At 46.3% G+C, this 144,179-nt stretch overlaps 2 protein-coding genes across 6 annotated transcripts; one reads left to right on the top strand and one right to left on the bottom strand.

Moving 5' to 3' along the window:
- Nucleotides 1–29,825: 29,825 nt before the first annotated feature.
- Nucleotides 29,826–35,153, bottom strand: LOC142684100 (histone H3-like centromeric protein A). Of its 2 annotated transcripts, none has more exons than XM_075847487.1 (5): nucleotides 34,960–35,153; nucleotides 32,742–32,843; nucleotides 30,893–31,029; nucleotides 30,747–30,824; nucleotides 29,826–30,447 (listed from the first exon to the last, which is right to left on the bottom strand). In XM_075847487.1, the coding sequence occupies exons 2-5, from the start codon at nucleotides 32,824–32,826 to the stop codon at nucleotides 30,316–30,318; spliced, it is 432 nt and encodes a 143-aa protein (XP_075703602.1). In that variant the 5' UTR covers nucleotides 32,827–32,843; nucleotides 34,960–35,153; the 3' UTR covers nucleotides 29,826–30,315. The 2 variants fall into 2 exon arrangements, with proteins under 2 accessions (XP_075703602.1, XP_075703603.1); XM_075847488.1 differs by having other exon boundaries at nucleotides 32,742–32,840.
- Nucleotides 35,154–42,739: 7,586 nt separating this feature from the next.
- Nucleotides 42,740–135,599, top strand: LOC142684109 (histone H3-like centromeric protein A). Of its 4 annotated transcripts, none has more exons than XM_075847503.1 (6): nucleotides 42,888–42,950; nucleotides 129,316–129,428; nucleotides 133,448–133,546; nucleotides 134,390–134,526; nucleotides 134,595–134,672; nucleotides 134,978–135,599. In XM_075847503.1, exons 3-6 carry the CDS (start codon nucleotides 133,462–133,464, stop codon nucleotides 135,107–135,109), a joined length of 432 nt encoding a protein of 143 aa, XP_075703618.1. In that variant the 5' UTR covers nucleotides 42,888–42,950; nucleotides 129,316–129,428; nucleotides 133,448–133,461; the 3' UTR covers nucleotides 135,110–135,599. The 4 variants fall into 4 exon arrangements, with proteins under 4 accessions (XP_075703620.1, XP_075703619.1, XP_075703618.1 ...); XM_075847502.1 differs by having other exon boundaries at nucleotides 133,445–133,546; XM_075847505.1 differs by lacking the exons at nucleotides 129,316–129,428; nucleotides 133,448–133,546; nucleotides 134,390–134,526; nucleotides 134,595–134,672; nucleotides 134,978–135,599 and adding exons at nucleotides 48,548–48,646; nucleotides 50,343–50,479; nucleotides 50,548–50,625; nucleotides 50,935–51,556 and having other exon boundaries at nucleotides 42,740–42,950.
- The last annotated feature ends 8,580 nt before the right edge of the window (nucleotides 135,600–144,179 follow it).

The raw sequence follows: 144,179 nt of genomic DNA, 5'->3' as shown, positions 1-144,179 counted from the left end.
AATTTATACAATTATTGCCATTCCTATATTATCTTGGTCTCTAACACAGGAAATAGATTCTAGATGACAACTAGTGATGGTAGCCATTACAGCTCTGCTCAGCTGACAAACTCAGCATCGCTAATGTACGTACACGACCGTTCAAAAGTTTGGGGTCACCCAGACAATTTTGTGTTTTCCATGAAAACTCACGCTTATATTTATCAAATGAGTTGCAAAATGACTAGAAAATATAGTCAAGACATTGACAAGGTTAGAAATAATGATTTTTATTTGAAATAATAATTTTCTCCTTCAAACTTTGCTTTCGTCAAAGAATGCTCCATTTGCAGCAATTACAGCATTTCAGACCTTTAGGGTATGTGCACACGCTAGCTACCTTTTATGTCTGAAAAGACAGACTGTTTTCAGGAGAAAACAGCTGCGTCGTTTCAGACGTAAAAGTTCCTCGCATTATGCGAGGCGTCTGTGACGCTCGTAAATCTTGAGCTGCTCTTCATTGACTTCAATGAAGAACGGCTCAAATTACGTTGCAAATAAGTGTCCTGCACTTCTTTGACGAGGCAGTCATTTTACGCGTCGTCGTTTGACAGCTGTCAAACGACGACGCGTAAATGACAGGTCGTCGGCAAACACATTAAAATGAATGGGCAGATGTTTGCCGACGTATTGTAGCCCTATTTTCAGACGTAAAACGAGGCATTATACGCCTTGTTTACGTCTGAAAATAGGTTACCTTTCCCTGTCTTTTATCGCTTCATCTAATGAATGACCAGAAAAGCAAAAAGCACGGCGCCACATAGTGCAGGTCAATGGGGTTTAAATAGAATATTGAACGTGGTCTATTATGCTCACCACGATAGTGCTTGGAAAAGGCAATGAAAAAGTCCACAGGTTACATAGTTACATAGTTAGTACGGCTGAAAAAAGACACATGTCCATCAAGTTCAACCAAGGGAAGGGAAAAGGGAAGGAAAAATTTCTACACATAGGAGCTAATATTTTTTTGTTCTAGGAAATTATCTAACCCTTTTTTAAAGCCATCTACTGTCCCTGCTGTGACCAGCTCCTGCGGTAGGCTATTCCATAAATTCACCGTTCTTACTGTAAAGAAGCCTTGTCGCCTCTGCAGCTTGAACCTTTTTTTCTCCAGACGGAGGGAGTGCCCCCTTGTTTTTTGAGGGGGTTTTACAAGGAACAGGATTTCACCATATTTTTTGTATGTGCCATTAATATATTTATATAAGTTAATCATGTCCCCCCTTAGTCGTCTTTTTTCAAGGCTAAATAGGTTTAATTCTTTCAATCTTTCCTCATAACTTAAATTCTCCATGCCCCTTATTAGCTTCGTTGCTCTTCTTTGTATTTTTTCCAACTCCAGGGCATCCTTTCTATGAACTGGAGCCCAGAACTGAACTGCATATTCTAGATGAGGCCTCACTAATGCTTTGTAAAGTGGCATTATTACATCCCTGTCCCGTGAGTCCATGCCTCTTTTAATACACGACAATATCCTGCTGGCCTTTGAAGCAGCTGATTGACACTGCATGCTGTTATTGAGTTTATGATTTACAAGTACACCCAGATCCTTCTCAACAAGTGAATCCGCCAGTGTAGCGCCCCCTAGGACATATGATGCATGCAGGTTGTTGGTACCCAGATGCATAACTTTACATTTATCTACATTAAACTTCATCTGCCAAGTGGACGCCCAAACACTTAGTTTGTTTAAATCTGCCTGTAATTCATGAACATCTTCCATAGTCTGAACTATATTACATAGCTTGGTGTCATCTGCAAAAATAGAAATAGTGCTATTAATCCCTTCCTCTATATCATTAATAAATATGTTGAATAATAGTGGTCCCAGCACTGAACCCTGGGGTACACCACTTATAACCGGTGACCATTCAGAGAAGGAATCATTGACCACAACTCTCTGGATACGGTCCTTGAGCCAATTCTCAATCCAATTACAAACTATATTTTCTAAACCTATAGTCCTTAATTTACCCATTAGGCGTCTATGGGGGACAGTGTCAAATGCCTTTGCAAAGTCCAAAAACACTAAATCCACAGCGGCCCCTCTGTCTAGACTTCTGCTCACCTCTTCATAAAAACAGATTAGGTTAGTTTGACAACTTCTGTCCTTAGTAAAACCGTGCTGGCTGTCACTTATAATGCTATTTATTGTCACATAATCCTGTATATAGTCCCTCAATAGCCCCTCAAACATTTTCCCCACGATGGATGTTAAGCTTACTGGTCTATAATTACCCGGGGAAGACCTAGAGCCCTTTTTGAAAATAGGCACCACATTTGCCCTGCGCCAGTCCCTTGGCACTATACCAGTCACTAGAGATTCTCTGAATATTATGAAAAGGGGGACAGAAATAACTGAACTAAGCTCTTTAAGAATTCTAGGGTGTAACCCATCTGGTCCCGGGGCCTTGTGCACATTTATTTTATTTAATTTAGCTTGGACCATCTCTACATTCATCCAATTCAGTATATCAACTGATATATTAACAGCACTGGCACCGGCTACATCAGCTGCTCTTTCTTCAGTTGTATATACAGAGCTAAAGAACCCATTTAGTAACTCTGCCTTCTCTTGATCCCCTGTGATCAACTCCCCATTACCATTATCTAGGGGTCCTACATGTTCAGACCTTGGCTTTTTTGCATTTATATGCTTGAAGAATTTTTTGGGATTTGTTTTACTATCCCTGGCCACCTGCCTTTCATTTTGTATTTTTGCTAATTTTATTACATTTTTACAGATTTTATTAAGCTCTTTATATTTTACAAAGGCTACAGCTGTACCCTCAGATTTGTATTTTTTAAATGCCCTTTTTTTGTCATGTATTGCCCCTTTCACAGAAGGTGTAAGCCATGTGGGGTTTAATTTGAGTCGTTTATACTTATTACCTGTAGGAATAAATTTTGCACTATAATAACTCAAAGTAGATTTGAAAATCTCCCATTTATCATTTGTTCCATTATTTGACATTAGTTCTTCCCAGTCTATATCCTGAATTGCAGCCCTCATCCTGGGGAAATTGGCTTTCTTAAAATTAAATGTTTTTGCCCTCCCAGCCTGCGTTTGTTTTTTACAGTATAGGTAAAATGTAACTATATTGTGATCACTGTTACCGAGGTTTTCACGAACATTGACATTCCCAACAAGATCTGCATTATTAGAGGTGCTGCTGCCAGGATCCAAACCGGTAAACCAGGTGGTCACCGCTAGTTAGAACGTAAAGAGATAGTGGAAAAAGGGAGGATCCCGTGAGGCGCTGCTGCATGGCTGTTGAAGGAACTCAGCGATGGTAGACAAAATGATATAAATAAATATATGTTTATTGAAAAACATTAATAATAATGGCTACGCGTTTCAACGCTGTACTAGCGTCTTCCTCAGGCCGTTAAAATTACATACAAAAGAGGTTGCTTATATATCAACGGAAATCTAAGCACACAGGAAGGAAAAAAAAGGGGTCAAAAGGGGAAAGGTCAAAGAATGATTGTGACGTCATAAATAACATCTATATCGGAAAATTGTTTAGAATTGTTTATGACGTCACAATCATTCTTTGACCTTTCCCCTTTTGACCCCTTTTTTTTTTCCTTCCTGTGTGTTTAGATTTCCGTTGATATATAAGCAACCTCTTTTGTATGTAATTTTAACGGCCTGAGGAAGACGCTAGTACAGCGTTGAAACGCGTAGCCATTATTATTAATGTTTTTCAATAAACATATATTTATTTATATCATTTTGTCTACCATCGCTGAGTTCCTTCAACAGCCACGCAGCAGTGCCTCACGGGATCCTCCCTTTTTCCACAACCTCTTTACGTTCTAATGAATGACAGGACTGTACTGACCTTGGACGCAGACGGAGGGTGAGCGGAGAATAAGTCAAGGGGAGATGAATGATGGATAAGACAAATGAAACGAGGCCTCAGTGTGTGTAATATAATATGCAGTGTGTGTATGTGTGTGTATATATACACACACACACATATATACAAACACATATATATACATATACACACATTATATATATATATATCACACACACACACACACACACACACACATATACAAACATATATATACATACACACACACACACACACACACATTATATATATATATATATATATATATATAACACACATGTGTGTGTATATATATATACACATACACACATATACGCTACCGTTCAAAAGTTTAGGGTCACTTAGAAATGTCCTTATTTTTGACAGAAAAGCACAGTTTTTTCAATGAAGATAACATTAAATTAATCAGAAATACACTCTATACATTGTTAATGTGGTAAATGACTATTCTAGCGGCAAATGTCTGGTTTTTAATGCAATATCTACATAGGTGTATAGAGGCCCATTTCCAGCAACCATCACTCCAGTGTTCTAATGGTACATTGTGTTTGCTAACTGTGTTAGAAGGCTAATGGATGATTAGAAAACACTTGAAAACCCTTGTGCAATTATGTTAGCACTGCTGTAAACAGTTTTGCTGTTTAGAGGAGCTATAAAACTGACCTTCCTTTGAGCTAGTTGAGAATCTGGAGCATTACATTTGTGGGTTCGATTAAACTCTGCAAATGGCTAGAAAAAGAGAGCTTTCATGCGAAACTCGACAGTCTATTCTTGATCTTAGAAATGAAGGCTATTCCATGCGAGAAATTGCCAAGAAACTGAAGATGTCCTACAACGGTGTGTACTACTTCCTTCAGAGGACAGCACAAACAGGCTCTAACCAGAGTAGAAAGAGAAGTGGGAGGCCCCGCTGCTCAACTGAGCAACAAGACAAGTACATTAGAGTCTCTAGTTTGAGAAATAGACGCCTCACAGGTCCTCAACTGGCAGCTTCATTAACCCCTTCCCGCTCCTGGACGTATTATTAGGTCATGGTAGCTGTATCGTTCGCGCTCCATGACCTAATAGTACGTCTCGGGAGTAACGGCCGTTTCGGCCGTCCACCCGACACATACAGGAGCTGTGACAGCTGATGTCTCGTACAGCAGCTGTAACAGCTCCTACAGCGGGCACCGATCGCTGTGTCCCCGCTGATTAACCCCTTAAAAGCCGCATTCAATAGAGATCGCGGCTTTTTAGGGGTTAAGCTGCCATCGCCGGCCTGCTACACGATAGCGGCCGGCGATGGTGACTATGGCAACCGGACACCAAACAATGGAGTCCGGTGATGCCATCGACGGAAGCCTAGTGGGTCCTGACAAAGTCAGGATCCACTTTGCTTGCTATCAGCGAGTAGCTGACAGCTCTAATACACTGCACTATGCATGTAGTGCAGTGTATTAGAATTGCGATCAGGGCCTCCTGCCCTCAAGTCCCCTAGTGGGACAAAGTAATACAGTAAAAAAAAAAGTAAAAAAAAGATTTGTAAAAATAAGAAAATAAAAGTAAGTAAAAATCCCTCTTTTTACCTTATCAGTCCTTTATTATTAATAAAAATATATAAATAAACTATACATAATTGGTATCGCCGTGTCCGTAACGGCCTGAACTACAAAATTATTTCATTATTTATCCCGCACGGTGAACGCCGTAAAAGAAAATAATAATAAACCATACCAGAAAAACAATTGTTTGGTCACTTCACCTCCCAAAAAATGGAATAAAAAGAGAGAAAAAAGTCGCATGTACCTAAAAATTTAAATTATCGAAACTACAGTTCGTTACGCAAAAAATAAGTCCTCGTACGGCTTTATTGATGGAAAAATAAAAAAGTTCTGCCTCTTAGAATAAGGTAACACAAAAAGTGAATGATTTTTTACAAAACGTATTTTATTGTGCAAACGCTATAAGACATAAAAAAAACTATAAACATATGGTATCGCCATAATCGTATCGCCCCGCAGAATGCAAGTTAAAAAGGCGTATTGTTGGTCACTAAGGGGTTAATGGAGCTGTACGCACATGTATGCAGTGAGCGCACCCGCTAATAGTCGGCCATAGCGAAGAGACTGCTGAATAAACAACCTGCGACTAGAGACATGCTGGGCGTTATAGTACCACATAGCAGCAGACCACTACTGAACGTCATTACCGGAAAGAGTGCGTCCTGTCAGCGGAGCACACGACACACGAGAAAACCGCCTCTCCTCTCGGGTAATACCTCACGCCGGTCCTGCAGGTGTCGCTGTCCGCGGCCGCTTGGTCTCACGTTTTTTCCTCGCTTTGAATCTAAACATCCGACCACGTCCAGTCCGCTCTCTGCTGTTACTTAGGAAACGGGGCGGAACCTATAGATGGCCAATAGCTGCTGGCCATTTTTTCTTTATCCAATAAACTTTATTGTACAGAACAATTTAGACAACCTAAAGCTGCTGCTCGCTGGCGTTCGCCACCGGGGTGCTTAGGGTGGCAGGAGGTCCTGCCCGTCTTATCAGAGTTGTCCTTGAATTAAATGGAGAAGATGTTTTGGAATATTGGGCAGGGGCGTAGCTGGGGGGGAAACAGTTATGAAAAATGGGGGAACCCCACATCGATTTTTCCAATTATTATTTATTTTATTTTTTTAGATCGACGTGGGCCCCTCCCCCCCACATTTTTATAGCCAGCCAGATACAACAGAGCAGCAGCCGAGCATTACCAGGGTGGCAAGGGCCACTGTTTTTGTACTTTACCAGCCTGCGGCCGCCCCGGTGCCGGCCATCACTACAGATGGCGTCCGCCTGCCGGGACCTCCGCCAATCAGCTGTATTGGAAGGGGTGCAGAGATAGTGAAAGCGCTGCTTCCCCTTCATTCCCGTCACTTCTGAATCGCCGTCACACCGCAGTGAGAGCGCTGCACCCCCTTCAAAACAGCTAATTGGCGTGAGTCCCGGCAGGCGGACCCCGACCCATCAGCTATTGATAGCCTATCCTGGGGATAGGCCATACATTTTTAGGGACTGGACAACCCGGGCCCCAGCAGGCAATAATATTATACTTACCCTCCTCTTCAGCTCCGACCGCAGCGGAGGTCCTGACTCCATCCAGAGTCGGGATTTTGCGCACAGCGATGCGACATCATGACGTGAAGAGACGCCAGGATCTCCCCTGCGCATGGAACGAGGAGGATAAGTATATTGTCAGTTACTATAGTAACAGGGGCCCGTGTAGTTTATTTCATAGGCCCCAGGAGGTACTATAGTAACATTTTATAGACGTGCGGGGGGCCGCGGGCAATTGCGACCGCTGCGACCCCTACAGTTATGCCACTGTATGGAGAAATGACTATACAAGGGATAAGATTTATTTGCTAATAGTGGACTGCCCCTTTAAGGGGATTAGTGACTGCTATACTGTATAAAAGGGCGTCTGTTATTCAGGGACTTTGCTGGTCACTCAGAAAGGGGCGTGTGAAACGTTTTCAGCTAAAAAGAGAGCCTTGGTGGACTATTCCTTTAAAGAGGCTCTGTCACCACATTATAAGTGGTCTATCTTGTACATGATGTGATCGGCGCTGTAATGTAGATTGCAGCAGTTTTTTATTTAGAAAAACAATCATTTTTGACAGAGTTATGACCTATTTTAGCTTTATGCTAATGAGTTTCTCAATGGACAACTGGGTGTGTTTTACTATATGACCAAGTGGGCGTTGTGGAGAGAAGTGTATGACGCTGACCAATCAGTGACCAATCAGCGTCATACACTTCTCTCCATTCATTTACACAGCACATCTTGATCTTACTAGATCTCTATGTGCAGACACATACACACACTAATGTTATGTTAAGGATCTGCCAGGCACAGCGTCTGTACCCACGCCCATAGGTAATCAGCCTGCACCTGCTTCTATGTCTGTGAGACTGACTCCATCTTCCACCACTCAGGATGGCAGGCTTAGGAGTGGGAGAGCCTATCATAGCATGGCCAGACGGAGCTAGCTCCCGCCCTCTGTCTATTTATACCTGCCTTTCCTGTTCCTCCTTGCTTGTGATTCTTGTTTTGTTTCCTGGCCCTGCTGCAGCTTCTTTATCCATTTGACCCTGCTTTATATCGACCCTGGCTTACTGACTACTCTCCTGCTCTGCATTTGGTACCTCGTACACTCCTGGTTTGGTACCTCGTACACTCCTGGTTTGACTCGGCTTGTTCACCACTCTTGTTGCTCGCGGTGTTGCCGTGGGCAACTGCCCCTTTTCCCTTGCTTCTGTGTACCCTTGTCTGTTTGTCTGTTGGGCACTTATTGAGCGTAGGGACCGTCGCCCAGTTGTACCCCGTCGCCTAGGGCGGGTCGTTGCAAGTAGGCAGGGACTGAGTGGCGGGTAGATTAGGGCTCACTTGTCTGTTTCCTTACCCCGTCATTACATGTTACTGACAGTGAATAGACATCACTACCAGCCAGGATGTGATGTCTATTCACAATCCCGACACTTCAGTAACGTTTGAGTTTGACTTACAACACAGTTTATCGAGATCACGCTGGGCTGTCATTTACAGCGAGATCTCGTTGTGCTGTGCTGTACATCCCACACAAACATTAGCAAAGTGTCAGGATTCTGAATAGACATCACGTCCTGGCTGGAGGTGATGTCTATTAGCTCTCAAGACACTTCAGTAACGTTAATGTGTGTGTATGTGGCTGCACATAGTGATCTAGTAAGATCACTATGTGCAGAGTAAATGAATGGAGAGAAGTGTATGGCGCTGATTGGTCAGCGTCATACACTTCTCTCCACAACGCCCACTTGGCTAAAATGGAAAACACGCCCAGTTGTCTATTAAGAAACTCATTAGCATAAATCTAAAATAGGTCATCACTCCGTCAAAAATAATCGTTTTTCTAAATAAAAAAACACTGCTGTAATCTACATTACAGCGCGGATCACATCATGTACAAGATAGGCCACTTATAATGTGGTGACAGAGCCTCTTTAAGTGTCTTTTAGAATATGTTGGAGATCTGGGATCAGTGTAAGAAGATGTATTGCCCATAGTGTTTGCTAGTCGACTTTTCACTCACTAAAATCCAATGTAATTTTTATCCGGCATTTGATAATCCAGAAAGTCTGATGATCTGGCTCTTGTTTCCAGCACAAATCTGTATAATGTGGAACCAATGAAGAAATTCCTCTAAGGAAATGTTGTTCTGAAATAATGGAAAGGGTGAAGCTGGGCCCTGAGGAGTGGGGGGCCGACATGTCGCATTAGAGGACTCCAGTACTATACATGGACATGATAATTGGGGGTCCCTGATACAGATTTACATTGGGAGCTTCAAGTTATGACTGCTTACAAGTCAGTTTCATATACCTTTGTGTGTCGTCTGATAATCGAGCACCTATAAAGTCCCATTGATGCCAGATTAAAGGAATTTTCCGTACGTTGTGCACTACAGAGTCATGTAACATTGCTGCGTCCCTGAGGCGTCTTGTGAATATACAAGACTGTTCTGGAAACAAGTGCTGAATTATCAGATTTTCTGGATGATCGGAAGCCGGATTAAGGGAATTTCAGTGTATTTACATCACGTGCGCCGCGCGACCTGACTCATCTTTATTTTTATACAGACGTCACATGACCTGGTTGTTGTAGTTTTATTTTTTATTATATGAAAGTTCCCACATATTAAATCCTTGTGTGAATGATGGGAATCCGAATCCCATATATGAGGCCGGCCCCGCAGAGAACAAGATTATGTAATATATTGATTATAGGCGTATGGATAGAGAACAGTCCAGCAGGCAGCGCAGTATCGTCTTGTCTCTATTGTGAAGCGATTTGGCGGCAGAATCAGGTTTTGTCGTGTACGGGTTGAACCCACGACTATTAGTACTAATGAAGCGGATCATATTGGTACATCGTGCCCCCTCCCCTCTCAGATCCGGTTATTCCGTGTCCATTCGTTGAACGGTTTCTTCCACCAGATCGCAGCGAGTTAAGGTTTCGCTCAGGACGGCGGTGGTGCCCCGCAGGTAACGATAAGAAGCGAACCTGGGATGAGAGTAGGGAGAAGGATTATACGTAGACCGTGCGACATTGGTACCATCTGATGGAGTGTCCGCAGCGGGGGCATGTATAGGGGACGGGGCAGGACATGTTCACATTATGGCTCAGAGTATATTCACACCCAGGGTCGTACTGGCCCACCAGAAGATCCTGCGGTTGGCCCTGAAGATCCAGCAGAAGACCCCCCCATTGGGAGCTGACACCACACCAATCATAAGTGTAGAGCTAACCTGAGCCCCCGACCCATGGGCACCATAGCAGCCGTAGGGGCTGATTCTATGTACGCACTGCAGGGTTTTATGTAAGTTCTGCAGCTTTCTAATGTGCTTTGTACTTCAATTCTCATCATTTCCAAGATATCTGCTTGCTATCAGTGAATGGAGCATGCATAGTTGCAACCCATTATGTCAAGCTGAAAATGTGCGTTGCTTGTCACAGTCAGACGGTGTGATCTAGTTGTGGTGCATTGCCATGAAATTGTTATGGTAATCACAAATATAAACCGCGATTTGACTGCACCATGTGAATAGACCCTAGCAGAGTTAGGTCAGAACGGATTTTCATTTTCTGGATGTAAGCAATTAATATTTCCATTCACTGCAAGCAAGCAGAAATCTTGAAATGGGTGAGGAGTTAGAGCTGATAGTATATTAGAAAGTTGCAGAACTTTTCATTATACAGTGATTAAAACATAAACCCTCCATTATGAACGATCCTTGTTCTCCCCCACAAGAGATTTCAGGGGACACTGCCGCCATCAACATTACATTGTCAGCGAGGTAGCATTGATATCGGGGTACCCTATATATGTATATGGCCTCTTATATTATTTTACCTTTTTCCCTTGGCCTCCATTTCGGTGTAACCCCTTAATACCTGTGCCCCTCCACGTGTAATGACACAAAGATCCACGCCACTGCCGGAGCCAAGGTCACAGATGATGCCCGCCGTTATGGAGTCCGTGACTAGTAGCTTAGCGTCCTCCAGCTGAGAGAATGTGGGAGTCAAATTAAATCTTACTGTCTGCATAGTGAATGAGTCTATTCACAGTATATGAGTCTATTCACACAGTGCGTCATATCGCAGTTTACTGCCACAAAGCAATAAACCACAATTTGACTGCATTGTGTGAATCGACCTATAAGGCCACTTGATCAATATTTCAGGCAAACCCCCTCCTTTGCGCAATAATGATCTACTAAAAATGAATTGAGCTCATTATTTGGCAGGTATGAAAGTGCCGCAGATGACCAACAGCAGCCACTATTGTTGTATAATCTGTGGTGTATGGCCAAATCACCCCGTTATACAGTGACATGACGGATAATGAGGTAATGTTGCCATTCAGGAGCCTGGGAAAGCTGGGCGGCAGTTCCTGGTGGCCATATTAGTTGTCACTAAGAAATGACAGAAAAGAAGGATAACATCTTGATAGAAGAGGGCGGCTTTTTTGGGCTCCGCAGCTGCAGGGATATTACATTTCACATTGATGCCCAAATTTATGGCCCCCTGTATTCTGTGAATGGAGAGAGCATAGGGGCTGCCATAAAGTGTGACCGGCCATCACAGCAGTTTTCACTTCCCTCCATTCACGGCCTGGATCCTGCGGACGATGCTGGCGGTGATTTGAGTTCTGGATATATATTAGGGACAAGCTTACAATATATTTCCCCTATAAACTACTTAGAGGGGCTCCATGAGGGGCTTCACTTTCACTGTACTTCACGTCTTATGAGGAATATATGGCTACCTACATGAAGTTATTACGCTCTCTCCTCCATGTCGGGTTTGACCATCAGACCCCAGACCATCACATTACCTCCACCATGCTTGACAGATGGCGTCAGGCACTCTTCCAGCATCTTTTCAGTTGTTCTGCGTCTCACAAATGTTCTTCTGTGCAGGGGCGTAGCTAAAGGCTCATGGGCCCCGATGCAAAAGTTCTTATTGAGCCCCCCCCGCAAACTCTCCTAAGTGACCCAACAATGCAGCACTAGCAGCCGGGGCATCACTAAGGCTGGGTTCACACACCCTATTTACGGACGTAATTCGGGCGTTTTAGCATTGAATTACGTCTGAAAATGATGCTCAAAAGCGTTGGCAAACATCTGCCCATTCATTTGAATGGGTCTTACGATGTTCTGTGCCAACGGTCATTTTTTTTGCGCGCCGCTGTCAAAAGGCGGCGCGTAAAAAAGACGCCCGCATCAAAGAAGTGCCTGTCACTTCTTCAGACGTAAATGGAGCCGTTTTCCATGGACTCCATGGAAAAACAGCTCCAATTACGTCCGTAATGGACGCAGCGAAAGACGCCTGCACATGCTATTACGGCTGAAATTACGGTGCTGTTTTCTCCTGAAAACAGCACCGTAATTTCAGCCGTAACGGACGCTGCCGTATGAACATACCCTCAGGGCTTAAAATGTCAGGGGAAATAGCCCCAATACATATGTGTCCGCCCCCCAAAAAATGTGTGTATAGGAGACAGCATATCTATAGCACTACGACCCTATAAACTATGGATAGGATTAGATACATTGGCTGAGCAGACAGTATCACACATGATAGGATTAGATACAGTGGCTGAGCAGACAGTATCACACATGATAGGATTAGAAACAGTGGCTGAGCAGACAGTATCACACATGATACGATTAGATACAATGACTCAGCAGACAGTATCACACATGATAGGATTAGATACAGTGGCTCAGCAGACAGTACCACACATGATAGGATTAGATACAGTGGCTCAGCAGACAGTATCACACATGATAGGATTAGATACAGTGGCTGAGCAGACAGTATCACACATGATTAGATTAGATATAGGGCCCAGCAGACAGTATCACACATGATCGGATTAGATATAGGGCCCAGCAGACAGTATCACACATGATCGGATTAGATACAGTGGCTCGGAAGGCAGTATCACACATGATAGGATTAGATACAGCGGCTCAGCAGACAGTATCACACATGATAGGATTAGATACAGGGCTCAGCTCGCTGACATTGCGGCTCCAGCGTTGGACCCAGGAAAGGTAAGAATAATAATTTTGCTTCTTTATGTGTTACTGATTATTTTTGTGCGTTTGTGTTTTTTTACAGGTTCGGTTGTTGGACTTCGGATACGAGGACTTCAATGACAGCGTTTTTTTATTCTCAATAAAATGGTTAATGAGGGTTGTGTTTTTTATTTCAATAAAATATTTTTTCTATGTGCTTGTATCTTTTTAAACTTTATTGTCACCGCCTTAGTAACGGCCGCTGGCTGATTGACAACCTCCATTACTAAGGCGGGGCTTAATGTTAGCAGGTGCAGAGGCCAACACTAACCCCCCATTATTACCCCGGTACTCACCGCCACCAGCGGTACTCGGAAGAGTCGGGTACGAACCAGTACCCGACCATCTGCAGTGACGGTCAGGCACCGGGGCGGCCGCAGGCTGGTAGTATTAGGCTGGGTTCACACGACCATGTTACGTCTGTAATGTAAGGAACGTATTTCGGCCGGAAGACCCGGACTGAACACACTGCAGGGGGCCGGGCTCCTAGCATCATAGTGATGTACGACGCTAGGAGTCCCTGCCTCGCTGCAGGACAACTGTCTCGTACTGTAATCATGATTACAGTACGGGACAGTAGTTCCACGCAGCGGCAGGGACCCCTAGCATCGTACATCACTATGATGCTAGGAGCCCGGCCCCCTGCAGTGTGTTCGGTCCGGGTCTTCCGGCCGAAATACGTTCCGTACATTACGGACGTAACATGGTCGTGTGAACCCAGCCTTAGGCTGGGGAAGGCCAAAAACAGTGCCACCTACCACCCTGGTAATGCTGCCTGCTGCTGCTGTGTTGTATCTGGCTGGTTATGAAAATTGGGGGGGGACCCGACATCAGTCTTTCCAATTATTTTTTATTTTATTTTTTTAAATGACGTGGGGTCCCCCCCATTTTTCATAACCAGCCAGATACAATAAAGCAGCAGCAGGCTAGCATTACCAGGGTGGGAAGGGCCACTGTTTTTGGGCTTTCCCCTCCTGATACTACCAGCCTGCGGCCGCCCCAGTAACCGACCATCACTACAGATGGTCAGGTACTGGATCGTACCCGGCTCTTCCCAGCACCCCTGGTGGCGGTGGGTACCGGGGTAATAATGGGGGTTAATGTTAGCCTTTGCACCGGCTAACACTAAGCCCCGCCTTAGCAATGGATGCTGTCAATCAGCCGGCGGCCATTACTAAGGCGGTAGTAATATAGTTTAAAAAAAATCAAAGACATAGAAAAAATATTTTATTGAAATAAAAAAAAACACACACAACCCTCATTAACCATTTTATTGATAATAAAAAAAAAGCTGTCATCGAAGTAGTCCTGGAATCCGACGTAGTCCAATGACCAAACCTGTAAGAAAACACACAAAAAAACACGATTAGTAACACATGTGTTAGGCTTAGATACAGGGCCCATGTGTGATACTGTCTGTGGGACCCTGTATCTAAGCCTACCACAAGGTAGGCTTAGATACAGGGTCCAGCAGACAGTAATCTTATACAGTATAAGATTACTGTCTGCTGGACCCTGTATCTAAACCTACAGTGTGGTAGGCTTATATACAGGGCCCATCAGACAGGATCACACATGGGCCATGTATCTAAGCCTACCATGTGATTGGCTTAGATACAGGGCCCAGCAGACAGGATCACGCATGGGCCATGTATCTAAACCTACAGTGTGGTAGGCTTATATACAGGGCCCATCAGACAGGATCACACATGGGCCATGTATCTAAGCCTACCATGTGATTGGCTTAGATACAGGGCCCAGCAGACAGGATCACGCATGGGCCATGTATCTAAGCCTACCATGTGATTGGCTTAGATACAGGGCCCAGCAGACAGGATCACACATGGGCCATGTATCTAAGCCTACCATGTGATTGGCTTACATACAGGGCCCAGCAGACAGGATCACACAATCTGTGATCCTGTCTCATGGGCCCTCTAAGCCTGCTAAATCATAGGCTTAAAGGGGTTGTGCAGCCCCTAAACATTGATGGCCTATCCACAGTACAAATCCATCGGTATGATGTGCACGGCCAACTTCTTTTACATATAGCATGGCGCTGTAGGGCTTCAGGACTTGATCTGACAAGTCCAACCCTCCCATGTACCTATTGTAATCCAGGATGCAGTCTGGTTTGGGGGTCTCTGTACTGGTACCTCGTACTGGTACATGGGTACTGGTGTGGCCATGTATTGTTGTCAATACAAGGACATCTCTCTTGTCCTTGTACTTGACACACAATATGTTGCTGCTAGAATGTTCCCTGCTCTCACCCCTTCTGAGTGTTTGCCCAAGCAGAGTCTTAGGGAGGCCTCTCAGATTTCTTCTAGCAGTGCCACATGACTGGAAGCGAGGCAGTTGAAGAGTGGGACGCTGGTATAAAAATAATCCAGGGACAGGTGGTAACCCTGGTCCAGCAGTGGGTGCACCAAATCCCACACAATTTTTGCATTAACTCCCAGTAAGCATTCTGGGGGCTGACTACTGGTGTCCTTCCCTTCATATATCCTAAACCTGTAGGTATACCCTGATGCACTTTCGCACAGCTTATACATCTTCACGCCATACCTTGCCCTCTTACCCGGCAGGTACTCGCGGAATTGAACCCTCCCTTTAAAATGTACCAAGGACTCATCAATAGAAATACAGTTCTTGGGGGTGTATGCTTGGGAAAACCGGGCACTGAAACGGTCTAATAGGGGTCTCCGTTTATACAAACATTCAAAACTGGGGTAATCTCGGGGTGGGCACGGCTCATTATCAGTATAATATAAGAAGAGAAGTATTGCCTAATTTATTTATTTTTTAGTTTACAGTTCAGTTTTGAAGTTGCATTGAGGGGCCCATATATTAGAAACCCCTATCAAACACCCCATTTTAGAAACTAGACCCCTCAAAGTATTCAGAACAGCATTTAGAAAGTTTATGAACCCTTTATGTGTTTCACAGAAATTTAGAGCAAAGTAGAGGTGAAATTTACATTTTTTTTTTGTCAGAAAATCCTCTTTATACCATTTTTTTTATAACACAAAAGGTTTTATCAGAGAAACGCAACTCAATACTTAATACCCAGATTCTGCAGTTTTGAGAAATATCCCACAAATGGCCCTAGTGCGGTAATGGACTGAAGCACCGGCCTCCGAAGCAAAGGAGCACCTAGTGGATTTTGTGGAATCTTTTTTATTAGGCACCATGTCCGGTTTGAAGAGGTCTTGTGGTGCCAAAACAGTGGAAACCCCCCAAAAGTGACCCCATTTTGGAAACTAGACCCCTTGAGGAATTCATTGTAGTTTTCTTGGGCTTTTTGATCAGTTTTTATTCTATTTTTAGGTGGCGTGGTGACTAAAAAACAGCAATTCTACTATTGTTCTTTTATTCTATTTTTTTTACAGCGTTCACCGTGAGCTATAAATGACATATTCACTTTATTCTGCGGGGCGATACGATTATGGCGATACCATATGTTTATAGTTTTTTTTATGTCTTATAGCGTTTGCACAATAAAATACGTTTTGTAAAAAATCATTCACTTTTTGTGTTACCTTATTCTAAGAGCCAGAAATTTTTTATTTTTCCATCAATAAAGCCGTACGAGGACTTATTTTTTGCGTAACGAACTGTAGTTTCGATAAGTTCCATTTTTAGGTACATGCGACTTTTTTCTCTCTTTTTATTCCATTTTTTGGGAGGTGAAGTGACCAAACAATTGTGTTTCTGGTATGGTTTATTATTATTTTCTTTTACGGCGTTCACCGTGCGGGATAAATAATGAAATAATTTTGTAGTTCGGGCCGTTACGGACACGGCGATACCAATTATGTATAGTTTATTTATATATTTTTATTAATAATAAAGGACTGATAAGGTAAAAAGAGGGATTTTTACTTACTTCTATTTTCTTATTTTTACACATCTTTTTTTTACTTTTTTTTTTACTGTATTACTTTGTCCCACTAGGGGACTTGAGGGCAGGAGGCCCTGATCGCAATTCTAATACACTGCACTACATGCGAAGTGCAGTGTATTAGAGCTGTCAGCTACTCACTGATAGCAAGCAAAGTGGATCCTGACTTTGTCAGGACCCACTAGGCTTCCGTCGATGGCATAACCGGACTCCATTGTTTGGTGTCCGGTTGAAATAGTCACCATCGCCGGCCGCTATCGTGTAGCAGGCCGGCGATGGCAGCTTAACCCCTAAAAAGCCGCGATCTCTATTGAATGCGGCTTTTAAGGGGTTAATCAGCGGGGACACAGCGATCGGTTCCCGCTGTAGGAGCTGTGACAGCTGCTGTACGAGACATCAGCTGTCACAGCTCCTGTATGTGTCGGGTGGACGGCCGAAACGGCCGTTACTCCCGAGACGTACTATTAGGTCATGGAGCGCGAACGATACAGCTACCATGACCTAATAATACGTCCAGGAGCGGGAAGGGGTTAATGAAGCTGCCAGTTGAGGACCTGTGAGGCGTCTATTTCTCAAACTAGAGACTCTAATGTACTTGTCTTGTTGCTCAGTTGAGCAGCGGGGCCTCCCACTTCTCTTTCTACTCTGGTTAGAGCCTGTTTGTGCTGTCCTCTGAAGGGAGTAGTACACATCGTTGTAGGACATCTTCAGTTTCTTGGCAATTTCTCGCATGGAATAGCCTTCATTTCTAAGAACAAGAATAGACTGTCGAGTTTCGCATGAAAGCTCTCTTTTTCTAGCCATTTGCAGAGTTTAATCAAACCCACAAATGTAATGCTCCAGATTCTCAACTAGCTCAAAGGAAGGTCAGTTTTATAGCTCCTCTAAACAGCAAAACTGTTTACAGCGGTGCTAACATAATTGCACAAGGGTTTTCAAGTGTTTTCTAAACATCCATTAGCCTTCTAACACAGTTAGCAAACACAATGTACCATTAGAACACTGGAGTGATGGTTGCTGGAAATGGGCCTCTATACACCTATGTAGATATTGCATTAAAAACCAGACGTTTGCAGCTAGAATAGTCATTTACCACATTAACAATGTACAGAGTGTATTTCTGATTAATTTAATGTTATCTTCATTGAAAAAAACTGTGCTTTTCTTTCAAAAATAAGGAAATTTCTAAGTGACCCTAAACTTTCGAACGGTAGTGTATTTGTGTATATATATATATGTATGTGTGTGTATGTATATATATATATATATATATATATATACTTATATATGTATATGTGTGTGTGTGTATATACTGTATATGTGTGTGTGTATGTAATATATATATATATATATATATATATATAATGTGTGTGTATATATGTATATATATATGTGTGTTTGTATATATATATATATGTGTATGTATAATGTGTGTGTGTGTGTATGTGTATACACACACACACACACACAAACACTGCATATTACATTACACACACACGGAGGCCTCGTTTCACTTGTCTTATCCATCATTCATCTCTCCTTGACTTATTCTCCGCTCACCCTCCGTCTGCGCCCAAGGTCAGTACAGTCCTGTCAATCATTAGATGAAGCGATAAAACACAGGGGAAGGTCACGGTCACAGGATCTTGGGCTATGAATAGAAACTCCATCATTTAAAGGGCCCCATCCACCTATAGATAAACCGCACAGCACCTGGGCAATGTAGTGCGCAGGACCTGTAGGCGATGTGATATAATTTGTAGATTGCTGTAGAGAGGAGTTCAGAGCCCCCAAATCTTGCCGCCAATGTAATATGGACTTGCATTGATCCCAGGCTGAGGAGTCCACTGTACTGGGCATGTGCAGCCTGAAGCTTGTGATCCTCTAGAGCGGAGACTCTCCAGCGGTTGTGAAACTACGACTCCCAGCATGCCAGGGCCTTGCCACCTGGTGAGGTTATTAAAGGGGAACTCCACTCAATTTATGGCTGTGCATAAAATGTGTCTTCTCCACACTGAGTGCTCACCCTGTGTCCGCTGCCTCCTCTCCTATCAATCTCCATGCCTCCCTCTGTATATTTCCTGTCCTCAAGGTTACGCCTGTCTCTACATATACACCCAGCATCTCCTAAGGCCCCATCTACACGAACGTGCTTTTGCGGCTGCAATTCCCCCGAAAATCCACGTGAGAATTGCGGCCCCATTCATTTTTCTGGGGCAATGCACACGACCGTAGTTTTTACGGTCTGTGCATGGCCCGGGAGCCCGCACCGCAGAAAGAACGGACCTGTCTTATTACGGCTGTCTTCTGCGATCCGGGCTCATTGAAATAATGGCCGCGGCCATGTGCATGTCCCGCAATTTGCGGGCGGCTCGTGGCTGACAGTCCGGCAGCCGGCCGACCCGAAATTCACGGCCGTGCACATGGCTACGGTCGTGTGCATGAGGCCTAAGTCTTCAGCTTCACTATGGTCCCTCTGCTGCTGCCGGCCCTCGTCGTCCTCTTCTTTCTATACTTAAGATGTTCCCACTCCAAGTGTCGCCTGTCAGGACTCGACCAGAACCAGCGCCCTCCGCGTCCCGCACCACTGCCCTTCATCAGGAATCTGATGGATCTGGGGCGCAGTGATCTTCCTCGACATTTCATGCGCCTGGCCCAGAAATACGGCCCCATCTATCGTCTCAGCTTCTGGGGTCAAGGTATGTGAGGGTCCGGGGTTTTTTTGTGGTATTTTATTACTAAAACTGCTTTACTTCCAAAACTAGAAATAATAAAAATGACACTGGCACTAAAAAGTGACGACCAGTCCGCCAAGCATTAGATGTGGTCACTTCTTTAAGGCGACTTGCACCGAGACCAGCACCCATTCTGCTGGAACAATGTAAATTGACGATTCACATGGTCATTACGAAGGACTCCTATGGTCAGCCATACAGCAGGCAATAGGTGGCTCATGAGCCACTGGTTGGGAACCCCCGCTGTAGCCTGTGACTTACGGGTAAAATGGTTTACAGCGGGTCTAGAAAATCTTTATTGGCACAACAAGGCAATGTGTTATGCGGGCCCGAAAAAATACCCAAAATAGGCCGTGTGAACATACCCTTATAGCTCTTTAATATGTAGCTGCCTCTTTTTCAAAGGACCAAAAGGTAATTGGACAATTATCTCAATAGGCTATTTAATGGGCTGCATGGGCTATTCCCTCGTTATTCCATCACCAATTAAGCAGGTAAAGGGTCTGGAGTTGATTCCAGGTGTGGGATTTGCATTTGGAAGCTGTTGCTGTGAACCCACAACATGAGGTGAAAGGAGCTCTCAATGCAAGTGAAACCGACCATCGTTAGGCTGAAAAAAAATGAAGAAATCCATCAGAGAGAAGCACAAATGTCAGGAGTGGCCAAATCAACAGTTTGGTATATTGTTAAAAAAAAAAAGAAAAAAAAAGAGCGCACTGGTGATCTCAGGAACTCCAAAAGGCCTGGACGTCCACGTAAAACAAGAGTGGTGGATGATCGCAGAATCCTTTCCATGGTGAAGAAAACCCCTTCACAACATCTACCCAAGTGACGAACACTCTCCTGGAAGTAGGTGGATCAGTATCTAAGTCCACCATAAAGAGAAGACTTCATGAGAGCAAATACAGAGGGTTCACAAGGTGAAAACCATTAATCAGCCTCAGAAAGGCCAGATTAGACTTTACCAAACAACAAGTAAAGAAGCCGCCCAGTTCTGGAACAGCATGAAACTAAGATCAACCTGCACCAGAATGATGGGAGGAAGAAAGTATGGAGAATCCTCGGAACGGCTCATGATCCAAAGCACACCACATCCTGTGTAAAACATGTATAGCATGTGTAGCAATGTGGTGGCATGGCGGGGGCAGTGTGGTGGCATGGGCATGCATGGCTGCCTGGCACTGGGTCACTAGTGTTTGTTGATGATGTGACTGAAGACAGAAGCGGCTGGATGAATTCTGAAGTGTTCAGGGATTTACTTTCTGCTCAGATTCAACCACATGCAGCAGGTGATTGGACGTTGCTTCACAGGACAGATGAACAATGACCCAAAACATTCTGCGAAAGCAACCCAGGAGTATATAAGGCAAAAAAGTGGAATATTCTGCAATGACCGAGTCACCAGATCTCAACGCGCTCGAGCTGCATTTCTTAGCTTAAAGGGAATGTGTCGCTAGAAAAATGTTATTTTTTAGTTAAACTGTTAGTATATAAATGATTAAACATTGTTCTAATTTTTTAACATTTTTTCACAAGTCAGGAAATATTATAAATTAGATTCTAATTTATAACATTTCCATGTGCTGGTCACTAGAGGGAGCAATTCCCAAAATTGCAGCATTGGCATGTGGTAAAGCAACCTCATTGCTTTATGCTGCAAAATTGGAGAAGACACACTCGCTTTAGCGTCCTCAAACAATCCCCCCTCCTTTATCCTGGCTAGTGCCAGGAGAAAGGAGGGGGTTGAATGTTCAAACCTCCTACACTGTGTGTCGCCATTTTTTGAGCGAATGTACAGTGTAGGAGGATTAGATACAGTGGTAAATACAGTATAACCCGAACATACACAAACATAACTTACCTGCTCCTGCCGCCGCCGCTCCGTCCGCTCCTAGTCCTTGCTTCTGAACATATGGACGGAAGCCGCGACCGGAAGTAGTCATCTTACTGTCCGGCCGCGACTTCCGGTCCACATGAAAATGGCGCCGGATGTCGCTCGGCCGAAGACCTTCCTTTTGGACTGTGTGGGAGCGGCGCATGTGCCGTTCCCACACAGACGGCGTACGCTATAGTGAATGGAACGGCTCCCGTTCGCATTCTCTATGGGGATGTATGTGCCGTATTCCATCTCTGTATGTGTCGTTAATCGACACATACAGAGATGAAAATAAAATGGCAGTCCACATAGTGAAGTGAAGTAAAAGTAATAGTAATAAAAAAGTACAACACAAAAACACAAATAAATAAAATTTATTTTAATAACATACTAAAAGCAATAACATATAAAAAAAAAAAAATTTGCGCGACACCTTCCCTTTAAAGATTAAAGGTTCTCTTTAATCTGTGTCAATATTGCAGGATGCGATCAGGTGGCCCTGTAAATATAGGAGGTGTCCATTTGCAATAGAAATGAATGGATGAGTATTTTTATCTGCAATTATGGTCCGTAAAGGAGTGTGAGGTGTGTGCCAATATACAGAGCTTTACTAGCCTATTCTGCTGCCATAAAGGGAATGTGTCGCGAATTAAACCTTTTTTTTTTTAAGTGTTGTTACTTATTGCTATTATATTTTTTAAGTTTTTTGCTTTATTTTTTTTTTCTTCCATATGGTGGAAAGTATTAAAAATTAAATAATAATTTGACATGTTTTCCTATGTTGGCCACCAGGGGGAGAACTTCCCAGAATTACAGCAAGGTGAATAAGGCAAAGTAACCTGACTCACAGCTGCCGTAAATGTGGGAGGGAATCTCACCCCCCCTCCCACAAGCCAGGAAAAGATGTCTTCAAATTGCTAAGCAGTGTCCGGCAGCCATTTTGGGTGTGATTCTGCATCTGGCAGAAGTTATAGGAAACACCAAAAGGCTAAGTGTATGTTCACACGCTTACTAAACAAAGGGAAAACCGCTCCTGATTTTCAGCCATTTTTTTTATCTAACTCACGTTTTTACGGCCGTTTTTGGAGCTGTTTTTCTATAAAGTCAATTAAAAACGGCTCCAAAAACGTCCCAAGAAGTGATGTACACTTCATTTTGGCGGGCGTCTTTTTACGTGCCGGTTTTGGAAAACGACCACGTAAAAAACGCCCTGTCGGAACAGAACGCCGTCTCTCCCATTGAAATCAATGGGCAGACGCTTGCAGGCGTCCTGCTTCCGATTTTTCAGCTGAAAACACTGCGTGTGAACATACCCTTAGAATGATGAAAGTGAAGAGAATGACTTTTCAGTTGACCGGTTCACACGCCGTGTATTTTTTGCACATTTTACGTGCCAAAAAGCACATTAAAAAAATGCTTGATTACACTTGATTTTGCACAACTAGAGATTTATCGTTCGGGGGTCTGGGAAAGCTGGGTGACCACCATTACCCCCTCCTACTGGAGTGTGTTTGGGGATGTGACTAATGAACCTTTCACACTCCAGTAGGAGGGGTAATGGTGGTCACCCAGCTTTCCCAGACCCCTGAACGATAAATCTCTCTAGTTGTGCTGAGACTGAGAGGTTCATTAGTCACATTCCCAAACAGTCTCAGCACAACTAGAGAGATTTATCGTTCAGGGGTCTGGGAAAGCTGGGTGACCACCATTACCCCTCCTACTGGAGTGTGAGAGGTTCATTAGTCACATCCCCAAACAGTCTCAGCACAACTAGAGAGATTTATCGTTCAGGGCTTTCCCAGTACAGTTGCATCATGTGTGCTTCATACAAGGGGGGGGGGGGGGCCCGTCGGGGGTCACGAGAGCGGGGGTCTGTGAGATAGAGAGTGGGACAGACAGAGACACACACCTTACCTGCAGTGCAGCTGGTCTTCAGTATGGCGCCTGCTAACTCCCTGCAAACAGCTGCTCTGCTGTGTGACTCTGACCTGCGTCTGCGCAGTACAGAGACAGAGAGCAGAGTCAATGGAACGGCTCCCGTTCATTGACTCCTATGCCCTGTAGCTGCTGTATTCCATCTCTGTATGCGTCGTTAATCGACACATAGAGATAAAAAAAAAATGGCATCCCCAATAGAGTAAAAGAAAGAAAAAAAAGAAAAAGTACAACACAAATAAATAAAATTTATTTTAATGACATACTAAAAGCAATATTATATAGAAAAAAATAATTTTGTGATCATCCTACCATATATCCAACTTTACAGGTGTTTAGAAAGGTGCGGAGTAGAGAGGGAATATCACAACAGTTATCACCCCTCACTCCGGTTTTGGGTAACCCGGAATTTGGCCCAGGTGTAAAGGATCTGCCAGGCACAGCTTCGGGGTTAACTTCCAGAGGTAATCAGTCTTCACCTGAGTCTATCTCTCTGAGACTGACTCCAGCTTCCACCACTCAGGCTGGCAGGCTTAGGAGTGGGAGAGCCTATCGCAGCCTGGCCAGACTCAGCTAGCTCCAGCCCTCTGTCTATTTATACCTGCCTTTCCTGTTCCTCCTTGCTTGTGATTCTTTCCGTGTGGTTTCCTGGCCCAGCTACAGCTCCGAACAATTTGATCCTGCTCCATTCTGACCCTGGCTTTCTGACGACTCATCTGCTCTGCGTTTTGTACCTCGTGCTCTCCTGGTTTGACTTGGCTCGTTCACCACTCTGTTGCTCACGGTGTTGCCGTGGGCAACTGCCCCTTTCCCTTTGCTTTATATTCCCTTGTATGTTTGTCTTGTGCACTTACTGAGCGTAGGGACCGCCGCCCAGTTGTACCCCGTCGCCTAGGGCGGGTCGTTGCAAGTAGGCAGGGACAGAGTGGCGGGTAGATTAGGGCTCACTTGTCCGTTTCCCTACCCCTATCATTACACCAGGTCTGTCAGATCAGACCTTTAAGATATGGGTACAGCAGGGGCATTTTAGAGTAAGTCATTTTTATAGGGGCAATGCATGGCTGCGTGCAGGGTCGCCATCAGGAATTTCAGGGCCCCCTACAGCTAAGTTTTCTGGGCCCCCCTACCGTGGCACCGCCTGTTAACGGTACTCCGTCCAGCACTATATCATGCTACCCAGGGCCGCCTTCAGGGGGGGTATTATGGGTACTGATGTGAGAGGTCCGGCCAAACCTAATTGAAAGGGGGGCCCGGCAACTGCCGCGACTTGCCTTTGGTAGAAAAAAAACAGGCCCCTGCAATGGGGCCCGTTTTTTTCACCAAAAGAATGTCGTGAGCTGCGGGCCCCCCTTTCAATTAGGTTTGGCCGGGTCTCTCACATCAGTACCCATAATACCCCCCCCTGATGGCGGCCCTGGGTAGCATGGGGGTCGTCATGGGGGCCGTCAAACACTGCCGCCCATGCGAACGATCGCGCGCACACGCAAACTCCCGCGCATGCGCACCTGCAACCGCCTGGAACCGCGCACCGAATTTTGAGGCAGATTTTTACCTGCCCACACTATCTTGCCGCGTTTTTTGCCCGTGGCGATTGAGGACAGCAGACAAAAAACGTAGGGAAAAATGCATTTTCTGCCTCCCATTGATTTCGATGGGAGGTCAGAGGCGGAACCGCGGCAAGAAAGGACGTGCTGCTTTTTCTTTTTTCCGCGACTGGCTCCCATTGATTTCAGATTAAATCAATGGGAGGCGGTTTTGGAAGTTGTTTGGTGCTGATTCTGACGCAGTGTCCGAGTCAATATCTAGGCCCAAAAACTCTGAACTGGGCCTTATTGTTAGGGCTTATTCAGACGAACGTGTAATACATCCGTGCAACGTGCGTGATTTTCACGCGCCTCGCACGGACCTATCTAACTCTACGGGGCCGTGCAGACTGTCAGTGAGTTTCATGCAGCGTGTGTCCGTGTGTCCGCTGCGTAAAACTCACGACATGTCCTATATTTGTGCATTGTTCGCGCATCACGCACCCATTGAAGTCAATGGGTGCGTGAAAATCACGCCCAGCACTTCCGCAGCAGTATAAACTATGACTGAAAACAGAAAAGAACCACGTGCTACAAACATACAAACAGTGTCATAATGATGGCGGCTGCGCGAAAATCACGCAGCCACGCATCATACGCTGCTGCCACACGGAGCTGTTATGGACCTTTTGCATGCGCAAAATGCCACGTTTTTGCGCACGCAAAAAGCACACGCTCGTGTAAATCCGGCCTTAGGGTAGGAACACACTAGGCATGAACAATGCAGATTTTATGCAACACATTTTATTGTGGAAAATCTGCAGCGTATTACAGTCGCAGCAGAGTGGATGAGGTTTGAACAAATCTCATCCACACGCTGCAAAAATAATGGACCTGCAGTGCGGCTTTTGGCTTTTTAAGCCGCAGCATGTCAATTTATTCTGTGGAATCGCCGCTCCTCTGTTGCGGAAATGCTGCGGTTCTGCCGCAAAAATCACACATGAGAAAAAAAAAGGCACTTTTTTAAATTTATAAAAAAGTTTAGACTTGCCCCGGCCGTAGTCCTGGTGACACGATCCTCTATTCTTAGCGCAGCCCGGCCTCCTGTCATGACGTTTCATCCCATGTGACTGCTGCAGCGGTCACATGTTCTACAGCGTCATCCCAGGAGGCGGGGCTACGTTCAGAAGAGAGAGATGCGTCACCAGGACTAGTCTAAACTTTTTTTTCCCTGCAGGATTCCCGCAGCGGACAAGCCTCACGAAACCTGCGCCACTATTTGGTGCGGTTTTGCTGTCGGAATTCCCTGCGGCTACCGGGGCGGATAACATGTGTAGTTTTACTCAGCATATCCGCCTAGTGTGTTCCTACCCTTATGATGTCGCTCCTGGAGCTGCTGCCGGTCTCTAAATAGGCAGTTGGTCCAGTAGAATTTGTAATTCTTTTTTTTTGTGAACCAGCTTAAAAAAATACAAAACTTTTGTGTTAGGGCCTGTTCACATCACCGTTCGCTTCCGTTCCGGGGTTCCGTCTGAGGTTTCCGTCGGGTGAACCCCGCAACGGAAAGTGAAAGTGACAGCACAGCTTCCGTCACCCTTAGCGCAGTCGACTACGCTATTGATTCCGTCCGAAAACCTGCCGGAACGGTGACGAACGGAAACCATTAGCGATGTTTCCGTCACCATTGATCTCAATGTTTCCACAATAAAATGTGTTGCATAAAATCCGCAGTGTTCATGCCTAGTGTGTTCCTACCCCAAGGCCGGATTCACACAAGCGTGTGCTTTTTGCACGCGCAAAAAACGTGGCATTTTGCGCATGCAAAAGGTCCATAACAGCTCCGTGTGTCAGCAGCGTATGAAGCGCGGCTGCGTGAGTTTTGCGCAGCCGCCATCATTATGACACTCTGTTTGTATGTTTGTAGCACGTGGTGCTTTTCTGTTTTCATTCATAGTTTATACTGCTGTGGAAGTGCTGGGTGTGATTTTCATGCTCCCATTGACTTCAATGGGTGCGTGATGCGCCAACCACGCACAAATATAGGACATGTCGTGAGTTTTACGCAGCGGACACACGCTGCGTGAAAATCACTGACGGTCTGCACGGCCCCATAGACTAACATAGGTCCGTGCGAGGCGCGTGAAAATCACGCACGTTGCACAGACGTATTACACGTTCGTCTGAATAAGCCCTAACAATAAGGCCCAGTTCACAGAGTTTTTGGGCCTTGATATTGACTCGGACACTGCGTCAGAATCAGCACCAAAAAACTTCCAAAACCGCCTCCCATTGATTTAATCTGAAATCAATGGGAGCCAGTCGCGGAAAAAAGAAAAAGCAGCAAGTCCTTTCTTGCCGCGGTTCCGCCTCTGACCTCCCATCGAAATCAATGGGAGGCAGAAAATTCATTTTTCGCTGCGTTTTTTGTCTGCTGTCCTCAATCGGCGCGGGCAAAAAACGCAGCAAAAAACGCGGCAAGATAGTGTGGGCAACTCAAAATCTGCCTCAAAATTCTTTAAGGAATTTTGAGGCAGATTTTTTTTTGCCTGCAAAATACTGTGTGAACAGGGCCATACATAAACAGCACTTTGAGATAATTTACTCACCGTGTCAGAAGAGCTGCTCCCACTCCAGTCCTCTTCCGGCGATGTCTTCCAGGCGAGGTCTTCGGTCCAGACGTCCAGTCCTTCACCTCCAGCCAGGCTCCAGGTAAGTTTTGTCCATGTGTGACCGTGGCTGCGCGAACTTCGTTCGCGGGTGCGCGCACCGGCGGTCTCGAGTGCGGCCGTTCGTGGGTGCGCGCTCGTGACTGCGCATGCGCGGGAGTTTCCTTGTGCGCGCGATCGGTCGCGCGCGGGCGGTTTGACGGTCCCCCCATAGGGAGGGGGCCCGCAGCAGCTCACGACATTCTTTTGGTGAAAAAAACGGGCCCCATTGCAGGGGCCCGTTTTTTCCTACCAAAAGAATGTCACGGCAGTTGCCCGGCCACCCTTTCAGTTAGGTTTGGCCGGGCCCTTCACACCAGTACCCCTAATACCCCCCTGATGGCGGCCCTGGCTGCGTGGAGAAGAGCGTTCCCAGCCAGAGGGTCTCCCGGACGCGTCCCAATGGCAGGCGTTACAGTTGACTCATTACTTGTCAAGACTGCCTACACCGGCTTCCTATGACCGAGCTCTATCTTCCTTTGAAACTATGTGTTCTCAAACGGGGCATGTGAGACGGGCCCTGTCCAGTCTTTACTGCGTGCTGCTCACTCCTGCTGAGGATTTCATCCCACCATATATTACGAAATGGGAAAGAGATCTTCAGATTACTCTAACACAAGAGCAAAGGGAAAAGATCATGCTCCTCACACATAAGGCGTCTATTAGTAACGCCTATCAGGAAACCAGTTTTAAAATACTATCCCGTTGGTACAGAGTCCCACATGTGCTACATAAAATGTTCCCGGATGTTTCTCCTTTATGTTGGCGATGCGGCAGAGAAGAGGGAACGCTTTTACATATATTCTGGAGCTGTGAGAACCTTCGCACCTATTGGTCAGAGGTTCAAGATATCATTCTGGAGATCACAGGAATCTCGCTGGGAGATGATCCGGCATGGATTTTGCTGCACCACCACGATATACCTGTGGGGCGCTACAGGAAGATGTTAGTGAGACATTTGCTGAACGCAGCTAAGGCTTGTATTCTCGGGGGGTTGGAGATCCTCTGAGCCTCCTGTGACTAGACAATGGCTGGAGCGCAATCACGAAATTCGGAGAATGGAGGAGTTGCTCCATTCCGCACCCGAACGAGCAACACAGTTTCAGAAAACCTGGTTCTATTGGTTTGACTTCTGCAAGTCGGGCAGATACAAGAGGGCCATGGGTGAACTGATTAGTGGAGAACCAGGGAGCTCTTGAGTTCTCTCTGGTCTGTGATGTGCTGTGGGGGGGGGGGAGAGTGAGGGGAGAACATCTCCCCTTCTCCCTCTTAAGATTTTCCCTATACCCCCCCCCTTCCTTTTGTCCTTCTACCCTTCGTTTGCTTCCCTATTTGAATCAATCGTTACTAAGAATTGACTGAGATGTGGGTGATGGAGGGGCGGATGAGGGTGTAATGCTGGTATTCCTGTCTTGCTATACTAATGCTTGTAGTGTATTGATGGTACTATGTTGGGAGGACTTTGATTGCATATTTACTTATTGTTGTTGAAATATAGGTTGAAATGATCGGCCCTCATGGGCTTTTTCTGTACCCATGTCACCCCCTTTTCTTTTTCTGTATCCCCATTTCTTTTCTTGAAAATAAAAAACAAAAAAAACAAAGGAGGAAACCCAGCGTCTGGTGATGTCCATGGGTTCCAGACTTCAGGCCATCATTGCCTGCAAAGGATTCTCTACAAAGTATTAAAAAAAACATTTATGGTAATGTTAATTTGTCCAATCACTTTTGATCACCTAAAATGAGGAGGTTGTGTAGAAAAATGGTGGCAATTCCTAAACTTTTCACAGGAGATTTTTGTTTAACCCCTTGAAATAAACCTGAAAGTTTCAACTTCAATTGCATCTCAGTTGTTTCATTTCAAATCCAATGTGGTGGCAGCAAAACCCAAATCATGAAGATTGTGTCACTGCCCAAATAATTCTGGACCCAACCCACACACCCACCCACACAGCAAACACTCTGAACAAGCATAGCTGCAGTGTAAAGAATGGGGGTGGGACAGAGCAAGAGTATTGAACTACAGCGAAGCTGGAGTCATTGATCATATCCAAGCCCTTATGAAGATTAGTCTAAAATGATGAAGATCAAAGTTATAATATACATTTTTTTTTTATTTGAAAAAATTAACAAATCTTCACAGAATAAAAACAGGAAGCGGATCATAAACTCAGCAGAACAATTAGAAGGTCGGCCAGATCAGGTTTCATTAGCGGTTGTGTCCAGCGTCTTTGTTAGCGGTTTTGTCCAGCAGTGCCGCCTTGTGGTCATTTTCTGTGCTACATCCTGGACCCCTATAACCCATTACATAGCTGGACAGAAAAACGACTGCACTACCACCCTGCAAACTGCAGTGGCAGCCATATTGGTTGTAACAACTTTCCCATGAACAGATAAAACAAAGAAAAAACCTCCACTGTAACCAGTGTCAGGAGGGGGCGCTAAAGCCGGTTTACTCTTCCAAACTGGATCTTTTATGCAATGGCAAAACTTGTATTTCCCAATAGATTTTCTCCATTAATATAAAACTATTTACACGTGATCATTCTTCATCAAATCTTGAGAGATAAAACGGCAGCGTTATCACAGTTCATACGGGATGCCTCGGATTCTCCGTGCGAGCTGCATGTCCTTCACAAAGAGAGTGCCCCTATTGGCCTGGTGACTGAAGAGGTAAGAATCTTCAAAGAGACTCACGAGGAAGTCCTCAGCTGACTGTGGATACAGAAGAGCATTAGTCCCTCTTAAAGTGACAGCACTCCCGGTATAATTTACTACACAGCTCGAAGGACTGATCAGATTTCACTTTTATGAGCTGTTAGCTAGAGTGATGGTGGGGGGGGTCTGGCCTCTGGAACTCCCACAATGCATCACAACCCCTATGCAAATGTCCCGCTAGGGCATATGGATGTGTTAGAGGGGGCGGGGGCTGAGTAGTGAACCACTGCAAAGAGCAGCTCCCTCTCTGGTTGACCCATGCGTTACATGGACAGTGCATTGTATGAGATACTGACCTCTTGTAGCGCCATAAGTGCGGTGCTTTGCCAGTAGTAAAACACGCCGCGGGAATACTTCAGGCAGATCTCTCTCACCTGCAAGAATAAAAGGGGAATATCACCGACAATAAAGAGGAGCAGCCGCAGAGGACACATCCACTCACCAGGCGGAAAAACTGGGTTTTCTGAATGAGCAGATTGGTTGATTTTTGGTACTTTCTTATTTCCATCAGCGCACGGGCTCCTGGGCGGTAACGTCTTCTTCGTTGCGTGCTCGGTCTGTGACTTGTTTCCCCTCTACCTGTAAGAAAGAAATCCATAATCACAGCTGAAAATGAATCTCCCGCTACATGGAAATTCACTGTCTGGCCGGGGTCACACGTAGGGTAAACACGGCGGATTTTCTGCAACGGATTTCATTGCGGAAACTCCACAGCGTAATACATAAGCAGAAGAGTGGAGGAGATTCAAACAAATCTCATCCAGACGCAGCGGAAAAAAACCGCCAAACTTACCCAGATCTCTCTGCTCCTGCGTTCAACCCGGCCTCCAGGGATGATGTCTCATCCCATATGACTGCTGCAGAACATCAGAGGGACACGTCACCATGGCTACGGGTAAGTATGGGTTTTTTTGGTTTTTTTCTACCTTCTATGGACATTCCAGCCGAAAAACTGCAGTTTTTCAGCCAGAATTACCTCCGGAGCCCAGGGCCAATACACTGTGTACTTTTACGCCGCGTATCTGCCCTGTGTGAACATGGCCTATTACCTTAATGTCCCCCAAGGAACATCAGGTAAACAGATTTAAAACAGAACATGCTACCTGCAGCCACCACTAGAGGGAGCTCATTGTATATGGTTGTACATTGAACTTGGTAACAAAACAGTATGCAGTGAGCTCCCTCTAGTGGTGGCTGCAGGGAGACAAAATTATACCATGTAACTGTCTACGCAGGAGATTTAGAGCTCCGTTTCAGAAAACTGTGCTCACACTGCTGTAAAACGACATTAAGAAATTAATCAGCACAGAATGTTGGACCTAAAAAGGATATAAATGTGGACGTTCAAATTTTAGATACTCTTCTATGACTGATAATTTGGGGTCCATCAAGTCCCATTGATACCTGATTAAAGGGGTTGTACCACGAAAATAATTTTTCACCTATCCACAAGATAGGTGATAAATGCCGGATCGCTGCGGGTTGTTAACAAGAGTGCGGGTCCCAGAGTGGTGGTCACTCAAGTCATTCTCTATGGCAGTGGTCCCCAACCTATTTTGCACCGAGGACCGGTTTGATGCAAGAACATTTTTGCGGGGACTGGCGGGGGGGTGGGGGGGTGGGTGGAGAGGTTAGGGTCAGTTCACACATTGCGTAAATACGGCGTATACCTGTATTATAATGCGGAAAAATCGGCAGCATAATACAGTAGCAGCAAAGTGGATGAGATAAAACACGTCTCATCCACACGCTGCATAAACGGAGTAGAAAAAAGGCTCAGAAATTGACGTCACAACATCGCGCCTGCCTGCGCGGAGCCGCTCACGGCAGAGTGCATAATTGGGCAAAGAGCAGTCAAACTTGACTATTTCCGTCGATCACATAGGGAATGAATAGAGCGGTCGGACTGCAGGTTGGAAATTCTTAGATCCCTCATTTCATAATATATCTTCATGGGTGTGAGCTGTGTTCTCAGATTCCCTTCCCAGGGCCATATAGTAACGTGCTTCCTGCAACCACCACTAGGGGGAGACAATTGTGCACATGCATACAGCTCCTGTTGTGCCTATACAAATCAGTCCTCAGTTTGCTCCCCCTAGTGGCGGCCTTGTGCTACAGAAATTTCTGTATGTAACAGATTTTTACCTGCATAGAAACGAACCCTCTAAGATATAAAGCTGAGAAACGGACTACAATCTAGTATTACACGACCCGAGGTTATCTGGAATTCATTTTTAAAATAAAATATATAATGAGAGTGATAAGATGATCAAGGTGCAACTTTCTCTTACTTGGCGGAGATTGAGGAGGAGCTGCAGGTTTCTTCTGCGGCTGTGCCGACTTCCTGCGGGACGAGCTTTTCTGGGGTGGTTTCATGATGATGTAAAACGCTGCTGAGAGTCATACAATCAGTTAAGCGGATAAGAGACGGTGACAATTCAGCAGAATCACAGGTGACGTAGGATAAACTGAGCGGTTTTATACTGACTGATGCCACCAATGCAAGTGACAAGAAAGTGATGACATTGACGGTGAAGATATGAGATTGCCGGATGTCAGTAATTAACGCACGCTGCATCAATGAATACAATAGATCCTCGCGGCATCAATTACCAGAACAGCGACATCAATGATCTATTTAATAATGCGGCAACAGAAGAGCTACCCGCAGCAGATCCCGCAAGCAATGGGAAGATGTTTGCAGACGTAATGGAGCCGTCTTTTCAGGCGTGATTCGAGGCGTAAAACGCCTGAAAATAGGTCGTGTGCACAGAACCTTACAGAGAATCCGTAATCCAGACAAAGGTGGGAAATTTAAAACTGGAGCAAAGGAAAAGTGGAGCAGTCGTCATGGAAATGAAAGGCCGCAGCTGGAGGACGATGAGCTGCAACAATGCAGTACAAATATACAGAAATAAAACATCTAATAATCCATATGATCTCTAGACACGCAGCAGCGAAAATGTACCGTCAGCCCCCCACTCACAGTAATGACCGTCAGCCCCCCCACTCCCAGTAATGACCGTCAGCCCCCACTCCCAGTAATGACCGTCAGCCCCCCACTCCCAGTAATGACGTCAGCCCACCCACTCCCAGTAATGACCGTCAGCCCCCCACTCCCAGTAATGACCGTCAGCCCCCCCACTCCCAGTAATGACCGTCAGCCCCCCCACTCCCAGTAATGACCGTCAGCCCCCCCACTCCCAGTAATGTCCGTCAGCCCCCCCACTCCCAGTAATGACCGTCAGCCCCCCACTCCCAGTAATGACCGTCAGCCCCCCACTCCCAGTAATGACCGTCAGCCCCCCCACTCCCAGTAATGACCGTCAGCCCCCCACTCACAGTAATGACCGTCAGCCCCCCCACTCCCAGTAATGACCGTCAGCCCCCCACTCACAGTAATGACCGTCAGCCCCCCACTCACAGTAATGACCGTCAGCCCCCCCACTCCCAGTAATGACCGTCAGCCCCCCCACTCACAGTAATGACCGTCAGCCCCCCACTCCCAGTAATGACCGTCAGCCCCCCACACACAGTACTGACCGTCAGCCCCCCCACTCCCAGTAATGACCGTCAGCCCCCCACTCACAGTAATGACCGTCAGCCCCCCACTCCCAGTAATGACCGTCAGCCCCCCCACTCCCAGTAATGACCGTCAGCCCCCCCACTCCCAGTAATGACCGTCAGCCCCCCACTCCCAGTAATGACCGTCAGCCCCCCACTCCCAGTAATGACCGTCAGCCCCCCACTCACAGTAATGACCGTCAGCCCCCCACTCACATTATAATGACCCCTCAGTAAAGCCACCATCAGCCTCCGTCCCCCCAGTAAAATGACCATCAGCCCCCTCCAGTAAAGCCACCATCAGCCTCAGTCCCCCCGCCCCCCGATAAAATAACCATCTGCCCCTCTAGTAAAGGGACCATCACAGACAGAAAGTGTGCTTACCCCTGGGGAAGGAATAAATAAGGAGGTATAAGAACAACAACTCCCAGCATGTCCAGGATGTTATGTGATATCAGAGAAAGTTTACAGGAGGAGGTATAAGAGGAGAGGACTACAACTCCCAGCATGTCCAGACTTAGTATGGGATATCAGAGGACATTACAGGGAGGAGGTATAAGAGAAGAGGACTACAACTCCCAGCATGTCCAGACTTAGTATGGGATATCAGAGGACATTACAGGGAGGAGGTATAAGAGGAGAGGACTACAACTCCCAGCATGTCCAGGACGTTATTATGGGATATCAGAGGACATTACAGGGAGAAGGTAGAAGAGGACTACAACTCCCAGCATGTCCAGGACGTTATTATGGGATATCAGAGGACATTACAGGGAGGAGGTAGAAGAGGAGAGGACTACAACTCCCAGCATGTCCAGGCTGTTATTATGGGATATCAGAGGACATTACAGGGAGGAGGTATAAGAGGAGAGAACTACAACTACCCACATTCCCCTGGCTCCATTTCTCACACAACTGCTAAGAAAGTAAAGAAAACCCACTTACCCTGCCCAGTGTTAATGGCTCCTCTCCCTCCGTCAGGCTTCTAGTGGGAAGCGGTGGGCGGTGCTTGTAACAGACGTCCGCGCGTCACGTCTGCTACAACGTCGGGGGCGGAGCTTGTAGCAAAAAAAATAAAAAAAATTTAAAAAAAAATTGTGATTTTTTTTTTTTTTGCCGTGGTTGAGCCGCGGCACCCCTGAACAGCTCTCGGCACCCCGGTTGGGAACCACTGGTATAGATTATATAATAGCCCCAAAATATAAAAGCCAAGAAAAACCAAAAGGCTCCCGCACTGCGTTCTTCCAGGTTATGTATCGCCCCCTTGTGGCTAATAGAAGAAGTACACCAAATGTTCAAACCATCGCTAAAGCCAACAAAACTATATCCTGATGTTTGATCTCCCACAATCTATAATAATTATAATACACGATCACCGCGCGGTCTCAATGACGTCATCAAGACCTCGGCTGTAAAGAAAAGCCTGTTTATACCCCTGGGTTCCAGGATGGGTCTATTTTAGGCTCGATGGGTTTCTATCAAGTTCTATAGAAAATGCTTAGAAACGTTGTGATATAAAAAAAAAAACTTTTATTGACATTAAGACCCCTTTACCAATGCCGATAATCATACGAGCGCTTGTTTTCGATCACGGGCAGCGACGATCAGACGATAAACTGCACTCATTGGTCAGCTGATCACATCTTTTATGCGTCCCAAAAAATCCTCGTTGTCCACAGCGTACAAACAGGGGATGTGCTGCCGACAATACGTAAACTGTACGAGCACGGACCATCGTATTAACCATCGCTTATCCCTGTACAGCGTGCGTCGGCTCGTGTAAATGAGCGCCGACTCACTGGATACATCGTTGATCGTGCAAGTTCCATCTAGTGAAAAACTGTAAACAGGGAGGAGGGGGATGCAGCTGCAGTTTCTTATGCCCCACGCACGCGACCCTATTTTTCATCAGTAATTACAGCAGGGACTCTCCCAAGAAGTCTATGGGCGCTTCCGTAAATATGGGCGGCTATGGATACGCATCCGTACTCTGACCGTATTTATGCTACGCACAGCTTACATATATCCTGATGTACTCCGCCCAGCTTACATATACCCTGATGTACTCCGCACAGCTTACATATACCCTGATGTACTCCGCACAGCTTACATATACCCTGATGTACTCCGCACAGCTTACATATACCCTGATGTACTCCGCACAGCTTACATATATCCTGATGTACTCCGCACAGCTTACATATACACTGATGTACTCCGCCCAGCTTACATATACCCTGATGTACTCCGCCCAGCTTACATATACCCTGATGTACTCCGCACAGCTTACATATACCCTGATGTACTCCGCACAGCTTACATATACCCTGATGTACTCCGCACAGCTTACATATACCCTGATGTACTCCGCCCAGCTTACATATATCCTGATGTACTCCGCGCATATTACATATACCCTGATGTACTCCGCCCAGTTTACATATATCCTGATGCACTCCACCCAGCTAACATATACCCTGATGTACTCCGCCCAGCTTACATATACCCTGATGTACTCCACCCAGCTAACATATACCCTGATGTACTCCGCCCAGCTTACATATACCCTGATGTACTCCGCCCAGCTTACATATACCCTGATGTACTCCGCACAGCTTACATATACCCTGATGTACTCCACCCAGCTAACATATACCCTGATGTACTCCGCCCAGCTTACATATACCCTGATGTACTCCGCCCAGCTTACATATACCCTGATGTACTCCGCACAGTTTACATATATCCTGATGTACTCCACCCAGCTAACATATACCCTGATGTACTCCGCCCAGCTTACATATACCCTGATGTACTCCGCCCAGCTTACATATACCCTGATGTACTCCGCACAGCTTACATATACCCTGATGTACTCCGCCCAGCTTACATATACCCTGATGTACTCCGCACGGCTTACATATACCCTGATGTACTCCTCACAGCTTGCATATACACTGATGTACTCCACAGTTTACATATATCCTGATGTACTCCGCGCATATTACATATACCCTGATGTACTCCACAGTGTACATATATCCTGATGTACCCGCACATATTACATATACCCTGATGTACTCCACAGTTTACATATATCCTGATGTACTCCGCGCATATTACATATACCCTGATGTACTCCGCCCAGTTTACATATATCCTGATGCACTCCACCCAGCTAACATATACCCTGATGTACTCCGCACAGCTTACATATACCCTGATGTACTCCCCAGTTTACATATATCCTGATGTACTCTGCGCATATTACATATACCCTGATTTACTCCGCCCAGCTTACATATACCCTGATGTACTCCGCACAGCTTACATATACCCTGATGTACTCCGCCCAGTTTACATATATCCTGATGTACCCTGCGCATATTACATATACCCTGATGTACTCCGCCCAGCTTACATATACCCTGATGTACTCCGCACAGCTTACATATACAATGATGTACTCCGCACAGCTTACATATACCCTGATGTACTCCGCACAGCTTACATATACCCTGATGTACTCCGCCCAGCTTACATATACCCTGATGTACTCCGCCCAGCTTACATATACTCTGATGTACTCCGCACAACTTACATATACCCTGATGTACTCCGCCCAGTTCACATATACCCTGATGTACTCCGCACAGCTTACATATACCGATGTACTCCGCACAGCTTACATATATAATGATGTACTACGCACAGCTTACATATACCCTGATGTACTCCTCACATATTACATATGCCCTGATGTACTCCGCACAGCTTACATATACCCTGATGTACTCCGCCCAGCTTACATATACCCTGATGTACTCCGCACAGCTTACATATACCCTGATGTACTCCGCCCAGTTCACATATGCCCCCACATTATAAGCTGAAATACCACTAATACACCAAGCAAAATCTGCGCTTCAAAAGCCAAATGGTGGTCCAACTGAGCCTGGCAGTGTACCCAAACGGCAATTTATGACCACATATGGTGTATTCTGGAGAACCCGCTTAACAATTTATGGGATGTGTGTCTACGGTGGTACAAGCTGGGCACAACACATTGGGCACTGAAATGGCATATTTGTGGAAAAAAGCCATTTTTAATCTGCAACATCTATTGTTTACTCATTTTTGCAAAACACTTGTGCGGTCAAAATGCTCACTACACCCCTAGATCAATTCTTTGAGGGATCTAGTTTCCAAAATGGGGTAATTTTTTTGGGGGGTACCGCTGTACTGGTACTATAGCTCAATGCAACATGGTGTCAAAAAACGAATCTTATAAAATCTCCACTCCAAATACTAAATGGCGCTCCTTCCCTTTAGAGCCTTGCTGTGTGTCCAAATAGCAGTTTATGACCACGTGTGGGGTATTTCCCTACTCTGAAGAAGTTGCTTTACAAATGTTACGGTGCTTTTTCTCCTTTATTTGTTGAGAAAATGAAAAATTTTTAACTAATGCTGCATCTTATTGGAAAATAATGTCATTTTTCATTTTCACTGCCCATTTCTAATAAAATATATGAGACACCTGTGGCGTGCTGAAAAAATAAAAAAGTTAGAGCTCTTTGAATGCGACTATAGAAAAACGAATAAAATAGCTCGGTCATTAGGGCCTAAAATGGGATGGTGACTAAGGGGTTAACGTCAGTTAGCACAATATAAATACATTTACAGTAGCTCCCCCTAGTGGCGACTGCTGGTAGCTTTCCACTGAAGTGTAGTAACCAGGACATGAGTCTAAGGCCTCATTTACACGAGCGTAATATACACGCGTGCGACGCGCATGCTTTTCATGCGTGTCGTACGCACCTATATTAGTCTATGGGGCAGTGCAGACAATGCGTGAATTTTGCGCAGCGCGAGTGCGTTGCGTAAAACTCACGACATGTTCTATAATCGTGCGTTTTTCGCGCATCACGCACCCATTGAAGTCAATGGGTGCGTGAAAACCACGCATGCCACACGGAAGCACTTCCGTGCGAACTGCGTGATTCGCGCAAGAGCTGTCAAAAGGATGAATGTAAACAGAAAAGCACCACGTGCTTTTCTGTTTACAAACATCCAAACGGAGTGTCAAATTAGAGATGAGCGCACCGAACTTCACCGGGTTCGGCCGAACTCGTTTTGACCGAACCCGGCAAAAAAATTTCCGGTACGCGACGTCAGGAGACAGTCACTGTCCACGGTGCTGAAAGAGTTAAACTGGTTCAGCACCCTGGACAGTGACTTCCGATCACAATATACATGAACGTGTAAAAAAAAAAAAGAAGTTCTGACTTACCGATAACTCCCGGCTTCTTCCTCCAGTCTGACCTCCCGGGATGACAATTCAGTCCAAGTGACAGCTGCAGCCAATCACAGGCCAAGCACAGGCTACAGCCAATCACAGGCTGTAGCGGTCACATGGACTGCCGCGTCATCCAGGGAGGTGGGGCCGGATGACAAGAGAGGGACGCGTCACCAAGGCAACGGCCGGGAGACCGGACTGGAGGAAGTAGGAAGTTCTTGGTAAGTATGAACGTCTTTTTTTTATTCACAGTTTGCTGTATATTGTGATCGGAATTCACTGTCGAGGGTGCTGAAAGAGTTACTGCCGATCAGTTAACTCTTTCAGCACCCTGGACAGTGACTGACGTCGACTAGCCTCATCTCTATGATGGCGGCTGCGCGAAAATCACGCAGCCACGCATCATACACTGATGACACACGGAGCTGTCAAGTGCCTTTTGGCACGCAAAACGCTGCATTTTTTAGCCTGCGCAAAACGCACACGCTCGTGTAAATGAGGCCTAAGGCTATGTTCACACAGAGTTTTTGCAGGAGGAATATCTGCCTCAAAATTCCGTTTGGAAGTTTGAGGCACATTTTCCTCTCCCTGCACGTCGATTTTTGCTGCGTTTTTCGCCCGCGGCCATTGAGCGCCGCGGGCATAATACACCGCGAAATACGCTTTCTCTGCCTCCCATTGAAGTCAATGGGAGGTCAGAGGCGTAAACGCCCAAAGATAGGGCATGTCGCTTCTTTTTCTCGCGAGGCAGTTTTACTGCTCGCGGGAAAAAGACGCCGACGCCTCCCATTGAAATCAATGGGAGGCATTATAGGGCAGTTTTTGACGAGTTTTGCGGCGCGGTTTCCGCGTAAAAAAAACTCGTCAAAAAAACTCAGTGTGAACTTAGCCTAAAATGTTCTTTACACAGGACGATTATCGGACAGACAAGTGTTCATATAACGCTCGTTGCTGATAATTGCGCTTTGTAAAAAGGGCAGCGATCCGCAGATGAACGAGCAAACACCCAATCATCTGCTGGTCGTATCGTTTTAAAAAAGTGAAATATTATTGTTGTCGGCAGCGCATCTCCCTGTGTAAACAGAAAAACGCGCTGCCGACATGATAATAACGTTTGGGGACGAGCGATCGGAGTAACGACCGCTCGCCCTCATCCATAGCTCCGTGTTATCCATAGCTCCGTGTTATCCATAGCTCCGTGTTATCCATAGCTCCGTGTTATCCATAGCTCCGTGTCATCCATAGCTCCGTGTTATCCATAGCTCCGTGTTATCCATAGCTCCCTGTTATCCATAGCTCCGTGTTTTATGCATAGCTCCGTGTTATCCATAGCTCCGTGTTATCCATAGCTCCGTGTTATCCATAGCTCCGTGTCATCCATAGCTCCGTGTCATCCATAGCTCCGTGTTATCCATAGCTCCGTGTTATCCATAGCTCCGTGTTATCCATAGCTCCGTGTTATCCATAGCTCCGTGTTATCCATAGCTCCGTGTTATCCATAGCTCCGTGTCATCCATAGCTCCGTATCATCCATAGCTCCGTGTCATCCATAGCTCCGTGTTATCCATAGCTCCGTGTCATCCATAGCTCCGTGTCATCCATAGCTCCGTGTTATCCATAGCTCCGTGTCATCCATAGCTCCGTGTCATCCATAGCTCCGTGTCATCCATAGCTCCGTGTTATCCATAGCTCCGTGTCATCCATAGCTCCGTGTCATCCATAGCTCCGTGTCATCCATAGCTCCGTGTCATCCATAGCTCCGTGTCATCCATAGCTCCGTGTTATCCATAGCTCCGTGTTATCCATAGCTCCGTGTTATCCATAGCTCCGTGTCATCCATAGCTCCGTGTTATCCATAGCTCCGTGTCATCCATAGCTCCGTGTCATCCATAGCTCCGTGTCATCCATAGCTCCGTGTCATCCATAGCTCCGTGTTATCCATAGCTCCGTGTCATCCATAGCTCCGTGTCATCCATAGCTCCGTGTCATCCATAGCTCCGTGTTATCCATAGCTCCGTGTTATCCATAGCTCCGTGTCATCCATAGCTCCGTGTCATCCATAGCTCCGTGTTATCCATAGCTCCGTGTCATCCATAGCTCCGTGTTATCCATAGCTCCGTGTTATCCATAGCTCCGTGTTATCCATAGCTCCGTGTCATCCATAGCTCCGTGTTATCCATAGCTCCGTGTGACCGGAGCAAACGAGCAGATATGTCATAAATGTCAGGTAGATTGGGGTTCCACCTCTGGGACCCGCATTCACTACTATGGGAGTTACGGAAACAGATCAGACAAAGCCGGAGGTGGGACCCTCATCTATCTGACATCCTATGGATACGTCATAAATGTGTCTGATGGGAAGACCCCTTTAATGAGTATATCAGTAATAGTATAACTAGCAAGTACCAGCCGCTACCCCTCCCCCCTCATTGCAACACCAAGTAAGGCCCCATGCGCACGACCGTATTTTCATCTATCCCGAAAAACTGTCCATATTGCATCGGTATATACGGATCCGTAAAAAAAAAGAGGGAGGATGCAAATGATGTCATCAGCATGTTGCATAGCAACGCTTCCATAAATATGGTCAGAGTACGGATGCGTATCCATAGCCGCCCATATTTACGGAAGCGCCCATAGACTTCTATGGGAGAGTCCCTGCTGTAATTACTGATGAAAAATATGGTCGCGTGCGTGGGGCATAAGAAACTGCAGCTGCATCCCCCTCCTCCCTGTTTACAGTTTTTCACTAGATGGAACTTGCACGATCAACGATGTATCCAGTGAGTCGGCGCTCATTTACACGAGCCGACGCACGCTGTACGGGGATGAGCGATGGTTAATACGATGGTCCGTGCTCGTACAGTTTACATATTGTCGGCAGCACATCCCCTGTTTGTACGCTGTGGACAACGACGATTTTTTGGGACGCATAAAAAATGTGATCAGCTGACCAATGAGTGCAGTTTATCGTCTGATCGTCGCTGCCTGTGATCGAAAACAAGCGCTCGTATGATTATCGGCATTGGTAAAGGGGTCTTAATGTCAATAAAAGGTTTTTTTTTTTATATCACAACGTTTCTAAGCATTTTCTATAGAACTTGATAGAAACCCATCGAGCCTAAAATAGACCCATCCTGGAACCCAGGGGTATAAACAGGCTTTTCTTTACAGCCCGAGGTCTTGATGACGTCATTGAGACCGCGCGGTGATCGTGTATTATAATTATTATAGATTGTGGGAGATGAAACATCAGGATATAGTTTTGTTGGCTTTAGCGATGGTTTGAACATTTGGTGTACTTCTTCTATTAGCCACAAGGGGGCGATACATAACCTGGAAGAACGCAGTGCGGGAGCCTTTTGGTTTTTCTTGGCTTTTATATTGTGGGGCTATTATATAATCTATACCAGTGGTTCCCAACCGGGGTGCCGAGAGCTGTTCAGGGGTGCCGCGGCTCATCCACGGCAACAAAAAAAATAAAAAAATTTTTTGTTTACATTTTTTTTATTTATTTTTGCTACAAGCTCCGCCCCCGACGTTGTAGCAGACGTGACGCGCGGACGTCTGTTACAAGCACCGCCCACCGCTTCCCACTAGAAGCCTGACGGAGGGAGAGGAGCCATTAACACTGGGCAGGGTAAGTGGGTTTTCTTTACTTTCTTAGCAGTTGTGTGAGAAATGGAGCCAGGGGAATGTGGGTAGTTGTAGTTCTCTCCTCTTATACCTCCTCCCTGTAATGTCCTCTGATATCCCATAATAACGTCCTGGACATGCTGGGAGTTGTAGTCCTCTCCTCTTCTACCTCCTCCCTGTAATGTCCTCTGATATCCCATAATAACATCCTGGACATGCTGGGAGTTGTAGTCCTCTCCTCTTCTACCTCCTCCCTGTAATGTCCTCTGATATCCCATAATAACGTCCTGGACATGCTGGGAGTTGTAGTCCTCTCCTCTTCTACCTCCTCCCTGTAATGTCCTCTGATATCCCATAATAACAGCCTGGACATGCTAGGAGTTGTAGTTCTCTCCTCTTATACCTCCTCCCTGTAATGTCCTCTGATATCCCATACTAAGTCTGGACATGCTAGGAGTTGTAGTCCTCTCCTCTTATACCTCCTCCCTGTAATGTCCTCTGATATCCCATAATAACAGTCTGGACATGCTGGGAGTTGTAGTCCTCTCCTCTTATACCTCCTCCCTGTAATGTCCTCTGATATCCCATAATAACAGTCTGGACATGCTGGGAGTTGTAGTTCTCTCCTCTTATACCTCCTCCCTGTAATGTCCTCTGATATACCATAATAACAGTCTGGACATGCTGGGAGTTGTAGTCCTCTTCTCTTATACCTCCTCCCTGTAATGTCCTCTGATATACCATAATAACAGCCTGGACATGCTAGGAGTTGTAGTTCTCTTCTCTTATACCTCCTCCCTGTAATGTCCTCTGATATCCCATAATAACAGTCTGGACATGCTGGGAGTTGTAGTCCTCTTCTCTTATACCTCCTCCCTATAATGTCCTCTGATATCCCATACTAAGTCTGGACATGCTGGGAGTTGTAGTCCTCTCCTCTTATACCTCCTCCTGTAAACTTTCTCTGATATCACATAACATCCTGGACATGCTGGGAGTTGTTGTTCTTATACCTCCTTATTTATTCCTTCCCCAGGGGTAATCACACTTTCTGTCTGTGATGGTCCCTTTACTAGAGGGGCAGATGGTTATTTTATCGGGGGGCGGGGGGACTGAGGCTGATGGTGGCTTTACTGGAGGGGGCTGATGGTCATTTTACTGGGGGGACGGAGGCTGATGGTGGCTTTACTGAGGGGTCATTATAATGTGAGTGGGGGGCTGACGGTCATTACTGGGAGTGGGGGGCTGACGGTCATTACTGGGAGTGGGGGGCTGACGGTCATTACTGGGAGTGGGGGGCTGACGTCATTACTGGGAGTGGGGGGGCTGACGTCATTACTGGGAGTGGGGGGGCTGACGTCATTACTGGGAGTGGGGAGCTGACGGTCATTACTGTGAGTGGGGGGCTGACGGTCATTACTGTGAGTGGGGGGGCTGACGGTCATTACTGGGAGTGGGGGGCTGACGGTCATTACTGGGTGTGGGGGGCTGACGGTCATTACTGTGAGTGGGGGGCTGACGGTCATTACTGGGAGTGGGGGGGCTGACGGTCATTACTGGGAGTGGGGGGGCTGACGGTCATTACTGTGAGTGGGGGGGCTGACGGTCATTACTGTGAGTGGGGGGCTGACGGTCATTACTGTGAGTGGGGGGGCTGACGGTCATTACTGTGAGTGGGGGGGCTGACGGTCATTACTGTGAGTGGGGGGCTGACGGTCATTACTGTGAGTGGGGGGGCTGACGGTCATTACTGTGAGTGGGGGGGCTGACGGTCATTACTGTGAGTGGGGGGGCTGACGGTCATTACTGTGAGTGGGGGGCTGACGGTCATTACTGGGAGTGGGGGGCTGACGGTCATTACTGTAAGTGGGGGGCTGACGGTCATTACTGTGAGTGGGGGGGCTGACGGTCATTACTGGGAGTGGGGGGCTGACGGTCATTACTGTGAGTGGGGGGCTAACGGTCATTACTGTGAGTGGGGGGGCTGACGGTTATTACTGTGAGTGGGGGGGCTGACGGTCATTACTGTGAGTGGGGGGGCTGACGGTCATTACTGTGAGTGGGGGGGCTGACGGTCATTACTGTGAGTGGGGGGGCTGACGGTCATTACTGTGAGTGGGGGGCTGACGGTAATTACTGTGAGTGGGGGGCTGACGGTCATTACTGTGAGTGGGGGGCTGACGGTCATTACTGGGAGTGGGGGGCTGACGGTCATTACTGGGAGTGGGGGGCTGACGGTCATTACTGTGTGTGCGGGGGCTGACGGTCATTACTGTGAGTGGGGGGGCTGACGGTCATTACTGGGAGTGGGGGGGCTGACGGTCATTACTGTGAGTGGGGGGCTGACGGTCATTACTGTGAGTGGGGGGCTGACGGTCATTACTGTGAGTGGGGGGCTGACGGTCATTACTGTGTGTGCGGGGGCTGACGGTCATTACTGTGAGTGGGGGGCTGACGGTCATTACTGTGTGTGCGGGGGCTGACGGTCAGTACTGTGAGTGGGGGGGCTGACGGTCATTACTGTGTGTGCGGGGGCTGACGGTCAGTACTGTGAGTGGGGGGCTGACGGTCATTACTGTGAGTGGGGGGCTGACGGTCATTACTGTGTGTGCGGGGGCTGACGGTCAGTACTGTGAGTGGGGGGGCTGACGGTCATTACTGTGTGTGCGGGGGCTGACGGTCAGTACTGTGAGTGGGGGGCTGACGGTCATTACTGGGAGTGGGGGGCTGACGGTCATTACTGGGAGTGGGGGGCTGACGGTCAGTACTGTGAGTGGGGGGCTGACGGTCATTACTGTGTGTGGGGGGCTGACGGTCATTACTGTGTGTGCGGGGCTGACGGTCATTACTGGGAGTGGGGGGCTGACGGTCATTACTGTGAGTGGGGGGCTGACGGTCATTACTGGGAGTGGGGGGCTGACGGTCATTACTGGGAGTGGGGGGCTGACGGTCATTACTGTGAGTGGGGGGCTGACGGTCATTACTGGGAGTGGGGGCTGACGGTCATTACTGTGAGTGGGGGGCTGACGGTCATTACTGGGAGTGGGGGGCTGACGGTCATTACTGTGAGTGGGGGGCTGACGGTCATTACTGTGAGTGGGGGGCTGACGGTCATTACTGTGAGTGCGGGGGCTGACGGTCATTACTGTGAGTGGGGGGCTGACGGTCATTACTGGGAGTGGGGGCTGACGGTCATTACTGGGAGTGGGGGGCTGACGGTCAGTACTGTGTGTGGGGGGCTGACGGTCATTACTGGGAGTGGGGGCTGACGGTAATTACTGGGAGTGGGGGGCTGACGGTCATTACTGGGAGTGGGGGGCTGACGGTCATTACTGTGAGTGGGGGGCTGACGGTCATTACTGTGAGTGGGGGGCTGACGGTCATTACTGTGAGTGGGGGGCTGACGGTCATTACTGGGAGTGGGGGGCTGACGGTAATTACTGGGAGTGGGGGGCTGACGGTCATTACTGGGAGTGGGGGCTGACGGTCATTACTGTGAGTGCGGGGCTGACGGTCATTACTGTGAGTGGGGGGCTGACGGTCATTACTGTGAGTGGGGGGCTGACGGTCATTACTGGGAGTGGGGGGCTGACGGTCATTACTGGGAGTGGGGGGCTGACGGTCATTACTGGGAGTGGGGGGCTGACGGTCATTACTGTGAGTGGGGGGCTGACGGTCATTACTGTGAGTGGGGGGCTGACGGTCATTACTGTGAGTGGGGGGCTGACGGTCTTCAAGTGGTTTCCGCCTCTGACCTCCCATTGAAATTAATAGGAGGCAGAAAAAACCTGCGGCGCTCGTTTGGTGCTTTTTTGTCTGCGGTTTTTGCATTCGCTTCAACGGCTTAAAAAAAATGTGGGAAAAAAATAAATAAAAAAAAGTCAAACAGCGCTGTCAATTAAAAATCTGCCTCAAAATTCGTAAATGAATTTCGAGGCAGACTTTTTGTTTCTGCCTTACAAAAAAACGTTGTGTGAACATAACCTAAGAGTGTACTGCTTGTTTTTCGCCACTTTTTGTCGTTTTGTAAACAATTTTTGGTAGGGGTGCCCTGAGAATTATTTTTTTTCCCTGGGGTGCCTCGAGCCTGAAAAGGTTGGGAAACTCTGATGTATACAGTCGTCCTGGTGTATCTGGCAGTTTTCTAGAGTTCAGTGTATAATCATTGATAGATACGGTGACGCTGACATCACGCCGGGCAGCACGTGCGTCCTCATGAATTATACAGGATACAGACAATATTATTAAAGAGGAGCCGTCACTTCTCCTGACGTGTCTGTAAGGCTCTGTTCACACGCAGTGAGCAAAAACGTCTGAAAATACGGAGCTGTTTTCAGGCGAAAACAGCTCCTGATTTTCAGATGTTTTTTTAACCACTCGCGTTTTTCGCTGCGTTTTTTACAGCCGTTTTTGGAGCTGTTTTCACGAGTCTATGAGAAAACGGCTCCAAAAACGTCCCAAAAAGTGTCCTGCACTTCTTTTGACGAGCCGTCATTTTGCGCGCCGTATTTTGACAGCGACACGTAAATTTAAGGCTCGTGCGAACAGAACATCGTAATTCCCATTGAAAGCAATGGGCAGATGTTTGTAGGCGTATTAGGGGCGTTTTTTCAGCCGTAATTCGAGGCGTAAAATGCCAGAATTAGGTCTGAAACCACTGCGTGTGAACATACCCTTATAGTAAATACCTGTATTCCCCATGAAATAACTATTCTGGAGCGTATTTTCTCAGATCTCTGGCTTGTGCCATTCCTCTGTGGTTCCTCCTAGAAATGTATGTATTAATAGATAACCTGGTGTTGCCATTCTCCTCATCAAAGGTCGTGTCCCTACAGTCTCTCTGTCAGCACTGATTGGACGTTGTCAGTTTGTGTAGGGACACACCCCCAACTGGTAACACACAGCTGTCAATTCTTACATTTCCAGGAGGAATAACAGAAACGGCACAAAGCAGAGAGTCCTAAGAAAAGTTGCGCACTCGACTGAATGTTTCTTCTCCTCGTCTATTGTGTGTGTTGATTTTATACATTTTCGCTGCTGCGTGTCTAGAGATCATATGGATTATTAGATGTTTTATTTCTGTATATTTGTACTGCATTGTTGCAGCTCATCGTCCTCCAGCTGCGGCCTTTCATTTCCATGACGACTGCTCCACTTTTCCTTTGCTCCAGTTTTAAATTTCCCACCTTTGTCTGGATTACGGATTCTCTGTAAGGTTCTGTGCACACGACCTATTTTCAGGCGTTTTACGCCTCGAATCACGCCTGAAAAGACGGCTCCATTACGTCTGCAAACATCTGCCCATTGCTTGCGGGATCTGCTGCGGGTAGCTCTTCTGTTGCCGCATTATTAAATAGATCATTGATGTCGCTGTTCTGGTAATTGATGCCACGAGGATCTATTGTATGCATTGATGCAGCGTGCGTTAATTACTGACATCCGGCAATCTCATATCTTCACCGTCAATGTCATCACTTTCTTGTCACTTGCATTGGTGGCATCAGTCAGTATAAAACCGCTCAGTTTATCCTACGTCACCTGTCATTCTGCTGAATTGTCACCGTCTCTTATCTGCTTAACTGATTGTATGACTCTCAGCAGCGTTTTACATCATCATGAAACCACCCCAGAAAAGCTCGTCCCGCAGGAAGTCGGCGCAGCCGCAGAAGAAACCTGCAGCTCCTCCTCAATCTCCGCCAAGTAAGAGAAAGTTGCACCTTGATCATCTTCTCACTCTCATTATATATTTTATTTTAAAAATGAATCCCAGATAACCTCGGGTCGTGTAATACTAGATTGTAATCCGTTTCTCAGCTTTATATCTTAGAGGGTTCGTTTCTATGCAGGTAAAAATCTGTTACTTACCGAAATTTCTGTAGCACAAGGCCGCCACTAGGGGGAGCAAACTGAGGACTGATTTATATAGGCACAACAGGAGCTGTATGCATGTGCACAATCGTCTCCCCCTAGTGGTGGTTGCAGGAAGCACGTTACTATATGGCTCTGGGAAGGGAATCTGAGAACACAGCTCACACCCATGAAGATATATTATGAAATGAGGGATCTAAGAATTTCCAACCTGCAGTCCGACCGCTCTATTCATTCCCTATGGGATCGACGGAAATAGTCAAGTTTGACTGCTCCTTGCCCAATTATGCACTCTGCCGTGAGCGGCTCCGCGCAGGCAGGCGCGATGTTGTGACGTCAATTTCTGAGCCTTTTTTCTACTCCGTTTATGCAGCGTGTGGATGAGACGTGTTTTATATCATCCACTTTGCTGCTACTGTATTATGCTGCCGATTTTTCCGCATTATAATACAGGTATACGCCGTATTTACGCAATGTGTGAACTGACTCTAACCCCTCCACCCACCCCCCCGCCAGTCCCCGCAAAAATGTTCTTGCATCAAACCGGTCCTCGGTGCAAAATAGGTTGGGGACCACTGCCATAGAGAATGACTTGAGTGACCACCACTCTGGGACCCGCACTCTTGTTAACAACCCGCAGCGATCCGGCATTTATCACCTATCTTGTGGATAGGTGAAAAATTATTTTCGTGGTACAACCCCTTTAATCAGGTATCAATGGGACTTGATGGACCCCAAATTATCAGTCATAGAAAAGTATCTAAAATTTGAACGTCCACATTTATATCTTTTTAGGTCCAACATTCTGTGCTGATTAATTTCTTAATGTCGTTTTACAGCAGTGTGAGCACAGTTTTCTGAAACGGAGCTCTAAATCTCCTGCGTAGACAGTTACATGGTATAATTTTGTCTCCCTGCAGCCACCACTAGAGGGAGCTCACTGCATACTGTTTTGTTACCAAGTTCAATGTACAACCATATACAATGAGCTCCCTCTAGTGGTGGCTGCAGGTAGCATGTTATGTTTTAAATCTGTTTACCTGATGTTCCTTGGGGGACATTAAGGTAATAGGCCATGTTCACACAGGGCAGATACGCGGCGTAAAAGTACACAGCGTATTGGCCCTGGGCACCGGAGGTAATTCTGGCTGAAAAACTGCAGTTTTTCGGCTGGAATGTCCATAGAAGGTAGAAAAAAAACCCATACTTACCCGTAGCCATGGTGACGTGTCCCTCTGATGTTCTGCAGCAGTCATATGGGATGAGACATCATCCCTGGAGGCCGGGTTGAACGCAGGAGCAGAGAGATCTGGGTAAGTTTGGCGGGTTTTTTTCGGCTGCGTCTGGATGAGATTTGTTTGAATCTCCTCCACTCTTCTGCTTCTGTATTACGCTGTGGAGTTTCCGCAATGAAATCCGTTGCAGAAAATCCGCTGTGTTTACGCTACGTGTGAACCCGGCCAGACAGTGAATTTCCATGTAGCGGGAGATTCATTTTCAGCTATGATTATGGATTTCTTTCTTACAGGTAGAGGGGAAACAAGTCACAGACCGAGCACACAACGAAGAAGACGCTACCGCCCAGGAGCCCGTGCGCTGATGGAAATAAGAAAGTACCAAAAATCAACCAATCTGCTCATTCAGAAAACCCCGTTTTTCCGCCTGGTGAGTGGATGTGTCCTCTGCGGCTGCTCCTCTTTATTGTCAGTGATATTCCCCTTTTATTCTTGCAGGTGAGAGAGATCTGCCTGAAGTATTCCCGCGGCGTGTTTTACTACTGGCAAAGCACCGCACTTATGGCGCTACAAGAGGTCAGTATCTCATACAATGCACTGTCCATGTAACGCATGGGTCAACCAGAGAGGGAGCTGCTCTTTGCAGTGGTTCACTACTCAGCCCCCGCCCCCTCTAACACATCCATATGCCCTAGCGGGACATTTGCAGAGGGGTTGTGATGCATTGTGGGAGTTCCAGAGGCCAGACCCCCCCCCCCCCCCCCCACCATCACTCTAGCTAACAGCTCATAAAAGTGAAATCTGATCAGTCCTTCGAGCTGTGTAGTAAATTATACCGGGAGTGCTGTCACTTTAAGAGGGACTAATGCTCTTCTGTATCCACAGTCAGCTGAGGACTTCCTCGTGAGTCTCTTTGAAGATTCTTACCTCTTCAGTCACCAGGCCAATAGGGGCACTCTCTTTGTGAAGGACATGCAGCTCGCACGGAGAATCCGAGGCATCCCGTATGAACTGTGATAACGCTGCCGTTTTATCTCTCAAGATTTGATGAAGAATGATCACGTGTAAATAGTTTTATATTAATGGAGAAAATCTATTGGGAAATACAAGTTTTACCATTGCATAAAAGATCCAGTTTGGAAGAGTAAACCGGCTTTAGCGCCCCCTCCTGACACTGGTTACAGTGGAGTTTTTTTCTTTGTTTTATCTGTTCATGGGAAAGTTGTTACAACCAATATGGCTGCCGCTGCAGTTTGCAGGGTGGTAGTGCAGTCGTTTTTCTGTCCAGCTATGTAATGGGTTATAGGGGTCCAGGATGTAGCACAGAAAATGACCACAAGGCGGCACTGCTGGACAAAACCGCTAACAAAGACGCTGGACACAACCGCTAATGAAACCTGATCTGGCCGACCTTCTAATTGTTCTGCTGAGTTTATGATCCGCTTCCTGTTTTTATTCTGTGAAGATTTGTTAATTTTTTCAAATAAAAAAAAAATGTATATTATAACTTTGATCTTCATCATTTTAGACTAATCTTCATAAGGGCTTGGATATGATCAATGACTCCAGCTTCGCTGTAGTTCAATACTCTTGCTCTGTCCCACCCCCATTCTTTACACTGCAGCTATGCTTGTTCAGAGTGTTTGCTGTGTGGGTGGGTGTGTGGGTTGGGTCCAGAATTATTTGGGCAGTGACACAATCTTCATGATTTGGGTTTTGCTGCCACCACATTGGATTTGAAATGAAACAACTGAGATGCAATTGAAGTTGAAGCTTTCAGGTTTATTTCAAGGGGTTAAACAAAAATCTCCTGTGAAAAGTTTAGGAATTGCCACCATTTTTCTACACAACCTCCTCATTTCAGGTGATCAAAAGTGATTGGACAAATTAACATTACCATAAATGTTTTTTTTAATACTTTGTAGAGAATCCTTTGCAGGCAATGATGGCCTGAAGTCTGGAACCCATGGACATCACCAGACGCTGGGTTTCCTACTTTGTTTTTTTTGTTTTTTATATTTCAAATTTTTTATTTTCAAGAAAAGAAATGGGGATACAGAAAAAGAAAAGGGGGTGACATGGGTACAGAAAAAGCCCATGAGGGCCGATCATTTCAACCTATATTTCAACAACTATAAGTAAATATGCAATCAAAGTCCTCCCAACATAGTACCATCAATACACTACAAGCATTAGTATAGCAAGACAGGAATACCAGCATTACACCCTCATCCGCCCCTCCATCACCCACATCTCAGTCAATTCTTAGTAACGATTGATTCAAATAGGGAAGTAAACGAAGGGTAGAAGGACAAAAGGAAGGGGGGGGGGGGGGTATAGGGAAAATCTTAAGAGGGAGAAGGGGAGATGTACTCCCCTCACTCTCTCCCCCCCCCCCCACAGCACATCACAGACCACAGGGAACTCAAGAGCTCCCTGGTTCTCCACTAATCAGTTCACCCATGGCCCTCTTGTATCTGCCCGACTTGCAGAAGTCAAACCAATAGAACCAGGTTTTCTGAAACTGCGTTGCTCGTTCGGGTGCGGAATGGAGCAACTCCTCCATTCTCCGAATTTCGTGAATGCGCTCCAGCCATTGTCTAGTCACAGGAGGCTCAGAGGATCTCCAACCCCCGAGAATACAAGCCTTAGCTGCGTTCAGCAAATGTCTCACTAACATCTTCCTGTAGCGCCCCACAGGTATATCGTGGTGGTGCAGCAAAATCCATGCCGGATCATCTCCCAGCGAGATTCCTGTGATCTCCAGAATGATATCTTGAACCTCTGACCAATAGGTGCGAAGGTTCTCACAGCTCCAGAATATATGTAAAAGCGTTCCCTCTTCTCTGCCGCATCGCCAACATAAAGGAGAAACATCCGGGAACATTTTATGTAGCACATGTGGGACTCTGTACCAACGGGATAGTATTTTAAAACTGGTTTCCTGATAGGCGTTACTAATAGACGCCTTATGTGTGAGGAGCATGATCTTTTCCCTTTGCTCTTGTGTTTGGGTATGTTCACACGGCCTATTTACGGACGTAATTCGGGCGTTTTTGCCCCGAATTACGTCTGAAAATAGCGCCTCAATAGCGCTGACAAACATCTGCCCATTGAAAGCAATGGGCAGACGTTTGTCTGTTCACACGAGGCGTATATTTACGCGCCGCTGTCAAATGACGGCGCGTAAATAGACGCCCGCGTCAAAGAAGTGACCTGTCACTTCTTTGGCCGTAATTGGAGCCGTTATTCATTGACTCCAATGAATAGCAGCGCTAATTACGGCTGTAATGGACGCGGCGTACAAGCGCCTGCACATGCCGGTACGGCTGAAATTACGGGGATGTTTTCAGGCTGAAACATACCCGTAATTTCAGCCGTAACGGACACCCTCGTGTGAACATACCCTTAGAGTAATCTGAAGATCTCTTTCCCATTTCGTAATATATGGTGGGATGAAATCCTCAGCAGGAGTGAGCAGCACGCAGTAAAGACTGGACAGGGCCCGTCTCACATGCCCCGTTTGAGAACACAAAGTTTCAAAGGAAGATAGAGCTCGGTCATAGGAAGCCGGTGTAGGCTGTCTTGACAAGTAATGAGTCAATTGTAACGCCTGCCATTGGGACGGGTCCGGGATAACCCTCTGGCTGGGAAAGCTCTTCTCCACGCAGCCAGGGCCGCCATCAGGGGGTATTAGGGGTACTGGTGTGAGGGGCCCGGCCAAACCTAACTGAAAGGGGGCCCGGCAACTGCCGCGACATTCTTTTGGTAGGAAAAAACGGGCCCTTGCAATGGGGCCCATTTTTTTCACCAAAAGAATGTCGTGAGCTGCTGCTGCTGCGGGCCCCCTCCCCATGGGGGGCCGTCAAACCGCCCTCGCGCGACCGATCGCGCGCACAAGGAAACTCCCGCACGTGCGCAGTTGCGAGCGCGCACCCACTAACGCCCGCACTCGAGACCGCACGCACCCGCGAAAGCCCGGAAGTGCGCACCCGCGATCGTCCACGCGCGCACCCACGATCGCCCGCGCGCGCACTAGCGAACGAAGCACGCGCAGCCGCGGTCACACATGGACAAAACTTACCTGGAGCCTGGCTGGAGGTGAAGGACTGGACGTCTGGACCGAAGACCTTGCCTGGAAGACATCGCCGGAAGAGGACTGGAGTGGGAGCAGCTCTTCTGACACGGTGAGTAAATTATCTCAAAGTGCTGTTTATGTATGGCCCTGTTCACACAGTATTTTGCAGGCAAAAAAAAATCTGCCTCAAAATTCCTTAAAGAATTTTGAGGCAGATTTTGACTTGCCCACACTATCTTGCCGCGTTTTTTGCTGCGTTTTTTGCCCGCGCCGATTGAGGACAGCAGACAAAAAACGCAGCGAAAAATGAATTTTCTGCCTCCCATTGATTTCGATGGGAGGTCAGAGGCGGAACCGCGGCAAGAAAGGACTTGCTGCTTTTTCTTTTTTCCGCGACTGGCTGCCATTGATTTCAGATTAAATCAATTGGAGGCGGTTTTGGAAGTTTTTTGGTGCTGATTCTGACGCAGTGTCCGAGTCAATATCAAGGCCCAAAAACTCTGTGAACTGGGCCTTATTGTTAGGGCTTATTCAGACGAACGTGTAATACGTCCGTGCAACGTGCGTGATTTTCACGCGCCTCGCACGGACCTATGTTAGTCTATGGGGCCGTGCAGACCGTCAGTGATTTTCACGCAGCGTGTGTCCGCTGCGTAAAACTCACGACATGTCCTATATTTGTGCGTGGTTTGCGCATCACGCACCCATTGAAGTCAATGGGAGCATGAAAATCACGCCCAGCACTTCCGCAGCAGTATAAACTATGAATGAAAACAGAAAAGCACCACGTGCTACAAACATACAAACAGAGTGTCATAATGATGGCGGCTGCGCAAAACTCACGCAGCCGCGCATCATACGCTGCTGACACACGGCGCTGTTATGGACCTTTTGCATGCCCAAAATGCCACGTTTTTTGCGCGTGCAAAAAGCACACGCTTGTGTGAATCCGGCCTTAGGGTAGGAACACACTAGGCATGAACACTGCAGATTTTATGCAACACATTTTATTGTGGAAAATCTGCAGCGTATTACAGTCGCAGCAGAGTGGATGAGGTTTGAACAAATCTCATTCACACGCTGCAAAAAAAATGGACCTGCCGTGTGGCTTTTGGCTTTTTAAGCCGCAGCATGTCAATGTATTCTGTGGAATCGCTGCTCCTCTGTTGCGGAAATGCTGCGGTTCTGCCGCAAAAAGCACACATGAGAAAAAAAAAAAGGCACTTTTTTAAATTTATAAAAAAGTTTAGACTTGCCCCGGCCGTAGTCCTGGTGACGCGATCCTCTATTCTTAGCGCAGCCCGGCCTCCTGTCATGACGTTTCATCCCATGTGACTGCTGCAGCGGTCACATGGTCTACAGCGTCATCCCAGGAGGCGGGGCTACGTTCAGAAGAGAGAGATGCGTCACCAGGACTACGGCCGGGGCAAGTCTAAACTTTTTTTTCCCTGCAGGATTCCCGCAGCGGACAAGCCTCACGAAACCTGCGCCACTATTTGGTGCGGTTTTGCGGGCAGAATTCCCTTCTGCTACCGGGGCGGATAAGCCGGAATGGTGACGAACGGAAACCATTAGCGATGTTTTCGTCACCAGTGAGATCAATGGTGACGGAAAAATCGCTAATGGTTTCCGTTCGTCACCGTTCCGGCAGGTTTTCGGACGGAATCAATAGCGTAGTCGACTGCGCTAATGGTGACGGAAGCTGTGCTGTCACTTTCACTTTCCGTTGCGGGGTTCACCCGACGGAAACCTCAGACGAAACCCCGGAACGGAAGCGAACGGTGATGTGAACAGGCCCTAACACAAAAGTTTTGTATTTTTTTAAGCTGGTTCACAAAAAAAAATAATTCCAAATTCTACTGGACCAACTGACTATTTAGAGACCGGCAGCAGCTCCAGGAGCGACATCATAAGGGTAGGAACACACTAGGCGGATATGCTGAGTAAAACTCTCGGTAGCCGCAGGGAATTCCGACAGCAAAACCGCACCAAATAGTGGCGCAGGTTTCGTGAGGCTTGTCCGCTGCGGGAATCCTGCAGGGAAAAAAAAGTTTAGACTTGCCCCGGCCGTAGTCCTGGTGACGCATCTCTCTTCTGAACGTAGCCCCGCCTCCTGGGATGACGCTGTAGACCATGTGACCGCTGCAGCAGTCACATGGGATGAAACGTCATGACAGGAGGCCGGGCTGCGCTAAGAATAGAGGATCGCGTCACCAGGACTACGGCCGGGGCAAGTCTAAACTTTTTTATAATTTTAGAAAGTGCCTTTTTTTTTTCTCATGTGTGATTTTTGCGGCAGAACCGCAGCATTTCCGCAACAGAGGAGCGGCGATTCTACAGAATAAATTGACATGCTGCGGCTTAAAAAGCCAAAAGCCGCACTGCAGGTCCATTATTTTTGCAGCGTGTGGATGAGATTTGTTCAAACCTCATCCACTCTGCTGCGACTGTAATACGCTGCAGATTTTCCACAATAAAATGTGTTGCATAAAATCCGCAGTGTTCATGCCTAGTGTGTTCCTACCCTAAGGCCGGATTTACACGAGCGTGTGCTTTTTGCGTGCGCAAAAACGTGGCATTTTGCGCATGCAAAAGGTCCATAACAGCTCCGTGTGGCAGCAGCGTATGATGCGTGGCTGCGCCATCATGACACTCTGTTTGTATGTTTGTAGCACGTGGTGCTTTTCTGTTTTCAGTCATAGTTTATACTGCTGCGGAAGTGCTGGGTGTGATTTTCACGCACCCATTGACTTCAATGGGTGCGTGATGCGCGAACAATGCACAAATATAGGACATGTCATGAGTTTTACGCAGCGGACACACGGACACACGCTGCATGAAACTCACTGACAGTCTGCACGGCCCCGTAGAGTTAGATAGGTCCGTGCGAGGCGCGTGAAAATCACGCACGTTGCACGGATGTATTACACGTTCGTCTGAATAAGCCCTAACAATAAGGCCCAGTTCAGAGTTTTTGGGCCTTGATATTGACTCTGACACTGCATCAGAATCAGCACCAAACAACTTCTAAAACCGCCTCCCATTGATTTAATCTGAAATCAATGGGAGCCAGTCGCGGAAAAAAGAAAAAGCAGCACGTCCTTTCTTGCCGCGGTTCCGCCTCTGACCTCCCATCGAAATCAATGGGAGGCAGAAAATGCATTTTTCCCTAAGTTTTTTGTCTGCTGTCCTCAATCGCCGCGGGCAAAAAACGCGGCAAGATAGTGTGGGCAGGTCAAAATCTGCCTCAAAATTCGGTGCGCGGTTCCAGGCGGTCGCGGGTGCGCATGCGCGGGAGTTTGCGGGTGCGCGCGATCGGTCGCACGGGCGGCAGTGTTTGCCGGCCCCCATGACGACCCCCATGCTACCCAGGGCCGCCATCAGGGGGGGTATTATGGGTACTGATGTGAGAGACCCGGCCAAACCTAATTGAAAGGGGGGCCCGCAGCTCACGACATTCTTTTGGTGAAAAAAACGGGCCCCATTGCAGGGGCCTGTTTTTTTTCTACCAAAGGCAAGTCGCGGCAGTTGCCGGGCCCCCCTTTCAATTAGGTTTGGCCGGGCCTCTCCCATCAGTACCCATAATACCCCCCCTGATGGCGGCCCTGGCTAGCATGATATAGTGCTGGACGGAGTACCTTTAACAGGCGGTGCCACGGTAGGGGGGCCCAGAAAATTTAGCTGTAGGGGGCCCTGAAATTCCTGATGGCGACCCTGCACGCAGCCATGCATTGCCCCTATAAAAATGACTTACTCTAAAATGCCCCTGCTGTACCCATATCTTAAAGGTCTGATCTGACAGACCTGGTGTAATGATAGGGGTAGGGAAACGGACAAGTGAGCCCTAATCTACCCGCCACTCTGTCCCTGCCTACTTGCAACGACCCGCCCTAGGCGACGGGGTACAACTGGGCGGCGGTCCCTACGCTCAGTAAGTGCACAAGACAAACATACAAGGGAATATAAAGCAAAGGGAAAGGGGCAGTTGCCCACGGCAACACCGTGAGCAACAGAGTGGTCAAACGAGCCAAGTCAAACCAGGAGAGCACGAGGTACAAAACGCAGAGCAGAAGAGTCGTCAGAAAGCCAGGGTCAGAATGGAGCAGGATCAAATTGTTCGGAGCTGTAGCTGGGCCAGGAAACCACACGGAAAGAATCACAAGCAAGGAGGAACAGGAAAGGCAGGTATAAATAGACAGAGGGCGGGAGCTAGCTGAGTCTGGCCAAGCTGCTATAGGTTATACGGCCCAATAAACCGGGGAGCAAACTTCTTGGACGGGACCTTAAGACGCAAGTTCCTAGATGATAACCACACCAGATCCCCGACCATAAACAAGGGGTTAGCAGAACGTTTTCTATCAGCCTGAGTTTTTTGTACGCTCTGGGACGCCTCTAGGTTCTTCTGAACCTGGGCCCAGACTGTGCACAGTTCCCGATGAACGACCTCTACCTCGGGATTGTTGGAACTACCAGGTGAAACTGAGGAGAACCGTGGATTAAACCCAAAATTACAGAAAAAGGGGGAGACCCCTGACGAGTTACTGACCCGGTTATTAAGGGAAAATTCAGCGAGGGGAATGAATGAGACCCAATCATATTGACAGTCAGAGATAAAACACCTTAAATATTGTTCGAGAGATTGATTAGTCCTCTCAGTTTGGCCATTGGTTTCAGGATGGAAAGCAGAGGAGAAGGACAGATCAATCTCCAACTTCTTACAGAAGGCTCTCCAAAACAAAGAAACAAATTGTACCCCTCTGTCCGAAACAATATTTACAGGGACCCCATGGAGACGCAGGATGTGTTTGACAAACAAGGTAGCTAACGTCTTGGCGTTGGGTAGTTTCTTGAGGGGCACAAAGTGGCACATCTTACTGAAGCGGTCTACTACCACCCACACCACCGACTTGCCTTGGGATGGAGGCAAATCGGTGATAAAATCCATGGAGATATGTGTCCAAGGTTTCTGGGGAATGGGCAACGAACGTAGTAAGCCCGCTGGTCGGGACCTGGGAGTCTTGGACCTAGCACAAACCTCACAAGCGGCGACGTAGGCCTTAACGTCTTTAGGCAACCCAGGCCACCAATAGTTTCTGGCAATGAGGTGTTTGGTGCCCAGGATGCCTGGATGACCAGATAGTGCGGAGTCATGATTTTCCCTAAGTACCCTTAGCCGGTATTGCAGGGGAACAAACAGCTTGTCCTCAGGAAGGTTCCCGGGAGCTGAACCTTGATCAGCTGCAATTTCAGAGACTAAATCAGAATCAATAGAAGAAATGATTATACCGGGAGGCAAAATACAAGCAGGATCTTCCTCCGAAGGAGGGCTGGCCATGAAGCTACGCGACAGTGCATCGGCCTTAATATTTTTAGACCCAGCCCTATAGGTAACCAAAAAGTTGAATCTGGTAAAAAATAGCGCCGATCGAGCTTGTCTCGGGTTTAGCCTCCGGGCAGATTCTAGGAAAACCAGATTCTTGTGGTCGGTAAGGACCGTTACCTGGTGCCTAGCCCCCTCCAGGAAGTGGCGCCACTCTTCAAATGCCCATTTAATGGCTAAGAGTTCGCGGTTGCCAATATCATAGTTACTCTCAGTGGGCGAAAACTTCCTGGAGAAGTAGGCACAGGGGCGGAGATGGGTGAGGGACCTGGTACCCTGGGACAAGACAGCACCCACACCCACCTCGGATGCGTCAACTTCCACGATAAATGGCTCCATTTGGTTGGGCTGAACCAGCACCGGGGCCGAGATAAAGCACTTCTTAAGGACCTCAAAAGCCTGGACAGCCTCTGGAGACCAGTGGAGGAGATCAGCACCTTTGCGAGTGAGGTCCGTAAGAGGCTTAGCGATGACCGAGAAGTTAGCAATGAATCTCCTGTAATAATTAGCGAACCCCAAAAAACACTGTAGCGCCTTCAGGGAGGCAAGTTGGACCCATTCCGCCACAGCCTGAACCTTGGCGGGGTCCATGCGGAATTCATGAGGAGTGAGGATTTGACCCAAAAATGGTATCTCCTGTACCCCAAATACACATTTTTCGGTTTTTGCAAACAGTTTGTTTTCCCGAAGGACCTGGAGCACCTTCCTGACATGCTCAATGTGGGAGGGCCAGTCCTTGGAAAACACCAGTATGTCATCAAGGTACACTACAAGAAATATCCCCAGGTAATCTCTCAAAATCTCATTTATGAAATTCTGGAAGACCGCCGGCGCATTACACAACCCAAAGGGCATGACGAGGTATTCGAAATGACCTTCGGGCGTGTTAAACACAGTCTTCCACTCATCCCCCTCTTTGATGCGGATAAGATTATACGCCCCCCGTAGATCAAACTTAGAGAACCATTGGGCCCCCTGAACCTGATTAAAGAGATCAGGAATCAAAGGAAGGGGATACTGGTTCCTTACAGTGACCTTATTCAGGTTACGGTAGTCAATGCATGGCCTAAGACCACCATCCTTCTTCCCTACGAAGAAGAAGCCAGCACCTACCGGAGAAGTAGAGGGGCGAATGTAACCCTTGGCCAGGCATTCCTGGATATACTCTCTCATGGCTTCACGTTCGGGACAAGAAAGATTAAATATCCTACCCTTAGGAAGCTTAGCTCCTGGTACCAATTCGATAGCGCAATCGTATTCTCTATGAGGAGGTAACACTTCGGAGGCCTCCTTAGAGAAAACATCAGCAAAGTCCCGAACAAACTCAGGTAGCGTGTTCACCTCCTCAGGGGGAGAAATAGAATTAACAGAAAAATATGACGTACAACATTCATTACCCCATGGTTAGCTCCCCAGTATTCCAGTCAAACGTGGGATTATGCAACTGCAACCAGGGAAGGCCTAAAACCAAATCGGACGATAATCCCTGCATCAACAGTACAGAGCACTGCTCCAAATGCATGGAGCCAACAAGGAGTTCAAAAACAGGGGTATGCTGTGTAAAATAACCATTAGCAAGAGGAGTGGAGTCGATACCCACTACCGGGACAGGTTTAGGCAAATCAATCAAAGGCATAGCAAGAGACATAGCAAATTCCACAGACATGATATTAGCAGAGGACCCTGAATCCACGAAGGCGCTGCCGGTAGCAGACCTACCACCAAAAGAGACCTGAAAGGGAAGCAAGATCTTATTACGTTTCATATTTACGGGAAATACCTGTGCGCCCAAGTGACCTCCCCGATGATCACTTAGGCGCGGAAGTTCTCCGGCTGCATTCTTACGCTTAGGACAGTTGTTCACTTGATGCTTGTCATCCCCACAGTAGAAGCAGAGACCATTCTTCCTGCGGAAATCTCTACGTTGTTGGGGGGACACGAAGGCCCCGAGTTGCATAGGTACCTCTGAGTCTTCCGGGGAAGAACGAAGCGACGGAACCTCGGGAGGCATCATGGGGGAGTCGGAGGAGAAAACACATAAACGTTCGCGTTGTCGTTCCCTGAGACGTCGGTCAAGTCGTACCGCTAAAGCCATAACCTGGTCTAGGGAGTCAGAAGAGGGATAACTAACTAGCAGGTCTTTCAGGGCATTCGACAGACTCAACCTAAACTGGCACCTTAAGGCAGGGTCATTCCACCGAGAAGCTACGCACCACTTCCTAAAGTCAGAACAATACTCCTCAACAGGTCTCTTACCCTGACGTAAGGTCACCAGCTGACTCTCGGCAAAGGCAGTCTTGTCAGTTTCGTCATAAATGAGTCTGAGAGAAGAAAAGATCAACGGAGGAAAGTTCAGGGGCGTCAGGAGCCAAGGAGAAGGCCCATTCTTGGGGCCGTCCTGGAGCCGGGACATAATTATACCCACTCGCTGGCTCTCAGAACCTGAGGACTGGGGCTTTAACCGAAAGTAAAGCCTGCAACTTCCCCGAAAGGAGAGAAAAGCCCTCCGGTCCCCTGAGAACCGGTCGGGCAACTTGAGGTGGGGTTCAGGAGTTGAGGTGAGGGGAACTACCAAGGTAGCATCAGGCTGGTTGACCTTCTGAGCCAGGGCCTGGACCTGTAGGGAGAGACCCTGCATTTGCTGAGCCAGGGTCTCAAGGGGGTCCATAGTAGTGTCAGGGACCAGGGTAGACTAGGTATATGGGCTTGTGATTATGTAATGATAGGGGTAGGGAAACGGACAAGCGAGCCCTAATCTACCCGCCACTCTGTCCCTGCCTACTTGCAACGACCCGCCCTAGGCGACGGGGTACAACTGGGCGGCGGTTCCTACGCTCAGTAAGTGCACAAGACAAACATACAAGGGAATATAAAGCAAAGGGAAAGGGGCAGTTGCCCACGGCAACACCGTGAGCAACAGAGTGGTGAACGAGCCAAGTCAAACCAGGAGAGCACGAGGTACAAAACGCAGAGCAGAAGAGTCGTCAGAAAGCCAGGGTCAGAATGGAGCAGGATCAAATTGTTCGGAGCTGTAGCTGGGCCAGGAAACTACACGGAAAGAATCACAAGCAAGGAGGAACAGGAAAGGCAGGTATAAATAGACAGAGGGCGGGAGCTAGCTGAGTCTGGCCAGGCTGCAATAGGCTCTCCCACTCCTAAGCCTGCCAGCCTGAGTGGTGGAAGCTGGAGTCAGTCTCAGAGAGATAGACTCAGGTGAAGACTGATTACCTCTGGAAGTTAACCCCGAAGCTGTGCCTGGCAGATCCTTTACACCTGGGCCAAATTCCGGGTTACCCAAAACCGGAGTGAGGGGTGATAACAGTTGTGATATTCCCTCTCTACTCCGCACCTTTCTAAACACCTGTAAAGTTGGATATATGGTTGTAATGGCAGGAAGGAGGTGAAGGGAAAGTGACCCCTAATCTACCCACCGCCCTGTCCCTGCCTACTTGCAACGACCCGCCCTAGGCGACGAGGTACAACTGGGCGGCGGTCCCTACGCTGTCTAAGTGCACAGGAAAACAAACAGGGAACACGCAAGGGAAGGGGCAGTAGCCACGGAACGCCACGAGGAAACGGAGCGACGAACGAACAGTCAGGACCAGGACGAAGTGAGTACACCCGAGCGGGCACGGAGACAGAAGCAAGCCAGGGGCAAAGCAAAGCAGGTCAAGCAGAACTGCAGCAAGGCAGAAGCACGGCAGAAGCAGGCTGGAGCAAGCAGCAGTGGGGCCAGGAATCCAAAAGAATTACAAGCACTGAGGGAGAGAACAGGGCAGGTAATAAAGGACAGGGGGCGGAGCTAACTCCGACAGACCAGGCCGCGATAGGCTCTCCCACTCCTGAGCCTGCCACCCTGGTTGGTGGGAGATGGTGTCAGTCGAACAGGTCTGGCCTCAGGTGTGGATTGATTAATCCCAGGAGTATACCTAGATGAAGTACCTGGCAGATCCCTAACAGTACTCCCCCTTTTATGAGGGGCCACCGGACCCTTACTAAGGGGACCCGGTTTAGTGGGGAAGAGAAGGTGGAACCTCCTGATCAATACCCCAGCGTGAACATCACGGGCAGGTACCCAAGTCCTCTCCTCCGGCCCGTATCCTCTCCAATGGACCAGGTACTGGAGGGAGCCCTGGACCATCCTACTGTCCATAATCTTGGCCACCTCGAATTCCACCCCCTCAGGGGTGAGAACGGGAACAGGAGGTATCCTCGAGGGGGACCAGGACGGGGAGCAGCGTTTAAGGAGGGAGGCATGGAAGACGTCATGTATGCGAAAGGATGGGGGGAGCTCCAGACGGAAGGATACAGGGTTGAGGACTTCAATGATCTTATAAGGTCCAATAAATCGGGGAGCAAACTTCCTGGACGGGACCTTAAGGCGCAAGTTCCTGGACGACAACCAGACCAAATCCCCGACGACAAACCGGGGGTTAGCAGAACGTCTACTATCCGCCTGAATCTTTTGTGCGCTCTGGGACGCCTCTAGGTTCTTCTGAACCTGGGCCCAGACAGTGCACAGTTCCCGATGAACATCCTCTACCTCAGGATTATTGGAACAACCAGGGGAGACGGAGGAGAACCTTGGGTTAAACCCGAAATTACAGAAAAACGGGGAGACCCCTGACGAGTTACTGACCCGGTTATTCAGGGAAAATTCAGCAAGGGGAAGGAATGAGACCCAATCGAATTGACAGTCAGAGATGAAACACCTTAAATATTGTTCCAGGGATTGGTTGGTCCTTTCCGTTTGGCCATTAGTTTCGGGATGGAAGGCGGAGGAGAAGGACAGATCAATCTCCAACTTTTTACAAAAAGCTCTCCAAAATAAGGAAACAAATTGTACCCCTCTGTCAGAAACGATATTGACTGGGGCCCCATGGAGACGCAGGATGTGTTTCACAAACAAAGAAGCTAACGTCTTGGCGTTAGGTAGCTTCTTAAGGGGCACAAAGTGGCACATCTTGCTGAAGCGGTCGACTACCACCCACACCACCGACTTGCCCTGAGATGGAGGCAAATCGGTGATAAAATCCATGGAGATATGGGTCCAAGGTCTCTGGGGAATGGGCAAGGAACGTAGTAGGCCCGCAGGTCGGGACCTAGGGGTTTTGGACCTAGCGCAAACCTCACAAGCGGCGACGTAAGCCCTAACATCTTTAGGCAACCCAGGCCACCAATAGTTTCTGGTAATGAGGTGTTTGGTGCCCAAGATGCCAGGATGACCAGATAGAGCGGAGTCATGGTTTTCCCTGAGTACCCTCAGCCGGTATTGCAGGGGAACAAACAGTTTGTCCCCAGGGACGTTCCCGGGAGCTGCACCCTGATCAGCCGCGATATCAGAAGCTAAATCAGAATCCGTGGCAGAGACGATTATACCAGGGGGTAAAATACAAGCAGGATCCTTCTCGGAAGGAGGATTGGCCATGAAACTACGTGACAGAGCATCAGCCTTAATATTCTTGGACCCAGCCCTATAGGTAACCAAGAAATTAAATCTGGTAAAGAATAGTGCCCACCGAGCTTGTCTAGGATTAAGCCTCCGGGCCGATTCTAGAAAAACCAGATTCTTGTGATCCGTAAGGACCGTTACCTGGTGTCTGGCCCCCTCCAGGAAGTGCCGCCACTCCTCAAAAGCCCATTTAATGGCTAGAAGTTCGCGGTTGCCAATATCATAGTTACTCTCCGTGGGCGAAAACTTCCTAGAGAAGTAAGCACAGGGGCGGAGATGGGTGAGGGAGCTGGTACCCTGGGACAAGACGGCCCCCACTCCCACCTCGGAAGCGTCAACCTCCACAATAAATGGCTCCTCTTGGTTGGGCTGAATCAGCACGGGGGCCGAGATAAAGCACTTCTTGAGAGTCTCAAAGGCCTGGACGGCCTCAGGGGGCCAATGGAGGACATCAGCACCCTTGCGGGTAAGGTCCGTAAGAGGCTTAGCGACGACCGAGAAGTTGGCAATAAATCTCCTGTAATAGTTGGCGAACCCTAAAAAACACTGTAACGCCTTAAGGGAGGCAGGTTGGACCCATTCCGCCACAGCTTGAACCTTGGCAGGGTCCATGCGGAATTCATGAGGAGTGAGGATTTGCCCTAAAAATGGTATCTCCTGTACCCCAAAGACACATTTTTCAGTCTTAGCAAACAGATTATTCTCCCGAAGGACCTGGAGCACCTTCCTGACATGCTCCACGTGGGAGGACCAGTCCTTGGAAAACACCAGTATGTCATCAAGGTACACAACAAGAAAATTACCCAGGTACTCTCTCAGGATTTCATTAATAAAATTCTGGAAGACAGCAGGGGCATTACACAACCCAAAGGGCATGACCAGGTATTCGAAATGACCCTCGGGTGTGTTGAACGCAGTTTTCCACTCATCCCCCTCTTTGATGCGGATAAGGTTATATGCCCCCCATAGATCGAACTTAGAAAACCATTGGGCTCCCTGAACCTGATTAAAAAGATCCGGAATCAAAGGAAGTGGGTACTGGTTCCTTACGGTGACCTTATTCAGGTTACGATAATCAATGCACGGCCTAAGACCACCATCCTTCTTCCCCACGAAGAAGAAGCCAGCACCTACAGGAGAAGTCGAGGGGCGAATGAAACCCTTGGCCAGGCATTCTTGGATATACACCCTCATAGCTTCACGTTCAGGACATGAAAGATTAAATATCCTACCCTTAGGAAGCTTGGCACCAGGCACCAAATCGATAGCGCAATCGTAATCTCTATGGGGGGGCAACACCTCGGAGGCCTCCTTAGAAAACACATCGGCGAAGTCCTGAACAAACTCAGGAAGCGTGTTTACCTCCTCCCGGGGAGAAATAGAGTTAACAGAAAGACATGACATAAGACATTCATTACCCCATTTGGTGAGATCCCCAGTATTCCAATCAAACGTGGGATTATGCAACTGCAACCAGGGAAGGCCTAAAACCAGATCAGACGATAATCCCTGCATCACCAGTACAGAGCACTGCTCCAAATGCATGGAGCCAACCAGGAGTTCAAAAACAGGAGTATGCTGAGTAAAATAACCAATAGCAAGGGGAGTTGAGTCGATTCCTACTACAGGGATAGGATAAGGTAAATCAATACAAGGCATCTTTAGAGACATAGCAAATTCCACAGACATGATATTAGCAGATGAGCCAGAATCCACGAAAGCACTGCCCGTGGCAGACCGGCCAGCAAACGAGACCTGAAAGGGAAGCAAAATTTTATTGCGTTTCACATTAACGGGAAATACCTGTGCGCCAAGTGACCCCCCCGATGATCACTTAGGCGCGGAAGTTTTCCGGCTTCTTATTCTTGCGCCTGGGACAGGTGTTCAGTAGATGCTTGTCGTCCCCACAGTAGAAGCAGAGACCATTCATTCTGCGAAACTCCCTACGTTGTCGAGGGGACATGGAGGCCCCGAGTTGCATAGGTACCTCCGAGTCCTCCGTGGGGGGGCGAGGAGACGGGACCTCGGGGGGGATCGCAGAAAAGTCAGAGGGGAGCACACTGAAGCGTTCTAGCTGACGTTCCCTGAGACGTCGGTCAAGTCGTACTGCTAGGGCCATAACCTGGTCAAGGGAGTCAGACGAGGGGTAGCTAACCAGCAGATCCTTCAGGGCGTCAGATAATCCTAACCTAAACTGGCACCTTAGGGCCGGATCGTTCCACTGAGAAGCTACGCACCACTTCCTAAAATCAGAACAGTATTCCTCAACCGGTCTCCTACCCTGACGTAAGGTCACCAGCTGACTCTCGGCTAAAGCAGTCCTGTCAGTCTCGTCGTAAATGAGTCCGAGGGCAGAGAAAAAACGATCAACAGAGGAAAGTTCAGGGGCGTCAGGAGCCAAGGAGAAGGCCCACTCTTGGGGCCCTTCCTGGAGTCGGGATATGATGATACCCACCCGCTGGTTCTCGGAACCTGAGGAGTGGGGCTTTAGGCGGAAATACAGTCTGCAACTCTCCCGGAAGGAGAGAAACGTCTTACGGTCCCCTGAAAACCGGTCAGGTAACTTGAGGTCGGGTTCTAGAGGTGAGGTGAGGGGTACTACTAAAGCAGCGTCACCCTGATTGACCCTTTGGGCCAGGGCCTGGACCTGTAGGGAGAGGCCCTGCATCTGCTGGGTCAGGGTCTCAAGGGGGTCCATGATAGCGTCAGCGTAGGAGAAATGGTAGACTAGGTAAGGGCTTGTAATTATGTAATGGCAGGAAGGAGGTGAAGGGAAAGTGAGCCCTAATCTACCCACCGCCCTGTCCCTGCCTACTTGCAACGACCCGCCCTAGGCGACGAGGTACAACTGGGCGGCGGTCCCTACGCTGTCTAAGTGCACAGGAAAACAAACAGGGAACACGCAAGGGAAGGGGCAGTAGCCACGGAACGCCACGAGGAAACGGAGCGGCGAACGAACAGTCAGGACCAGGACGAAGTGAGTACACCCGAGCGGGCACGGAGACAGAAGCAAGCCAGGGGCAAAGCAAAGCAGGTCAAGCAGAACTGCAGCAAGGCAGAAGCACGGCAGAAGCAGGCTGGAGCAAGCAGCAGTGGGGCCAGGAATCCAAAAGAATTACAAGCACTGAGGGAGAGAACAGGGCAGGTAATAAAGGACAGGGGGCGGAGCTAACTCCGACAGACCAGGCCGCGATAGGCTCTCCCACTCCTGAGCCTGCCACCCTGGTTGGTGGGAGATGGTGTCAGTCGAACAGGTCTGGCCTCAGGTGTGGATTGATTAATCCCAGGAGTATACCTAGATGAAGTACCTGGCAGATCCCTAACAATGGTAGGATGATCACAAAATTATTTTTTTCTATATAATATTGCTTTTAGTATGTCATTAAAATAAATTTTATTTATTTGTGTTGTACTTTTTCTTTTTCTTTTTTTTCTTTCTTTTACTCTATGGGGGTGCCATTTTTTTTTTATCTCTGTATGTGTCGATTAACGACGCATACAGAGATGGAATACGGCAGTTACAGGGCATAGGAGTCAATAAACGGGAGCCGTTCCATTGACTCTGCTCTCTGTCTCTGTACTGCGCAGACGCAGGTCAGAGTCACACAGCAGAGCAGCTGTTTGCAGGGAGATAGCAGGCGCCATACTGAAGACCAGCTGCACTGCAGGTAAGGTGTGTGTCTCTTTCTGTCCCACTCTCTATCTCACAGACCCCCGCTTTCGTGACCCCCGACGGGCCCCCCCCCCCTTGTATGAAGGACACATGATGCAACTGTACTGGGAAAGAGCTGAACGATAAATCTCTCTAGTTGTGCTGAGACTGTTTGGGGATGTGACTAATGAACCTCTCACACTCCAGTAGGAAGGGTAATGGTGGTCACCCAGCTTTCCCAGACCCCTGAACGATAAATCTCTCTAGTTGTGCTGAGACTGTTTGGGAATGTGACTAATGAACCTCTCAGTCTCAGCACAACTAGAGAGATTTATCGTTCAGGGGTCTGGGAAAGCTGGGTGACCACCATTACCCCTCCTACTGGAGTGTGAAAGGTTCATTAGTCACATCCCCAAACGCACTCCAGTAGGAGGGGGTAATGGTGGTCACCCAGCTTTCCCAGACCCCCGAACGATAAATCTCTAGTTGTGCAAAATCAAGTGTAATCAAGCATTTTTTTTAATGTGCTTTTTGGCACGTAAAATATGCAAAAAATACACGGCGTGTGAACCGGTCAACTGAAAAGTCATTCTCTTCACTTTCATCATTCTAAGGGTATGTTCACACGCAGTGTTTTCAGCTGAAAAATCGGAAGCAGGACGCCTGCAAGCGTCTGCCCGTTGGTTTCAATGGGAGATACGGCGTTCTGTTCCGACAGGGCGTTTTTTACGTGGTCGTTTTCCAAAACCGGCACGTAAAAAGATGCCCGCCAAAATGAAGTGTACATCACTTCTTGGGACGTTTTTGGAGCCGTTTTTAATTGACTTTATAGAAAAACAGCTCCAAAAACGGCCGTAAAAACGTGAGTTAGATTAAAAAATGGCTGAAAATCAGGAGCGGTTTTCCCTTTGTTTAGTAAGCGTGTGAACATACACTTAGCCTTTTGGTGTTTCCTATAACTTCTGCCAGATGCAGAATCACACCCAAAATGGCTGCCGGACACTGCTTAGCAATTTGAAGACACCTTTTCCTGGCTTGTGGGAGGGGGGGGGTGAGATTCCCTCCCACATTTACGGCAGCTGTGAGTCAGGTTGCTTTGCCTTATTCACCTTGCTGTAATTCTGGGAAGTTCTCCCCCTGGTGGCCAACATAGGAAAACATGTCAAATTATTATTTAATTTTTAATACTTTCCACCATATGGAAGAAAAAAAAAAATACAGCAAAAAACTTAAAAAATATAATAGCAATAAGTAACAACACTTAAAAAAAAAAAAGTTTAATTCGCGACACATTCCCTTTAAGGCAGCAGAATAGGCTAGTAAAGCTCTGTATATTGGCACACACCTCACACTCCATTACGGACCATAATTGCAGATAAAAATACTCATCCATTCATTTCTATTGCAAATGGACACCTCCTATATTTACAGGGCCACCTGATCGCATCCTGCAATATTGACACAGATTAAAGAGAACCTTTAATCTTTAACCCCTTAACGACCAAGGACGAAAATGAACGTCATGGTCGGCTGCTAGTTCCCGCACCATGACGTTCATTTTCGTCCGCATTTCAAACTGTCACTCTGTGTAAACACAGAGTGACAGACCCGCGCTGACAGTTGTCCCCGACAGCTGAGACATCAGTCTTGCCGGACAGCGGACCATCGCCGCTGATTTCGGCAGTTAACCCCTTAAGTGCGGCGACGGAATGCCGTCGCCGCATTTAAGTGGTTTGAAGCACATCAGCAGCCCCCACGAAGTGATCGTGGGGGCTACCGATGCTTGTCACGGCAATCGGAGGTCAGATAATGACCTCCGGGTTGCCATGCACGGAAGCCTCGGAGGAACAGCCTCCGGCCGTTCCTCCTCTGCTTCCTGTCAGTGTGACAGTCACGTCACAATGACAGTTAGAGTACATTACACTACGTGTGTAGTGTAATGTACTCTAGCAGCGATCAAAGCTGCAAGACTAAGTGTCCCCTAGTGGGACAAGAAAAAAAAGTAATAAAAATGTTTTAAAAAAAGTGTAAAAATAAAAGTTATAAGTTCTATAAACACTAAATGCTTTTTTTCCTATAATAAAACTTTTATTATAGAAAAAAAAATGAACACGTTAAAAAAGTACACATATCTGGTATCACCGCGTTCGTAACGACCCCGACTATAAAACTATAATGTTGTTTTTCCCGCACGATGAACACCCCAAAAAAAAGTCAATAAAAAACTATGACAGAATCGCAATTTTTTGGGTCACCACCGCTCCCTAAATAAAGAATAAAAAGTGATCAAAAAGTCGCATGTACCCGAAAATAGTACCAATAAAAACTTCTATCCGTCCCGCAAAAAACAAGCCCTTACACAGCTTTTTTGACTAAAAAATGTAAAAATTACGGCTCTCAGAATATGGTGACACAGAAATTTTTTTTTTTATAAATAAGTCATTTTATTGCGCAAACGCTAAAAAAAAGGACCAAACCTATATACATATGGTATCGCCGTAATCGTACCAACCAGCAGAATAAAGTAAAAATGTCATTTATAGCGTACGGTGAACGCCGCAAAAAGAAAACCTAAAAAACGGTGTCAGAATTCCTGTTTTTTGCTCAGGATTGCAAAAAAATTGAATAAAAAGTGATCAAAAAAAATCGCATGTACCCCAAAATGGTACCAATGAAAACTACAGATTGTCCCGCAACAAATAAGCCTTCACACCACTCTATTGATGGAAAAATAAAAAAGTTATGGCTCTTGGAAAGCGGTGAGTGAAAATCTAAAATATGAAAGCAAAAAATAGATCAGTCCTGAAAGGGTTAACTCATTTCTAATGAAAAAACGTATGACAACATGTTGGGTATTTCCGTACTCGGGAGAAATTGCTTTATAAAAAAATGGTTGTTTTTTTCCTCCTTTATCCCTTGTGAAAATGAGAAAATGCAACATTTTAGTGGAAAAAATGTTGATATTAATTTTCGCGCCCTAATTCTAATAAACTCTGCAAAAGACCCGTGGGGTCTAAATGCTCACTATACCCCTAGAAAAATTCCTTGAAGGTTTTTCCAAAATGGGGTCACTTTTGGTGGGTTTCCACTGTTTTGGTCCCTCCAGTGCATTGCAAATGCGACATGGCACCGAAAACCATTCCAGCAAAATCATAAATCCAAATGGCGCTCCTTCCCTTCTGAGCCCTGCTGTGGGTCCAAACAGCAGTTTATTACCACATATGGGGTATTGTCGTAATCGGGAGACATTGCTTTACAAATGTTGGGGTGCATTTTCTTCGTTATTCCTTGTAAATAATAAAAATTTCTATGTTGTTTCAGAAAAAAAGTACATTTTAATTCTTAGAGACTAATTTCAATATATTTAGCGAAAAACCTGTGTGGTCAAAATGCTAACTATACCCCTAGATAAATACCTTAAGGGGTCTAGTTTTCGAAATGGGGTCGTTTATGGGGAGTTTCTATCATTCTGGCAGCTCAAAGCTTCTCCAAATGTACATTGGGGCCTAAAACATTTTCAAGCAAAATATGAGTCCTGAAAGCCTCCGGGTGTTCCCTTCCTTTGGGGCCCTGCCGTGTGTCCAAACAACGCATTAGGGCCATAATGTGGGTATTTTTGAAAACAGGAGAAAGAGGGTGATAGATTTTGGGGTGTGTTTCTTCATTTTCATGGTCGCTTTACAAAGAAATCGGTCTTCAAACTGATACTTTTATGAAAAAAGTGAAATTATTATTTTTTTCACCTGATATGCATTAAATTTAGCAAAAAACTGTGGGGTCAAAGTAATTACTATACCCCTAAATAAATACCTTATGGGGTCTAGTTTTCTAAATGGGGTCATTTATGGGGAGTTTCTATCGTTCTGGCAGCTCAAAGCCTCTCCAAATGTACAGTGGGGTCTAAAACATTTTCAAGCAAAATATGAGTCCTGAAGGCCTCCGGGTGTTCCCTTCCTTTTGGGTCCTGCCGTGTGTCCAGGCAGCGCATTAGGGCCACAATGTGGGTATTTTTGAAAACAGGAGAAAGAGGGTGATAGATTTTGTGGTGTGTTTCTTCATTCTCATGGTCGCTTTACAAAGAAATTGGTCTTCAAACTGATACTTTTATGAAAAAAAGTGAAATTATTTTTTTTTTCACCTGCTATGTATTAAATTTAGCAAAAAACTGTGGGGTCAAAATACTTACTATACCCTTAGGTAAATACCTTAATGGGTCTAGTTTTCTAAATGGGGTCATTTGTGGGGGTTTCCATCACTCTGAGACCTATGAGCCTCTGAAAACCTGGCTTGGTGCAGGAAAACAAAATGTACTTCAAAATGTATAAAATTATTATTCAATTTGTAAGTCCTCTAAATTGCTGAAAATTTATTTTATTTTTTCAAAAGTGCTGCCAAAATAGAGTAAAGAGATAGAAATATATATTTAATTAAAAAAATTGTACAGTATGTATGTACATATGTGACATATTGCAGTTAAAAATAGGGGAAAATGGTAATTTTTACAAAATTTCTTCTATTTTTTAATTAATTTCCGCAAATCGTATCAGTCTACTTTTACCACTAAAATAAAGTACAACATGTGACGAAAAAACAATGTCAGAATTACTTGGATATTCAAAACTTTCACAGAGTTATTCTCTGATAAAGTCAGACATACCAGATTTGACAAATCTGGCTTGGTCATTAAGGTACAAACATGCCCGGTCATTAAGGGGTTAAAGGGAAGGTGTCGCGCAGATTTATTTTTTTTTATATGTTATTGCTTTTAGTATGTTATTAAAATAAATTTTATGTATTTGTGTTTTTGTGTTGTACTTTTTTATTACTATTACTTTTACTTCACTTCACTATGTGGGCTGCCATTTTATTTTCATCTCTGTATGTGTCGATTAACGACACATACAGAGATGGAATACGGCACATACATCCCCATAGAGAATGCGAACGGGAGCCGTTCCATTCACTATAGCGTACGCCGTCTGTGTGGGAATGGCACATGCGCCGCTCCCACACAGTCCAAAAGGAAGGTCTTCGGCCGAGCGACATCCGGCGCCATTTTCATGTGGACCGGAAGTCACGGCCGGACAGTAAGATGACTACTTCCGGTCGCGGCTTCCGTCCATATGTTCAGAAGCAAGGACTAGGAGCGGACGGAGCGGCGGCGGCAGGAGCAGGTAAGTTATGTTTGTGTATGTTCGTGTTATACTGTGTATTTACCACTGTATCTAATCCTCCTACACTGTACATTTGCTCAAAAAATGGCGACACACAGTGTAGGAGGTTTGAACATTCAACCCCCTCCTTTCTCCTGGCACTAGCCAGGATAAAGGAGGGGGGATTGTTTGAGTACGCTAAAGCGAGTGTGTCTTCTCCAATTTTGCAGCATAAAGCAATGAGGTTGCTTTACCACATGCCAATGCTGCAATTTTGGGAATCGCTCCTTCTAGTGACCAGCACATGGAAATGTTATAAATTAGAATCTAATTTATAATATTTCCTGACTTGTGAAAAAATGTTAAAAAATTAGAACAATGTTTAATCATTTATATACTAACAGTTTAACTAAAAAAAAACCAAAAGCATTTTTCTAGCGACACATTCCCTTTAAGCTAAAGAAATGCAGCTCGATCGCGTTGAGATCTGGTGACTCAGTCATTGCAGAATATTCCACTTTTTTGCCTTATATACTCCTGGGTTGCTTTCGCAGAATGTTTTGGGTCATTGTCCATCTGTCCTGTGAAGCAACGTCCAATCACCTGCTGCATGTGGTTGAATCTGAGCAAAAAGTAAATCCCTGAACACTTCAGAATTCATCCGGCCGCTTCTGTCTTCAGTCACATCATCAACAAACACTAGTGACCCAGTGCCAGGCAGCCATGCATGCCCATGCCACCACACTGCCCCCACCATGCCACCACATTGCTACACATGCTATACATGTATTACACAGGATGTGGTGTGCTTTGGATCATGAGCCGTTCCGAGCCTTCTCCATACTTTCTTCCTCCCATCATTCTGGTGCAGGTTGATCTTAGTTTCATGCTGTTCCAGAACTGGGCGGCTTCTTTACTTGTTGTTTAGTAAAGTCTAATCTGGCCTTTCTGAGGCTCATTAATGGTTTTCACCTTGTGAACCCTCTGTATTTGCTCTCATGAAGTCTTCTCTTTATGGTGGACTTAGATACTGATCCACCTACTTCCAGGAGAGTGTTCGTCACTTGGGTAGATGTTGTGAAGGGGTTTTCTTCACCATGGAAAGGATTCTGCGATCATCCACCACTCTTGTTTTACGTGGACGTCCAGGCCTTTTGGAGTTCCTGAGATCACCAGTGCGCTCTTTTTTTTTCATTTTTTTTTTAAGAATATACCAAACTGTTGATTTGGCCACTCCTGACATTTGTGCTTCTCTCTGATGGATTTCTTCATTTTTTTTCAGCCTAGCGATGGTCGGTTTCACTTGCATTGAGAGCTCCTTTCACCTCATGTTGTGGGTTCACAGCAACAGCTTCCAAATGCAAATCCCACACCTGGAATCAACTCCAGACCCTTTACCTGCTTAATTGGTGATGGAATAACGAGGGAATAGCCCATGCAGCCCATTAAATAGCCTATTGAGATAATTGTCCAATTACCTTTTGGTCCTTTGAAAAAGAGGCAGCTACATATTAAAGAGCTATAAGGGTATGTTCACACGGCCTATTTTGGGTATTTTTTCGGGCCGCATAACACCTTGCCTTGTTGTGCCAATAAAGATTTTCTAGACCCGCTGTAAACCATTTTACCCGTAAGTCACAGGCTACAGCGGGGGTTCCCAACCAGTGGCTCATGAGCCACCTATTGCCTGCTGTATGGCTGACCATAGGAGTCCTTCGTAATGACCATGTGAATCGTCAATTTACATTGTTCCAGCAGAATGGGTGCTGGTCTCGGTGCAAGTCGCCTTAAAGAAGTGACCACATCTAATGCTTGGCGCACTGGTCGTCACTTTTTTAGTGCCAGTGTCATTTTTATTATTTCTAGTTTTTGAAGTAAAGCAGTTTTAGTAATAAAATACCACAAAAAAACCCCGGACCCTCACATACCTTGACCCCAGAAGCTGAGACGATAGATGGGGCCGTATTTCTGGGCCAGGCGCATGAAATGTCGAGGAAGATCACTGCGCCCCAGATCCATCAGATTCCCGATAAATGGCAGTGGTGCGGGACGCGGAGGGCGCTGGTTCTGGTTGAGTCCTGACAGGCGACATTTGGAGTGGGAACATCTTAAGTATAGAAAGAAGAGGACGACGAGGGCCGGCAGCAGCAGAGGGACCATAGTGAAGCTGAAGACTTAGGCCTCATGCACACGACCGTAGCCATATGCACGGCCGTGTATTTCGGGTCGGCCGGCTGCGGACTGTCAGCCACGAGCCGCCCGCAAATCGCGGGACATGCACATGGCCGCGGCCATTATTTTCAATGAGCCCGGATCGCAGAAGACAGCCGTAATAAGACAGGTCCGTTCTTTCTGCGGAGCGGGCTCCCGGGCCATGCACAGACCGTAAAAACTACGGTCGTGTGCATTGCCCCAGAAAAATGAATGGGGCCGCAATTCTCCCGTGGATTTTCGGGGGAATTGCGGCCGCAAAAGCACGTTCGTGTAGATGGGGCCTTAGGAGATGCTGGGTGTATATGTAGAGACAGGCGTAACCTTGAGGACAGGAAATATACAGAGGGAGGCATGGAGATTGATAGGAGAGGAGGAAGCGGACACAGGGTGAGCACTCAGTGTGGAGAAGACACATTTTATGCACAGCCATAAATTGAGTGGAGTTCCCCTTTAATAACCTCACCAGGTGGCAAGGCCCTGGCATGCTGGGAGTCGTAGTTTCACAACCGCTGCACATGCCCAGTACAGTGGACTCCTCAGCCTGGGATCACTGCAAGTCCAAATTACATTGGCGGCAAGATTTGGGGGCTCTGAACTCCTCTCTACAGCAATCTACAAATTATATCACATCGCCTACAGGTCCTGCGCACTACATTGCCCAGGTGCTGTGCGGTTTATCTATAGGGTGGATGGGGCCCTTTAAATGATTTCTATTCACAGCCCAAGATCCTGTGACCGTGACCTTCCCCTGTGTTTTATCGCTTCATCTAATGAATGACAGGACTGTACTGACCTTGGGCGCAGACGGAGGGTGAGCGGAGAATAAGTCAAGGAGAGATGAATGATGGATAAGACAAATGAAACGAGGCCTCCGTGTGTGTAATGTAATATGCAGTGTTTGTGTGTGTGTGTGTATACACATACACATACACACACACACATTATACATACACACATATATATATATATATATATATATATATATATATATACAAACACACATATATATACATATATACACACACATTATATATATATGTATATATATATATATATATATATATATATATATTACATACACACACACATATACAGTATATACACACACACACATATACATATATAAGTATACATATATAAGTATATATATATATATACACACATACATATATATATATACACAAATACACTACCGTTCGAAAGTTTAGGGTCACTTAGAAATTTCCTTATTTTTGAAAGAAAAGCACAGTTTTTTTCAATGAAGATAACATTAAATTAATCAGAAATACACTCTATACATTGTTAATGTGGTAAATGACTATTCTACCTGCAAACGTCTGGTTTTTAATGCAATATCTACATAGGTGTATAGAGACCCATTTCCAGCAACCATCACTCCAGTGTTCTAATGGTACATTGTGTTTGCTAACTGTGTTAGAAGGCTAATGGATGATTAGAAAACACTTGAAAACCCTTGTGCAATTATGTTAGCACCGCTGTAAACAATTTTGCTGTTTAGAGGAGATATAAAACTGATCTTCCTTTGTGCTAGTTGAGAATCTGAAGCATTACATTTGTGGGTTCGATTAAACTCTCAAAATGGTAAAAAAAAGAGAACTTTCATGTGAAACTCGACAGTCTATTCTTGTTCTTAGAAATGAAGGCTATTCCATGCGAGAAATTGCCAAGAAACTGAAGATTTCCTACAACGGTGTGTACTACTCCCTTCAGAGGACAGCACACACAGGCTCTAACCAGAGTAGAAAGAGAAGTGGGAGGCCACGCTGCACAACTGAGCAACAAGACAAGTACATTAGAGTCTCTAGTTTGAGAAATAGACACCTCACAGGTCCTCAACTGGCAGCTTCATTAAATAGTACCCGCAAAACAAACGCCAGTGTCAACGTCTACAGTGAAGAGGCGACTCCGGGATGCTGGCCTGCAGGGCAGAATGGCAAAGAAAAAGCCATATCTGAGACTGGCTAATAAAAGGAAAAGAATAATATGGGCAAAAGCACACAGACATTGGACAAAGGAAGATTGGAAAAAAGTGTTATGGACAGACAAATCGAAGTTTGAGGTGTTTGGATCACACAGAAGAACATTTGTGACACGCAGAACAACTGAAAAGATGCTGGAAGAGTGCCTGATGCCATCTGTCAAGCATGGTGGAGGTAATGTGATTGTCTGGGGTTGCTTTGGTGCTGGTAAAGTGGGAGATTTGTACAAGGTAAAAGGGATTTTGAATAAGGAAGGCTATCACTCCATTTTGCAACGCCATGCCATACCCTGTGGACAGCGCTTGATTGGAGCCAATTTCATCCTACAACAGGACAATGACCCAAAGCACACCTCCAAATTATGCAAGAACTATTTAGGGAAGAAGCAGGCAGCTGGTATTCTATCTGTAATGGAGTGGCCAGCGCAGTCACCAGATCTCAACCCCATAGAGCTGTTGTGGGAGCAGCTTGACCGTATGGTACGCAAGAAGTGCCCATCAAGCCAATCCAACTTGTGGGAGGGACTTCTAGAAGCATGGGGTGAAATTTCTCCCAATTACCTCAGCAAATTAACAGCTAGAATGCCAAAGGTCTGCAATGCTGTAATTGCTGCAAATGGAGCATTATTTGACAAAAGCAAAGTTTGAAGGAGAAAATAATTATTTCAAATAAAAATCATTATTTCTAACCTTTCTCAATGTCTTGACTATATTTTCTAGTCATTTTGCAACTCATTTGATAAATATAAGCGTGAGTTACCCCAAACTTTTGAACGGTAGTGTATACAAAAAAAGATAAGGCTACATGTCTATATTCTCCCAGTGATCTGCATGTGAGTGTAAAAGCCCTTTAGGCCTCTTTCACACCAAGTTTTTTTTTAACTGCGGTTTTTAATATACTTATATTACTTATATAGGTCAGGTCTCTATGCTCTATTTTCTCATGAGCTTCTCAGAGGGGGGTTACCAGGAACTAGGAAACCCCTCTAGGTCTATTCATGCTCAGGGCCGACCTTATGGGTGTGCGACCTGTGCCATTGCACAGGTCTCCATTCCCCTGCTTGTGTTTCAGAAGCACCCGGGCCTGGCGAATCTGCAGCTGCATTTCCGTCCGGTCGCTTCTTCGGTCAGTGGCGTCACTATCGTTGTAGCAGCCAAAGCGGCTACTAGCGGCAACACCGGGCATGAGGGTGCAGGTGCCTCCCGCCAGGGTGCCGCGAGAACACTTCAAGGGTGCCGCAACATTCCTCTGAACCACGGCCATGCTTTCTCTCCTCCTCCTCACAGCGTGCAGTGCATGGGAGGAGAAGGGGATTTTTTGCAGCCTCTGTAGATGGCACCCCCCACCCCACCTTCCTGTATATAGCACCCCCCCCCCCCCGTTCCTGTACATAGCTCCACTGTAGCTCCCTGAAGGAGCGGAATCCCCCTGTGGCCGGGGATTATATGGACAGTGACATCAGGGGCAACTCGTGAAGTGGAATCCCCGCCTACAGGGTTGCTGGCGCAGTGATTTGGCTCCAGGCGAAGCCCCTGACGTCACTGTCAATAAAAGGACAGAGACGTCAGGAGCTTCTCATGGAGTGGAATCCCCGGTCACAGTGTCGTCAACGCTGTGGATGGGGATTCCGCTTCAGGAGTTGCCCCTGATGTCACTGGACAGAGACATCAAGCTCTCCATCCAGGAACGCAAACCTCAGCCACAGGGGGATTCCGCTCCTTCAGGGAGCTATAGTGCCGCTATCTACAGAAGGGGGGTGCTACCTACAAGGGGGCTGTGTGGCACTACCTACAAGGGGGCTGTGTGGCACTACCTACAAGGGGGCTGTGGGGCACTACCTACAAGGGGGCTGTGGGGCACTACCTACAAGGGGGCTGTGTGGCACTACCTACAAGGGGGCTGTGTGGCACTACCTACAGGGGCTGTGTGGCACTACCTACAGGGGGCTGTGTGGCACTGCCTACAAGGTGAAGGTGGGGGATTATGGCACTGTCTACAGGGACAGGTACGGGGGCACTATCTACAGGGGGACACTATCTACAAGGGGGGGTGGCTGTGTGTGGCAGCCAGGGGAGGTGGGCATTATACTGTATGGAGGCCACTAGGCGGACATATTATACAGTGTAGGGGCACTACAGGGAGCAATATACTGTGTGACACTTAGGGGGCATAATACTGTGTGGGCAGCATTAGGGGACAAAATACTGTGTTCTTGAATAATATATATTAAATATTATTATACTGTATGGGGGCACTAAAGGAGCATTCTACTGTGTGTGGGGCACTAAAGGGGCATTATACTATGTGGGGGCACTATATAGGGCATTACACTGTGTGGTGGCATTATACTTATTTATGGGGCATTTATGATGGGGTGGACCGCCGAAAGATAATTTCGCATGGGACATCATCTATCCTAAGGCCGACTCTATTCACGCTAATAGGATATACAGAAGGAGATTGTTATCAAGAGGCAACCCCTTTAAAGGAACAGTGTAATCACCCAAAAAAAATTTCATATGTTCAAGATGTTAGTGCTTTATTAAAAACGTTTATATTTATTTGTATGTTTGTGTTTTACTTTTTCTTATTTTTACACTTTTTCTTCCCTATGGGGGCTGCCATTTTTTGTTCCATTTCTGTCTGTGTCGATTAACGACACATACAGACATGGAATACGGCAGCCACAGTCCCATAGGGACTGCGAACGGCTCCCGTCCCATTGACTTCAGTGTACGGCGTCTGTGTGGGAACTGCGCATGCGCCGCTCCCACACAGTCCAATTCGAAATTGGCGCCGTCCGGCGACATTTTCCTGTGGACCGGAAGTCGCGGCCGGACAGTAATATTACTACTTCCGGTCGCGGCTTCCGGATTTGTGCACTTGGACCAGCGGCAGCAAGCGGAGCGGACGGGCCGGAGGGAGCCGCGGCGGCAGGAGCAGGTAAGAGATTTCAATGTATGTTCGTGTTTGTGTGTGTTTACTACTGTATGTAAACCTACTACACTGTGTGTTAGCTCAAAAAATGGCGACACACAGTGTAGGAGGTTACACCATTCAAACCCATCGTTTATCCCGGCACTAGCCAGGATAAAGGAGGGGGGATGCTGAGAGCTCACTAGAGCGAGGGCTTTTAACCCAATGTTGCAATGCTGCAATTTTGGGAATAGCTCCATCTAGTGACCAAAAATGGGTAGTATTATAAATTAGAATTAATTTATAATATTTCCTGACTATTTCCTGACTCGTGAAAAAAATAAAAAAAATTTGAACAATGTTTAATCACCCACACACTAAATGTTTAATTTTTAAAAAAAAAACATGTTTTTCTGGCAACACATTCCCTTTAATGGAAGACATAAAATTACAAATCTGCACTATTTCTATTCATTTCTTCTCTTTTCTCTATTAAGTAAAAATTAAATAAACATAATAATAATCAAAGGCACTCTACAATAGTTATGTGATTTAAGTAAATAATAACATGTCATTAATGTCATTTTGAAAAAATTAAAAGGAAAAGGTTCTATCGTACCACCCGCATGCTTGCCTGGTTAAAATATGGTCACTGTATGTGGTCTACTTTGTTACCAAGTCAACCTCAAGTGTTTGACTGATTCTGATTTAATGTAAATATATTTATGGGCCTACTATTATAACTGAAGGCTTGCATGAATTGTGTTTCAGTTTGTACTGCATTTACATAATGTAGCTATTAGTATGTAGTACATGTTATTTATCATACTAAACTTTCTGAATTTGCATGGTGTTCATGTATAACAAAAAAAATATTCTTCTAATTTAATGCATTATATTATCATTGGTGACATTATAATATACTACAAAATAAACTCAAGCAGGAATAGATTTTTTCCTTTTGGACAGTAGAAGCTTCAAATTACTAAGATCTCTGTAAAGCACTATTTCTTTCATTGTTTAAGTATCGCCTAAAGAAGTCTGTTTGCTTTTGAGACAAATACTACATAAATTAGACATTATATTAGACTCATAAAAAAAATGATCACTAATTTATACAATTATTGCCTTTCCTATATTATCTTGGTCTCTAACACAGGAAATAGATTCCAGATGACAACTAGTGATGGTAGCCATTACAGCTCTGCTCAGCTGACAAACTCAGCATCGCTAATGTACGTACACGACCGTTCAAAAGTTTGGGGTCATCCAGACAATTTTGTGTTTTCCATGAAAACTCACGCTTATATTTATCAAATGAGTTGCAAAATGACTAGAAAATATAGTCAAGACATTGACAAGGTTAGAAATAATGATTTTTATTTGAAATAATAATTTTAGAATGCTCCATTTGCAGCAATTACAGCATTTCAGACCTTTAGGGTATGTGCACACGCTAGCTACGTTTTACGTCTGAAAAGACAGACTGTTTTCAGGAGAAAACAGCTGCGTCGTTTCAGACGTAAAAGTTCCTCGCATTATGCGAGGCGTCTGTGACGCTCGTAAATCTTGAGCTGCTCTTCATTGACTTCAATTAAGAACGGCTCAAATTACGTTGCAAATAAGTGTCCTGCACTTCTTTGACGAGGCAGTCATTTTACGCGTCGTCGTTTGACAGCTGTCAAACGACGACGCGTAAATGACAGGTCGTCGGCACAGCACGTCGGCAAACCCATTCAAATGAATGGGCAGATGTTTGCCGACGTATTGTAGCCCTATTTTCAGACGTAAAATGAGGCATTATACGCCTTGTTTACGTCTGAAAATAGGTTACCTTCTCCTGTCTTTTATCGCTTCATCTAATGAATGACCAGAAAAGCAAAAAGCACGGCGCCACATAGTGCAGGTCAATGGGGTTTAAATAGAATATTGAACGTGGTCTATTATGCTCACCACGATAGTGCTTGGAAAAGGCAATGAAAAAGTCCACAGGTGCTGCTGCCAGGATCCAAACCGGTAAACCAGGTGGTCACCGCTAGTTAGAACGTAAAGAGGTAGTGGAAAAAGGGAGGATCCCGTGAGGCGCTGCTGCATGGCTGTTGAAGGAACTCAGCGATGGTAGACAAAATGATATAAATAAATATATGTTTATTGAAAAACATTAATAATAATGGCTACGCGTTTCAACGCTGTACTAGCGTCTTCCTCAGGCCGTTAAAATTACATACAAAAGAGGTTGCTTATATATCAACGGAAATCTAAGCACACAGGAAGGAAAAAAAAGGGGTCAAAAGGGGAAAGGTCAAAGAATGATTGTGACGTCATAAATAACATCTATATCGGAAAATTGTTTAGAATTGTTTATGACGTCACAATCATTCTTTGACCTTTCCCCTTTTGACCCCTTTTTTTTTTCCTTCCTGTGTGCTTAGATTTCCGTTGATATATAAGCAACCTCTTTTGTATGTAATTTTAACGGCCTGAGGAAGACGCTAGTACAGCGTTGAAACGCGTAGCCATTATTATTAATGTTTTTCAATAAACATATATTTATTTATATAATTTTGTCTACCATCGCTGAGTTCCTTCAACAGCCACGCAGCAGCGCCTTACGGGATCCTCCCTTTTTCCACTACATCACACACACACGCACACACACATATACAAACATATATATACATACACACACACATTATATATATATATATATATATATATATATAACACACACATGTGTATATATATATACACATATACACATATACGCTACCGTTCAAAAGTTTAGGGTCACTTAGAAATTTCCTTATTTTTGAAAGAAAAGCACAGTTTTTTTCAATGAAGATAACATTAAATTAATCAGAAATACACTCTATACATTGTTAATGTGGTAAATGACTATTCTAGCGGCAAACGTCTGGTTTTTAATGCAATATCTACATAGGTGTATAGAGGCCCATTTCCAGCAACCATCACTCCAGTGTTCTAATGGTACATTGTGTTTGCTAACTGTGTTAGAAGGCTAATGGATGATTAGAAAACACTTGAAAACCCTTGTGCAATTATGTTAGCACCGCTGTAAACAGTTTTGCTGTTTAGAGGACAAGACAAGTACATTAGAGTCTCTAGTTTGAGAAATAGACGCCTCACAGGTCCTCAACTGGCAGCTTCATTAACCCCTTCCCGCTACTGGACGTATTATTAGGTCATGGTAGCTGTATCGTTCGCGCTCCATGACCTAATAGTACGTCTCGGGAGTAACGGCCGTTTCGGCCGTCCACCCGACACAGGAGCTGTGACAGCTGATGTCTCGTACAGCAGCTGTCACAGCTCCTACAGCGGGGACCGATCGCTGTGTCCCCGCTGATTAACTCCTTAAAAGTCGCATTCAATAGAGATCGCGGCATTTTAGGGGTTAAGCTGCCATCGCCGGCCTGCTACACGATAGCGGCCGGCGATGGTGACTATTTCAACCGGACACCAAACAATGGAGTCCGGTTATGCCATCGACGGAAGCCTAGTGGGTCCTGACAAAGTCAGGATCCACTTTTCTTGCTATCAGTGAGTAGCTGACAGCTCTAATACACTGCACTACGCATGTAGTGCAGTGTATTAGAATTGCGATCAGGGCCTCCTGCCCTCAAGTCCCCTAGTGGGACAAAGTAATAAAGTAAAAAAAAAAGTAAAAAAAAGATGTGTAAAAATAAGAAAATAAAAGTAAGTAAAAATCCCTCTTTTTACCTTATCAGTCCTTTATTATTAATAAAAATATATAAATAAACTATACATAATTGGTATCGCCGTGTCCGTAACGGCCTGAACTACAAAATTATTTCATTATTTATGCCGCACGGTGAACGCCGTAAAAGAAAATAATAATAAACCATACCAGAAACACAATTGTTTGGTCACTTCACCTCCCAAATAATGGAATAAAAAGAGAGAAAAAAGTCGCATGTACCTAAAAATGTAACTTATCGAAACTACAGTTCATTACGCAAAAAATAAGTCCTCGTACGGCTTTATTGATGGAAAAATAAAAAAGTTCTGGCTCTTAGAATAAGGTAACACAAAAAGTGAATGATTTTTTACAAAACGTATTTTATTGTGCAAACGCTATAAGACATAAAAAAAACTATAAACATCTGGTATCGCCGTAATCGTATCGCCCCGCAGAATAAAGTGAATATGTCATTTATAGCTCACGGTGAACGCTGTAAAAAAAATTGAATAAAAGAACAATAGTAGAATTGCTGTTTTTTAGTCACCACGCCACCTAAAAATAGAATAAAAACTGATCAAAAAGCCCAAGAAAACTACAATGAATTCCTCAAGGGGTCTAGTTTCCAAAATGGGGTCACTTTTCGGGGGTTTCCACTGTTTTGGCACCACAAGACCTCTTCAAACCGGACATGGTGCCTAATAAAAAAGATTCCTCAAAATCCACTAGGTGCTCCTTTGCTTCGGAGACCGGTGCTTCAGTCCATTACCGCACTAGGGCCACATGTGGGATATTTCTCAAAACTGCAGAATCTGGGTATTAAGTATTGAGTTGCGTTTCTCTGATAAAACCTTTTGTGTTATAAAAAACATGGTATAAAGAGGATTTTCTGACAAAAAAAAAATGTACATTTCACCTCTACTTTGCTCTAAATTTCTGTGAAACACATAAAGGGTTCATAAACTTTCTAAATGCTGTTGTGAATACTTTGAGGGGTCTAGTTTCTAAAATGGGGTGTTTGATAGGGGTTTCTAATATATGGGCCCCTCAATGCAACTTCAAAACTGAACTGTAAACTAAAAAATAAATAAATTAGGCAATACTTCTCTTCGTACATTATATTGATAATATGCCGTGCCCACCCCGAGATTACCCCAGTTTTGACTTTTTGTATAAACGGAGACCCCTATTAGACCGTTTCAGTGCCCGGTTTTCCCAAGCATACACCCCCAAGAAGTGTATTTCTATTGATGAGTCCTTGGTACATTTTAAAGGGAGGGTTCAATTCCGCGAGTACCTGCCGGGTAAGAGGGCAAGGTATGGCGTGATGATGTATAAGCTGTGCGAAAGTGCATCAGGGTATACCTACAGGTTTAGGATATATGAAGGGAAGGAAACCAGTAGTCAGCCCCCAGAATGCTTACTGGGAGTTAATGCAAAAATTGTGTGGGATTTGGTGCACCCACTGCTGGACCAGGGTTACCACCTGTCCCTGGATTATTTTTATACCAGCGTCCCACTCTTCAACTGCCTCGCTTCCAGTCATGCGGCACTGCTAGAAGAAATCTGAGAGGCCTCCCTAAGACTCTGCTTGGGCAAACACTCAGAAGGGGTGAGAGCAGGGAACATTCTAGCAGCAACATATTGTGTGTCAAGTACAAGGACAAGAGAGATGTCCTTGTATTGACAACAATACATGGCCACACCAGTACCCATGTACCAGTACGAGGTACCAGTACAGAGACCCCCAAACCAGACTGCATCCTGGATTACAATAGGTACATGGGAGGGTTGGACTTGTCAGATCAAGTCCTGAAGCCCTACAGCACCATGCTATATGTAAAAGAAGTTGGCCGTGCACATCATACCGATGGATTTGTACTGTGGATAGGCCATCAATGTTTAGGGACTGCACAACCCCTTTAAGCCTACGATTTAGCAGGCTTAGAGGGCCCATGAGACAGGATCACAGATTGTGTGATCCTGTCTGCTGGGCCCTGTATGTAAGCCAATCACATGGTAGGCTTAGATACATGGCCCATGCGTAATCCTGTCTGTGGGCCATGTATCTAAGCCAATCACATGGTAGGCTTAGATACATGGCCCATGCGTGATCCTGTCTGCTGGGCCCTGTATCTAAGCCAATCACATGGTAGGCTTAGATACATGGCCCATGTGTGATCCTGTCTGATGGGCCCTGTATATAAGCCTACCACACTGTAGGTTTAGATACATGGCCCATGCGTGATCCTGTCTGCTGGGCCCTGTATCTAAGCCAATCACATCGTAGGCTTAGATACATGGCCCATGTGTGATCCTGTCTGATGGGCCCTGTATATAAGCCTACCACACTGTAGGTTTAGATACAGGGTCCAGCAGACAGTAATCTTATACTGTATAAGATTACTGTCTGCTGGACCCTGTATCTAAGCCTACCTTGTGGTAGGCTTAGATACAGGGTCCCACAGACAGTATCACACATGGGCTCTGTATCTAAGTCTAACACATGTGTTACTAATCGTGTTTTTTTGTGTGTTTTCTTACAGGTTTGGTCATTGGACTACGTCGGATTCCAGGACTACTTCGATGATGGCTTTTTTTTTTATTATCAATAAAATGGTTGATGAGGGTTGTGTGGGGTTTTTTTTTATTTCAATAAAATATTTTTTCTATGTCTTTGATTTTTTTTAAACTATATTACTACCGCCTTAGTAATGGCCTCCGGCTGATTGACAGCATCCATTGCTAAGGCGGGGCTTAGTGTTAGCCGGTGCAGAGGCTAACACTAACCCCCATTATTACCCCGGTACCCACCGCCACCAGGGGTGCTGGGAAGAGCCGGGTACGATCCAGTACCTGACCATCTGTAGTGATGGTCGGCTACTGGGGCGGCCGCAGGCTGGTAGTATCAAGAGGGGAAAGCCCAAAAACAGTGGCCCTTCCCACCCTGGTAATGCTAGCCTGCTGCTGCTTTATTGTATCTGGCTGGTTATGAAAAATGGGGGGGACCCCACGTCATTTAAAAAAATAAAAATAAAAAATAATTGGAAAGACTGATGGCGGGTCACCCCCCAATTTTCATATCCAGCCAGATACAACACAGCAGCAGCAGGCAGCATTACCAGGGTGGTAGGTGCCACTGTTTTTGGCCTTCCCCAGCCTAATACTACCAGCCTGCGGCCGCCCCGGTTCCTGACCATCACTGCAGATGGTCGGTACTAGTTCGTACCCGGCTCTTCCGAGTACCCCTGGTGGCGGTGAGTACCGGGGTAATAATGGGGGGTTAGTGTTGGACTCTGCACCTGCTAACATTAAGCCCCGCCTTAGTAATGGAGGTTGTCAATCAGCCAGCGGACGTTACTTAGGCGGTGATAATAAAGTTTAAAAAGATACAAGCACATAGAAAAAATATTTTATTGAAATAAAAAAACAACCCTCATTAACCATTTTATTGAGAATAAAAAAAACGCCGTCATTGAAGTCCTCGTATCCGAAGTCCAACAACCGAACCTGTAAAAAAACACAAACGCACAAAACGCACCTGTATCTAATCCTATCATGTGTGATACTGTCTGCTGAGCCGCTGTATCTAATCCTATCATGTGTGATACTGCCTTCCGAGCCACTGTATCTAATCCGATCATGTGTGATACTGTCTGCTGGGCCCTATATCTAATCCGATCATGTGTGATACTGTCTGCTGGGCCCTATATCTAATCTAATCATGTGTGATACTGTCTGCTCAGCCACTGTATCTAATCCTATCATGTGTGATACTGTCTGCTGAGCCACTGTATCTAATCCTATCATGTGTGGTACTGTCTGCTGAGCCACTGTATCTAATCCTATCATGTGTGATACTGTCTGCTGAGTCATTGTATCTAATCCTATCATGTGTGATACTGTCTGCTCAGCCACTGTATCTAATCCTATCATGTGTGATACTGTCTGCTCAGCCACTGTATCTAATCCTATCATGTGTGATACTGTCTGCTCAGCCAATGTATCTAATCCTATCCATAGTTTATAGGATCGTAGTGCTATAGATATGCTGTCTCCTATACACACATTTTTTGGGGGGCGGACACATATGTATTGGGGCTATTTCCCCTGACATTTTAAGCCCTGAGGGTATGTTCATACGGCAGCGTCCGTTACGGCTGAAATTCCGGTGCTGTTTTCAGGAGAAAACAGCACCGTAATTTCAGCCGTAATAGTATGTGCAGGCGTCTTTCGCTGCGTCCATTACGGACGTAATTGGAGCTGTTTTTCCATGGAGTCCATGGAAAACGGCTCCATTTACGTCTGAAGAAGTGACAGGCACTTCTTTGATGCGGGCGTCTTTTTTACGCGCCGCCTTTTGACAGCGGCGTGTAAAAAAAATGACCGTCGGCACAGAACATCGTAAGACCCATTCAAATGAATGGGCAGATGTTTGCCAACGCTGTTGAGCCGCATTTTCAGACGTAATTCAATGCTAAAACGCCCGAATTACGTCCGTAAATAGGGTGTGTGAACCCAGCCTTAGTGACGCCCCGGCTGCTAGTGCTGCATTGTTGGGTCACTTAGGAGAGTTTGCGGGGGGGGGGGGGGGGCTCAATAAGAATTTTTGCATCGGGGCCCATGAGCCTTTAGCTACGCCCCTGCACAGAAGAACATTTGTGAGACGCAGAACAACTGAAAAGATGCTGGAAGAGTGCCTGACGCCATCTGTCAAGCATGGTGGAGGTAATGTGATGGTCTGGGGTCTGATGGTCAAACCCGACATGGAGGAGAGAGCGTAATAACTTCATGTAGGTACCCATATATTCCTCATAAGACGTGAAGTACAGTGAAAGTGGAGCACCTCATGGAGCCCCTCTAAGTAGTTTATAGGGGAAATATATTGTAAGCTTGTCCCTAATATATATCCAGAACTCAAATCACCGCCAGCATTGTCCGCAGGATCCAGGCCGTGAATGGAGGGAAGTGAAAACTGCTGTCATGGCCGGTCACACTTTATGGCAGCCCCTATGCTCTCTCCATTCACAGAATACAGGGGGCCATAAATGTGGGCATCAATGTGAAATGTAATATCCCTGCAGCTGCGGAGCCCAAAAAAGCCGCCCTCTTCTATCAAGATGTTATCCTTCTTTTCTGTCATTTCTTAGTGACAATTAATATGGCCACAAGGAACTGCCGCCCAGCTTTCCCAGGCTCCTGAATGGCAACATTACCTCATTATCCGTCATGTCACTGTATAACGGGGTGATTTGGCCATACACCACAGATTATACAACAATAGTGGCTGCTGTTGGTCATCTGCGGCACTTTCATACCTGCCAAATAATGAGCTCAATGCATTTTTAGTAGATCATTATTGCGCAAAGGAGGGGGTTTGCCTGAAATATTGATCAAGTGGCCTTATAGGTCGATTCACACAATGCAGTCAAATTGTGGTTTATTGCTTTGTGGCAGTAAGCTGCGATATGACGCACTGTGTGAATAGACTCATATACTGTGAATAGACTCATTCACTATGCAGACAGTAAGATTTAATTTGACTCCCACCTTCTCTCAGCTGGAGGACGCTAAGCAACTAGTCACGGACTCCATAACGGCGGGCATCATCTGTGACCTTGGCTCCGGCAGTGGCGTGGATCTTTGTGTCATTACACGTGAAGGGGCACAGGTATTAAGGGGTTACACCGAAATGGAGGCCAAGGGAAAAAGGTAAAATAATATAAGAGGCCATATACATATATAGGGTACCCCCATATCAATGCTACCTCGCTGACAATGTAATGTTGATGGTGGCAGTGTCCCCTGAAATCTCTTGTGGGGGAGAACAAGGATCGTCCATAATGGAGGGTTTATGTTTTAATCACTGTATAATGAAAAGTTCTGCAACTTTCTAATATACTATCAGCTCTAACTCCTCACCCAGTTCAAGATTTCTGCTTGCTTGCAGTGAATGGAAATATTAATTGTTTACATCCAGAAAATGAAAATCCGTTCTGACCTAACTCTGCTAGGGTCTATTCACATGGTGCAGTCAAATCGCGGTTTATATTTGTGATTACCATAACAATTTCATGGCAATGCACCACAACTTGATCACACCGTCTGACTGTGACAAGCAACGCACATTTTCAGCTTGACATAATGGGTTGCAACTATGCATGCTCCATTCACTGATAGCAAGCAGATATCTTGGAAATGATGAGAATTGAAGTACAAAGCACATTAGAAAGCTGCAGAACTTACATAAAACCCTGCAGTGCGTACATAGAATCAGCCCCTACGGCTGCTATGGTGCCCATGGGTCGGGGGCTCAGGTTAGCTCTACACTTATGATTGGTGTGGTGTCAGCTCCCAATGGGGGGGTCTTCTGCTGGATCTTCAGGGCCAACCGCAGGATCTTCTGGTGGGCCAGTACGACCCTGGGTGTGAATATACCATGAGCCATAATGTGAACATGTCCTGCCCCGTCCCCTATACATGCCCCCGCTGCGGACACTCCATCAGATGGTACCAATGTCGCATGGTCTACGTATAATCCTTCTCCCTACTCTCATCCCAGGTTCGCTTCTTATCGTTACCTGCGGGGCACCACCGCCGTCCTGAGCGAAACCGTAACTCGCTGCGATCTGGTGGAAGAAACCGTTCAACGAATGGACACGGCATAACCGGATCTGAGAGGGGAGGGGGCACGATGTACCAATATGATCCGCTTCATTATTACTAATAGTCGTGGGTTCAACCCGTACACGACAAAACCTGATTCTGCCGCCAAATCGCTTCACAATAGAGACAAGACGATACTGCGCTGCCTGCTGGACTGTTCTCTATCCATACGCCTATAATCAATATATTACATAATCTTGTTCTCTGTGGGGCCGGCCTCATATATGGGATTCGGATTCCCATCATTCACACAAGGATTTAATATGTGGGAACTTTCATATAATAAAGAATAAAACTACAACAACCAGGTCATTTGACGTCTGTATAAAAATAAAGATGAGTCAGGTCGCGCGGCGCACGTGATGTAAATACACTGAAATTCCCTTAATCCGGCTTCCGATCATCCAGAAAATCTGATAATTCAGCACTTGTTTCCAGAACAGTCTTGTATATTCACAAGACGCCTCAGGGACGCAGCAATGTTACATGACTGTAGTGCACAACGTACGGAAAATTCCTTTAATCTGGCATCAATGGGACTTTATAGGTGCTCGATTATCAGACGACACACAAAGGTATATGAAACTGACTTGTAAGCAGTCATAACTTGAAGCTCCCAATGTAAATCTGTATCAGGGACCCCCAATTATCATGTCCATGTATAGTACTGGAGTCCTCTAATGTGGCATGTCGGCCCCCCACTCCTCAGGGCCCAGCTTCACCCTTTCCATTATTTCAGAACAACATTTCCTTAGAGGAATTTCTTCATTGGTTCCACATTATACAGATTTGTGCTGGAAACAAGAGCCAGATCATCAGACGTTCTGGATTATCAAATGCCGGATTAAATTACATTGGATTTTAGTGAGTGAAAAGTCGACTAGCAAACACTATGGGCAATACATCTTCTTACACTGAGCCCAGATCTCCAACATATTCTAAAAGACACTTAAAGAGGCTCTGTCACCACATTATAAGTGGCCTATCTTGTACATGATGTGATCTGCGCTGTAATGTAGATTACATCAGTGTTTTTTTATTTAGAAAAACGATTATTTTTGACGGAGTGATGACCTATTTTAGATTTATGCTAATGAGTTTCTTAATAGACAACTGGGCGTGTTTTACATTTTAGCCAAGTGGGCGTTGTGGGGAGAAGTGTATGACGCTGACCAATCAGCGCCATACACTTCTCTCCATTCATTTACTCTGCACATAGTGATCTTACTAGATCACTATGTGCAGCCACATACACACACATTAACGTTACTGAAGTGTCTTGAGAGCTAATAGACATCACCTCCAGCCAGGACGTGATGTCTATTCAGAATCCTGACACTTCGCTAATGTTTGTGTGGGATTTACAGCACAGCACAACGAGTTCTCGCTGTAAATGACAGCCCAGCGTGATCTCGATAAACTGTGTTGTAAGTCAAACTCAAACGTTACTGAAGTGTCGGGATTGTGATTAGACATCACGTCCTGGCTGGTAGTGATGTCTATTCACTGTCAGGACACTTGAGTAACATTAGTGTGTGTATGTGTCTGCACATAGAGATCTAGTAAGATCAAGATGTGCTGTGTAAATGAATGGAGAGAAGTGTATGACGGGGGCGTGGCTTGGACATGGCGCTGACCAGACGTGCTGCTTGAGAGCTCCGTTCCTGCACTTCCCTAACCCACTCATAAGCACATTAATAAGTATCATTCTATCACCCTGATGGTCAGGAAATCCAAGGCCTCCACGGGGACTCCTTACTGTACACGGCAGATGTCTTCAGCCGGCTCTATCCAGAGATTTCTGACCGACGCTGCATCTGGAACATCATCTAAGATGGCGCCGCTGGAGGGGAGGCGTGATGGCGCCGGGACTTCGCTTTCAGAGGGGCTATCATCTGCAGCCGGCGTCGCTGCATCAGGTACCGCTAGTGCCTTCCCCTCGATATCGGGCTCTCAGGGGCAGTTTCCCTCCTTGCTGGATGGGATTGAGCCGAGCTCTTCTGGGGCTGAGATGGCGCTGCCTGCGCGGGATTGCTCGCCACGTGGTGCCTGTCATGGCGGCCAGGTTTCTCCCTTATCCTCCCCACATGTGCGGGGGCCTGCAATGCTGTCTTCTACCTCTCCCAGAGATATGGCTGTTCATCCCTCCTCTCACATAGGGGGTTCTGCTGTCCTAGGGGATGATTTACAGGGCTTGAGACAGCAGTTATCAGCATTGTCCACTAAACAGGACATGGAACGTTATGTAAACCGTCTGGAGACGACATATAAATCGGAAATACAATCTCTTACTACCAATTTATCTCAATTGTCCGATCAAGTACAGCGGATGGAAAGCGATGTATCCAGTATTACTCAGCAACAAGTTTCTCATGCCGACCGATTGGATCAGCACTCTCAGCAGATCCACACATTATTTAATCTTGCTGAGGATCATGAGAATCGGAATCGCCGTAATAATATTCGGCTGCGGGGCATTCCTGAGGATATCTCTCCGGGTCAACTTATTCCTGCTCTACAGTCTCTGTTTAATTCTTTACTCGGGCGCCCTGCTGATGATCCTCCGGAGCTGGATAGAGCTCACAGGACTCTAGGTCCGCGCAACCCGGATCCTGATAGGCCTAGAGATGTGCTATGTCGTGTCCATTTTTTCTCTCTTAAAGGGGTTGTCCGAGATACATTTTTATTTAAAAGTTAAACACACAATACACACATTAAATATTCCCTAATATACTTACCTGTGCAATCTTGCTTCTGTTCTCCGTTCTGGCAGCTCTTTTCTTCCGATCACCAGTCTTCTGACGTCACGTTTTCTTCCTCCTCCACTGTCGTGTCGTGTCCCGATCACATGGTCTCGCCCCAGCGAGACCTCGGATGGGACACGACACGTCACTGGAGACGTGTCGTTTCTGCGGGTGCCCGCCCAGCCTATGCAGCTTTTTTTCACTGTGAGCGCGCCTATGCGTGTTCACAGTGAAAAAAGTGAAGAGGGACGGCACCTGCGGGAATGTCGGGTCTCCGGCTGTCAGTGACTGCCGGGGACCCGGAGGAGAAGATAGAAGCAGTTTTCGCTGCTTCTGTCTTCTCCGATGTCTTTTTACACAGCGCTCAATGAACGCTGTGTATAGGAATAGAGACAGCAGCAGCGGCGCTGTCTCTATTCCTCCCGGTGATCATGTGACTGGTCACATGATCACCGGGTACCGTTAGTGGCAGACTGCTGCTGGGTCTAATCAGACCCAGCACAGCCCTATTAGTGACAATCGTCACTATGAGAGGGCTGATTTCCCCTGTAACTGGGGCTGCTGTGCAGCTCCAGTTACAGTGGAAAAGATGGTGTAAAAAAAATATATAATGTTCCCCAAAGGTCTTTTTTGACCTTTGAGGGACAGACAATAATAATAAAAAAATAGGAAAGTACAAAAAAATATTAAATAATAAATACACATAAAATACCCCAAAAAAATACCGTTCCCCCTGTCAATCATTGTTGTAACGCTAGCGCTGACCCAATTACCCTAATATAGACATGTAATATATAGAAATTTACGGTAGACAATGACGATCACAAATAAAAGGTCTATTTTAGGGTAAAACTATGTTATTACCAAAAAAATAGCTGAAACGTAAAAAAGCTTATTTTTTTACTATTATTTTCAAACTTTATGAATGAAAATTCTAAAATGGCAAAAAAGGTGTGTATAAAAACGATAAAAAAAATAAACCTGCATTGTCTACGGAAAAAACGCCGCAAAAATAACGTCGTTAGCGCAACAAATAAAAAAGTTATAGCCATTTAACTAACACGTGCTAAAAATGGCTAAACGGTGCCCCGTCCTGAACTAGATAAGATCTTCTGGGGTCCTGTATCTAAGCCTACATTGTTAGGCTTAGATACAGGGTCTAACAAACAGTGTCACACATGGAGCTTGTATCTAAGCCTAACACAATGTAGGCTTAGATACAGGACCCCAGATGACATTCTTTTTATTCCTGTATAAGGGTATGTTCACACGGCCTATTTACGGACGTAATTCGGGCGTATTAACCCCCGAATTACGTCCGAAATTACGGCTTGAAATCGTTGGCAAACATCTGCCCATTGAAAGCAATGGGCTGACGTTTGTCTGTTCACACGAGGCGTATATTTACGCGTCACTTTCAAAAGACGGCGCGTAAATAGACGCCCGCGCCAAAGAAGTGTCATGTCACTTCTTGAGACGTAAATGGAGCCGTTTTCCATGGACTACATGGAAAACCAGCTACAGTTACGTCCGTAATGGACGCGGCGTTCAAGCGCCTGCACATGCCGTTACGGCTGAAACGACAGGGCTGTTTTCTTCTGAAAACAGCCCCGTAATTTCGGCCGTTATGGACGCTGCCGTGTGAACATACCCTAAGATTAGTGTTTTGGGGCCCTGTATCTAAGCCTAACATGTGGTATTCTTAGATACATGGCCCATGTGTGACACTGTCTGCTTGGGTAATGTTACTAAGGCTACCTTGTGGTAGGCTTAGATACATGGTCTAACAGTATCACACATGAGCAGTGTATCTAAGCATCCCTCTTTTTTTTTTTCTTAGTTATTAGGTGTTTTTTACAGGTTGGGTCCTTGGTACTACATCAAGTTCAAGGACTACTTCAATGACACCTTTTTTTATTTTTAATAAAATTGTTAACCAGTGTTGTGTGTGTTATTTTATTACAATATTTTTTCTATGTCCTTCTCATTTATTTAAAAATGTATTACTAGTTCATTATTAATGGCCACTGTCTAACAGCGTCCATTAGTAAGGCTTCATGCACACTAGTGTGTGTATTTTCCACGCGTGAAAAACTTGCGTCAATCCCATCCGTGTGTTTGCGTTAGGGCGGATTAACACGAACGTGCTATACGTCCGTGCAACCCACGTGGTATTCACGCGGGTCGCACAGACCTATGCAAGTCTATGGGGCAGTGCAGACAGTCCGTGAGTTTTACGCAGCGTGAGTCCGCTGCGTAAACTCGCGACATGTTCTATATTTCTGCGTTTTTCAAGCATCACGCACCCATTGAAGTCAATAGGTGCGTGAAAATCAGGCGCATCCCATGGAAGCACTTCCGTGGGACGAGCGTGATTCGCGCAACAGCAGTAAAATAATGAATGTAAACAGAAAAGCACCACGTGCTACAAACATCCAGAGTGTCATAATGATGGCGGCTGCGCGAAAACCGCAGCCGCGCATCCGTATGAGCATGACACGGAGCTGTCAAGTGCATTTTGCGCACGCAAAACGCCACCGTATTTGTGTGCGCAAAACGCACACGCTCGTTTAAATCCGCCCTTATGCATCAGTGTGCTTTTCGATTGTCATGTGTTATTCACGCACTCACAAAGCCAGCCCATTTTTTTCTTCTTTTTTACAACAAATTGCTGTGTAAATCACGCACCAAACACTTGTGTGCTGTTTGTGGTTTTCACGCACGCATTAACTTCAATGTGAGTGTAGGTGCAGGATAACGCACCAATAGAGGACATGCAGTATGTTTCACGCAGCGGACTCTCGCTGCGTGAAAAGTCACACATGTGTCAACGGCCCCATTGAAATAAATGGGTTGCGTGTGTTGTGCGTTTTTTCAAAGCACAGCACACAGACTTGATTCACGCTAGTGTAAATCGCGCATAAGGCCCCATTCACACCACGTCGAAACCACGCACAGCACACGCGACCCATTTATTTCAATGGGGCCGTTTTCACGCAGCGAGAGTCCGCTGCGTGAAACATACTGCATGTCCTCTATTGGTGCGTTATCATGCACCTACACTCAAGTAGATGCATGCTTGAAAACCATGCACCAAACAAGCGTGTTTGGTGCGTGATTTATGCTGCAATTTGTTGTAACAAGCATTAAAATCGAGCATTAAAACTGCCTTGCGGGAAAAAGAAGCGACATGCTCCATCTTTGGGCGTTTACGCCTCTGACCTCCCATTGACTTCAATGGGAGGCAGAGAAAGCGTATTTCGCGTTGTTTTATGCCTGCGGCGCTCAATTGCCGCGGGCGAAAAACGCCACGGAAAACAACGCAAAAAACGCATCAAAAAAAGCCACAAACAATGCCGCAAAAAACAGACGCAAAAAAAAAACGCCGAAAAGGCTACGATAAATGCCGCGAAAAACATCACAAATAAAGCCGCGAACAAAGAGGCAAAGAACGCCACGAAAAACGACAGGGAAAACGACACGAAAGACGCAATGAAAAACGCAGAAAAAAAACCGCAAAAAAAGACGCGAAAAACGACGCAAAAAAGGCTACGATAAACGCCACGGAAAAAGCTGCGAAAAACATAGCGGAAAAAGACGCGAGAAACGCCGCAAACAGAGGCAAAGAACGCAGCGAAAATCAACTGGGAAAACGCCACGAAAGACGCAACGAAAAACGCAGCAAAAATAGGCGCAAACAACGACGCAAAAAAAGAAATGATAAACGACGTGAAAAAGGCTACGATAAACGAAATGGAAAACACAGCAAAAAACATCGCAAAAAAAGACGCAAACAAACAAGCAAAAAACGCCAAGATAAACAAAGCGAAAAACGCCCCGAACAAAGCGGCAAACAAATACGCAAACAGCGCACAAAAAACGGGTAAAAACGACGCAAAAATCAACGTGCAGGGAGAGGTAAATCTGCAGCAAACTTCAAGACGGAATTTTGAGGCAGATATTCTTCCTGCAAAAAAACTCTGTGTGAACATAGCCTTAGTGGAGAGAGACATGAGATAGAAGATTGTGGACGAGGGTGAGGGTGGACGAGGGTGAGGGTGGACGAGGGTTGGGGGAGACACGAAGAGGTTTATAGACCTGAAAAGAGAAAGAAAACATAAATGTGAAAAACATAATGGGGGGAGAACATTTGCTCATCATCCTTCAAGAATGTCAGCAAGGAGACCAGTCCAGTGAAGGAGGTCAGCGGGAGGAGCAAGGACAGCTCACATGAACTCTTGGAAGGTACGTGCACGCTCATTGCAGCCTGCAATGAGCGTGCACGGGAAAAAAGTTTCATAACAAGGAAAGATCAACAAACCAGACCTGAACTGCATGTAAACAAACCGTGCTAAATTCAAAGAAGAAATGTGGTAAGTAGAATTTTTTTTAAAAATAATGCTTTATTTAGGTTGTCTGTATAAGGGGTAATGTATGACACAGTTTTTGAAAAAATGTTGGTATCTCGGACAACCCCTTTAAGGAGCAGATCATGAGGAAGGCCCGGGATAAAGGCGAGGTGTTATTACAGGGAGTCAAGATCCAGCTACTGTCTGATTTGTCCAGGATGACTTTGGACAAGCGCCGAGTGCTACGTCCTTTGCTGGATGCCTTGAGAGAACATGAGATCTCCTACTCTTGGGGTCACCCCTTTCAATTGCAGGTTCGCAGGAACGGGGCACTGCTGAGTGTTCGTGAACCGGGGGATGTTCCAGATTTCTGCGAGGCTCTCCGTTTGCCTAGAGTCTCTCTCCCTGATTGGCCTTATGTTCCCATCCCGCCGCCGCGTCCACGATCACGCAGGCGAGGTCGTTCTCCTGCCTCTCCTATGAGGCGTCATGATGGTCGGCCTGTGGAGCCGATGTGATGCCCTTTTTAATGTCTCTTAATTGCAGCCTGCTGTCGGAGCCTAATTACAATGGTTATTGTGTTTATCAGCTGAAGCAATTGTATGCGGAGTTACATATGGTCATTACTGAATAGGTCTGCATTATGTATCACAGGTGATTGCTGTTGGAGACCTGGTGGCTATATAGGTCGATTGCCGTTAACACGCCACAATCGTGAATGTATTATTATTTTTATTATTTTTCTTTATTGCTAACCTGTTTGCACATTTATGCTGACAATGAATGTATGCAGGGGTGTTCGCTGTTGGGGTTTCTTTAGGGCCCTACTAACAACGTAACTCTTATTTAATTATTTTTGGGTATCACACTAAGTGCCTTGGTTTTCCTTTCTTGTGTGTTATATCGTTATTTGCTATATAAAATTTGCTGGGTTGGGGGGTGCGGGGCACTGGCTAGACCTTGTCCTGACACTCCTCCTCTTAGGGTTTCACTGGTTATATCCGGTGTATATTGGATTGTTTCTCCTTGATTAGATCAAGGAGTGGGTGCTTGTTCACCCGCTTGTTTGTCCTCGTTGTCGTGTCTCCCTTCCTTGTCTGTCTTGTCCTTCTCTTCACTGTTGTAGCACATTTCTTGATTTGCTAGACATACGTGCGTTGGAAATGGCGCAGCTGAAAATCTGTACCTTTAATGCTAGAGGGCTTAATGTCCCCGAAAAGCGTTCGCAGATATTGTACAACATGCACAAAGAACGTGTGAATATCCTGTTTTTACAGGAGACTCATTTTCAGGTGGGCCACACTCCACAGTTTACAAATCGTTATTATCCAGTCTGGTTCCACAGTACCAACCCGGAATCCAAGTCCAAGGGTGCTAGTATTTGTATCCACAAGTCACTCTCTCATAAACTGGTAGACGTTCTGCTTGACCCGGGTGGTCGTTATGTGTTTCTTAAACTGTCCATTCGGAATAAGCTGTTCACCTTAGCTAATTTGTACCTCCCCAATCAGGATCAGGTGCCAGTGTGATGCAGGTATTTGCGGAAATTGGAGGAGTTCACGGAGGGAGTTTTGATTGTGGGCGGTGATTTTAACCTGACGTTCGATGCCAGGCTTGACACCTCCTCGGGCAGGTCAGCGGTTCCGAAGTCCCACTTGGGAGCCTTGAAAACTGTGATGCATTCCATGCAATTGATTGACGTGTGGAGGATCCTGCATCCTCAGGCAAGAGAATACACTTACTTCTCCCCGCTACACAATATGTATAGTAGATTGGACGCCTTTCTTATTAGCCACCATTTGCTTACCTGGCATCCTATTTCTGAGGTGGGCCCTATGGTTTGGTCGGATCATTCCCCTGTATTTCTGACACTTACGTTTCCTAGTTCAGTACCCAATTTCCAATCTTGGAAACTTAACGATAATCTATTGTGTGACTCAGTGTGTGTGTCAGCTCTTAAGGACTCGCTAAACGGTTTTTTTGAGGTACATACACGTGACACCACCCCATTACCGTTACAGTGGGAGGCGCTAAAGTGTGTAGTCAGGGGAGTCCTGATCCAGCATGGGGCTCGTTTGAAGCGGGAAAAAGGGGTGGCCATTACGCGGCTCCTTGCTCAGATACGGGACCTTGAATCCCGTCATAAGCGAGTGCTTTCCTCACAGATATTTGCGGAACTTACTGCAGCGAGAGAATCCTTGCGGTCTTTGATAGACCAGTCACACGCTCGATTCAGGGACCGTATGCGAAAACACTCGTACGAATTTGCAGATAAATGTGGCAGGTCTCTGGCACGGATACTACATCCTCGCACCCAGGCGTCATATATCCCTAAAATTACTTCTCCTTCGGGCGGTGAGGTTCATGATCCGGTGAGCATCACTGATTGCTTCAGACAGTATTACTCGGCATTATACAATCTTAAAGGCCATTTTCAGGATATGCAGGCGGATGCGTTGCGTGATAAAATAGACCGTTATGTGCACGACACTGCGCTACCGTCCCTGGGGGACGGGGAGGCTTTGGGACTTGAGGAAGATTTTCTGGAAACGGAGGTGGAGCGCGCTATTGGAGATTCCCCCTTGGGCAAAAGTCCAGGACCCGATGGGTTTAATAATAAATTCTACAAGACATTTAAGGATCAATTGGCTCCGTTCTTGACCAAAGTTTTTAATTCAGTGTCTTCCTCATGTCCCTTTGCACCCCAATCCCTTGAGGCTCATATTACCCTTTTACCAAAACCGGGCAAAGATCCGACGGCGTGCGCAAACTTCCGACCAATATCATTGATAAATGTTGACGTTAAGATTTTTGCGAACTTGCTGGCCTCTCGACTCTCGCCTCCCTTACACGATTTGGTCACAGATGACCAGGTGGGGTTTGTGCGTGGTAGAGAAGCACGGGACAACACTAACAAGACCCTACTTTTAACATCATACTGCCAATCCCATAAGATACCGATGTGTTTACTCTCGGTCGATGCGGAAAAAGCATTTGACAGGGTACATTGGGTGTTTCTCCGCAGTGCCCTGACACAGGTTGGCCTAGGCGCCATTATGGTGGATAGGATTATGGCATTATATCATGGGCCTACGGCACGGGTTCGAGTTAATGGTCTGTTATCTGAATCTTTGTCTATTTCTAATGGCACGAGGCAGGGGTGCCCACTCTCACCTTTACTCTATGTTTTGGTCATGGAACACCTGGCCGTGGCACTGCGGAACAACCCTAATGTTAATGGTGTCTGTGTTGGCGCAAAACATCACAAATTAGCATTGTATGCCGATGATCTCCTGGTATACATTACGACTCCCATGGTTTCCTTGCCATCTTTGACCGGGGAATTTGAGCGGTTTGGCCATGTGAGCAATTTCAAAGTCAATTATTCCAAATCGGAGGCATTGAATATATCTCTCGATACTGCCTTAGCCACCCATCTCGCTCGAGTTTTCCCGTTCAAATGGCAATCTAAATCTCTAAAATATCTGGGGGTGCAAATTCCCATACACCAGTCGGATTTGTTCGCTCTAAATTACACACCCATCCTGCAGCGCACCTTGAAGGATTTAATGGCGTATGGTGGGAGTCGCATATCGTGGTTTGGGCGCATTAACGCTGTAAAAATGGACATCCTACCCAAATTCCTTTACATATTCCAAACCGTCCCTATCATAATTCCAACGAGCTTCTTCCAAATATTGCATAGGGCCATAACTAAATTTGTTTGGGGCTCCTCTAAGCCTCGTGTTCGTTTTACTGTCCTTAGTCGACCGAAAATTGAGGGGGGGGGGCAGGATTGCCGGATTTTAAATGCTACCACCAAGCTGCGTTACTGATGCGATTGGTAGACTGGTTCCAGGTGCGGGTAAGCAATGGGTGCGCATTGAGAAGGCTATGTCTCCCATTGCACTGTCGTCTCTGCCTTGGTTGTCTGCTTCTCAGCGGCCTACATCTTCTCTGCCTTCCCTCACACGTCAGTTTCTTGTAGTCTGGGAGCGGATCATTGCTACGATGGACATTGTTCACCGTCCAGGTCCTCTAAATCCTCTGTTTGATGATCCTTCCTTCTCTCCGGCGGTGGGTGTGGACACATTCCTCTGTTGGGAGAGACAGGACGGTGGTTTCTTGGCTAAGACTCTTACACCTGAGGGTACAATATTGTCACAGTCTGAGGTCTCTGGGGCCTGCCCGGGGGGACGTCCGGTTTGGTGGTCCTATTTTCAGTTGTGCTCCTATCTTTTTTCAATGGGCGACCGTTGTGCTTTGCTGCAGGATAAGACTCCTCTGGAACACTACTTGTTGTTGACCACTGCCCCCTCTCATGTGCTGTCCTTTTTACACAGGATCCTTCTACCTAAATACGATTACTCTCAGCTGACATTCACTACCGCATGGGATGAGGAATTGGGGACTAGACACTCTGCTGAGGAGTGGGGCACATCTTTCTTCCTGGCGCATAAGCTACCGACCTCGTGCTTTGCTCAGGAAAAAAATTATAAGATTCTCACTAGATGGTATCGCTGTCCTTCTTTGCTGCATAGGATATTCCCTGATGTACCTGATGAGTGCTGGAGGTGTGGGGAGGCTCCTGGAACCATGCTGCACATTTGGTGGGATTGTCCCAAACTTCGTCCCTTTTGGGGAAAGATTTTTGATCTCGGTAATAAACTTTGTCATACTGAGGTTCAGACCTCGGCCTCCATTGGTTTACTTTCCATGGTTCCGGGATCACTCTCACACCTCAAAAAGAGTGTCTTTCGGCATTTTTTAACCGCAGCAAGAGCAGTGATTCCTCGTCATTGGAAATCTAGCACTGTGCCTTCCCTGAAGGAATGTGTGACGGAGGTGAACGGAATTATGAGGATGGAGGAGTTGATGTCTGCTGATCAGGGTAAAGCTGAGCTCTTTGTCCGCACCTGGGCAGTGTGGTGTGGATTCCGGGGTGGTGATGATTTACCTCTCTGGCTGGATGGCCTTTTTTGAATACCTATATCAAGTCTACCTTTTGCGTGCTATGTCCGTATGTGTTTCCCTTTGTTGTCTTGTGTCTGTGTTAGTCTGTCGTATAATGTGCACTTTTATGCGATAATTGTCATCCACCTGTGGGGACTGGTTTCCCTAAATAATGCACTATCTTTGCTGCACTTATGATATTGTTATTTTCACTGCATTTTTATTTCGTTTTTGCTTACTGACTAGGAGGTTGCCTCCTTCTACTGTTCTATGTCTTTGCATATGTTAGGTGATATTGAAGTGGTTATATTGCACTGTGTGTGAATTTTGCAAATGTATGAAACCATGTATATGCTGTTATGTTGTGTATATTCTCAAAAATAAAAATCTTTGATAAAGAAAAAAAAAAAGAGAGAAGTGTATGACGCTGATTGGTCACTGATTGGTCAGCGTCATACACTTCTCTCCACAACGCCCACTTGGTCATATAGTGAAACACACCCAGTTGTCAATTGAGAAACTCATTAGCATAAAGCTAAAATAGGTCATAACTCTGTAAAAAATGATTGCTTTTCTAAATAAAAAACTGCTGTAATCTACATTACAGCGCCGATCACATCATGTACAAGATAGACCACTTATAATGTGGTGACAGAGCCTGTTTAAAGGAATAGTCCACCAAGGCTCCCTTTTTAGCTGAAAACGTTTCACACGCCCCTTTCTGGGTGACCAGCAAAGTCCCTGAATAACAGACGCCCCTTTTATACAGTATAGCAGTCACTAATCCCCTTAAAGGGGCAGTCCAATGTCAAGTCCGTATTTCACACCGAATAACCACCTCTGTAAATTGAAAGCTGAAGGCATGCCTGGAAGAAGTAAACCAGCCAAATATGTTTGGTACACAGCTTCCCTCTCTCAGCCAGGAGGAAGACTGAAAATGTTTATTCAGAACAAAGAAACACAGAAAGAGACACATGCCTCCTCCCCAGAGATGTGGGAGTGCCCAAGCCCCCACCAGTTTCTCAGACTCACTCTTCTTGCATTCCAGGGGGCGGTGTCTTCCATAGGTGTGTCCGACATGAACAAAGAACTTATTATATATGTCAGTATATTACACAAAGAACTGAAAGGTATATACATATGTGTGAGGATAATATTTGTCAAACAATATACATAGTAATGATCCCTGACAGTCCCCCCTAAAAATATTATTACTCTATCCCTGAGTCTTGCCTAGCAACCTATCACTGACCACTCGAACCAGGCGGGTAGGGGTTTTGGATTTCTTCACCAGCTTGAGACGAGCTACTCCTGATGAGTAACCCCCCTTTGTACCTGGACTTCCAAGGTGTCGGAGTGGTCCTAACTTTCCCTATTCTCCTCTGGATACAGGATGGTTGTCTTGATATAATCTACAAACCGCTGCTGGTTGTAATATATATATATATAATTAATCCGGTCTACATTTTTATTAACAGTAATAATTGTCGCACTGTCATTTACTGTCCTAATGGGACTTTACCCCTGCAGATATGACAGGTCATGGGCAGCACAGTGATCTTCACCTCACACCTCCACATAAAACTCCTCAGATTGTAATTTGCAGCACCGTGGCATATTTACACACATTATAATTATAAACCTCAGACATTATGAACAATAGGGCCTCAACTAATAATCATAATGCTATCACCCTCAGGTTTCGGGTCCCATCAGTTCATTGCCAGTCCTGTACACCATCGTCTTCTTCTTCTCCTGTCTTCTGCTCTTCACTGACTGTCACCCTCAGGGTAACCCACACAATTGTGGAGTCAGACTACGTTGGTGTCCAGTGGGGGAGTTATTATTACCCCCTCCTAGTCACTTACTTATCAAAATACTTGATCCTGCTGACGGTTTCACTCAGGTCTTTGGTCTTTACTTTGATCTTTTCTGATGTCATCAGGACTTGGTTTGGTCCTTCTCATCTGTCCGACACCGTCTCCTTTAGTTTACGTCATCAGACTGTACATAGCACCTCATGCTGTGAGCCTGGGGTGAGATCCCACGTAGGCGGATTAGTGGAGTTGTATTGTGACTATCACGAACCCTCCGCATCTGTACTCTTTCTCTGGCAAGTTACTTGTCTGGGCGGCCGCTTAGAATTGTGACACTGCCGTCTGTTCATGATAAACGCGTTGTAGTGGCTCAGGCTGCGCCTGCCGCATCTCAGTGATGGAGTTCATCATATTAAAAGTCTCTTAGTTCATATTTACTGGCACTTGCTGGGGACCCCCAACTCTTGTCAATTGTTAAAATAAATACTAATCTGGTGATAACATCATCCGCATACACTATAAACGTTGTTCTAAGTACATACAATAATGTCAGGCCCTTAAACGACATCAAACACCTTTATATAAGGAAAAAAACAAAAAAAAACTTCTCTGTTACAATGGACATGGCACCTAGAAGATGTGTAATTATTGGGTACTTCATTTGCACTTGGTGATACTCTTTCAGCAGGATTTGTACCTTGATCTCAGCTGATTGCCTAGAACATCTCCACCTCACAGAAACATACACAGATTCCACATGTTTATTTGACAAGTGTCTCAAACCAATTTTTTCTTACTCTAATCTGGTTCGTTCTACCTGGGAAGGCCTCTCAAGGTCGGTTCTCTTTGTGGGAGGCGGGTATGATAAGGTTGGCACCGGTCTGTCTGGACTGTTCTGTAGGCAAATCAAACAGCTCTAACAGAATTTAGCAGCAACAGCTGTAAAACCTGGGACATACCAATTAGATCTTACCAAATCGATCCTTGCAGTCTTGGGGCATATGTGAGGTCATACACCATAAATGCAAAAGCCATCAAGAGTGCCTTGGGTGTTACCGGTTCACATTCCCTTATCCGTCCACATTCTGTTAGAATCTGGTTCTCACGCCTTCCGCTCCCAGTTGGACTCTTCCTGTGGAGAACAAGCTTTTCATAGCCTAATCAGTAATTGATCTTAATCAGATAATTAACTTGAAGAAAAACATAAACAATGACAGATTTATGTTAAACGTTCAAACTGGTCAGTAACTAAAACTGATACCTACAAACTGATTTCTCTTTCCTTTATATATATATATCTATACATACACATATATACACTGCACAGAATTCTCTGCTCTAAAATTTCCCTTTCACAACAAAAATAAAAAGAAACAAATAAAAATGTTTTCGAATGGGAATATTCCGCTTCTGTACCTTTTATCTGACGCATGACTCTAATAGTCCAATGCTAAGGCTGGTCTAGAACTTTACATAAAACTTAACCTCAGTATTTAATATTCCCACAACACTTCTTAAATACAGTTATTAAACAAACTAACTTTGGGATAACATCTGGAGAACTGCTGATATCTTATTGTACAAACATCAGGTCAATACTTGGGATAACATTGTTCCCCCGTCACTTACACACAACATCTGCAGTGGGGAGGATACAGGCCGGGCTTCAGACCCCCCTGAGAACAGGTCTACACACACGAGCACATTGTCATACACTTCTACCTCGGGTAGTTGTATGTTCTGCAGTCGCTGGAACTGGTAATCTGGCCGGGCTGCACTTTTCACAGGTACCTTTGCTGTTTTACCTATGTCATGCCATACGCACATCATGCCGGCTGCTTCAAACCTAGTGGTGGCATTATTGTATCCAGGGACAAGCCAATTTACTGACACCTGGCTGCACATACCCTTGTTGTCAGGTCTGTCTTCTCTCACTCTCTCAATTGACTTACCCGATGATCCAATAAAGTTCCTACTACCAATGGGCCCATAATTGTGGGCGATGCCAAAAGCGTACCTAGAGTCAGTATAAATGTCGGCCGTCTTACCTTTTGCCAGGTTACAAGCCTCAGCGAGCACCTCCAGCTCCGCTCCTTGAGATGAACAAGAAGGTGAGAGTGGTTTCTGGGTAATTTACCTTGTGCCTCGTATCCTGTCTTGTACATACTGTATAATAAAATCTCTTTATTACAAATTTACATTAGAAACCCATGTCGCATATAGATAGAACATCTCAAAGGGGTGGCGTCTTCATCTTCTAAAATAAAACCAAATGTTATACACTTCTCCACACTCATCTGATAATCCAGAACACTTTGAGAATCTCACTTTTATCAGGTTCTGCAAATACTTGATTAATACAAAGACAAATAAAAAATAAAAGAAATTCCTAAAAACTTTACATCAAATTAACAATGTCCAGACAATTTTTGTTTTGCCTTCTCCCCCATCTAAATCCATAAAGACTCGTGTGGGTGACGTCACCTCTGCCTCATGTGTAAATTTGCTGGAGGGGGATGGTCTTTTACACAATACCTCATATTGGATGGAGACTACAGCACAGCTTACCCAGTGCCGTATTTACTGTTCTGGAAAGATCTGGAACCATCTACACAGAAAAACCTCAACATTTAGGTTACTCTCATACACATTTAATCTGGATTACTCATTGGGGTCTCTTACACATTTTTAGATCTCCTGAAACCAAATTAATTAATTCAAAACAAACCAAAATTGTACCTGATCAGTCCCTTCACCATTCCCCCCTTTGTGGACTCTACGAAAGTAATGTAGCAGAGTTCAAAACTACATCTCAACATAACAAAGTCGGGCACTAGTTTAACCCCCTGTAATGTACAACAGCCTGAAACAAAAATGACTTTTTCCTGACGAAAATACATTTTATCTTTACAATGACATAACTCATGTGTGAAATCATTATAATGTGAAAATATTATATCTGCTAACATTAATTACTGCAAACCAATAAACTGTATATAAAAATAGGGAACGGTGGGGGCACTGTGACACTATTTACAGTGGGCACTGGCACTATGTGGGCAATGTGGCACTATCTACAGTGGTATTGCATCACTATCTACATGGGCACTGTGGTGTTTTCAGGGGGGTGGGACAAAAAAAACGTAAATATAATTCATCCATTTTTTTAACGTCCATGAAAAACGGATGGCAAATGGCGGTGAAAAACGGTGTCAGACGGCCAGGAAACGAATTAAAATTTTGAGACACATGGATGCAAAACAGCCATGTAAAACTGACAGTTGATCCATTGTTGACTGTCATTGTTTTCACGGTCGGTCGTGTGTATATAGCCCTCCTCACAGCGATCCAGGGTGACTAATTGTTACAGAGCTCTACGGTGTGTGTGTGTATATATATATATATATATATATATATATAATTTTTTTATTTATGTGATTTGTCTGCTCATAAGAAAAATTTAAAAACACTGAACTAATCTAGAAAATTAAAGCCTTATAAGTCTTGTAAAAAAAAACATAATGAAATTAATTGGGATATTCAAAGCAGTTCCAAAGATATTATCGTTTAAAGAAGTGCATATCAAAAATGGAAAATTTGACCAGGACACAGAGGCATCAATGACCCTTGGTCATGAAAGGGTTAATGGGTCGCACATTCAATTACCCAGAGTAGCAACATATAAGTGGCCCTAGAAAAGCAGTTTTCTCCATACTGGAAGAGCGCTAATTTTCATAAAATGCATTTACACCTGGGCAGTCCTCTTGGAATACAGGATTTAGAAGCCGATTGGTCAATTATATGACCTCACATACTATGCTAAGCTACACAGAAGCTGATTGGTCAGAGCCCTCACTGCAGCTCAAAACTTTAGACTCCTTCAGACACAAGTCACCCTTTGAGGTTGGGTACACTGTGGAACTGCCTCAAAATCCATACCAAAATCTGCAAATTTTGTTGTTGATTTTAGTGTGCAATTTAGCTGCCGATTTCATTCATAGCAATGGATAGTGCCGCCACCCCCCCCCCCTGCAAATCACAACCCCACCACAGTAGATAGTGCCTGGACTGACTCTAGGAGCAGAATCCCCAGTGTCAGATCGCACTGGCCGGGGATTCCGCTTCTAGAGAGCCCCTGACGGCACTGTCCATTTGGACATTGTCGTTAGTGGCTCTCTCTAGGAGCGGAATTCCCGGCCGTCACTCTGTCGGGGATTCCGCTACTGGAGAAGCGCCTGGTGTCACAATCCATATATGGACAGAGACATCAGGGGCTTCCTATAGGTGTGGAATCTTCGGCCAGAGGGATTCCGCTTCTACAGGGAGCTACAGTGGTGCTAATTACAGAAAGGGTAGTGCCATATACAGGGGGGGGGGGTGCTATCTGCAGCGGGAATATTGCTAAAATACAGGGGGGAATGTTGCCAAGTATAGGGCGGTGGCGATATCTACAGGGGGGGGGTGGCACTATCTACATGGGTATTGTGGCATTATATTGGCACCATCTAAAGGGAACACTGGCGCTATCTACATGGGCACTGTGTGGCACTATGTGGGCATTATCTACAGGGAGAACTGTGACTCTCCGAAAGTAATGTAGAAGAGTTCAAAACTACATCTCAACATAACAAAGTCGGGCACTAGTTTAACCCCCTGTAATGTACAACAGCCTGAAACAATAATGACTTTTTCCTGACGAAAATACATTTTATCTTTACAATGACATAACTCATGTGTGAAATCATTATAATGTGAAAATATTATATCTGATAACATTAATTACTGCAAACCAATAAACTGTATATAAAAATAGGGAACGGTGGGGGCACATACATTTTCAAACCCCCCCCCCCCCGTGTCTCACAGTATCTATAGCTTAATACATCTGAATTAACATCAGAACACATGAAATCTGATCACATCACAACACATAAATATCGTAACTTTTATAAACAACAGCGCATGCGCAAAGAGAAGAAATTTATTTAGGTTTGTAGACATCACTGATATATATATATCTCTCAGCAGTGCATACTGAAATCCTTTGTCTCATCAGCTCTGCAGACTGCACCCAGTCAGCCCCCCTCCTCCTCCCAAACACAGCATACTACAGGGGGGAGGCGGGGGGGTCACACACTCACAGCTTCTAACAGCGTCTAGTCTCACAATCTTAACACTTTCAATGCCGGCAAAACAACATAGGTATCTGCAATCATTCATCACACCATTGTATAGGAATTATCTATATTCAAAACATCAACCACATAATCTGTAACAGTATCCAATCTGTCAGCCACCATCTCTATATTATGATGACGTGTTGCTTCATCAGTGAACAGCGTCTAGCATGGAACCTAAAAATAGGAAAGACACTAAAAATGACAAAATTAACAAGGCGATTATTTCATACTGATTTGGTTGAGCCGGGCGTGACCACATCAGGGGTGGGTGGTGGGGGGCAGCCTCTCCCATTGGAAACACAGTGCGCAGCTGTGAGGGGGGGGGGGTTTCCCACCCACAATGAGGACACACTCAACATGAGGTACGGACACCATTACCGGGCGTCGGCTGGTCCTGTGTTTTCTAATACCTATAACATACAGTACCTTTCTTATTCCTAACTTCCATTCACTTCACCAAATCATGAATAGGATCGGGTGATCCTGATGATTTGAATATGGACCATAAACCATCCATTCTAACAGTCTATATTATACACAGGATTTATATAACAATCTTTGGTCTATAACTCTCTGACATGGTTAATATATATATATATATATATATTACCCACGACTTATCACACAACTTAACAGGTTGTTTTTTTTGTTTTTTTTTCATACACACCGCGTATGCCTTATCACACGACTTATCAGTGTTTTGCATTGCACCCCGCTTGCACCTGTCTCACGTCTTATCACACGTCTTATCAGTGCATCATTGCACCCTGTGTGCCCGCGTATAGGACAGGTTATAATACTATCCACGACTTATCACACATCTATATTGTGTCCGCGTATTTTCTATCTAGTCCCTAATTACCCAGACGATGGTTAGTCGAGCGCGACTAAGGTCTCACAGGTTTTTTTGACCTCACAGCGGAAAATATCACCTCTGTCGCCTGAGATAATCCAGTAAATCAACAAAAGGGTTCTACAGATCGCCACAAGACTGTCCACTAACACAGATAAGTCGAAGATTCATAAAATTAACTTGCTTACCGTGTTGCGGAGGTGATCAAATTCCTTCAGTGGGCAACTTTGAGTCTTCAGTTTCACCCTGTGATTGTCGATTGTCCGGATTTTGATATTTCCTCGAGTGAGGCCCCACGTTCGGGCGCCAAATGTCAAGTCCGTATTTCACACCGAATAACCACCTCTGTAAATTGAAAGCTGAAGGCATGCCTGGAAGAAGTAAACCAGCCAAATATGTTTGGTACACAGCTTCCCTCTCTCAGCCAGGAGGAAGACTGAAAACTTTTTATTCAGAACAAAGAAACACAGAAAGAGACACATGCCTCCTCCCCAGAGATGTGGGAGTGCCCAAGCCCCCACCAGTTTCTCAGACTCACTCTTCTTGCATTCCAGGGGGCGGTGTCTTCCATAGGTGTGTCCGACATGAACAAAGAACTTGTTATATATGTCAGTATATTACACAAAGAACTGAAATGTATATACATATGTGTGAGGATAATATTTTTCAAACAATATACATAGTAATGATCCCTGACACCACTATTAGCAAATAAATCTTATCCCTTGTATAGTCATTTCTCCATACAGTGGCATAACTATAGGGGTCGCAGCTGCCACAATAGCCCGCGGCCCCTCGCACCACATCTATAAAATGTTACTATAGTACCTCCTGGGGCCTATGAAATAAACTACACGTGCCCCTGTTACTATAGTGACTGACAATATACTTATCCTCCTCGTTCCGAGCGCAGGGGAGATCCTGGCGTCTCTTCACGTCATGACGTCGCATCGCTGTGCGCAACATCCCGACTCTGGATGGAGTCAGGACCTCCGCTGCGGCTGGAGCTGAAGAGGAGGGTAAGTATACTATTACTGCCTGCTGGGGCCCGGGTTGTCCAGTCCCTAAAAATGTATGGCCTATCCCCAGGATAGGCTATCAATAACTGATGGGTCGGGGTCCGCCTGCCGGGACCCCCGCCAATCAGCTGTTTTGAAGGGGGTGCAGCGCTCTCACTGCGGTGTGACGGCGATTCAGAAGTGACCGGAATGAAGGGGAAGCAGCGCTCTCACTATCGCTGCACCCCCTCCAATACAACTGATTGGCGGAGGTCCAGGCAGGCGGACCCCATCTGTAGTGATCACCGGCACCGGGGCAGCCGCAGGCTGGTAAAGTACAAAAACAGTGGCCCTTCCCACCCTGGTAATGCTCGGCTGCTGCTCTGTTGTATCTGGCTGGCTATAAAAATGTGGGGGGGAGGGGCCCATGTCGATCTAAAAAAAAAAAAAAATAATAATTGGAAAAATCGATGTGGGGTTCCCCCATTTTTCATAATGTTTCCCCCCAGCTACGCCCCTGCCCAATATTCCAAAACATCTTCTCCATTTAATTCAAGGACAACTCTGATAAGACGGGCAGGACCTCCTGCCACCCTAAGCACCCCGGTGGCGAACGCCAGCGAGCAGCAGCTTTAGGTTGTCTAAATTGTTCTGTACAATAAAGTTTATTGAATAAAGAAAAAATGGCCAGCAGCTATTGGCCAGTTATAGGTTCCGCCCCGTTTCCTAAGTAACAGCAGAGAGCGAACTGGACGTGGTCAGATGTTTAGATTCAAAGTGAGGAAAAAACGTGAGACCAAGCGGCCGCGGACAGCGACACCTGCAGGACCGGCGTGAGGTATTACCCGAGAGGAGAGGCGGTTTTCTCGTGTGTCGTGTGCTCCGCTGACAGGACGCGCTCTTTCCGGTAATGACGTTCAGTAGTGGTCTGCTGCTATGTGGTACTATAACGCCCAGCATGTCTCTAGTCGCAGGTTGTTTATTCAGCAGTCTCTTCGCTATGGCCGACTATTAGCGGGTGGGCTCACTGCATACATGTGCGTACAGCTCCATTAACCCCTTAGTGACCAACAATACGCCTTTTCACGTTCATCACTATGGAGCCTTAGGCTAGGCTGACGCCTTTTCACGTTCGCCTAGTCTAAGTCCTGCACGGGTCTCCAGTGCAGGCTGGAGTCGGGGCTCAGCTGTCTGATGACAGCCGAGCTCCTGCTCCAATGCCCGCGATAGAAGTTGACTTTGATCGCGGCCGTTTAACCCGTTAAATGCCGCCAATAGTGACCGCGGCATTTAACTTGTTCACCCATCGGCGGCCCGCAAATGCAATCGCGGGTCTCCGAAGGGTTGTCATGGCAGCCGTGGGCTTGATAAAAGCCCCCAGTTCTGCCCTGGACATATGCCTGTTAGGACGCGCCGGTGGCACGTCCTAATAGATTGCCTGTCAGATTTACACTGACAGGCAATAATGCTCTGGTATACGAAGTATACCAAAGTATTATAGCATTGATCTGAAGATCGCACAGTAAAGTCCCCTAGTGGGACTAATGAAATAAGTAATAAATGTGAAATAAAGATTATTAACCCCTTCCCGCGATTGGGCGTGACTGTACGTCCGAAATCAAAGTGATTTCCCGCAGACGGGCGTACAGTTACGCCCTGCAGATAAAGCAAGCACAGGAGCTGTGCGCGGTTTATCTTCAGCGGCTGTCAGCTGTTATACACAGCTGACATGCCGCTGCAATGGCTGCGATGGCTGTTACCGCCGATCGCAGCCATTTAACCCCTTCAATGCGGCTGTCAATGACGTCCGCCGCATTGAAATGGTTGACAGAGGGAGGGAGCTCCCTCTGTACCCCCCGCGCGCCCCGCGATGGATCGCGGGTGGCGATAGTTGCTATGGCAACCAGGAAGCCGTTACTAGGCTTCCTGGTTGCCCAGGTATGGTAGCCTATTAGGTCCTGCCCGAGGCACGACCTAATACGCTAACTGTCAAATGAAGAATGACAGTTACGATGCACTGCACTACATAAGTAGTGCAGTGTATCGTACCGGGGATCAGAAGACCAGATCTTCAAGTCCCCAGGTCAATGTAAAAGAAAAAGTAAAAAATGTAAAAAAAAATGTGAAAGAAAAATAAATAAATAAAAGTTAATAAATAATAAATAAATAATAAAAACAACACTTGCCCTGTTTCCCTGATCAACTTCTTTATTAGAAAAAAAATTAAAATATGAAAAAAACCTATACATAATACGTATTGCCGCGTTCGGAACGGCCTGATCTATAAAAATATCACATTATTTTTACCGCACGGTGAACACCGTAAACATTTTTAATAAAAAACAATGACAGCATTTTAGTTTTTGGTCATCTTGTCTCAAAATTTTTTTAATAAAAAGTGATCAAAAAGTTGCAAGTAACGCAATATGGTACCAATAGAAACTACAGTTCGTCACGCATAAAAGAAGCCATCCCGCAGCGATATCAACTAAAAAATAAAAAAGTTATGGCTGTCAGAAAATGGCGACACTAAAACATGATTTTTTTAGAAAAGAGTATTTTTATTGTGGGAACGTAGTGAAACGTAAAAAAACGATATAAATTTGGTGTCGCTGTAATCGTATCGCCCCACAGAATAAAGTTAACATGTTGTTTATACTGCACGGTGAACACTGTAAAAAAAAAACAAAGAAAAGTGCTAGAATTGCTGTTTTGTTGTTTCCTCATCTCCCAAAAAATGGAATAAATAGTGATAAAAAAATCGCATGTACCCCAAAATGGAACCAATAAAAATTACAGCTCGTTCCACAAAAAACACGCCCTCACACAGCTCAGAAAAATAACACGTTATGGCTCTCAAAACGCAATGATGCTAAATGACGACCCAGACTAATTTTTTAGGTCCAGTAGAATTTCACTAAATATCCCACATCGTCATTTGCTGGACCCCACAGGTGGACCCTGTAGATGCATCGGAGATGAGGAAACTTTAGGGCCTTGTGCGGCTTATAGGGCTAGTGAAGAAGTCAAACATTAGGCAATACTGGAGCACAGATATTTTGCATAATACCCAATAAACCCGGCCTGTGTATAAAGGATTGGTTCAAAGCGTACCACACCAATCCATGGATTATTCATTCACCCCATTATTACATCATCCTATTATGCCCTGATGTACTCCGCCCAGCTAACATATACCCTGATGTACGCCGCCCAGCTTACATATACCCTGATGTACTCCGCCCAGCTTACATATACCCTGATGTACTCCGCCCAGTTTACATATGCCCTGATGTACTCCGCCCAGCTTACATATACCCTGATGTACTCCATCCAGCTTACATATACAATGATGTACTCCGCCCAGCTTACATATACAATGATGTACTCCGCACAGCTTACATATGCCCTGATGTACTCAGTGGCGGATTAAGTAGACCATGGGCCCTGGGCTGTTACCCAAACTTGGGCCCCCCTTCCTCACCGCCGCCCTGCCGCGCCGTAACTATTTTTAACACTACCTTTTTGGGCAAGCATTAACAGTGTTACGATTTCCCTTGTCACAGCGCGGTGTCCCTACATACTGACAGTATCACACTGTGCAGGGACACAACCTCCTGACAAGGGGAATTGTCTATCAGTCCTGGACTGCAGAAAGACTTTTTGTGAAATACAAGGATTCCTATAATAAAAATGTCAGGAGAGGTGACAGATTCTCTATAAATCTAGTGACTCACAGGTGACGACGTCTCAGATTCTAGTAGTTTTTTTCCTCTTTTCTACTCCATCCGGTCCAGCGCTCATGACGACTTCTCCCGGCCATGACTCATTTCTGCAGAATTTGCCACTCAGACGTCTCCTCACTTTTCCAACATTTCCACACCTATAAACGAAAATAAAGTTATCATGGTGCCACATACTGTACCCCTAAATATAATAGCACCAAACACTGCGCCTGAATATAATAATACCACACACTGTAAAACACCACATACACACAGCCCCCTGTACATAGTGCCACACACAGCCCCTGTAGATATTACACACCCCCATAGATATCGCCATACACAGCCCCCTCTATATATCACACATCCCCCCCCCATAGAGAGCGTTACACACAGCCCCCTATAGATAGTGCCAAACAGCCCCCCTGTAGAGAGCGCCACACAGCCCTCCCCCTTGTAAATAGCACCAAAAAGCCCCCCCTATAAAGAGCGCCACACACATACCACTGTGGATAGCACTACACAGCCCCCCCCTTGTATATAGTGGCACACAGCGCTCCCCCTTGTATATAGTGGCACACAGCGCTCCCCCTTGTATATAGTGGCACACAGCGCTCCCCCTTGTATATAGTGGCACACAGCGCTCCCCCTTGTATATAGTGGCACACAGCGCTCCCCCTTGTATATAGTGGCACACAGCGCTCCCCCTTGTATATAGTGGCACACAGCGCTCCCCCTTGTATATAGTGCCTCACAGCGCTTCCCCTTGTATATAGTGCCTCACAGCGCTCCCCCTTGTATATAGTGCCTCACAGCGCTCCCCCTTGTATATAGTGGCACACAGCGGTCCCCCTTGTATATAGTGGCACACAGCGCTCCCCCTTGTATATAGTGGCACACAGCGCTCCCCCTTGTATATAGTGGCACACAGCGCTCCCCCTTGTATATAGTGGCACACAGCGCTCCCCCTTGTATATAGTGCCTCACAGCGCTTCCCCTTGTATATAGTGCCTCACAGCGCTCCCCCTTGTATATAGTGCCTCACAGCGCTCCCCCTTGTATATAGTGGCACACAGCGGTCCCCCTTGTATATAGTGGCACACAGCGCTCCCCCTTGTATATAGTGGCACACAGCGCTCCCCCTTGTATATAGTGGCACACAGCGCTCCCCCTTGTATATAGTGGCACACAGCGCTCCCCCTTGTATATAGTGGCACACAGCGCTCCCCCTTGTATATAGTGCCACAAGGTTATGTACACATTTAAAAACGTTATATTATAATTATATATATATATATATATATATATATATATATATATATATATATATATATATATATATATATATATATATATAAAGTATGTGTGTGATTGATTGATTTCATTAAAAAATATTTTCACTTTTTGAGATACAGCTGCTTTGTATCCTGTATCCGTCAGGTCAGCAGGACTGACAGGATCAGTGACACGCAGGATCCACCTCAAATCTATCACATCTAAGATTATAATTTAGCGCAGGGCCCGTTTCACTGATCCCGTCAGTCCTGCTGACCTGACGGATACAGGATACAAAGCAGCTGTATCTCAAAAAGTGAAAATATTTTTTAATAAAACGGAATTACAAGTTTTTTGGTAATAACAGTTTTACCCTAAAATAGACCTTTTATTTGTAATCGTCATTGTTTACCGTAAATTTTAATATATTACATGTCTATATTAGGGTAATTGGGTCAGCGCTAGCGTTACAACAATGTTTGGCGGGGGGGGGAACGTTTTTATTTTGGGGTGGGTATTTTATGTGTATTTATTATTTCTTTTTTTTTTGCACTTTACTTTACTATTTTTTTATTACTATGGTCTGTCCCCCAAAGGTCAAAGAAGACCTTTGGGGAACTTTATATATATTTTTCTTTATTTTACACCAGGTTTTTCCACTGGACAGCAGCCCCAGTCACAGGGGAAATCAGCCCTCTCATAGTGACGATTGTCACTAATAGGGCTGTGCTGGGTCTAGTTAGACCCAGCAACAGTCTGTCACTAACGGCACCCGGTGATCATGTGACCAGTCACATCATCACCGGGAGGAATAGAGACAGCGCCGCTGCTGCTGTCTCTATTCCTATACACAGCGTTCATTGAACGCTGTGTAAGAAGACATCGGAGAAGACAGAAGCAGCGAAAGCTGCTTCTATCCTCTCCTCAGGGTCCCCGGCAGTCACTGACAGCCGGAGACCCGACATTCAGCTGCCCGATCGCGCGGGCAGCAAGTTAAAACCCGAGCCGTAGAAAGTTTATGGCTCGGGTTTTAAGGACCCTGACCGCTGGCCGTAAAAACACACAACGTACAGCCAGCGGTCGGGAACCAGTTGGGTAGGAGGATAACTAACCTCAGCGCCGGTGACCGCCCGGCTCTTCTCTTCTCTTGCAGCTTTGGAGTAACAGAACAGCCGTCCGTCGCTGTTCTGTTACTCAATGGCGCACTTGTCAGGGAGGCGTGTCCTACCCCTTTCCCGGCCAATTCCCTGCTCCTCCCCTCCTCATCTTCGGAAGTTAGCAGCGCTAGCGCGCTGAATAGGTTTGGAAGATGTGCGGTTCGGGCTGCCATGGGCCCCCTGGGAGCCTCGGGCCCCGGGCGGCCGCCCGAATCGCCCATATGATAATCCGCCACTGGATGTACTCCGCCCAGCTTACATATACCCTGATGTACTCCGCACAGCTTACATATACCCTGATGTACTCCTCACAGCTTGCATATAGCCTGATGTACCCGCACATATTACATATATCCTGATGTACTCTACAGTTTACATATATCCTGATGTACTCCGCGCATATTACATATACCCTGATGTACTCCGCACAGCTTACATATACCCTGATGTACTCCGCCCAGTTTACATATATCCTGATGCACTCCACCCAGCTAACATATACCCTGATGTACTCCGCACAGCTTACATATATCCTGATGCACTCCACCCAGCTAACATATACCCTGATGTACTCCGCACAGCTTACATATACCCTGATGTACTCCACAGTTTACATATATCCTGATGTACTACGCACAGCTTACATATATCCTGATGTACTCCGCGCATATTACATATACCCTGATGTACTCCGCCCAGCTTACATATACCCTGATGTACTCCGCACAGTTTACATATACCCTGATGTACTCCGCCCAGTTTACATATACCCTGATGTACTCCGCCCAGCTTACATATGCCCTGATGTACTCCGCCCAGCTTACATATACCCTGATGTACTTCGCCCAGCTTACATATACCCAGATGTTCTCCGCCCAGCTTACATATGCCCTGATGTACTCCGCCCAGCTTACATACACCCTGATGTACTCCGCCCAGCTTAAATATGCCCTGATGTACTCCGCCCGGCTTACATATACCCTGATGTACTCCGCCCAGTTTACATATGCCCTGATGTACTCCGCCCAGCTTACATATATCCTGATGTACTCCGCCCAGATTACATATACCCTGATGTACTCCGCCCAGCTTACATATATAATTGTCACGGACACAGGGTATGTGGACCCACTAGGCCGCACCGCCGTAGCGGGGAGGCAGCTGACCAGGTCACAGTCTATGCGGAAGTCAATGGCAGACAGTAATGCTTTGGGTACCTGAAATAGTCCCGGCGGTGGCTGTGGCTACAGCACGGATGGAGGCAGATGTGACAGGTGGCGCCAGACGTGGCGGGCAGTATCCGATGAAGCGGAAGACACTTGGCGTGGCAGATGACACTTGGCGTGGCAGAAGACACTTGGCGTGGCAGAAGACATTTGGCGTGGCAGAAGACACTTGGCGTGGCAGATGACACTTGGCGTGGCAGAAGACACTTGACGCTGGTAGGCACAGGAACTGGATACGGGATACGGAATACAGGAGCAAGGTACACAGGGAGGCTGGAAGACACTGGTAGACCATAAGTAAGACGAACAACGGGAAAACTAACTGGCAAAGGGCAAGAGGGCAGAGCCCTTTTTATAGCCTGGGCCAGATTACAGCTTTTTACAAAAATGCGCGCACTGGCCCTTTAAGGCCGTGCACGCGCGGGCGCGCGCACCCGCCGGAGACACTCAGAATCTGGAAGAGAGTGCCGGCGCCTGACTGGGGGACGACGCTGAAGGCAGGTAAGCTGTCCATGGCCACGGCCGTCGGGGTTAACGACCGATCGACGGGCCGTGACCATAGACGTTACAATAATGATGTACTCCGCCCAGTTTACATATGCCCTGATGTACTCCGCCCAGCTTACATATACCCTGATGTACTCTGCCCAGCTTACATATACCCTGATGTACTCCACAGTTTACATATACCCTGATGTACTCCGCACAGCTTACATATACCGATGTACTCCGCACAGCTTACATATATAATGATGTACTACGCACAGCTTACATATACCCTGATGTACTCCTCACATATTACATATACCCTGATGTACTCCGCACAGCTTACATATACCCTGATGTACTCCGCCCAGCTTACATATACCCTGATGTACTCCGCACAGCTTACATATACCCTGATGTACTCCGCCCAGTTCACATATGCCCCCACATTATAAGCTGAAATACCACTAATACACCAAGCAAAATCTGCGCTTCAAAAGCCAAATGGTGGTCCAACTGAGCCTGGCAGTGTACCCAAACGGCAATTTATGACCACATATGGTGTATTCTGGAGAACCCGCTTAACAATTTATGGGATGTGTGTCTACGGTGGTACAAGCTGGGCACAACACATTGGGCACTGAAATGGCATATTTGTGGAAAAAGCCATTTTCAATCTGCAACATCTATTGTTTACTCATTTTTGCAAAACACTTGTGCGGTCAAAATGCTCACTACACCCCTAGATCAATTCTTTGAGGGATCTAGTTTCCAAAATGGGGTAATTTTTCGGGGGGTACCACTGTACTGGTACTATAGCTGTAAAGGATCTGCCAGGTACTACATCTGGGTATACTCCCAGGATTAATCAGTCGACACCTGAGGCCAGACCTCTGAGACTGACACCTGCTCCCACCAATCAGGGTGGCAGGCTCAGGAGTGGGAGAGCCTATCGCGGCCTGGTCAGTCAGAGTTAGCTCCGCCCCCTGTCCATTTATACCTGCCGTTTTCTCTTCCTCCTTGCTTGTTATTCTTTTTGGATTCCTGGCCCCACTGCTGCCTTGCTCCAGCCTGCTTCTGCCGTGCTTCTGCTTTGCTTCAGTTCCGTTTATCCTGCGTTGCTCTACCCCTGGCTTGCTTCTGCTCCGTGCTCCCGTTTGTATACTCCAATACTTCCTGATCCTGACTGGCTCATTAACCCTCCGTTTCCTCGCGGCGTTCCGTGGGCTACTGTATTCCCTTGCGTGTTCCCTGTTTGTCTCCCTTGCACTTAGACAGCGTAGGGACCGCCGCCAAGTTGTACCCCGTCGCCTAGGGCGGGTCGTTGCAAGTAGGCAGGGACAGGGCGGTGGGTAGATTAGGGCTCACTTGTTCCCTTCACCTCCTTCCTGCCATTACATAATAACAAGCGCTAATAACAAGCCCTTACCTAGTCTACCATTTCTTCTACGCTGACGTTATCATGGACCCCCTTGAGACCCTGACCCAGCAGATGCAGGGCCTCTCCCTACAGGTCCAGGCCCTGGCTCAGAGGGTCAATCAGTCTGACGCTGCCTTTGTAGTACCCCTCACCTCACCTTTAGAACCCAACCTCAAGTTACCTGACCGGTTCTCAGGGGACCGTAAGACTTTTCTCTCCTTCCGGGAGAGTTGCAGACTTTATTTCCGCCTAAGACCTCACTCCTCAGGTTCCGAGAACCAGCGGGTGGGTATCATTATATCCCGACTCCAGGAAGGGCCCCAAGAGTGGGCCTTCTCCTTGGCTCCTGACGCCCCTGAACTTTCCTCCGTTGATCGGTTTTTCTCTGCCCTCGGTCTCATTTACGACGAGACTGACAGGACTGCCTTAGCCGAGAGTCAGCTGGTGACCTCTCCTGGTGGGAGACCTGTTGAGGAATACTGTTCTGATTTTAGAAAGTGGTGCGTAGCTTCTCGGTGGAACGACCCGGCCCTAAAGTGCCAGTTTAGGTTAGGATTATCTGACACCCTGAAGGATCTGCTGGTTAGCTACCCCTCTTCTGACTCCCTAGACCAGGTTATGGCCCTAGCAGTACGACTTGACCGACGTCTCAGGGAACGTCAGCTTGAACGTTTCAATGTTTTCCCCTCTGACTGCCCTGCGATTCCCCCCGAGGTCCCGTCTCCTCGCTCTTCCACGGAGGACTCGGAGGTACCTATGCAACTCGGGGCCTCCATGTCCCCTCCACAACGTAGAGAGTTTCGCAGGAAGAATGGTCTCTGCTTCTATTGTGGGGACGACAAGCATCTACTGAACACCTGTCCCAGGCGCAAGAATAAGCAGCCGGAAAACTTCCGCGCCTAAGTGATCATCGGGGAGGTCACTTGGGCGCACAGGTATTTCCCGTTAATACTAAACGCAATAAGATTTTGCTTCCCTTTCAGGTCTCGTTTGCTGGCCGGTCTGCCACTGGCAGTGCCTTCGTGGATTCGGGCTCATCTGCTAATATCATGTCTGTGGAATTTGCTATGTCTCTAAAAATGCCATTTATTGATTTACCTTATCCTATCCCTGTAGTAGGTATCGACTCCACTCCTCTTGCTAATGGTTATTTTACTCAGCATACTCCTGTTTTTGAACTCCGTGTTGGCTCCATGCATTTGGAGCAGTGCTCTGTACTGGTGATGCAGAGATTATCGTCCGATCTGGTATTAGGTCTTCCCTGGTTGCAGCTGCATAATCCCAATTGCCGGATGTCATGTCTTTCGGTTAACTCTATTTCTCCCCGGGAGGCGGTAAACTCGCTTCCTGAGTTTGTTCAGGACTTCGCTGATGTGTTTTCTAAGGAGGCCTCCGAGGTGTTGCCCCCTCATAGAGATTACGATTGCGCCATCGATTTGGTGCCTGGTGCCAAGCTTCCTAAGGGGAGGATATTTAATCTTTCATGTCCTGAACGTAAAGCTATGAGGGAGTATATCCAAGAATGCCTGGCCAAGGGTTTCATTCGCCCCTCGACTTCTCCTGTAGGTGCTGGCTTCTTTTTCATGGGGAAGAAGGATGGTGGTCTTAGGCCGTGCATTGATTATCGGAACTTGAATAAGGTCACAGTAAGGAACCAGTATCCCCTTCCTTTGATTCCGGATCTTTTTAATCAGGTTCAGGGGGCCCAATGGTTCTCTAAGTTCGATCTACGGGGGGCATATAACCTTATCCGCATCAAAGAGGGGGATGAGTGGAAAACTGCGTTCAACACGCCCGAAGGTCATTTCGAATACCTAGTCATGCCCTTTGGGTTGTGTAATGCCCCTGCCGTCTTCCAGAATTTTATTAATGAAATTCTGAGAGATTACCTGGGTAATTTTCTTGTAGTGTACCTTGATGACATACTGGTGTTTTCCAAGGACTGGTCCTCCCACGTGGAGCATGTCAGGAAGGTCCTCCAGGTCCTTCGGGAAAATAATCTGTTTGCGAAGACCGAAAAATGTGTGTTTGGGGTACAGGAGATACCATTTTTAGGTCAAATCCTCACTCCTCATGAATTCCGCATGGACCCTGCCAAGGTTCAGGCTGTGGCGGAATGGGTCCAACCTGCCTCCCTGAAGGCGCTACAGTGTTTTTTGGGGTTCGCTAACTATTACAGGAGATTTATTGCCAACTTCTCGGTCGTCGCTAAGCCTCTTACGGACCTCACTCGCAAGGGTGCTGATGTCCTCCATTGGCCCCCTGAGGCCGTCCAGGCTTTTGAGACCCTCAAGAAGTGCTTTATCTCGGCCCCCGTGCTGGTTCAGCCCAACCAAAGGGAGCCATTTATTGTGGAGGTTGACGCGTCCGAGGTGGGAGTGGGGGCCGTCTTGTCCCAGGGTACCAGCTCCCTCACCCATCTCCGCCCCTGTGCTTACTTCTCTAGGAAGTTTTCGCCCACGGAGTGTAACTATGATATTGGCAACCGCAAACTTTTAGCCATTAAATGGGCTTTTGAAGAGTGGCGTCACTTCTTGGAGGGGGCCAGACACCAGGTAACGGTCCTTACTGACCACAAGAATCTGGTTTTCCTAGAATCTGCCCGGAGGCTTAATCCTAGACAAGCTCGTTGGGCACTGTTCTTTACCAGATTTAATTTCTTGGTTACCTATAGGGCTGGGTCCAAAAATATTAAGGCTGATGCACTGTCACGTAGTTTCATGGCTAATCCTCCTTCTGAGAAGGATCCTGCTTGTATTTTACCCCCTGGTATAATTGTTTCTGCCACTGATTCTGACTTAGCCTCTGACATCGCAGCTGATCAAGGTTCAGCTCCCGGGAACCTCCCTGGGGACAAACTGTTTGTCCCCCTGCAATACCGGCTAAGGGTACTCAGGGAAAACCATGACTCCGCTCTATCTGGTCATCCTGGCATCTTGGGTACCAAACTCCTCATTACCAGAAACTATTGGTGGCCTGGGTTGCCTAAAGACGTTAGGGCTTACGTCGCCGCTTGTGAGGTCTGTGCTAGGTCCAAGACCCCTAGGTCCCGACCTGTGGGCTTACTACGTTCCTTGCCCATTCCCCAGAGACCTTGGACCCATATCTCCATGGATTTTATCACCGATTTGCCTCCATCTCAGGGCAAGTCGGTGGTGTGGGTGGTAGTAGACCGCTTCAGCAAGATGTGCCACTTTGTGCCCCTTAAGAAACTACCTAACGCCAAGACATTAGTTTCTTTGTTTGTGAAACACATTCTGCGTCTCCACGGGGCCCCTGTCAATATAGTTTCGGACAGAGGGGTACAATTTGTTTCCTTATTTTGGAGAGCTTTTTGTAAAAAGTTGGAGATTGATCTATCCTTCTCCTCCGCCTTCCATCCCGAAACTAATGGCCAAACGGAAAGGACTAACCAATCCCTGGAACAATATTTAAGGTGTTTCATTTCTGACTGTCAATTTGATTGGGTCTCATTCCTTCCCCTCGCCGAATTTTCCCTGAATAACCGGGTCAGTAACTCGTCAGGGGTCTCCCCGTTTTTCTGTAATTTCGGGTTTAATCCTAGGTTCTCCTCCGTTTCCCCTGGTTGTTCCAATAATCCCGAGGTAGAGGACGTTCATCGGGAACTGTGCACAGTCTGGGCCCAGGTTCAGAAGAACCTAGAGGCGTCCCAGAGCGTACAAAAGATTCAGGCTGATTGTAGACGTTCTGCTAACCCCCGGTTTGTCGTCGGGGATCTGGTGTGGTTGTCGTCAAGGAACTTGCGCCTTAAGGTCCCGCGCAGGAAGTTTGCTCCCCGATTTATTGGACCTTATAAGGTCATTGAAGTCCTCAACCCTGTATCCTTCCGTCTGGAGCTGCCCCCATCCTTTCGCATACACGACGTCTTCCATGCCTCCCTCCTGAAACGCTGCTCCCCGTCCTGGTCCCCCTCGAGGAAACCTCCTGTTCCCGTTCTCACCCCTGAGGGGGTGGAATTCGAGGTGGCCAAGATTGTGGACAGTAGGATGATCCAGGGCTCCCTCCAGTACCTGGTCCATTGGAGAGGATACGGGCCGGAGGAGAGGACTTGGGTACCTGCTCGAGATGTTCACGCTGGGGTATTGATAAGGAGGTTCCACCTTCTCTTCCCCACTAAACCGGGTCCTCTTAGTAAGGGTCCGGTGGCCCCTCATAAAAGGGGGAGTACTGTAAAGGATCTGCCAGGTACTACATCTGGGTATACTCCCAGGATTAATCAGTCGACACCTGAGGCCAGACCTCTGAGACTGACACCTGCTCCCACCAATCAGGGTGGCAGGCTCAGGAGTGGGAGAGCCTATCGCGGCCTGGTCAGTCAGAGTTAGCTCCGCCCCCTGTCCATTTATACCTGCCGTTTTCTCTTCCTCCTTGCTTGTTATTCTTTTTGGATTCCTGGCCCCACTGCTGCCTTGCTCCAGCCTGCTTCTGCTTTGCTTCAGTTCCGTTTATCCTGCGTTGCTCTACCCCTGGCTTGCTTCTGCTCCGTGCTCCCGTTTGTATACTCCACTACTTCCTGATCCTGACTGGCTCATTAACCCTTCGGGCGGTGGGTAGATTAGGGCTCACTTGTTCCCTTCACCTCCTTCCTGCCATTACAATAGCTCAATGCAACATGGTGTCAAAAAACGAATCTTATAAAATCTCCACTCCAAATACTAAATGGCGCTCCTTCCCTTTAGAGCCTTGCTGTGTGTCCAAATAGCAGTTTATGACCACGTGTGGGGTATTTCCCTACTCTGAAGAAGTTGCTTTACAAATGTTACGGTGCTTTTTCTCCATTATTTGTTGAGAAAATGAAAAAATTTTAACTAATGCTGCGTCTTATTGGAAAATAATGTCATTTTTCATTTTCACTGCCCATTTCTAATAAAATATATGAGACACCTGTGGCGTGCTGAAAAAATAAAAAAGTTAGAGCTCTTTGAATGCGACTATAGAAAAACAAATAAAATAGCTCGGTCATTAGGGCCTAAAATGGGATGGTCACTAAGGGGTTAACGTCAGTTAGCACAATATAAATGCATTTACAGTAGCTCCCCCTAGTGGCGACTGCCGGTAGCTTTCCACTGAAGTGTAGTAACCAGGACATGAGTCTAAGGCTATGTTCACACAGAGTTTTTTGCAGGAGGAATATCTGCCTCAAAATTCCGTTTGGAAGTTTGAGGCACATTTTCCTCTCCCTGCACGCCGATCTTCGCTGCGTTTTTCGCCCGCGGCCATTGAGCGCCGCGGGCATAATACACCGCGAAATACGCTTTCTCTGCCTCCCATTGAAGTCAATGGGAGGTCAGAGGCATAAACGCCCGAAGATAGGGCATGTCGCTTCTTTTTCTCGCGAGGCAGTTTTACTGCTCGCGGGAAAAAGACGCCGACGCCTCCCATTGAAATCAATGGGAGGCATTATAGGGCAGTTTTTGACGAGTTTTGCGGCGCGGTTTCCGCGTAAAAAAAAGTAGTCAAAAAACTCAGTGTGAACTTAGCCTAAAATGTTCTTTACACAGGACGATTATCGGGCAGACAAGTGTTCATATAACGCTCGTTGCTGATAATTGCGCTTTGTAAAAAGGGCAGCGATCCGCAGATGAACGAGCAAACACCCAATCATCTGCTGGTCGTATCGTTTTAAAAAAGTGAAATATTATTGTTGTCGGCAGCGCATCTCCCTGTGTAAACAGAAAAACGCGCTGCCGACATGATAATAACGTTTGGGGACGAGCGATCAGAGTAACGACCGCTCGCCCTCATCCATAGCTCCGTGTTATTCATAGCTCCGTGTTATCCATAGCTCCGTGTTATCCATAGCTCCGTGTTATCCATAGCTCCGTGTTATCCATAGCACCGTGTTATCCATAGCTCCGTGTTATCCATAGCTCCGTGTTATCCATAGCTCCGTGTTATCCATAGCTCCGTGTTATCCATAGCTCCGTGTTATCCATAGCTCCGTGTTTTATGCATAGCTCCGTGTTATCCATAGCTCCGTGTCATCCATAGCTCCGTGTTATCCATAGCTCCGTGTTATCCATAGCTCCGTGTTATCCATAGCTCCGTGTTATCCATAGCTCCGTGTCATCCATAGCTCCGTGTTATCCATAGCTCCGTGTTATCCATAGCTCCGTGTCATCCATAGCTCCGTGTTATCCATAGCTCCGTGTCATCCATAGCTCCGTGTTATCCATAGCTCCGTGTCATCCATAGCTCCGTGTCATCCATAGCTCCGTGTCATCCATAGCTCCGTGTCATCCATAGCTCAGTGTCATCCATAGCTCCGTGTTATCCATAGCTCCGTGTCATCCATAGCTCCGTGTTATCCATAGCTCCGTGTTATCCATAGCTCCGTGTCATCCATAGCTCCGTGTCATCCATAGCTCCGTGTCATCCATAGCTCCGTGTCATCCATAGCTCCGTGTTATCCATAGCTCCGTGTTATCCATAGCTCCGTGTCATCCATAGCTCCGTGTCATCCATAGCTCCGTGTCATCCATAGCTCCGTGTCATCCATAGCTCCGTGTCATCCATAGCTCCGTGTCATCCATAGCTCCGTGTTATCCATAGCTCCGTGTTATCCATAGCTCCGTGTTATCCATAGCTCCGTGTGACCGGAGCAAACGAGCAGATATGTCATAAATGTCAGGTAGATTGGGGTTCCACCTCTGGGACCCGCATTCACTACTATGGGAGTTACGGAAACAGATCAGACAAAGCCGGAGGTGGGACCCTCATCTTTCTGACATCCTATGTATACGTCATAAATGTGTCTGATGCGAAGACCCCTTTAATGAGTATATCAGTAATAGTATAACTAGCAAGTACCAGCCGCTACCCCTCCCCCATCATTGCAACACCAAGTAAGGCCCCATGCACACGACCGTATTTTCATCTATCCCGAAAAACTGTCCATATTGCATCGGTATATACGGATCCGTAAAAAAAAAGAGGGAGGATGCAAATGATGTCATCAGCATGTTGCATAGCAACGCTTCCATAAATATGGTCAGAGTACGGATGCGTATCCATAGCCACCCATATTTACGGAAGCGCCCATAGACTTCTATGGGAGAGTCCCTGCTGTAATTACTGATGAAAAATACGGTCGCGTGCGTGGGGCATAAGAAACTGCAGCTGCATCCCCCTCCTCCCTGTTTACAGTTTTTCACTAGATGGAACTTGCTCGTACAGTTTACGTTTACGTATTGTCGGCAGCACATCCCATTTGTACGCTGTGGACAACGAGGATTTTTTGGGATGCATAAAAGATGTGATCAGCTGACCAATGAGTGCAGTTTATCGTCTGATCGTCGCTGCCTGTGATCGAAAACAAGCGCTCGTATGATTATCGGCATTGGTAAAGGGGTCTTAATGTCAATAAAAGTTTTTTTTTTAATATCACAACGTTTCTAAGCATTTTCTATAGAACTTGATAGAAACCCATCGAGCCTAAAATAGACCCATCCTGGAACCCAGGGGTATAAACAGGCTTTTCTTTACAGCCGAGGTCTTGATGACGTCATTGAGACCGCGCGGTTATATTATTATTATAGATTGTGGGAGATCAAACATCAGGATATAGTTTTGTTGGCTTTAGCGATGGTTTGAACATTTGGTGTACTTCTTCTATTAGCCACAAGGGGGCGATACATAACCTGGAACAACGCAGTGCGGGAGCCTTTTGGTTTTTCTTGGCTTTTATATTGTGGGGCTATTATATAATCTATACCAGTGGTTCCCAACCGGGGTGCCGAGAGCTGTTCAGGGGTGCCGCGGCTCATCCACGGCAAAAAAAAAAAAAATAATCGAATTTTTTTTTGACATTTTTTTTTTTTTTTTTGCTACAAGCTCCGCCCCCGACGTTGTAGCAGGCGTGACGCGCGGACGTCTGTTACAAGCACCGCCCACAGCTTCCCACTAGAAGCCTGACGGAGGGAGAGGAGCCATTAACACTGGGCAGGGTAAGTGGGTTTTCTTTACTTTCTTAGCAGTTGTGTGAGAAATGGAGCCAGGGGAATGTGGGTAGTTGTAGTCCTCTCCTCTTATACCTCCTCCCTGTAATGTCCTCTGATATCCCATAATAACGTCCTGGACATGCTGGGAGTTGTAGTCCTCTCCTCTTCTACCTCCTCCCTGTAATGTCCTCTGATATCCCATAATAACGTCCTGGACATGCTGGGAGTTGTAGTCCTCTCCTCTTATACCTCCTCCCTGTAATGTCCTCTGATATCCCATAATAACGTCCTGGACATGCTGGGAGTTGTAGTCCTCTCCTCTTATACCTCCTCCCTGTAATGTCCTCTGATATCCCATAATAACAGCCTGGACATGCTAGGAGTTGTAGTCCTCTCCTCTTATACCTCCTCCCTGTAATGTCCTCTGATATCCCATAATAACAGCCTGGACATGCTGGGAGTTGTAGTTCTCTCCTCTTATACCTCCTCCCTGTAATGTCCTCTGATATCCCATAATAACAGTCTGGACATGCTGGGAGTTGTAGTTCTCTCCTCTTATACCTCCTCCCTGTAATGTCCTCTGATATCCCATAATAACGTCCTGGACATGCTGGGAGTTGTAGTCCTCTCTTATACCTCCTCCCTGTAATGTCCTCTGATATCCCATAATAACAGCATGGACATGCTGGGAGTTGTAGTCCTCTCCTCTTATACCTCCTCCCTGTAATGTCCTCTGATATCCCATAATAACAGCCTGGACATGCTAGGAGTTGTAGTTCTCTCCTCTTATACCTCCTCCCTGTAATGTCCTCTGATATCCCATAATAACAGTCTGGACATGCTGGGAGTTGTAGTCCTCTCCTCTTCTACCTCCTACCTGTAATGTCCTCTCTGATATCCCATAATAACAGCTTGGACATGCTAGGAGTTGTAGTTCTCTCCTCTTATACCTCCTCCCTGTAATGTCCTCTGATATCCCATAATAACAGCCTGGACATGCTGGGAGTTGTAGTCCTCTTCTCTTATACCTCCTCCCTGTAATGTCCTCTGATATCCCATACTAAGTCTGGACATGCTGGGAGTTGTAGTCCTCTCCTCTTATACCTCCTCCCTGTAATGTCCTCTGATATCCCATACTGTCTGGACATGCTGGGAGTTGTAGTCCTCTCCTCTTATACCTCCTCCTGTAAACTTTCTCTGATATCACATAACATCCTGGACATGCTGGGAGTTGTTGTTCTTATACCTACTTATTTATTCCTTCCCCAGGGGTAAGCACACTTTCTGTCTGTGATGGTCCCTTTACTAGAGGGGCAGATGGTTATTTTATCGGGGGGCGTGGGGACTGAGGCTGATGGTGGCTTTACTGAGTGGTCATTATAATGTGAGTGGGGGGCTGACGGTCATTACTGTGAGTGGGGGGCTGACGGTCATTACTGGGAGTGGGGGGCTGACGGTCATTACTGTGAGTGGGGGGCTGACGGTCATTACTGTGAGTGGGGGGCTGACGGTAATTACTGTGAGTGGGGGGCTGACGGTCATTACTGTGAGTGGGGGGCTGACGGTCATTACTGGGAGTGGGGGGCTGACGGTCATTACTGGGAGTGGGGGGCTGACGGTCATTACTGGGAGTGGGGGGCTGACGGTCATTACTGGAGTGGGGGGGCTGACGGTCATTACTGGGAGTGGGGGGGCTGACGGTCATTACTGGGAGTGGGGGTGCTGACGGTCATTACTGGGAGTGGGGGGGCTGACGGTCTTTACTGGGAGTGGGGGGGCTGACGGTCATTACTGGGAGTGGGGGGGGGCTGACGGTCATTACTGGGAGTGGGGGGCTGACGGTCATTACTGTGAGTGGGGGGGCTGACGGTCATTACTGTGAGTGGGGGGCTGACGGTCAGTACTGGGAGTGGGGGGCTGACGGTCATTACTGGGAGTGGGGGGCTGACGGTCATTACTGGGAGTGGGGGGGCTGACGGTCATTACTGGGAGTGGGGGGCTGACGGTTATTACTGTGAGTGGGGGGCTGACGGTCATTACTGTGAGTGGGGGGCTGACGGTCAGTACTGGGAGTGGGGGGCTGACGGTCATTACTGGGAGTGGGGGGCTGACGGTCATTACTGGGAGTGGGGGGCTGACGGTCATTACTGGGAGTGGGGGCTGACGGTCATTACTGTGAGTGGGGGGCTGACGGTCATTACTGTGAGTGGGGGGCTGACGGTCATTACTGTGAGTGGGGGGCTGACGGTCATTACTGTGAGTGGGGGGCTGACGGTCATTACTGTGAGTGGGGGGCTGACGGTCATTACTGGGAGTGGGGAGCTGACGGTCATTACTGTGAGTGGGGGGCTGACGGTCATTACTGTGAGTGGGGGGCTGACGGTCATTACTGTGAGTGGGGGGCTGACGGTCATTACTGTGAGTGGGGGGCTGACGGTCATTACTGTGAGTGGGGGGCTGACGGTCATTACTGGGAGTGGGGGGCTGACGGTCATTACTGGGAGTGGGGGGCTGACGGTCATTACTGGGAGTGGGGGGCTGACGGTCATTACTGGGAGTGGGGGGCTGACGGTCATTACTGTGAGTGGGGGGCTGACGGTCATTACTGGGAGTGGGGGGCTGACGGTTATTACTGTGAGTGGGGGGCTGACGGTCTTCAAGTGGTTTCCTCCTCTGACCTCCCATTGAAATTAATAGGAGGCAGAAAAAACCTGCGGCGCTCGTTTGGTGCTTTTTTGTCTGCGGTTTTTGCATTCGCTTCAACGGCTTAAAAAAAATGTGGGAAAAAAATAAATAAAAAAAAGTCAAACAGCGCTGTCAATTCAAAATCTGCCTCAAAATTCGTAAATGAATTTCGAGGCAGACTTTTAGTTTCTGCCTTACAAAAAAACGTTGTGTGAACATAACCTAAGAGTGTACTGCTTGTTTTTCCCCATTTTTTGTCGTTTTGTAAACAATTTTTGGTAGGGGTGCCCTGAGAATTATTTTTTTTCCCTGGGGTGCCTCGAGCCTGAAAAGGTTGGGAAACTCTGATGTATACAGTCGTCCTGGTGTATCTGGCAGTTTTCTAGAGTTCAGTGTATAATCATTGATAGATACGGTGACGCTGACATCACGCCGGGCAGCACGTGCGTCCTCATGAATTATACAGGATACAGACAATATTATTAAAGAGGAGCCGACACTTCTCCTAGAAATGTATGTATTAATAGATAACTTGGTGTTGCCATTCTCCTCATCAAAGGTCGTGTCCCTACAGTCTCTCTGTCAGCACTGATTGGACGTTGTCAGTTTGTGTAGGGACACACCCCCAACTGGTAACACACAGCTGTCAATTCTTACATTTCCAGGAGGAATAACAGAAACGGCACAAAGCAGAGAGTCCTAAGAAAAGTTGCGCACTCGACTGAATGTTTCTTCTCCTCGTCTATCGTGTGTGTTGATTTTATACATTTTCGCTGCTGCGTGTCTAGAGATCATATGGATTATTAGATGTTTTATTTCTGTATATTTGTACTGCATTGTTGCAGCTCATCGTCCTCCAGCTGCGGCCTTTCATTTCCATGACGACTGCTCCACTTTTCCTTTGCTCCAGTTTTAAATTTCCCACCTTTGTCTGGATTACGGATTCTCTGTAAGGTTCTGTGCACACGACCTATTTTCAGGCGTTTTACGCCTCGAATCACGCCTGAAAAGACGGCTCCATTACGTCTGCAAACATCTGCCCATTGCTTGCGGGATCTGCTGCGGGTAGCTCTTCTGTTGCCGCATTATTAAATAGATCATTGATGTCGCTGTTCTGGTAATTGATGCCACGAGGATCTATTGTATTCATTGATGCAGCGTGCGTTAATTACTGACATCCGGCAATCTCATATCTTCACCGTCAATGTCATCACTTTCTTGTCGCTTGCATTGGTGGCATCAGTCAGTATAAAACCGCTCAGTTTATCCTACGTCACCTGTCATTCTGCTGAATTGTCACCGTCTCTTATCTGCTTAACTGATTGTATGACTCTCAGCAGCGTTTTACATCATCATGAAACCACCCCAGAAAAGCTCGTCCCGCAGGAAGTCGGCGCAGCCGCAGAAGAAACCTGCAGCTCCTCCTCAATCTCCGCCAAGTAAGAGAAAGTTGCACCTTGATCATCTTATCACTCTCATTATATATTTTATTTTAAAAATGAATTCCAGATAACCTCGGGTCGTGTAATACTAGATTGTAATCCGTTTCTCAGCTTTATATCTTAGAGGGTTCGTTTCTATGCAGGTAAAAATCTGTTACTTACCGAAATTTCTGTAGCACAAGGCCGCCACTAGGGGGAGCAAACTGAGGACTGATTTATATAGGCACAACAGGAGCTGTATGCATGTGCACAATCGTCTCCCCCTAGTGGTGGTTGCAGGAAGCACGTTACTATATGGCCCTGGGAAGGGAATCTGAGAACACATCTCACACCCATGAAGATATATTATGAAATGAGGGATCTAAGAATTTCCAACCTGCAGTCCGACCGCTCTATTCATTCCCTATGGGATCGCCGGAAATAGTCAAGTTTGACTGCTCCTTGCCCAATTAGTAATTCTGGCTGAAAAATTGCAGTTTTTCGGCTGGAATGTCCATAGAAGGTAGAAAAAAAACCATACTTACCCGTAGCCATGGTGACGTGTCCCTCTGATGTTCTGCAGCAGTCATATTGGATGAGACATCATCCCTGGAGGCCGGGTTGAACGCAGGAGCAGAGAGATCTGGGTAAGTTTGGCAGTTTTTTTCCGCTGCGTCTGGATGAGATTTGTTTGAATCTCTTCCACTCTTCTGCTTCTGTATTACGCTGTGGAGTTTCCGCAATGAAATCGGTTGCAGAAAATCCGCCGTGTTTACGCTACGTGTGAACCCGGCCAGACAGTGAATTTCCATGTAGCGGGAGATTCATTTTCAGCTATGATTATGGATTTCTTTCTTACAGGTAGTGGGGAAACAAGTCACAGACCGAGCACACAACGAAGAAGACGCTACCGCCCAGGAGCCCGTGCACTGATGGAAATAAGAAAGTACCAAAAATCAACCAATCTGCTCATTCAGAAAACCCCGTTTTTCCGCCTGGTGAGTGGATGTGTCCTCTGCGGCTGCTCCTCTTTATTGTCAGTGATATTCCCCTTTTATTCTTGCAGGTGAGAGAGATCTGCCTGAAGTATTCCCGCGGCGTGTTTTACTACTGGCAAAGCACCGCACTTATGGCGCTACAAGAGGTCAGTATCTCATACAATGCACTGTCCATGTAACGCATGGGTCAACCAGAGAGGGAGCTGCTCTTTGCAGTGATTCACTACTCAGCCCCCGCCCCCTCTAACACATCCATATGCCCTAGCGGGACATTTGCATAGGGGTTGTGATGCATTGTGGGAGTTCCAGAGGCCAGACCCCCCCCCCCCCCACCATCACTCTAGCTAACAGCTCATAAAAGTGAAATCTGATCAGTCCTTCGAGCTGTGTAGTAAATTATACCGGGAGTGCTGTCACTTTAAGAGGGACTAATGCTCTTCTGTATCCACAGTCAGCTGAGGACTTCCTCGTGAGTCTCTTTGAAGATTCTTACCTCTTCAGTCACCAGGCCAATAGGGGCACTCTCTTTGTGAAGGACATGCAGCTCGCACGGAGAATCCGAGGCATCCCGTATGAACTGTGATAACGCTGCCGTTTTATCTCTCAAGATTTGATGAAGAATGATCACGTGTAAATAGTTTTATATTAATGGAGAAAATCTATTGGGAAATACAAGTTTTACCATTGCATAAAAGATCCAGTTTGGAAGAGTAAACCGGCTTTAGCGCCCCCTCCTGACACTGGTTACAGTGGAGTTTTTTTCTTTGTTTTATCTGTTCATGGGAAAGTTGTTACAACCAATATGGCTGCCGCTGCAGTTTGCAGGGTGGTAGTGCAGTAGTTTTTCTGTCCAGCTATGTAATGGGTTATAGGGGTCCAGGATGTAGCACAGAAAATGACCACAAGGCGGCACTGCTGGACAAAACCGCTAACAAAGACGCTGGACACAACCGCTAATGAAACCTGATCTGGCCGACCTTCTAATTGTTCTGCTGAGTTTATGATCCGCTTCCTGTTTTTATTCTGTGAAGATTTGTTAATTTTTTCAAATAAAAAAAAAATGTATATTATAACTTTGATCTTCATCATTTTAGACTAATCTTCATAAGGGCTTGGATATGATCAATGACTCCAGCTTCGCTGTAGTTCAATACTCTTGCTCTGTCCCACCCCCATTCTTTACACTGCAGCTATGCTTGTTCAGAGTGTTTGCTGTGTGGGTGGGTGTGTGGGTTGGGTCCAGAATTATTTGGGCAGTGACACAATCTTCATGATTTGGGTTTTGCTGCCACCACATTGGATTTGAAATGAAACAACTGAGATGCAATTGAAGTTGAAACTTTCAGGTTTATTTCAAGGGGTTAAACAAAAATCTCCTGTGAAAAGTTTAGGAATTGCCACCATTTTTCTACACAACCTCCTCATTTCAGGTGATCAAAAGTGATTGGACAAATTAACATTACCATAAATGTTTTTTTTAATACTTTGTAGAGAATCCTTTGCAGGCAATGATGGCCTGAAGTCTGGAACCCATGGACATCACCAGACGCTGGGTTTCCTCCTTTGTTTTTTTTGTTTTTTATATTTCAAATTTTTTATTTTCAAGAAAAGAAATGGGGATACAGAAAAAGAAAAGGGGGTGACATGGGTACAGAAAAAGCCCATGAGGGCCGATCATTTCAACCTATATTTCAACAACAATAAGTAAATATGCAATCAAAGTCCTCCCAACATAGTACCATCAATACACTACAAGCATTAGTATAGCAAGACAGGAATACCAGCATTACACCCTCATCCGCCCCTCCATCACCCACATCTCAGTCAATTCTTAGTAATGATTGATTCAAATAGGGAAGTAAACGAAGGGTAGAAGGACAAAAGGAAGGGGGGGGGTATAGGGAAAATCTTAAGAGGGAGAAGGGGAGATGTTCTCCCCTCACTCTCCCCCCCCCCCCCCACAGCACATCACAGACCACAGGGAACTCAAGAGCTCCCTGGTTCTCCACTAATCAGTTCACCCATGGCCCTCTTGTATCTGTCCGACTTGCAGAAGTCAAACCAATAGAACCAGGTTTTCTGAAACTGCGTTGCTCGTTCGGGTGCGGAATGGAGCAACTCCTCCATTCTCCGAATTTCGTGAATGCGCTCCAGCCATTGTCTAGTCACAGGAGGCTCAGAGGATCTCCAACCCCCCGGAATACAAGCCTTAGCTGCGTTCAGCAAATGTCTCACTAACATCTTCCTGTAGCGCCCCACAGGTATATCGTGGTGGTGCAGCAAAATCCATGCCGGATCATCTCCCAGCGAGATTCCTGTGATCTCCAGAATGATATCTTGAACCTCTGACCAATAGGTGCGAAGGTTCTCACAGCTCCAGAATATATGTAAAAGCGTTCCCTCTTCTCTGCCGCATCTCCAACATAAAGGAGAAACATCCGGGAACATTTTATGTAGCACATGTGTGACTCTGTACCAACGGGATAGTATTTTAAAACTGGTTTCCTGATAGGCGTTACTAATAGACGCCTTATGTGTGAGGAGCATGATCTTTTCCCTTTGCTCTTGTGTTAGAGTAATCTGAAGATCTCTTTCCCATTTCGTAATATATGGTGGGATGAAATCCTCAGCAGGAGTGAGCAGCACGCAGTAAAGACTGGACAGGGCCCGTCTCACATGCCCCGTTTGAGAACACAAAGTTTCAAAGGAAGATAGAGCTCGGTCATAGGAAGCCGGTGTAGGTAGTCTTGACAAGTAATGAGTCAATTGTAACGCCTGCCATTGGGACGCGTCCGGGAGACCCTCTGGCTGGGAAAGCTCTTCTCCATGCAGCCATGCATTGCCCCTATAAAAATGACTTACTCTAAAATGCCCCTGCTGTACCCATATCTTAAAGGTCTGATCTGACAGACCTGGGCCAAATTCCGGGTTACCCAAAACCGGAGTGAGGGGTGATAACAGTTGTGATATTCCCTCTCTACTCCGCACCTTTCTAAACACCTGTAAAGTTGGATATATGGTAGGATGATCACGAAATTATTTTTTTCTATATAATATTGCTTTTAGTATGTCATTAAAATAAATTTTATTTATTTGTGTTGTACTTTTTCTTTTTCTTTTTTTCTTTCTTTTACTCTATGGGGGCTGCCATTTTTTTTTTATCTCTGTATGTGTCGATTAACGACGCATACAGAGATGGAATACGGCAGCTACAGGGCATAGGAGTCAATGAAAATATGTGAAATTATTATTTAATTTTTAATACTTTCCACCATATGGAAGAAAAAAAAATACAATAGCAATAAGTAACAACACTTAAAAAAAAAAAGGTTTAATTCGCGACACATTCCCTTTAAGGCAGCAGAATAGGCTAGTAAAGCTCTGTATATTGGCACACACCTCACACTCCATTACGGACCATAATTGCAGATAAAAATACTCATCCATTCATTTCTATTGCAAATGGACACCTCCTATATTTACAGGGCCACCTGATCGCATCCTGCAATATTGACACAGATTAAAGAGAACCTTTAATCTTTAAAGGGAAGGTGTCGCGCAAATATTTTTTTTTTATATGTTATTGCTTTTAGTATGTTATTAAAATAAATTTTATTTATTTGTGTTTTTGTGTTGTACTTTTTTATTACTATTACTTTTACTTCACTTCACTATGTGGGCTGCAATTTTATTTTCATCTCTGTATGTGTCGATTAACGACACATACAGAGATGGAATACGGCACATACATCCCCATAGAGAATGCGAACGGGAGCCGTTCCATTCACTATAGCGTACGCCGTCTGTGTGGGAGCGGCACATGCGCCGCTCCCACACAGTCCAAAAGGAAGGTCTTCCGCCGAGCGACATCCGGCGCCATTTTCATGTGGACCGGAAGTCGCGGCCGGACAGTAAGATGACTACTTCCGGTCGCGGCTTCCGTCCATATGTTCAGAAGCAAGGACTAGGAGCGGACGGAGCGGCGGCGGCAGGAGCAGGTAAGTTATGTTTGTGTATGTTCGTGTTATACTGAGTATTTACCACTGTATCTAATCCTCCTACACTGTACATTCGCTCAAAAAATGGCGACACACAGTGTAGGAGGTTTGAACATTCAACCCCCTCCTTTCTCCTGGCACTAGCCAGGATAAATGAGGGGGGATTGTTTGAGGACGCTAAAGCGAGTGTGTCTTCTCCAATTTTGCAGCATAAAGCAATGAGGTTGCTTTACCACATGCCAATGCTGCAATTTTGGGAATTGCTCCCTCTAGTGACCAGCACATGGAAATGTTATAAATTAGAATCTAATTTATAATATTTCCTGACTTGTGAAAAAATGTTAAAAAATTAGAACAATGTTTAATCATTTATATACTAACAGTTTAACTAAAAAAAAAAAAAAAAAATTTTTCTAGCGACACATTCCCTTTAAGCTAAAGAAATGCAGCTCGATCGGGTTGAGATCTGGTGACTCGGTCATTGCAGAATATTCCACTTTTTTGCCTTATATACTCCTGGGTTGCTTTCGCAGAATGTTTTGGGTCATTGTCCATCTGTCCTGTGAAGCGACGTCCAATCACCTGCTGCATGTGGTTGAATCTGAGCAGAAAGTAAATCCCTGAACACTTCAGAATTCATCCGGCCGCTTCTGTCTTCAGTCACATCATCAACAAACACTAGTGACCCAGTGCCAGGCAGCCATGCATGCCCATGCCACCACACTGCCCCCGCCATGCCACCACATTGCTACACATGCTATACATGTATTACACAGGATGTGGTGTGCTTTGGATCATGAGCCGTTCCGAGCCTTCTCCATACTTTCTTCCTCCCATCATTCTGGTGCAGGTTGATCTTAGTTTCATGCTGTTCCAGAACTGGGCGGCTTCTTTACTTGTTGTTTGGTAAAGTCTAATCTGGCCTTTCTGAGGCTGATTAATGGTTTTCACCTTGTGAACTCCCTGTATTTGCTCTCATGAAGTCTTCTCTTTATGGTGGACTTAGATACTGATCCACCTACTTCCAGGAGAGTGTTCGTCACTTGGGTAGATGTTGTGAAGGGGTTTTGTTCACCATGGAAAGGATTCTGCGATCATACACCACTCTTGTTTTACGTGGACGTCCAGGCCTTTTGGAGTTCCTGAGATCACCAGTGCGCTCTTTTTTTTTTCTTCTTTTTTTTAAGAATATACCAAACTGTTGATTTGGCCACTCCTGACATTTGTGCTTCTCTCTGATGGATTTCTTCATTTTTTTTTCAGCCTAGCGATGGTCGGTTTCACTTGCATTGAGAGCTCCTTTCACCTCATGTTGTGGGTTCACAGCAACAGCTTCCAAATGCAAATCCCACACCTGGAATCAACTCCAGACCCTTTACCTGCTTAATTGGTTATGGAATAACGAGGGAATAACCCATGCAGCCCATTAAATAGCCTATTGAGATAATTGTCCAATTACCTTTTGGTCCTTTGAAAAAGAGGCAGCTACATATTAAAGAGCTATAAGGGTATGTTCACACGGCCTATTTTGGGTATTTTTTCGGCCCGCATAACACATTGCCTTGTTGTGCCAATAAAGATTTTCTAGACCCGCTGTAAACCATTTTACCCGTAAGTCACAGGCTACAGCGGGGGTTCCCAACCAGTGGCTCATGAGCCACCTATTGCCTGCTGTATGGCTGACCATAGGAGTCCTTCGTAATGACCATGTGAATCGTCAATTTACATTGTTCCAGCAGAATGGGTGCTGGTCTCGGTGCAAGTCGCCTTAAAGAAGTGACCACATCTAATGCTTGGCGCGCTGGTCGTCACTTTTTTAGCGCCAGTGTCATTTTTATTATTTCTAGTTTTGGAAGTAAAGCAGTTTTAGTAATAAAATACCACAAAAAAACCCCGGACCCTCACATACCTTGACCCCAGAAGCTGAGACAATAGATGGGGCCGTATTTCTGGGCCAGGCGCATGAAATGTCGAGGAAGATCACTGCGCCCCAGATCCATCAGATTCCCGATGAAGGGCAGTGGTGCGGGACGCGGAGGGCGCTGGTTCTGGTCGAGTCCTGACAGGCGACACTTGGAGTGGGAACATCTTAAGTATAGAAAGAAGAGGACGACGAGGGCCGGCAGCAGCAGAGGGACCATAGTGAAGCTGAAGACTTAGGCCTCATGCACACGACCGTAGCCATGTGAATTTCGGGTCGGCCGGCTGCGGACTGTCAGCCACGAGCCGCCCGCAAATCGCGGGACATGCACATGGCCGCGGCCATTATTTTCAATGAGCCCGGACCGCAGAAGACAGCCGTAATAAGACAGGTCCGTTCTTTCTGCGGTGCGGGCTCCCGGGCCATGCACAGACCGTAAAAACTACGGTCGTGTGCATTGCCCCAGAAAAATGAATGGGGCCGCAATTTTCCCGTGGATTTTCGGGGGAATTGCGGCCGCAAAAGCACGTTCGTGTAGATGGGGCCTTAGGAGATGCTGGGTGTATATGTAGAGACAGGCGTAACCTTGAGGACAGGAAATATACAGAGGGAGGCATGGAGATTGATAGGAGAGGAGGCAGCGGACACAGGGTGAGCACTCAGTGTGGAGAAGACACATTTTATGCACAGCCATAAATTGAGTGGAGTTCCCCTTTAATAACCTCACCAGGTGGCAAGGCCCTGGCATGCTGGGAGTCGTAGTTTCACAACCGCTGGAGAGTCTCCGCTCTAGAGGATCACAAGTTTCAGGCTGCACATTCCCAGTACAGTGGAATCCTCAGCCTGGGATCACTGCAAGTCCAAATTACATTGGCGGCAAGATTTGGGGGCTCTGAACTCCTCTCTACAAGCAATCTACAAATTATATCACATCGCCTACAGGTCCTGTGCACTACATTGCCCAGGTGCTGTGCGGTTTATCTATAGGGTGGATGGGGCCCTTTAAATGATGGAGTTTCTATTCACAGCCCAAGATCCTGTGACCGTGACCTTCCCCTGTGTTTTATCGCTTCATCTAATGAATGACAGGACTGTACTGACCTTGGGCGCAGACGGAGGGTGAGCGGAGAATAAGTCAAGGAGAGATGAATGATGGATAAGACAAATGAAACGAGGCCTCCGTGTGTGTAATGTAATATGCAGTGTTTGTGTGTGTGTATACACATACACATACACACACATTATACATACACACACATATATATATATATATACAAACATATATACATATATACACACACATATATATATATATATATATATATTACATACACACACACATATACAGTATATACACACACACACACATATACATATATAAGTATACATATATAAGTATATATATATATACACACATACATATATATATATATATATATATATATATATATATATATATATATATACACAAATACACTACCGTTCGAAAGTTTAGGGTCACTTAGAAATTTCCTTATTTTTGAAAGAAAAGCAGTCTTTTTCAATGAAGATAACATTAAATTAATCAGAAATACACTCTATACATTGTTAATGTGGTAAATGACTATTCTACCTACAAACGTCGTGTTTTTAATGCAATATCTACATAGGTGTATAGAGGCCCATTTCCAGCAACCATCACTCCAGTGTTCTAATGGTACATTGTGTTTGCTAACTGTGTTAGAAGGCTAATGGATGATTAGAAAACACTTGAAAACCCTTGTGCAATTATGTTAGCACCGCTGTAAACAATTTTGCTGTTTAGAGGAGATATAAAACTAATCTTCCTTTGTGCTAGTTGAGAATCTGAAGCATTACATTTGTGGGTTCGATTAAACTCTCAAAATGGCTAGAAAAAGAGAACTTTCATGTGAAACTCGACAGTCTATTCTTGTTCTTAGAAATGAAGGCTATTCCATGCGAGAAATTGCCAAGAAACTGAAGATTTCCTACAACGGTGTGTACTACTCCCTTCACAGGACAGCACAAACAGGCTCTAACCAGAGTAGAAAGAGAAGTGGGAGGCCACGCTGCACAACTGAGCAACAAGACAAGTACATTAGAGTCTCTAGTTTGAGAAATAGACACCTCACAGGTCCTCAAATGGCAGCTTCATTAAATAGTACCCGCAAAACAAACGCCAGTGTGATGGTCTGGGGTTGCTTTGGTGCTGGTAAAGTGGGAGATTTGTACAAGGTAAAAGGGATTTTGAATAAGGAAGGCTATCACTCCATTTTGCAACGCCATGCCATACCCTGTGGACAGCGCTTGATTGGAGCCAATTTCATCCTACAACAGGACAATGACCCAAAGCACACCTCCAAATTATGCAAGAACTATTTAGGGAAGAAGCAGGCAGCTGGTATTCTATCTGTAATGGAGTGGCCAGCGCAGTCACCAGATCTCAACCCCATAGAGCTGTTGTGGGAGCAGCTTGACCGTATGGTACGCAAGAAGTGCCCATCAAGCCAATCCAACTTGTGGGAGGGACTTCTAGAAGCATGGGGTGAAATTTCTCCCAATTACCTCTGCAAATTAAGAGCTAGAATGCCAAAGGCCTGCAATGCTGTAATTGCTGCAAATGGAGCATTCTTTGACCAATGCAAAGTTTGAAGGAGAAAATTGTTATTTCAAATAAAAATCATTATTTCTAACCTTTCTCAATGTCTTGACTATATTTTCTAGTCATTTTGCAACTCATTTGATAAATATAAGCGTGAGTTACCCCAAACTTTTGAACGGTAGTGTATACAAAAAAAGATAAGGCTACATGTCTATATTCTCCCAGTGATCTGCATGTGAGTGTAAAAGCCCTTTAGGCCTCTTTCACACCAAGTTTTTTTTTAACTGCGGTTTTTAATATACTTATATTACTTATATAGGTCAGGTCTCTATGCTCTATTTTCTCATGAGCTTCTCAGAGGGGGGTTACCAGGAACTAGGAAACCCCTCTAGGTCTATTCATGCTCAGGGCAGACCTTATGGGTGTGCGACCTGTGCCATTGCACAGGTCTCCATTCCCCTGCTTGTGTTTCAGAAGCACCCGGGCCTGGCGAATCAGCAGCTGCATTTCCGTCCGGTCGCTTCTTCGGTCAGTGGCGTCACTATCGTTGTAGCAGCCAAAGCGGCTACTAGCGGCAACACCGGGCATGAGGGTGCACGTGCCTCCCGCCTGGACGGCACCCCCATGTTATCTCCCTTCTCTTCTATCTACTAGGCCAGTGGTTCCCAACCAGGGTGCCGCGAGAACACTTCAAGGGTGCCGCAACATTCCTCTGAACCACGGCCATGCTTTCTCTCCTCCTCACAGCGTGCAGTGCATGGGAGGAGAAGGGGATTTTTTGCAGCCTCTGTAGATGGCACCCCCCACCACACCTTCCTGTATATAGCACCCCTCCTTCCTGTACATAGCTCCACTGTAGCTCCCTGAAGGAGCGGAATCCCCCTGTGGCCGGGGATTATATGGATAGTGACATCAAGCTCTCCATCCAGGAACGGAAACCTCAGCCACAGGGGGATTCCGCTCCTTCAGGGAGCTATAGTGCCGCTATCTACAGAAGGGGGGTGCTACCTACAAGGGGGCTGTGTGGCACTACCTACAAGGGGGCTGTGTGGCACTACCTACAAGGGGGCTGTGGGGCACTACCTACAAGGGGGCTGTGGGGCACTACCTACAAGGGGGCTGTGTGGCACAA

This window comes from Rhinoderma darwinii, assembly GCF_050947455.1.
Source record: "Rhinoderma darwinii isolate aRhiDar2 chromosome 4 unlocalized genomic scaffold, aRhiDar2.hap1 SUPER_4_unloc_7, whole genome shotgun sequence".
NCBI lineage: Eukaryota > Metazoa > Chordata > Amphibia > Anura > Rhinodermatidae > Rhinoderma > Rhinoderma darwinii.
The sequence above is the reverse complement of the archived record's forward strand: the minus strand, read 5'-3'. Positions and strand labels throughout refer to the sequence as shown.

Excerpts from the sequence above, each read along its gene's own strand:
- LOC142684100 (XM_075847487.1), bottom strand. The coding sequence starts at position 32,826 with ATGAAACCACCCCAGAAAAGCTCGTCCCGCAGGAAGTCGGCACAGCCG. Across the intron at positions 31,030-32,741 it reads TCCTCCTCAATCTCCGCCAA|GTAGAGGGGAAACAAGTCAC; the intron begins GTAAGAGAAAGT and ends TCTTTCTTACAG. Across the intron at positions 30,825-30,892 it reads AAACCCAGTTTTTCCGCCTG|GTGAGAGAGATCTGCCTGAA; the intron begins GTGAGTGGATGT and ends TTATTCTTGCAG.
- LOC142684109 (XM_075847503.1), top strand. The coding sequence starts at position 133,462 with ATGAAACCACCCCAGAAAAGCTCGTCCCGCAGGAAGTCGGCGCAGCCG. Across the intron at positions 133,547-134,389 it reads TCCTCCTCAATCTCCGCCAA|GTAGTGGGGAAACAAGTCAC; the intron begins GTAAGAGAAAGT and ends TCTTTCTTACAG. Across the intron at positions 134,527-134,594 it reads AAACCCCGTTTTTCCGCCTG|GTGAGAGAGATCTGCCTGAA; the intron begins GTGAGTGGATGT and ends TTATTCTTGCAG.